This window comes from Sphaerodactylus townsendi, linkage group LG05, assembly GCF_021028975.2.
Source record: "Sphaerodactylus townsendi isolate TG3544 linkage group LG05, MPM_Stown_v2.3, whole genome shotgun sequence".
Lineage (NCBI taxonomy): Eukaryota > Metazoa > Chordata > Lepidosauria > Squamata > Sphaerodactylidae > Sphaerodactylus > Sphaerodactylus townsendi.
The window spans coordinates 78,978,499-79,104,326 of NC_059429.1; the positions used below are offsets into that span (position 1 = coordinate 78,978,499).

At 58.3% G+C, this 125,828-nt stretch overlaps 2 protein-coding genes across 3 annotated transcripts; one reads left to right on the forward strand and one right to left on the reverse strand.

The window, feature by feature from the left end:
- Window positions 1-48,849: 48,849 nt before the first annotated feature.
- On the forward strand, window positions 48,850-94,019 carry MICAL1 (microtubule associated monooxygenase, calponin and LIM domain containing 1). The gene is made up of 24 exons (XM_048496368.1): window positions 48,850-49,296; window positions 66,871-67,165; window positions 68,881-69,088; window positions 69,971-70,087; window positions 70,755-70,856; window positions 72,625-72,780; window positions 73,089-73,189; window positions 74,723-74,980; window positions 76,215-76,330; window positions 77,506-77,632; window positions 77,995-78,079; window positions 79,387-79,537; window positions 80,139-80,326; window positions 81,304-81,413; window positions 81,607-81,657; window positions 82,096-82,270; window positions 82,538-82,623; window positions 82,821-83,406; window positions 84,357-84,439; window positions 85,519-85,620; window positions 88,042-88,135; window positions 88,268-88,367; window positions 90,354-90,427; window positions 92,285-94,019. Exons 2-24 carry the CDS (start codon window positions 66,902-66,904, stop codon window positions 92,428-92,430), a joined length of 3,480 nt encoding a protein of 1,159 aa, XP_048352325.1. The 5' UTR covers window positions 48,850-49,296; window positions 66,871-66,901; the 3' UTR covers window positions 92,431-94,019.
- A 13-nt stretch (window positions 94,020-94,032) lies between these two features.
- On the reverse strand, window positions 94,033-120,263 carry SMPD2 (sphingomyelin phosphodiesterase 2). 2 transcript variants are annotated; one of them, XM_048496369.1, is made up of 12 exons: window positions 119,993-120,263; window positions 112,547-112,708; window positions 105,950-106,046; window positions 105,365-105,441; window positions 103,600-103,693; window positions 103,383-103,472; window positions 102,911-102,993; window positions 101,669-101,801; window positions 101,142-101,246; window positions 97,559-97,715; window positions 95,808-97,237; window positions 94,033-95,434 (listed from the first exon to the last, which is right to left on the reverse strand). In XM_048496369.1, the coding sequence occupies exons 1-11, from the start codon at window positions 120,013-120,015 to the stop codon at window positions 96,897-96,899; spliced, it is 1,362 nt and encodes a 453-aa protein (XP_048352326.1). In that variant the 5' UTR covers window positions 120,016-120,263; the 3' UTR covers window positions 94,033-95,434; window positions 95,808-96,896. The 2 variants fall into 2 exon arrangements, with proteins under 2 accessions (XP_048352326.1, XP_048352327.1); XM_048496370.1 differs by lacking the exons at window positions 94,033-95,434; window positions 119,993-120,263 and adding an exon at window positions 117,382-117,539 and having other exon boundaries at window positions 96,474-97,237.
- Between the last annotated feature and the right edge of the window lie 5,565 nt (window positions 120,264-125,828).

Here is a 125,828-nt window from a genome sequence, read left to right on the forward strand (position 1 = left end):
AGTGCCTACTCAAGACACGTTCAGTGGAACCCTGTTTAGTAATGATGACCTATGTATCTAAGCATTTGCTGTGTTTGTTGCGGGGGGGAGGAGGGGGGCAGGGAGAGGTGAGTCTTCCCCGTAACTCTGATTAATACTGATCACTGTTTCTGTGGAGACAGTTGCAACTTGGCTATCTTGATGGCTTTTTGAAACAAATTGTTTTCTGGCAGCAACAGCACATTATCCATCTAGGCCTCTCTGTTGGGCTAGCTTCTCAGCCTTTGCAGAATGCTCCCTTTCCCTCCTGGTTGCAGAAAGTTACTCTCATTCCAAGCTGAGATGACGGCATTCAGAAAGTCGTCTTGTCAGGTTTTAAGCTTCAGTAACATATGGCTAGAAGGCGCTGAAACCAGGACAAGCACACAGTGTTTACAAGACAGCAGGCATCTGCTTATAAACAAGGGGCTTCTCCGGCAGCAACAGCAAAAGTGCATTCCAGAGACTGCAAAGCTTACTAGGAGGACGCTTGCTTCAAAGGGGGCCAGAAGGAGTAGTATTGCTGATCGGTCTTTATGAACTGGAAATTTAGGGGTAGCGCACAAACCTGCGCCCCTGTCTTTGTTTTCTTTGGATTCTCTGGCTGCCTTCGCCAGCATGGAAAAGGAGAGCCTTCTGGAAGGGATTTCTCTCAGTGTTCCTGCTTAGACCTTTGCATGCCAGACCAGGACAATGCTCACACCCCTATCAAGGTAGGCAATTCTCTCTCTACTTGATGTACAAATGGAGAAAGTGAAGCACAAAGAAGAAAAGAATTAGAGAGCACAGAGCTTTGCTATTTGGGGAAAGGTTGCTCGTATTTCTGTCTTTCCAATCAGCTATCTGCCTCCCTGTATCCTATTTAATGCTAGCTTTTGCGCTAGCTTTTCTCTGGGCAGCATGATAACAAGGCCTGAATGTAATCCATAGGGCAGGCAACGAGACTGGTATGGATTGACTTTGGTATGAAAGCACTGAATGTTTGCTTTAGTACAAATATGAGAGTGGCTAGAAAGAAGGCCTGGACTGTAATTGCAGTAGAATGAGGTAACAGCATGGAGTGTACTGCTTCAAGCCACAGGTGGCACATGCGACTTTTGAATGCTGCCCCACCAGAAGAATTTGCAAGTAACGAACTAGCACATCAGATGGGAAAGGCACTAGGCCAGTGATGGCGAACCTTTTTGAGACCGAGTGCCCAAATTGCAACCCAAAACCCACTTATTTATCACAAAGTGCCAACGTGGCAATTTAACCTGAATGCTGAGGTTTAAGTTTAGAAAAAACAGTTGGCTCCGAGGCATGCGTTACTCGGGAGTAAGCTTGGTGAAGCAACTGTGCAATGCTTCGAATGGGTGAATCACAACCCTATGAGGGTTTACTCAGAAGCAAGCCCCAATTGCCAGCAACCAAGCTTACTCCCAGGTAAAGAATCATGCCCAGGCCAGCCTAGATGTGTGTGTGTGGGGTGTGTGTGTGTGATTTTCCGCCCCCCCACATGATGAACTCTGTGCACGTGTGCCCACAGAAAGGGCTCTGGGTGCCATCTCTGGCACCCATGCCATAGGTTCGCATAGGTGCACTAGGCCAGTCCATTGGATTTTTTTCTGAGATTTCTGTGCTACAGAACATTTTAGAAAATAAAATCTTCACCGACAGTCTCAATAGGTACCCACCTCAGAACTCTACCAGTTTATTTTCCATTGTACGTCTACGGACCCAGCCAAATAATCTGACAGTGATTATAAGAACTATCAGAATTCACATTTGTCCTCTCCTTACCTGTCAAGTTTTTGCCTTGAGAAGCTTAACACCTGAGCCCCTGATACAGCTCACAGCCCTTGGATAGAAAAGACGGAAAGAATGACCGGATCAACCAATCCCATCCTGCTTGCTTCATGCAGCTCAGCTTCGTGCCCTTGGCCTGGATTAGTCATTCTCTGTGGGAGGGGCTTCAGCATGGGAGCTCCCCATCATGAGTGTGTATTAATGTGATAATAAACGGGCTGTGGGGAATGATCAGTCATAAGCAGGTGCTCTCAGAAGAAAAGAATGCCCCACTAGGCATGTGTGGGAGGTGGGAGTGTAGCCTTACTGCAAAATCTCCTCTATAGCTTCCTCATTTCCCTTCACTTTTTGACATCTAAAAGCCATATTGGGGCCTTCAAAGGGAAGAAGTGTCTGATGAGGGATGAGGCAGTAACCAGTAATGGTGGCTTGAGCTTTCTTCTCTGCTTGGACAGCTTTTAACTGTAGCATGAGTCTCATAAAGATTTAAAAAGTATTTGCAGTTACCCTGGAGACTTCTTCGTGCAAGCATGTGAAATTGTTTCACGAAATCCTGAGGTATGTATTTTTCTGGTGTTTATGTAGCATACAATCTTCAGTGTACAATTGGTCTTATATGGTCACTCAGTGACTGCCTGACTGGGAAGGGATTTTACTGAACCCCGCACTGACTGCTTGTCATCTTAAGACATAAACATGGGTTTTAATGGCTGCGTCAAAAGTGCATAAAATAAATCTGTATGCCTAGTCACTTCTCTGTCACCATAATTTCGGGTTGGGATGAAAACTGAGATCTTATTTGTTTATATTCTGTTTTATATTTTATGAACTATTTAACCATGCTGCAAGTGGAAAGTATGGAATATTAATAAAGAGCATAAACAATCTTCTATGAAAACAAGCTCTCAAGCCAGCCAGCCTATCTTTTAGCTTAGATATCTAATGGTTTATTTTGTGTCTTCCCATCCTGTCTTTCTGTTGGGGTTTATTGAATCATTCTTCCACTTGCAGTCATTTGTTGCTGTAGTTTAGACAGCATTTCACAAATGCCAACCAGCATAAAGATCCTTGACATTTTCTCCCTGAAGTTGAAATGAGCCACCTCCTCCATGTGACAAGGATGGCCAGACCTTTATAACAAGCTTTTGCATGATGCCAGAAATATAGGCAGCTCAGCTGCTGGGGAAGAGCAGTTTGCAGCAAAGTCTGGTGGTAGGTTTTTGTGCTCAGGCACTAATCATTTGTCTTTGTTTGAGGAGTAAGTGCCAAATTGAATTGTAGTCTCCATTCTTCTTGAATTTGTTAGTTTTCTTCACTGAAGACATTTGGCCATCAGGTCAGGTGTCCCTGGCAGGGACAATCTGGAAGGGGGCAGGAAGGCCGTTCAGTCTGGGCTGCAAGTTCAATGGGACATCAAATTAAGACACCTATTAATTTTTCACAACTTGTCTCCCTTTGGCGGGGGGGTGCCTTATTTTGTTGTAATGCTTCCTTATTTGTTATTTTTATCTTAGTACCATCAAACATAGGCATAAACTTTTTTTGGGGAGGGGAGCTGAGAGGATCGACCCTTCCCCCTAGTGTTTGGCTGAAAGAGGGGCTGAGACAACCACTGCCAAGCCTTATTGACAAAGTCACATCAGTTACAGTGGCAGATGAGGCATAGGACTGCCCTACCTTCCTGCTCTATCCATAGGCAAAACCAGAAAATTTTCAGCTCTGCAGGAAATAAAACCCTTCAAATTTGCCATAACTTCACCACAGAGGAAACTAGGAGAAGGTATCCATTTTGGACTTCATGGCAAAGCTAGTTTGTCTGTAGAGAGAAGAACCTTCTGACCAGGGTATCTTAGGTGATCTACAAGTAATGCAGTGATAATGGCTGCATTTTGGAGAGAGATGATTTGTTGACGTGTAAGTTCACAAGAAAAAGGCTGCATAGGTAACACCTGTGACAATTGGGGAGAGAGGCCTTTAGGGGCATCACCAGCTGGCAGTGAAAATTAAAAACAAAGAATTCTGTAAAACTAGTCAGTAGAACCTCCACAGCTCAGCAACCTACACCTGAGGCGTAACTAAGCCAAATGGTGTAAAATTCTTTGCTAGCATTCAAGTACCTAAAGAAGCCAAATGGTGGGAGAAATACTCAATTCAAAGTTTGCTCAAATATGAATGTTCTAGACTGGTAGCAAATTATCAGTAGGGGAGACAGCAGAAGCAGACATGGGATTCTAAAGATAGGGAGCCACAACAGAGAAGACCCCATCTGTAGTTGATACCTGCCTTACTTCTGCAGGAGCAAGAGTGTGGGATGGGAATTGTACTTGGAGAGAGGTTAGGAACAGCACAGACTTTGGCGCTTGCTGAAGGGGACTGTGTGGCCTTTCCTAATCGGTCTGTCTGATTTGTATACTACCCTTTCTCCCATGCATTCAGTGTGACAAATATAGGTCTCTCTTCTTTTTTATTCTCAAAGACAGAGTGATTGATTCAAGCTCACCCAATAGGTTTCATGGCTGAGTGGAGTTTCGAACTCAGATCTCCCCAGTTCTATAAAGTTCTTGCAAGGTTTGTTTCCATCTCCTAAGGATTTCTACAGGAAATGTTTTTATGAAATAATTGACAATATCTACAACAGTTTACACAATCACTTTTCCTCAGATGTGTCCCGACACATGCGCTAAATTGAAAAGTTTGCTATAGGAGAGGATGACAGAGGATGACATTCTAAACTTTTACAAAACTAACTTGGATGCTGCCCGGCTTCAGCTTAATTGGGACATGTTTTTGGATATTGCAAGGAAGCAAAAAGTATTTGTGATGTGATTGATCTATTCAGTGGAGAACAAGGAAAATGGATGTGTAAGCTAATACTATAATTAGCTAAACTTACCATACCTGTTTCCTCCTGCACTTCGGAAAGGTCACTCTCATGCCTTCATAGAACAAAGACCTTTCTACAGTAAGGCATGAGGCAGGCAAAACTCAATCACATGTCTCTTCTTCATGGGCATAAACAGATCTCTCAGGAAACTGATCTTAAGGTTATAGCTAAATAGTTCATTCAAAGAACATCAGTTAGAAAAATGCAGTCTATGATATCCGTAACATACTCCTCCATCATGAGAGAGCACGGTTGCTGGACATTTCATGCGATCACTTCATTTTGCCACATTTGGGAAAGTCACAAGTGGGTCCATCATGTGGTAAGATAATAAGACAAACCACATAACCCTGTAATCTGCTTGTGTACACCCTTATTTGTTCCTCCTGTTCTTTGTATCCATTATTTTGCCTACTTCAAAATATGATTGTGTACTCAATTGGACTTTTAGTCTGTTTTGCAAGGTTTGGGGACATTTTCTACACAGTGATAATATTTCTGAAGGAAATTGTTATTGATGAGGTAGTCCAAGAGTTTCTGTCTTCCAGAAAAGTATCAGGTAGATATATTTCCAGGCCAGGTGGATATGTTTAACAGACAGATGGGTTGGGTGGGTTGCTGGGAAAATAGCCCTTAAATTATAGTCACTTTTGTCCACACATTATGTGAACTGTTAAACTTTCTGGAACCACCATGCCTGTATTCCACGAACATTCCCAATAGATGGCTCCATCCCTTCATCTTTGACTCATCATACTGTCTCTTGGGTTAGAAGAGTATAGTAGCAGTCTGGCTACTGCAAGGCCCATTTGTCAATGTAGCTGAAATGTGATAAACATAACCATTGCCACGAGTCTCTGACTCATCGCTTTTTTGGAAATGCCTTTGCATCCTCTCTGTTCAGCTCACCAGAGAGGGAAAGGTTGCTGCAAGGACTCTGCAGCATTGGCTGCCTGGTCCAGCATGGAGAACTGAGTAGTGCTGTGGAGGTAAGGATGCTGAGCCCAAGGCAGCCAGTTACTGCAGAGTAGGGGATGCTTAAGGGGAGGGGAAGGATCACAAAGCAACCCTTGGGACTAGATCATGCTGCAGGATGATGTCCAGTGGAAACCACCTCTGTCAATGTAGCTGTCTCTCCTGAAGTAGCAAATTCCAGGGGATATATCTTGTGTGAGACGATGGCTAGAGAAAGAGTTATTCACTTGCTCTAACAGAGTCGTCGTCTTCTAGTGGAACTCTGTGTTCATTAACCTATCTTATTTGCCTTTTCAGCAAACTACCATTTTTAGAACATCAGGCAGACTAGCATGGACTTGCATTCTCCTTGGATGCAAATAAAAGAACAGATCAGGGGTGAGTAGAATGGAGATCCCACAGTGTGCTGGAGGGAGGGGGCAAAATTGTCTCACCTTTTCTCAGAGCACTGTCCAATATGCTTTGCCAGTATTGCTTAACACCTCGTGATGTTAATGACTGACAATTTCTGGCCATCTGTCCAGTGTTCTCATGGGTTCACAATCTTAACCTAACAGCATAGCATCAGCTCCCCCCCCCCCCCCGCCCCAGAGATGGACCTTCCCTCTTCTGTGCCTCTTTCCATTAACAGCATACATTCCTCCTCCATGGTATCTTTTCTGTCTTCTCAGCTCTCCCCTCTCCACAGTAATCCTTTCCAACTCTTGCTGATGGAAGAAAAAGAACTGAATTATTTGCTCCTCTCCTCTCCCCACAGCGACCTCCTGACCCATATGATTATTTTTCCACATGGGACCTTGGTCCCCAGGAAGTGGTTGTGAAACAGCAGAGAGGGATGGAGTAAAATTTAAAGGTTTTGTGTCCCAGGACATGGTATAATGTGGATCTTTGACAGCATTTTGTTTAAAAAGATAACTACAAATGATATCTTTAAAAGTATAGAAATATGACAGAAAATACTGGAATACAACTGCCTGAAACAGCTTCATCTGGATTTTCTGTAAAGCCAAGTGAATGGAATATATACCCTTTCCAGATTAAATGGCCAGTACAAAAGCAACCTATATTATTCTTCTGCCCAATGAGGAGGTTTTCTGTGCCATTATGGTCCATTCTATTGCTGGCTGATGATGACCTCAAAACCCTCCATGGCAGGTAGAAGTGATGAGATATGCTACAGTTGTTTCAAATTGCCTCTAAATAATAAGCATAAATATATATGGCTTTGGCTTATCTTTCTTTCAGTTGCCTGGTCTTTCCGAAGTGACCAAGATTCAATGGTGCCATACACATTTCTCAGAGGCTTGCAAATCCAGAATCTTTACAGACTAGATTAAATGATGTCCTTGTTTACCAGGAAGGTCTTCACCCATTCATAAACCACCAAACCCTTCTAGCTGCTGTTTTTGTTTTTAATTTAGTCAGTGTGCCAACTTCCCAGTAGTAGGAACTCTTGCCCAAACCCTTGCCTATCTTATAGGGTACCTTAGTTAAGTTTTGCTTTCTCCTTGAAATCCATCTGTTGCCTCCACACCTGTTGGATGACAGGAAAGGGCCATTCAGCACGAAGAAAAGTCAAGAACTGCAAACCATCTAATTCTACCCTTGTTAGTGGTGTCGCTAGTTTCTGGTTTTGAGTGCAGAAGGAAATGTTCCACATTGGCTTTCCAGATCATATCAGAAATTGAGATAAATAAAAATTTGATTCCCATAGGCTTTTCCCCTTCCTGCACTCGATTCTCCAGCAATAATGGCCAGTTCTGGAGGGAGCTCTGGAAGGATGGTGAATGAGAGAAAGCACAGCTCTGATCATACTGTCAAAGGCCGTTTCCGCATGGAGGCGGAAACGGCTAGGTCGGCGCATTTCGCGCCGACCCGATGGGGGGGGGGGGGGTGGGGGGGGGGGGGGGTGGGGGGGGGGGGGGGTGGGGGGGGGGGGGGGTGGGGGGGGGGGGGGGTGGGGGGGGGGGGGGGTGGGGGGGGGGGGGGGTGGGGGGGGGGGGGGGTGGGGGGGGGGGGGGGTGGGGGGGGGGGGGGGTGGGGGGGGGGGGGGGTGGGGGGGGGGGGGGGTGGGGGGGGGGGGGGGTGGGGGGGGGGGGGGGTGGGGGGGGGGGGGGGTGGGGGGGGGGGGGGGTGGGGGGGGGGGGGGGTGGGGGGGGGGGGGGGTGGGGGGGGGGGGGGGTGGGGGGGGGGGGGGGTGGGGGGGGGGGGGGGTGGGGGGGGGGGGGGGTGGGGGGGGGGGGGGGTGGGGGGGGGGGGGGGTGGGGGGGGGGGGGGGTGGGGGGGGGGGGGGGTGGGGGGGGGGGGGGGTGGGGGGGGGGGGGGGTGGGGGGGGGGGGGGGTGGGGGGGGGGGGGGGTGGGGGGGGGGGGGGGTGGGGGGGGGGGGGGGTGGGGGGGGGGGGGGGTGGGGGGGGGGGGGGGTGGGGGGGGGGGGGGGTGGGGGGGGGGGGGGGTGGGGGGGGGGGGGGGTGGGGGGGGGGGGGGGTGGGGGGGGGGGGGGGTGGGGGGGGGGGGGGGTGGGGGGGGGGGGGGGTGGGGGGGGGGGGGGGTGGGGGGGGGGGGGGGTGGGGGGGGGGGGGGGTGGGGGGGGGGGGGGGTGGGGGGGGGGGGGGGTGGGGGGGGGGGGGGGTGGGGGGGGGGGGGGGTGGGGGGGGGGGGGGGTGGGGGGGGGGGGGGGTGGGGGGGGGGGGGGGTGGGGGGGGGGGGGGGTGGGGGGGGGGGGGGGTGGGGGGGGGGGGGGGTGGGGGGGGGGGGGGGTGGGGGGGGGGGGGGGTGGGGGGGGGGGGGGGTGGGGGGGGGGGGGGGTGGGGGGGGGGGGGGGTGGGGGGGGGGGGGGGTGGGGGGGGGGGGGGGTGGGGGGGGGGGGGGGTGGGGGGGGGGGGGGGTGGGGGGGGGGGGGGGTGGGGGGGGGGGGGGGTGGGGGGGGGGGGGGGTGGGGGGGGGGGGGGGTGGGGGGGGGGGGGGGTGGGGGGGGGGGGGGGTGGGGGGGGGGGGGGGTGGGGGGGGGGGGGGGTGGGGGGGGGGGGGGGTGGGGGGGGGGGGGGGTGGGGGGGGGGGGGGGTGGGGGGGGGGGGGGGTGGGGGGGGGGGGGGGTGGGGGGGGGGGGGGGTGGGGGGGGGGGGGGGTGGGGGGGGGGGGGGGTGGGGGGGGGGGGGGGTGGGGGGGGGGGGGGGTGGGGGGGGGGGGGGGTGGGGGGGGGGGGGGGTGGGGGGGGGGGGGGGTGGGGGGGGGGGGGGGTGGGGGGGGGGGGGGGTGGGGGGGGGGGGGGGTGGGGGGGGGGGGGGGTGGGGGGGGGGGGGGGTGGGGGGGGGGGGGGGTGGGGGGGGGGGGGGGTGGGGGGGGGGGGGGGTGGGGGGGGGGGGGGGTGGGGGGGGGGGGGGGTGGGGGGGGGGGGGGGTGGGGGGGGGGGGGGGTGGGGGGGGGGGGGGGTGGGGGGGGGGGGGGGTGGGGGGGGGGGGGGGTGGGGGGGGGGGGGGGTGGGGGGGGGGGGGGGTGGGGGGGGGGGGGGGTGGGGGGGGGGGGGGGTGGGGGGGGGGGGGGGTGGGGGGGGGGGGGGGTGGGGGGGGGGGGGGGTGGGGGGGGGGGGGGGTGGGGGGGGGGGGGGGTGGGGGGGGGGGGGGGTGGGGGGGGGGGGGGGTGGGGGGGGGGGGGGGTGGGGGGGGGGGGGGGTGGGGGGGGGGGGGGGTGGGGGGGGGGGGGGGTGGGGGGGGGGGGGGGTGGGGGGGGGGGGGGGTGGGGGGGGGGGGGGGTGGGGGGGGGGGGGGGTGGGGGGGGGGGGGGGTGGGGGGGGGGGGGGGTGGGGGGGGGGGGGGGTGGGGGGGGGGGGGGGTGGGGGGGGGGGGGGGTGGGGGGGGGGGGGGGTGGGGGGGGGGGGGGGTGGGGGGGGGGGGGGGTGGGGGGGGGGGGGGGTGGGGGGGGGGGGGGGTGGGGGGGGGGGGGGGTGGGGGGGGGGGGGGGTGGGGGGGGGGGGGGGTGGGGGGGGGGGGGGGTGGGGGGGGGGGGGGGTGGGGGGGGGGGGGGGTGGGGGGGGGGGGGGGTGGGGGGGGGGGGGGGTGGGGGGGGGGGGGGGTGGGGGGGGGGGGGGGTGGGGGGGGGGGGGGGTGGGGGGGGGGGGGGGTGGGGGGGGGGGGGGGTGGGGGGGGGGGGGGGTGGGGGGGGGGGGGGGTGGGGGGGGGGGGGGGTGGGGGGGGGGGGGGGTGGGGGGGGGGGGGGGTGGGGGGGGGGGGGGGTGGGGGGGGGGGGGGGTGGGGGGGGGGGGGGGTGGGGGGGGGGGGGGGTGGGGGGGGGGGGGGGTGGGGGGGGGGGGGGGTGGGGGGGGGGGGGGGTGGGGGGGGGGGGGGGTGGGGGGGGGGGGGGGTGGGGGGGGGGGGGGGTGGGGGGGGGGGGGGGTGGGGGGGGGGGGGGGTGGGGGGGGGGGGGGGTGGGGGGGGGGGGGGGTGGGGGGGGGGGGGGGTGGGGGGGGGGGGGGGTGGGGGGGGGGGGGGGTGGGGGGGGGGGGGGGTGGGGGGGGGGGGGGGTGGGGGGGGGGGGGGGTGGGGGGGGGGGGGGGTGGGGGGGGGGGGGGGTGGGGGGGGGGGGGGGTGGGGGGGGGGGGGGGTGGGGGGGGGGGGGGGTGGGGGGGGGGGGGGGTGGGGGGGGGGGGGGGTGGGGGGGGGGGGGGGTGGGGGGGGGGGGGGGTGGGGGGGGGGGGGGGTGGGGGGGGGGGGGGGTGGGGGGGGGGGGGGGTGGGGGGGGGGGGGGGTGGGGGGGGGGGGGGGTGGGGGGGGGGGGGGGTGGGGGGGGGGGGGGGTGGGGGGGGGGGGGGGTGGGGGGGGGGGGGGGTGGGGGGGGGGGGGGGTGGGGGGGGGGGGGGGTGGGGGGGGGGGGGGGTGGGGGGGGGGGGGGGTGGGGGGGGGGGGGGGTGGGGGGGGGGGGGGGTGGGGGGGGGGGGGGGTGGGGGGGGGGGGGGGTGGGGGGGGGGGGGGGTGGGGGGGGGGGGGGGTGGGGGGGGGGGGGGGTGGGGGGGGGGGGGGGTGGGGGGGGGGGGGGGTGGGGGGGGGGGGGGGTGGGGGGGGGGGGGGGTGGGGGGGGGGGGGGGTGGGGGGGGGGGGGGGTGGGGGGGGGGGGGGGTGGGGGGGGGGGGGGGTGGGGGGGGGGGGGGGTGGGGGGGGGGGGGGGTGGGGGGGGGGGGGGGTGGGGGGGGGGGGGGGTGGGGGGGGGGGGGGGTGGGGGGGGGGGGGGGTGGGGGGGGGGGGGGGTGGGGGGGGGGGGGGGTGGGGGGGGGGGGGGGTGGGGGGGGGGGGGGGTGGGGGGGGGGGGGGGTGGGGGGGGGGGGGGGTGGGGGGGGGGGGGGGTGGGGGGGGGGGGGGGTGGGGGGGGGGGGGGGTGGGGGGGGGGGGGGGTGGGGGGGGGGGGGGGTGGGGGGGGGGGGGGGTGGGGGGGGGGGGGGGTGGGGGGGGGGGGGGGTGGGGGGGGGGGGGGGTGGGGGGGGGGGGGGGTGGGGGGGGGGGGGGGTGGGGGGGGGGGGGGGTGGGGGGGGGGGGGGGTGGGGGGGGGGGGGGGTGGGGGGGGGGGGGGGTGGGGGGGGGGGGGGGTGGGGGGGGGGGGGGGTGGGGGGGGGGGGGGGTGGGGGGGGGGGGGGGTGGGGGGGGGGGGGGGTGGGGGGGGGGGGGGGTGGGGGGGGGGGGGGGTGGGGGGGGGGGGGGGTGGGGGGGGGGGGGGGTGGGGGGGGGGGGGGGTGGGGGGGGGGGGGGGTGGGGGGGGGGGGGGGTGGGGGGGGGGGGGGGTGGGGGGGGGGGGGGGTGGGGGGGGGGGGGGGTGGGGGGGGGGGGGGGTGGGGGGGGGGGGGGGTGGGGGGGGGGGGGGGTGGGGGGGGGGGGGGGTGGGGGGGGGGGGGGGTGGGGGGGGGGGGGGGTGGGGGGGGGGGGGGGTGGGGGGGGGGGGGGGTGGGGGGGGGGGGGGGTGGGGGGGGGGGGGGGTGGGGGGGGGGGGGGGTGGGGGGGGGGGGGGGTGGGGGGGGGGGGGGGTGGGGGGGGGGGGGGGTGGGGGGGGGGGGGGGTGGGGGGGGGGGGGGGTGGGGGGGGGGGGGGGTGGGGGGGGGGGGGGGTGGGGGGGGGGGGGGGTGGGGGGGGGGGGGGGTGGGGGGGGGGGGGGGTGGGGGGGGGGGGGGGTGGGGGGGGGGGGGGGTGGGGGGGGGGGGGGGTGGGGGGGGGGGGGGGTGGGGGGGGGGGGGGGTGGGGGGGGGGGGGGGTGGGGGGGGGGGGGGGTGGGGGGGGGGGGGGGTGGGGGGGGGGGGGGGTGGGGGGGGGGGGGGGTGGGGGGGGGGGGGGGTGGGGGGGGGGGGGGGTGGGGGGGGGGGGGGGTGGGGGGGGGGGGGGGTGGGGGGGGGGGGGGGTGGGGGGGGGGGGGGGTGGGGGGGGGGGGGGGTGGGGGGGGGGGGGGGTGGGGGGGGGGGGGGGTGGGGGGGGGGGGGGGTGGGGGGGGGGGGGGGTGGGGGGGGGGGGGGGTGGGGGGGGGGGGGGGTGGGGGGGGGGGGGGGTGGGGGGGGGGGGGGGTGGGGGGGGGGGGGGGTGGGGGGGGGGGGGGGTGGGGGGGGGGGGGGGTGGGGGGGGGGGGGGGTGGGGGGGGGGGGGGGTGGGGGGGGGGGGGGGTGGGGGGGGGGGGGGGTGGGGGGGGGGGGGGGTGGGGGGGGGGGGGGGTGGGGGGGGGGGGGGGTGGGGGGGGGGGGGGGTGGGGGGGGGGGGGGGTGGGGGGGGGGGGGGGTGGGGGGGGGGGGGGGTGGGGGGGGGGGGGGGTGGGGGGGGGGGGGGGTGGGGGGGGGGGGGGGTGGGGGGGGGGGGGGGTGGGGGGGGGGGGGGGTGGGGGGGGGGGGGGGTGGGGGGGGGGGGGGGTGGGGGGGGGGGGGGGTGGGGGGGGGGGGGGGTGGGGGGGGGGGGGGGTGGGGGGGGGGGGGGGTGGGGGGGGGGGGGGGTGGGGGGGGGGGGGGGTGGGGGGGGGGGGGGGTGGGGGGGGGGGGGGGTGGGGGGGGGGGGGGGTGGGGGGGGGGGGGGGTGGGGGGGGGGGGGGGTGGGGGGGGGGGGGGGTGGGGGGGGGGGGGGGTGGGGGGGGGGGGGGGTGGGGGGGGGGGGGGGTGGGGGGGGGGGGGGGTGGGGGGGGGGGGGGGTGGGGGGGGGGGGGGGTGGGGGGGGGGGGGGGTGGGGGGGGGGGGGGGTGGGGGGGGGGGGGGGTGGGGGGGGGGGGGGGTGGGGGGGGGGGGGGGTGGGGGGGGGGGGGGGTGGGGGGGGGGGGGGGTGGGGGGGGGGGGGGGTGGGGGGGGGGGGGGGTGGGGGGGGGGGGGGGTGGGGGGGGGGGGGGGTGGGGGGGGGGGGGGGTGGGGGGGGGGGGGGGTGGGGGGGGGGGGGGGTGGGGGGGGGGGGGGGTGGGGGGGGGGGGGGGTGGGGGGGGGGGGGGGTGGGGGGGGGGGGGGGTGGGGGGGGGGGGGGGTGGGGGGGGGGGGGGGTGGGGGGGGGGGGGGGTGGGGGGGGGGGGGGGTGGGGGGGGGGGGGGGTGGGGGGGGGGGGGGGTGGGGGGGGGGGGGGGTGGGGGGGGGGGGGGGTGGGGGGGGGGGGGGGTGGGGGGGGGGGGGGGTGGGGGGGGGGGGGGGTGGGGGGGGGGGGGGGTGGGGGGGGGGGGGGGTGGGGGGGGGGGGGGGTGGGGGGGGGGGGGGGTGGGGGGGGGGGGGGGTGGGGGGGGGGGGGGGTGGGGGGGGGGGGGGGTGGGGGGGGGGGGGGGTGGGGGGGGGGGGGGGTGGGGGGGGGGGGGGGTGGGGGGGGGGGGGGGTGGGGGGGGGGGGGGGTGGGGGGGGGGGGGGGTGGGGGGGGGGGGGGGTGGGGGGGGGGGGGGGTGGGGGGGGGGGGGGGTGGGGGGGGGGGGGGGTGGGGGGGGGGGGGGGTGGGGGGGGGGGGGGGTGGGGGGGGGGGGGGGTGGGGGGGGGGGGGGGTGGGGGGGGGGGGGGGTGGGGGGGGGGGGGGGTGGGGGGGGGGGGGGGTGGGGGGGGGGGGGGGTGGGGGGGGGGGGGGGTGGGGGGGGGGGGGGGTGGGGGGGGGGGGGGGTGGGGGGGGGGGGGGGTGGGGGGGGGGGGGGGTGGGGGGGGGGGGGGGTGGGGGGGGGGGGGGGTGGGGGGGGGGGGGGGTGGGGGGGGGGGGGGGTGGGGGGGGGGGGGGGTGGGGGGGGGGGGGGGTGGGGGGGGGGGGGGGTGGGGGGGGGGGGGGGTGGGGGGGGGGGGGGGTGGGGGGGGGGGGGGGTGGGGGGGGGGGGGGGTGGGGGGGGGGGGGGGTGGGGGGGGGGGGGGGTGGGGGGGGGGGGGGGTGGGGGGGGGGGGGGGTGGGGGGGGGGGGGGGTGGGGGGGGGGGGGGGTGGGGGGGGGGGGGGGTGGGGGGGGGGGGGGGTGGGGGGGGGGGGGGGTGGGGGGGGGGGGGGGTGGGGGGGGGGGGGGGTGGGGGGGGGGGGGGGTGGGGGGGGGGGGGGGTGGGGGGGGGGGGGGGTGGGGGGGGGGGGGGGTGGGGGGGGGGGGGGGTGGGGGGGGGGGGGGGTGGGGGGGGGGGGGGGTGGGGGGGGGGGGGGGTGGGGGGGGGGGGGGGTGGGGGGGGGGGGGGGTGGGGGGGGGGGGGGGTGGGGGGGGGGGGGGGTGGGGGGGGGGGGGGGTGGGGGGGGGGGGGGGTGGGGGGGGGGGGGGGTGGGGGGGGGGGGGGGTGGGGGGGGGGGGGGGTGGGGGGGGGGGGGGGTGGGGGGGGGGGGGGGTGGGGGGGGGGGGGGGTGGGGGGGGGGGGGGGTGGGGGGGGGGGGGGGTGGGGGGGGGGGGGGGTGGGGGGGGGGGGGGGTGGGGGGGGGGGGGGGTGGGGGGGGGGGGGGGTGGGGGGGGGGGGGGGTGGGGGGGGGGGGGGGTGGGGGGGGGGGGGGGTGGGGGGGGGGGGGGGTGGGGGGGGGGGGGGGTGGGGGGGGGGGGGGGTGGGGGGGGGGGGGGGTGGGGGGGGGGGGGGGTGGGGGGGGGGGGGGGTGGGGGGGGGGGGGGGTGGGGGGGGGGGGGGGTGGGGGGGGGGGGGGGTGGGGGGGGGGGGGGGTGGGGGGGGGGGGGGGTGGGGGGGGGGGGGGGTGGGGGGGGGGGGGGGTGGGGGGGGGGGGGGGTGGGGGGGGGGGGGGGTGGGGGGGGGGGGGGGTGGGGGGGGGGGGGGGTGGGGGGGGGGGGGGGTGGGGGGGGGGGGGGGTGGGGGGGGGGGGGGGTGGGGGGGGGGGGGGGTGGGGGGGGGGGGGGGTGGGGGGGGGGGGGGGTGGGGGGGGGGGGGGGTGGGGGGGGGGGGGGGTGGGGGGGGGGGGGGGTGGGGGGGGGGGGGGGTGGGGGGGGGGGGGGGTGGGGGGGGGGGGGGGTGGGGGGGGGGGGGGGTGGGGGGGGGGGGGGGTGGGGGGGGGGGGGGGTGGGGGGGGGGGGGGGTGGGGGGGGGGGGGGGTGGGGGGGGGGGGGGGTGGGGGGGGGGGGGGGTGGGGGGGGGGGGGGGTGGGGGGGGGGGGGGGTGGGGGGGGGGGGGGGTGGGGGGGGGGGGGGGTGGGGGGGGGGGGGGGTGGGGGGGGGGGGGGGTGGGGGGGGGGGGGGGTGGGGGGGGGGGGGGGTGGGGGGGGGGGGGGGTGGGGGGGGGGGGGGGTGGGGGGGGGGGGGGGTGGGGGGGGGGGGGGGTGGGGGGGGGGGGGGGTGGGGGGGGGGGGGGGTGGGGGGGGGGGGGGGTGGGGGGGGGGGGGGGTGGGGGGGGGGGGGGGTGGGGGGGGGGGGGGGTGGGGGGGGGGGGGGGTGGGGGGGGGGGGGGGTGGGGGGGGGGGGGGGTGGGGGGGGGGGGGGGTGGGGGGGGGGGGGGGTGGGGGGGGGGGGGGGTGGGGGGGGGGGGGGGTGGGGGGGGGGGGGGGTGGGGGGGGGGGGGGGTGGGGGGGGGGGGGGGTGGGGGGGGGGGGGGGTGGGGGGGGGGGGGGGTGGGGGGGGGGGGGGGTGGGGGGGGGGGGGGGTGGGGGGGGGGGGGGGTGGGGGGGGGGGGGGGTGGGGGGGGGGGGGGGTGGGGGGGGGGGGGGGTGGGGGGGGGGGGGGGTGGGGGGGGGGGGGGGTGGGGGGGGGGGGGGGTGGGGGGGGGGGGGGGTGGGGGGGGGGGGGGGTGGGGGGGGGGGGGGGTGGGGGGGGGGGGGGGTGGGGGGGGGGGGGGGTGGGGGGGGGGGGGGGTGGGGGGGGGGGGGGGTGGGGGGGGGGGGGGGTGGGGGGGGGGGGGGGTGGGGGGGGGGGGGGGTGGGGGGGGGGGGGGGTGGGGGGGGGGGGGGGTGGGGGGGGGGGGGGGTGGGGGGGGGGGGGGGTGGGGGGGGGGGGGGGTGGGGGGGGGGGGGGGTGGGGGGGGGGGGGGGTGGGGGGGGGGGGGGGTGGGGGGGGGGGGGGGTGGGGGGGGGGGGGGGTGGGGGGGGGGGGGGGTGGGGGGGGGGGGGGGTGGGGGGGGGGGGGGGTGGGGGGGGGGGGGGGTGGGGGGGGGGGGGGGTGGGGGGGGGGGGGGGTGGGGGGGGGGGGGGGTGGGGGGGGGGGGGGGTGGGGGGGGGGGGGGGTGGGGGGGGGGGGGGGTGGGGGGGGGGGGGGGTGGGGGGGGGGGGGGGTGGGGGGGGGGGGGGGTGGGGGGGGGGGGGGGTGGGGGGGGGGGGGGGTGGGGGGGGGGGGGGGTGGGGGGGGGGGGGGGTGGGGGGGGGGGGGGGTGGGGGGGGGGGGGGGTGGGGGGGGGGGGGGGTGGGGGGGGGGGGGGGTGGGGGGGGGGGGGGGTGGGGGGGGGGGGGGGTGGGGGGGGGGGGGGGTGGGGGGGGGGGGGGGTGGGGGGGGGGGGGGGTGGGGGGGGGGGGGGGTGGGGGGGGGGGGGGGTGGGGGGGGGGGGGGGTGGGGGGGGGGGGGGGTGGGGGGGGGGGGGGGTGGGGGGGGGGGGGGGTGGGGGGGGGGGGGGGTGGGGGGGGGGGGGGGTGGGGGGGGGGGGGGGTGGGGGGGGGGGGGGGTGGGGGGGGGGGGGGGTGGGGGGGGGGGGGGGTGGGGGGGGGGGGGGGTGGGGGGGGGGGGGGGTGGGGGGGGGGGGGGGTGGGGGGGGGGGGGGGTGGGGGGGGGGGGGGGTGGGGGGGGGGGGGGGTGGGGGGGGGGGGGGGTGGGGGGGGGGGGGGGTGGGGGGGGGGGGGGGTGGGGGGGGGGGGGGGTGGGGGGGGGGGGGGGTGGGGGGGGGGGGGGGTGGGGGGGGGGGGGGGTGGGGGGGGGGGGGGGTGGGGGGGGGGGGGGGTGGGGGGGGGGGGGGGTGGGGGGGGGGGGGGGTGGGGGGGGGGGGGGGTGGGGGGGGGGGGGGGTGGGGGGGGGGGGGGGTGGGGGGGGGGGGGGGTGGGGGGGGGGGGGGGTGGGGGGGGGGGGGGGTGGGGGGGGGGGGGGGTGGGGGGGGGGGGGGGTGGGGGGGGGGGGGGGTGGGGGGGGGGGGGGGTGGGGGGGGGGGGGGGTGGGGGGGGGGGGGGGTGGGGGGGGGGGGGGGTGGGGGGGGGGGGGGGTGGGGGGGGGGGGGGGTGGGGGGGGGGGGGGGTGGGGGGGGGGGGGGGTGGGGGGGGGGGGGGGTGGGGGGGGGGGGGGGTGGGGGGGGGGGGGGGTGGGGGGGGGGGGGGGTGGGGGGGGGGGGGGGTGGGGGGGGGGGGGGGTGGGGGGGGGGGGGGGTGGGGGGGGGGGGGGGTGGGGGGGGGGGGGGGTGGGGGGGGGGGGGGGTGGGGGGGGGGGGGGGTGGGGGGGGGGGGGGGTGGGGGGGGGGGGGGGTGGGGGGGGGGGGGGGTGGGGGGGGGGGGGGGTGGGGGGGGGGGGGGGTGGGGGGGGGGGGGGGTGGGGGGGGGGGGGGGTGGGGGGGGGGGGGGGTGGGGGGGGGGGGGGGTGGGGGGGGGGGGGGGTGGGGGGGGGGGGGGGTGGGGGGGGGGGGGGGTGGGGGGGGGGGGGGGTGGGGGGGGGGGGGGGTGGGGGGGGGGGGGGGTGGGGGGGGGGGGGGGTGGGGGGGGGGGGGGGTGGGGGGGGGGGGGGGTGGGGGGGGGGGGGGGTGGGGGGGGGGGGGGGTGGGGGGGGGGGGGGGTGGGGGGGGGGGGGGGTGGGGGGGGGGGGGGGTGGGGGGGGGGGGGGGTGGGGGGGGGGGGGGGTGGGGGGGGGGGGGGGTGGGGGGGGGGGGGGGTGGGGGGGGGGGGGGGTGGGGGGGGGGGGGGGTGGGGGGGGGGGGGGGTGGGGGGGGGGGGGGGTGGGGGGGGGGGGGGGTGGGGGGGGGGGGGGGTGGGGGGGGGGGGGGGTGGGGGGGGGGGGGGGTGGGGGGGGGGGGGGGTGGGGGGGGGGGGGGGTGGGGGGGGGGGGGGGTGGGGGGGGGGGGGGGTGGGGGGGGGGGGGGGTGGGGGGGGGGGGGGGTGGGGGGGGGGGGGGGTGGGGGGGGGGGGGGGTGGGGGGGGGGGGGGGTGGGGGGGGGGGGGGGTGGGGGGGGGGGGGGGTGGGGGGGGGGGGGGGTGGGGGGGGGGGGGGGTGGGGGGGGGGGGGGGTGGGGGGGGGGGGGGGTGGGGGGGGGGGGGGGTGGGGGGGGGGGGGGGTGGGGGGGGGGGGGGGTGGGGGGGGGGGGGGGTGGGGGGGGGGGGGGGTGGGGGGGGGGGGGGGTGGGGGGGGGGGGGGGTGGGGGGGGGGGGGGGTGGGGGGGGGGGGGGGTGGGGGGGGGGGGGGGTGGGGGGGGGGGGGGGTGGGGGGGGGGGGGGGTGGGGGGGGGGGGGGGTGGGGGGGGGGGGGGGTGGGGGGGGGGGGGGGTGGGGGGGGGGGGGGGTGGGGGGGGGGGGGGGTGGGGGGGGGGGGGGGTGGGGGGGGGGGGGGGTGGGGGGGGGGGGGGGTGGGGGGGGGGGGGGGTGGGGGGGGGGGGGGGTGGGGGGGGGGGGGGGTGGGGGGGGGGGGGGGTGGGGGGGGGGGGGGGTGGGGGGGGGGGGGGGTGGGGGGGGGGGGGGGTGGGGGGGGGGGGGGGTGGGGGGGGGGGGGGGTGGGGGGGGGGGGGGGTGGGGGGGGGGGGGGGTGGGGGGGGGGGGGGGTGGGGGGGGGGGGGGGTGGGGGGGGGGGGGGGTGGGGGGGGGGGGGGGTGGGGGGGGGGGGGGGTGGGGGGGGGGGGGGGTGGGGGGGGGGGGGGGTGGGGGGGGGGGGGGGTGGGGGGGGGGGGGGGTGGGGGGGGGGGGGGGTGGGGGGGGGGGGGGGTGGGGGGGGGGGGGGGTGGGGGGGGGGGGGGGTGGGGGGGGGGGGGGGTGGGGGGGGGGGGGGGTGGGGGGGGGGGGGGGTGGGGGGGGGGGGGGGTGGGGGGGGGGGGGGGTGGGGGGGGGGGGGGGTGGGGGGGGGGGGGGGTGGGGGGGGGGGGGGGTGGGGGGGGGGGGGGGTGGGGGGGGGGGGGGGTGGGGGGGGGGGGGGGTGGGGGGGGGGGGGGGTGGGGGGGGGGGGGGGTGGGGGGGGGGGGGGGTGGGGGGGGGGGGGGGTGGGGGGGGGGGGGGGTGGGGGGGGGGGGGGGTGGGGGGGGGGGGGGGTGGGGGGGGGGGGGGGTGGGGGGGGGGGGGGGTGGGGGGGGGGGGGGGTGGGGGGGGGGGGGGGTGGGGGGGGGGGGGGGTGGGGGGGGGGGGGGGTGGGGGGGGGGGGGGGTGGGGGGGGGGGGGGGTGGGGGGGGGGGGGGGTGGGGGGGGGGGGGGGTGGGGGGGGGGGGGGGTGGGGGGGGGGGGGGGTGGGGGGGGGGGGGGGTGGGGGGGGGGGGGGGTGGGGGGGGGGGGGGGTGGGGGGGGGGGGGGGTGGGGGGGGGGGGGGGTGGGGGGGGGGGGGGGTGGGGGGGGGGGGGGGTGGGGGGGGGGGGGGGTGGGGGGGGGGGGGGGTGGGGGGGGGGGGGGGTGGGGGGGGGGGGGGGTGGGGGGGGGGGGGGGTGGGGGGGGGGGGGGGTGGGGGGGGGGGGGGGTGGGGGGGGGGGGGGGTGGGGGGGGGGGGGGGTGGGGGGGGGGGGGGGTGGGGGGGGGGGGGGGTGGGGGGGGGGGGGGGTGGGGGGGGGGGGGGGTGGGGGGGGGGGGGGGTGGGGGGGGGGGGGGGTGGGGGGGGGGGGGGGTGGGGGGGGGGGGGGGTGGGGGGGGGGGGGGGTGGGGGGGGGGGGGGGTGGGGGGGGGGGGGGGTGGGGGGGGGGGGGGGTGGGGGGGGGGGGGGGTGGGGGGGGGGGGGGGTGGGGGGGGGGGGGGGTGGGGGGGGGGGGGGGTGGGGGGGGGGGGGGGTGGGGGGGGGGGGGGGTGGGGGGGGGGGGGGGTGGGGGGGGGGGGGGGTGGGGGGGGGGGGGGGTGGGGGGGGGGGGGGGTGGGGGGGGGGGGGGGTGGGGGGGGGGGGGGGTGGGGGGGGGGGGGGGTGGGGGGGGGGGGGGGTGGGGGGGGGGGGGGGTGGGGGGGGGGGGGGGTGGGGGGGGGGGGGGGTGGGGGGGGGGGGGGGTGGGGGGGGGGGGGGGTGGGGGGGGGGGGGGGTGGGGGGGGGGGGGGGTGGGGGGGGGGGGGGGTGGGGGGGGGGGGGGGTGGGGGGGGGGGGGGGTGGGGGGGGGGGGGGGTGGGGGGGGGGGGGGGTGGGGGGGGGGGGGGGTGGGGGGGGGGGGGGGTGGGGGGGGGGGGGGGTGGGGGGGGGGGGGGGTGGGGGGGGGGGGGGGTGGGGGGGGGGGGGGGTGGGGGGGGGGGGGGGTGGGGGGGGGGGGGGGTGGGGGGGGGGGGGGGTGGGGGGGGGGGGGGGTGGGGGGGGGGGGGGGTGGGGGGGGGGGGGGGTGGGGGGGGGGGGGGGTGGGGGGGGGGGGGGGTGGGGGGGGGGGGGGGTGGGGGGGGGGGGGGGTGGGGGGGGGGGGGGGTGGGGGGGGGGGGGGGTGGGGGGGGGGGGGGGTGGGGGGGGGGGGGGGTGGGGGGGGGGGGGGGTGGGGGGGGGGGGGGGTGGGGGGGGGGGGGGGTGGGGGGGGGGGGGGGTGGGGGGGGGGGGGGGTGGGGGGGGGGGGGGGTGGGGGGGGGGGGGGGTGGGGGGGGGGGGGGGTGGGGGGGGGGGGGGGTGGGGGGGGGGGGGGGTGGGGGGGGGGGGGGGTGGGGGGGGGGGGGGGTGGGGGGGGGGGGGGGTGGGGGGGGGGGGGGGTGGGGGGGGGGGGGGGTGGGGGGGGGGGGGGGTGGGGGGGGGGGGGGGTGGGGGGGGGGGGGGGTGGGGGGGGGGGGGGGTGGGGGGGGGGGGGGGTGGGGGGGGGGGGGGGTGGGGGGGGGGGGGGGTGGGGGGGGGGGGGGGTGGGGGGGGGGGGGGGTGGGGGGGGGGGGGGGTGGGGGGGGGGGGGGGTGGGGGGGGGGGGGGGTGGGGGGGGGGGGGGGTGGGGGGGGGGGGGGGTGGGGGGGGGGGGGGGTGGGGGGGGGGGGGGGTGGGGGGGGGGGGGGGTGGGGGGGGGGGGGGGTGGGGGGGGGGGGGGGTGGGGGGGGGGGGGGGTGGGGGGGGGGGGGGGTGGGGGGGGGGGGGGGTGGGGGGGGGGGGGGGTGGGGGGGGGGGGGGGTGGGGGGGGGGGGGGGTGGGGGGGGGGGGGGGTGGGGGGGGGGGGGGGTGGGGGGGGGGGGGGGTGGGGGGGGGGGGGGGTGGGGGGGGGGGGGGGTGGGGGGGGGGGGGGGTGGGGGGGGGGGGGGGTGGGGGGGGGGGGGGGTGGGGGGGGGGGGGGGTGGGGGGGGGGGGGGGTGGGGGGGGGGGGGGGTGGGGGGGGGGGGGGGTGGGGGGGGGGGGGGGTGGGGGGGGGGGGGGGTGGGGGGGGGGGGGGGTGGGGGGGGGGGGGGGTGGGGGGGGGGGGGGGTGGGGGGGGGGGGGGGTGGGGGGGGGGGGGGGTGGGGGGGGGGGGGGGTGGGGGGGGGGGGGGGTGGGGGGGGGGGGGGGTGGGGGGGGGGGGGGGTGGGGGGGGGGGGGGGTGGGGGGGGGGGGGGGTGGGGGGGGGGGGGGGTGGGGGGGGGGGGGGGTGGGGGGGGGGGGGGGTGGGGGGGGGGGGGGGTGGGGGGGGGGGGGGGTGGGGGGGGGGGGGGGTGGGGGGGGGGGGGGGTGGGGGGGGGGGGGGGTGGGGGGGGGGGGGGGTGGGGGGGGGGGGGGGTGGGGGGGGGGGGGGGTGGGGGGGGGGGGGGGTGGGGGGGGGGGGGGGTGGGGGGGGGGGGGGGTGGGGGGGGGGGGGGGTGGGGGGGGGGGGGGGTGGGGGGGGGGGGGGGTGGGGGGGGGGGGGGGTGGGGGGGGGGGGGGGTGGGGGGGGGGGGGGGTGGGGGGGGGGGGGGGTGGGGGGGGGGGGGGGTGGGGGGGGGGGGGGGTGGGGGGGGGGGGGGGTGGGGGGGGGGGGGGGTGGGGGGGGGGGGGGGTGGGGGGGGGGGGGGGTGGGGGGGGGGGGGGGTGGGGGGGGGGGGGGGTGGGGGGGGGGGGGGGTGGGGGGGGGGGGGGGTGGGGGGGGGGGGGGGTGGGGGGGGGGGGGGGTGGGGGGGGGGGGGGGTGGGGGGGGGGGGGGGTGGGGGGGGGGGGGGGTGGGGGGGGGGGGGGGTGGGGGGGGGGGGGGGTGGGGGGGGGGGGGGGTGGGGGGGGGGGGGGGTGGGGGGGGGGGGGGGTGGGGGGGGGGGGGGGTGGGGGGGGGGGGGGGTGGGGGGGGGGGGGGGTGGGGGGGGGGGGGGGTGGGGGGGGGGGGGGGTGGGGGGGGGGGGGGGTGGGGGGGGGGGGGGGTGGGGGGGGGGGGGGGTGGGGGGGGGGGGGGGTGGGGGGGGGGGGGGGTGGGGGGGGGGGGGGGTGGGGGGGGGGGGGGGTGGGGGGGGGGGGGGGTGGGGGGGGGGGGGGGTGGGGGGGGGGGGGGGTGGGGGGGGGGGGGGGTGGGGGGGGGGGGGGGTGGGGGGGGGGGGGGGTGGGGGGGGGGGGGGGTGGGGGGGGGGGGGGGTGGGGGGGGGGGGGGGTGGGGGGGGGGGGGGGTGGGGGGGGGGGGGGGTGGGGGGGGGGGGGGGTGGGGGGGGGGGGGGGTGGGGGGGGGGGGGGGTGGGGGGGGGGGGGGGTGGGGGGGGGGGGGGGTGGGGGGGGGGGGGGGTGGGGGGGGGGGGGGGTGGGGGGGGGGGGGGGTGGGGGGGGGGGGGGGTGGGGGGGGGGGGGGGTGGGGGGGGGGGGGGGTGGGGGGGGGGGGGGGTGGGGGGGGGGGGGGGTGGGGGGGGGGGGGGGTGGGGGGGGGGGGGGGTGGGGGGGGGGGGGGGTGGGGGGGGGGGGGGGTGGGGGGGGGGGGGGGTGGGGGGGGGGGGGGGTGGGGGGGGGGGGGGGTGGGGGGGGGGGGGGGTGGGGGGGGGGGGGGGTGGGGGGGGGGGGGGGTGGGGGGGGGGGGGGGTGGGGGGGGGGGGGGGTGGGGGGGGGGGGGGGTGGGGGGGGGGGGGGGTGGGGGGGGGGGGGGGTGGGGGGGGGGGGGGGTGGGGGGGGGGGGGGGTGGGGGGGGGGGGGGGTGGGGGGGGGGGGGGGTGGGGGGGGGGGGGGGTGGGGGGGGGGGGGGGTGGGGGGGGGGGGGGGTGGGGGGGGGGGGGGGTGGGGGGGGGGGGGGGTGGGGGGGGGGGGGGGTGGGGGGGGGGGGGGGTGGGGGGGGGGGGGGGTGGGGGGGGGGGGGGGTGGGGGGGGGGGGGGGTGGGGGGGGGGGGGGGTGGGGGGGGGGGGGGGTGGGGGGGGGGGGGGGTGGGGGGGGGGGGGGGTGGGGGGGGGGGGGGGTGGGGGGGGGGGGGGGTGGGGGGGGGGGGGGGTGGGGGGGGGGGGGGGTGGGGGGGGGGGGGGGTGGGGGGGGGGGGGGGTGGGGGGGGGGGGGGGTGGGGGGGGGGGGGGGTGGGGGGGGGGGGGGGTGGGGGGGGGGGGGGGTGGGGGGGGGGGGGGGTGGGGGGGGGGGGGGGTGGGGGGGGGGGGGGGTGGGGGGGGGGGGGGGTGGGGGGGGGGGGGGGTGGGGGGGGGGGGGGGTGGGGGGGGGGGGGGGTGGGGGGGGGGGGGGGTGGGGGGGGGGGGGGGTGGGGGGGGGGGGGGGTGGGGGGGGGGGGGGGTGGGGGGGGGGGGGGGTGGGGGGGGGGGGGGGTGGGGGGGGGGGGGGGTGGGGGGGGGGGGGGGTGGGGGGGGGGGGGGGTGGGGGGGGGGGGGGGTGGGGGGGGGGGGGGGTGGGGGGGGGGGGGGGTGGGGGGGGGGGGGGGTGGGGGGGGGGGGGGGTGGGGGGGGGGGGGGGTGGGGGGGGGGGGGGGTGGGGGGGGGGGGGGGTGGGGGGGGGGGGGGGTGGGGGGGGGGGGGGGTGGGGGGGGGGGGGGGTGGGGGGGGGGGGGGGTGGGGGGGGGGGGGGGTGGGGGGGGGGGGGGGTGGGGGGGGGGGGGGGTGGGGGGGGGGGGGGGTGGGGGGGGGGGGGGGTGGGGGGGGGGGGGGGTGGGGGGGGGGGGGGGTGGGGGGGGGGGGGGGTGGGGGGGGGGGGGGGTGGGGGGGGGGGGGGGTGGGGGGGGGGGGGGGTGGGGGGGGGGGGGGGTGGGGGGGGGGGGGGGTGGGGGGGGGGGGGGGTGGGGGGGGGGGGGGGTGGGGGGGGGGGGGGGTGGGGGGGGGGGGGGGTGGGGGGGGGGGGGGGTGGGGGGGGGGGGGGGTGGGGGGGGGGGGGGGTGGGGGGGGGGGGGGGTGGGGGGGGGGGGGGGTGGGGGGGGGGGGGGGTGGGGGGGGGGGGGGGTGGGGGGGGGGGGGGGTGGGGGGGGGGGGGGGTGGGGGGGGGGGGGGGTGGGGGGGGGGGGGGGTGGGGGGGGGGGGGGGTGGGGGGGGGGGGGGGTGGGGGGGGGGGGGGGTGGGGGGGGGGGGGGGTGGGGGGGGGGGGGGGTGGGGGGGGGGGGGGGTGGGGGGGGGGGGGGGTGGGGGGGGGGGGGGGTGGGGGGGGGGGGGGGTGGGGGGGGGGGGGGGTGGGGGGGGGGGGGGGTGGGGGGGGGGGGGGGTGGGGGGGGGGGGGGGTGGGGGGGGGGGGGGGTGGGGGGGGGGGGGGGTGGGGGGGGGGGGGGGTGGGGGGGGGGGGGGGTGGGGGGGGGGGGGGGTGGGGGGGGGGGGGGGTGGGGGGGGGGGGGGGTGGGGGGGGGGGGGGGTGGGGGGGGGGGGGGGTGGGGGGGGGGGGGGGTGGGGGGGGGGGGGGGTGGGGGGGGGGGGGGGTGGGGGGGGGGGGGGGTGGGGGGGGGGGGGGGTGGGGGGGGGGGGGGGTGGGGGGGGGGGGGGGTGGGGGGGGGGGGGGGTGGGGGGGGGGGGGGGTGGGGGGGGGGGGGGGTGGGGGGGGGGGGGGGTGGGGGGGGGGGGGGGTGGGGGGGGGGGGGGGTGGGGGGGGGGGGGGGTGGGGGGGGGGGGGGGTGGGGGGGGGGGGGGGTGGGGGGGGGGGGGGGTGGGGGGGGGGGGGGGTGGGGGGGGGGGGGGGTGGGGGGGGGGGGGGGTGGGGGGGGGGGGGGGTGGGGGGGGGGGGGGGTGGGGGGGGGGGGGGGTGGGGGGGGGGGGGGGTGGGGGGGGGGGGGGGTGGGGGGGGGGGGGGGTGGGGGGGGGGGGGGGTGGGGGGGGGGGGGGGTGGGGGGGGGGGGGGGTGGGGGGGGGGGGGGGTGGGGGGGGGGGGGGGTGGGGGGGGGGGGGGGTGGGGGGGGGGGGGGGTGGGGGGGGGGGGGGGTGGGGGGGGGGGGGGGTGGGGGGGGGGGGGGGTGGGGGGGGGGGGGGGTGGGGGGGGGGGGGGGTGGGGGGGGGGGGGGGTGGGGGGGGGGGGGGGTGGGGGGGGGGGGGGGTGGGGGGGGGGGGGGGTGGGGGGGGGGGGGGGTGGGGGGGGGGGGGGGTGGGGGGGGGGGGGGGTGGGGGGGGGGGGGGGTGGGGGGGGGGGGGGGTGGGGGGGGGGGGGGGTGGGGGGGGGGGGGGGTGGGGGGGGGGGGGGGTGGGGGGGGGGGGGGGTGGGGGGGGGGGGGGGTGGGGGGGGGGGGGGGTGGGGGGGGGGGGGGGTGGGGGGGGGGGGGGGTGGGGGGGGGGGGGGGTGGGGGGGGGGGGGGGTGGGGGGGGGGGGGGGTGGGGGGGGGGGGGGGTGGGGGGGGGGGGGGGTGGGGGGGGGGGGGGGTGGGGGGGGGGGGGGGTGGGGGGGGGGGGGGGTGGGGGGGGGGGGGGGTGGGGGGGGGGGGGGGTGGGGGGGGGGGGGGGTGGGGGGGGGGGGGGGTGGGGGGGGGGGGGGGTGGGGGGGGGGGGGGGTGGGGGGGGGGGGGGGTGGGGGGGGGGGGGGGTGGGGGGGGGGGGGGGTGGGGGGGGGGGGGGGTGGGGGGGGGGGGGGGTGGGGGGGGGGGGGGGTGGGGGGGGGGGGGGGTGGGGGGGGGGGGGGGTGGGGGGGGGGGGGGGTGGGGGGGGGGGGGGGTGGGGGGGGGGGGGGGTGGGGGGGGGGGGGGGTGGGGGGGGGGGGGGGTGGGGGGGGGGGGGGGTGGGGGGGGGGGGGGGTGGGGGGGGGGGGGGGTGGGGGGGGGGGGGGGTGGGGGGGGGGGGGGGTGGGGGGGGGGGGGGGTGGGGGGGGGGGGGGGTGGGGGGGGGGGGGGGTGGGGGGGGGGGGGGGTGGGGGGGGGGGGGGGTGGGGGGGGGGGGGGGTGGGGGGGGGGGGGGGTGGGGGGGGGGGGGGGTGGGGGGGGGGGGGGGTGGGGGGGGGGGGGGGTGGGGGGGGGGGGGGGTGGGGGGGGGGGGGGGTGGGGGGGGGGGGGGGTGGGGGGGGGGGGGGGTGGGGGGGGGGGGGGGTGGGGGGGGGGGGGGGTGGGGGGGGGGGGGGGTGGGGGGGGGGGGGGGTGGGGGGGGGGGGGGGTGGGGGGGGGGGGGGGTGGGGGGGGGGGGGGGTGGGGGGGGGGGGGGGTGGGGGGGGGGGGGGGTGGGGGGGGGGGGGGGTGGGGGGGGGGGGGGGTGGGGGGGGGGGGGGGTGGGGGGGGGGGGGGGTGGGGGGGGGGGGGGGTGGGGGGGGGGGGGGGTGGGGGGGGGGGGGGGTGGGGGGGGGGGGGGGTGGGGGGGGGGGGGGGTGGGGGGGGGGGGGGGTGGGGGGGGGGGGGGGTGGGGGGGGGGGGGGGTGGGGGGGGGGGGGGGTGGGGGGGGGGGGGGGTGGGGGGGGGGGGGGGTGGGGGGGGGGGGGGGTGGGGGGGGGGGGGGGTGGGGGGGGGGGGGGGTGGGGGGGGGGGGGGGTGGGGGGGGGGGGGGGTGGGGGGGGGGGGGGGTGGGGGGGGGGGGGGGTGGGGGGGGGGGGGGGTGGGGGGGGGGGGGGGTGGGGGGGGGGGGGGGTGGGGGGGGGGGGGGGTGGGGGGGGGGGGGGGTGGGGGGGGGGGGGGGTGGGGGGGGGGGGGGGTGGGGGGGGGGGGGGGTGGGGGGGGGGGGGGGTGGGGGGGGGGGGGGGTGGGGGGGGGGGGGGGTGGGGGGGGGGGGGGGTGGGGGGGGGGGGGGGTGGGGGGGGGGGGGGGTGGGGGGGGGGGGGGGTGGGGGGGGGGGGGGGTGGGGGGGGGGGGGGGTGGGGGGGGGGGGGGGTGGGGGGGGGGGGGGGTGGGGGGGGGGGGGGGTGGGGGGGGGGGGGGGTGGGGGGGGGGGGGGGTGGGGGGGGGGGGGGGTGGGGGGGGGGGGGGGTGGGGGGGGGGGGGGGTGGGGGGGGGGGGGGGTGGGGGGGGGGGGGGGTGGGGGGGGGGGGGGGTGGGGGGGGGGGGGGGTGGGGGGGGGGGGGGGTGGGGGGGGGGGGGGGTGGGGGGGGGGGGGGGTGGGGGGGGGGGGGGGTGGGGGGGGGGGGGGGTGGGGGGGGGGGGGGGTGGGGGGGGGGGGGGGTGGGGGGGGGGGGGGGTGGGGGGGGGGGGGGGTGGGGGGGGGGGGGGGTGGGGGGGGGGGGGGGTGGGGGGGGGGGGGGGTGGGGGGGGGGGGGGGTGGGGGGGGGGGGGGGTGGGGGGGGGGGGGGGTGGGGGGGGGGGGGGGTGGGGGGGGGGGGGGGTGGGGGGGGGGGGGGGTGGGGGGGGGGGGGGGTGGGGGGGGGGGGGGGTGGGGGGGGGGGGGGGTGGGGGGGGGGGGGGGTGGGGGGGGGGGGGGGTGGGGGGGGGGGGGGGTGGGGGGGGGGGGGGGTGGGGGGGGGGGGGGGTGGGGGGGGGGGGGGGTGGGGGGGGGGGGGGGTGGGGGGGGGGGGGGGTGGGGGGGGGGGGGGGTGGGGGGGGGGGGGGGTGGGGGGGGGGGGGGGTGGGGGGGGGGGGGGGTGGGGGGGGGGGGGGGTGGGGGGGGGGGGGGGTGGGGGGGGGGGGGGGTGGGGGGGGGGGGGGGTGGGGGGGGGGGGGGGTGGGGGGGGGGGGGGGTGGGGGGGGGGGGGGGTGGGGGGGGGGGGGGGTGGGGGGGGGGGGGGGTGGGGGGGGGGGGGGGTGGGGGGGGGGGGGGGTGGGGGGGGGGGGGGGTGGGGGGGGGGGGGGGTGGGGGGGGGGGGGGGTGGGGGGGGGGGGGGGTGGGGGGGGGGGGGGGTGGGGGGGGGGGGGGGTGGGGGGGGGGGGGGGTGGGGGGGGGGGGGGGTGGGGGGGGGGGGGGGTGGGGGGGGGGGGGGGTGGGGGGGGGGGGGGGTGGGGGGGGGGGGGGGTGGGGGGGGGGGGGGGTGGGGGGGGGGGGGGGTGGGGGGGGGGGGGGGTGGGGGGGGGGGGGGGTGGGGGGGGGGGGGGGTGGGGGGGGGGGGGGGTGGGGGGGGGGGGGGGTGGGGGGGGGGGGGGGTGGGGGGGGGGGGGGGTGGGGGGGGGGGGGGGTGGGGGGGGGGGGGGGTGGGGGGGGGGGGGGGTGGGGGGGGGGGGGGGTGGGGGGGGGGGGGGGTGGGGGGGGGGGGGGGTGGGGGGGGGGGGGGGTGGGGGGGGGGGGGGGTGGGGGGGGGGGGGGGTGGGGGGGGGGGGGGGTGGGGGGGGGGGGGGGTGGGGGGGGGGGGGGGTGGGGGGGGGGGGGGGTGGGGGGGGGGGGGGGTGGGGGGGGGGGGGGGTGGGGGGGGGGGGGGGTGGGGGGGGGGGGGGGTGGGGGGGGGGGGGGGTGGGGGGGGGGGGGGGTGGGGGGGGGGGGGGGTGGGGGGGGGGGGGGGTGGGGGGGGGGGGGGGTGGGGGGGGGGGGGGGTGGGGGGGGGGGGGGGTGGGGGGGGGGGGGGGTGGGGGGGGGGGGGGGTGGGGGGGGGGGGGGGTGGGGGGGGGGGGGGGTGGGGGGGGGGGGGGGTGGGGGGGGGGGGGGGTGGGGGGGGGGGGGGGTGGGGGGGGGGGGGGGTGGGGGGGGGGGGGGGTGGGGGGGGGGGGGGGTGGGGGGGGGGGGGGGTGGGGGGGGGGGGGGGTGGGGGGGGGGGGGGGTGGGGGGGGGGGGGGGTGGGGGGGGGGGGGGGTGGGGGGGGGGGGGGGTGGGGGGGGGGGGGGGTGGGGGGGGGGGGGGGTGGGGGGGGGGGGGGGTGGGGGGGGGGGGGGGTGGGGGGGGGGGGGGGTGGGGGGGGGGGGGGGTGGGGGGGGGGGGGGGTGGGGGGGGGGGGGGGTGGGGGGGGGGGGGGGTGGGGGGGGGGGGGGGTGGGGGGGGGGGGGGGTGGGGGGGGGGGGGGGTGGGGGGGGGGGGGGGTGGGGGGGGGGGGGGGTGGGGGGGGGGGGGGGTGGGGGGGGGGGGGGGTGGGGGGGGGGGGGGGTGGGGGGGGGGGGGGGTGGGGGGGGGGGGGGGTGGGGGGGGGGGGGGGTGGGGGGGGGGGGGGGTGGGGGGGGGGGGGGGTGGGGGGGGGGGGGGGTGGGGGGGGGGGGGGGTGGGGGGGGGGGGGGGTGGGGGGGGGGGGGGGTGGGGGGGGGGGGGGGTGGGGGGGGGGGGGGGTGGGGGGGGGGGGGGGTGGGGGGGGGGGGGGGTGGGGGGGGGGGGGGGTGGGGGGGGGGGGGGGTGGGGGGGGGGGGGGGTGGGGGGGGGGGGGGGTGGGGGGGGGGGGGGGTGGGGGGGGGGGGGGGTGGGGGGGGGGGGGGGTGGGGGGGGGGGGGGGTGGGGGGGGGGGGGGGTGGGGGGGGGGGGGGGTGGGGGGGGGGGGGGGTGGGGGGGGGGGGGGGTGGGGGGGGGGGGGGGTGGGGGGGGGGGGGGGTGGGGGGGGGGGGGGGTGGGGGGGGGGGGGGGTGGGGGGGGGGGGGGGTGGGGGGGGGGGGGGGTGGGGGGGGGGGGGGGTGGGGGGGGGGGGGGGTGGGGGGGGGGGGGGGTGGGGGGGGGGGGGGGTGGGGGGGGGGGGGGGTGGGGGGGGGGGGGGGTGGGGGGGGGGGGGGGTGGGGGGGGGGGGGGGTGGGGGGGGGGGGGGGTGGGGGGGGGGGGGGGTGGGGGGGGGGGGGGGTGGGGGGGGGGGGGGGTGGGGGGGGGGGGGGGTGGGGGGGGGGGGGGGTGGGGGGGGGGGGGGGTGGGGGGGGGGGGGGGTGGGGGGGGGGGGGGGTGGGGGGGGGGGGGGGTGGGGGGGGGGGGGGGTGGGGGGGGGGGGGGGTGGGGGGGGGGGGGGGTGGGGGGGGGGGGGGGTGGGGGGGGGGGGGGGTGGGGGGGGGGGGGGGTGGGGGGGGGGGGGGGTGGGGGGGGGGGGGGGTGGGGGGGGGGGGGGGTGGGGGGGGGGGGGGGTGGGGGGGGGGGGGGGTGGGGGGGGGGGGGGGTGGGGGGGGGGGGGGGTGGGGGGGGGGGGGGGTGGGGGGGGGGGGGGGTGGGGGGGGGGGGGGGTGGGGGGGGGGGGGGGTGGGGGGGGGGGGGGGTGGGGGGGGGGGGGGGTGGGGGGGGGGGGGGGTGGGGGGGGGGGGGGGTGGGGGGGGGGGGGGGTGGGGGGGGGGGGGGGTGGGGGGGGGGGGGGGTGGGGGGGGGGGGGGGTGGGGGGGGGGGGGGGTGGGGGGGGGGGGGGGTGGGGGGGGGGGGGGGTGGGGGGGGGGGGGGGTGGGGGGGGGGGGGGGTGGGGGGGGGGGGGGGTGGGGGGGGGGGGGGGTGGGGGGGGGGGGGGGTGGGGGGGGGGGGGGGTGGGGGGGGGGGGGGGTGGGGGGGGGGGGGGGTGGGGGGGGGGGGGGGTGGGGGGGGGGGGGGGTGGGGGGGGGGGGGGGTGGGGGGGGGGGGGGGTGGGGGGGGGGGGGGGTGGGGGGGGGGGGGGGTGGGGGGGGGGGGGGGTGGGGGGGGGGGGGGGTGGGGGGGGGGGGGGGTGGGGGGGGGGGGGGGTGGGGGGGGGGGGGGGTGGGGGGGGGGGGGGGTGGGGGGGGGGGGGGGTGGGGGGGGGGGGGGGTGGGGGGGGGGGGGGGTGGGGGGGGGGGGGGGTGGGGGGGGGGGGGGGTGGGGGGGGGGGGGGGTGGGGGGGGGGGGGGGTGGGGGGGGGGGGGGGTGGGGGGGGGGGGGGGTGGGGGGGGGGGGGGGTGGGGGGGGGGGGGGGTGGGGGGGGGGGGGGGTGGGGGGGGGGGGGGGTGGGGGGGGGGGGGGGTGGGGGGGGGGGGGGGTGGGGGGGGGGGGGGGTGGGGGGGGGGGGGGGTGGGGGGGGGGGGGGGTGGGGGGGGGGGGGGGTGGGGGGGGGGGGGGGTGGGGGGGGGGGGGGGTGGGGGGGGGGGGGGGTGGGGGGGGGGGGGGGTGGGGGGGGGGGGGGGTGGGGGGGGGGGGGGGTGGGGGGGGGGGGGGGTGGGGGGGGGGGGGGGTGGGGGGGGGGGGGGGTGGGGGGGGGGGGGGGTGGGGGGGGGGGGGGGTGGGGGGGGGGGGGGGTGGGGGGGGGGGGGGGTGGGGGGGGGGGGGGGTGGGGGGGGGGGGGGGTGGGGGGGGGGGGGGGTGGGGGGGGGGGGGGGTGGGGGGGGGGGGGGGTGGGGGGGGGGGGGGGTGGGGGGGGGGGGGGGTGGGGGGGGGGGGGGGTGGGGGGGGGGGGGGGTGGGGGGGGGGGGGGGTGGGGGGGGGGGGGGGTGGGGGGGGGGGGGGGTGGGGGGGGGGGGGGGTGGGGGGGGGGGGGGGTGGGGGGGGGGGGGGGTGGGGGGGGGGGGGGGTGGGGGGGGGGGGGGGTGGGGGGGGGGGGGGGTGGGGGGGGGGGGGGGTGGGGGGGGGGGGGGGTGGGGGGGGGGGGGGGTGGGGGGGGGGGGGGGTGGGGGGGGGGGGGGGTGGGGGGGGGGGGGGGTGGGGGGGGGGGGGGGTGGGGGGGGGGGGGGGTGGGGGGGGGGGGGGGTGGGGGGGGGGGGGGGTGGGGGGGGGGGGGGGTGGGGGGGGGGGGGGGTGGGGGGGGGGGGGGGTGGGGGGGGGGGGGGGTGGGGGGGGGGGGGGGTGGGGGGGGGGGGGGGTGGGGGGGGGGGGGGGTGGGGGGGGGGGGGGGTGGGGGGGGGGGGGGGTGGGGGGGGGGGGGGGTGGGGGGGGGGGGGGGTGGGGGGGGGGGGGGGTGGGGGGGGGGGGGGGTGGGGGGGGGGGGGGGTGGGGGGGGGGGGGGGTGGGGGGGGGGGGGGGTGGGGGGGGGGGGGGGTGGGGGGGGGGGGGGGTGGGGGGGGGGGGGGGTGGGGGGGGGGGGGGGTGGGGGGGGGGGGGGGTGGGGGGGGGGGGGGGTGGGGGGGGGGGGGGGTGGGGGGGGGGGGGGGTGGGGGGGGGGGGGGGTGGGGGGGGGGGGGGGTGGGGGGGGGGGGGGGTGGGGGGGGGGGGGGGTGGGGGGGGGGGGGGGTGGGGGGGGGGGGGGGTGGGGGGGGGGGGGGGTGGGGGGGGGGGGGGGTGGGGGGGGGGGGGGGTGGGGGGGGGGGGGGGTGGGGGGGGGGGGGGGTGGGGGGGGGGGGGGGTGGGGGGGGGGGGGGGTGGGGGGGGGGGGGGGTGGGGGGGGGGGGGGGTGGGGGGGGGGGGGGGTGGGGGGGGGGGGGGGTGGGGGGGGGGGGGGGTGGGGGGGGGGGGGGGTGGGGGGGGGGGGGGGTGGGGGGGGGGGGGGGTGGGGGGGGGGGGGGGTGGGGGGGGGGGGGGGTGGGGGGGGGGGGGGGTGGGGGGGGGGGGGGGTGGGGGGGGGGGGGGGTGGGGGGGGGGGGGGGTGGGGGGGGGGGGGGGTGGGGGGGGGGGGGGGTGGGGGGGGGGGGGGGTGGGGGGGGGGGGGGGTGGGGGGGGGGGGGGGTGGGGGGGGGGGGGGGTGGGGGGGGGGGGGGGTGGGGGGGGGGGGGGGTGGGGGGGGGGGGGGGTGGGGGGGGGGGGGGGTGGGGGGGGGGGGGGGTGGGGGGGGGGGGGGGTGGGGGGGGGGGGGGGTGGGGGGGGGGGGGGGTGGGGGGGGGGGGGGGTGGGGGGGGGGGGGGGTGGGGGGGGGGGGGGGTGGGGGGGGGGGGGGGTGGGGGGGGGGGGGGGTGGGGGGGGGGGGGGGTGGGGGGGGGGGGGGGTGGGGGGGGGGGGGGGTGGGGGGGGGGGGGGGTGGGGGGGGGGGGGGGTGGGGGGGGGGGGGGGTGGGGGGGGGGGGGGGTGGGGGGGGGGGGGGGTGGGGGGGGGGGGGGGTGGGGGGGGGGGGGGGTGGGGGGGGGGGGGGGTGGGGGGGGGGGGGGGTGGGGGGGGGGGGGGGTGGGGGGGGGGGGGGGTGGGGGGGGGGGGGGGTGGGGGGGGGGGGGGGTGGGGGGGGGGGGGGGTGGGGGGGGGGGGGGGTGGGGGGGGGGGGGGGTGGGGGGGGGGGGGGGTGGGGGGGGGGGGGGGTGGGGGGGGGGGGGGGTGGGGGGGGGGGGGGGTGGGGGGGGGGGGGGGTGGGGGGGGGGGGGGGTGGGGGGGGGGGGGGGTGGGGGGGGGGGGGGGTGGGGGGGGGGGGGGGTGGGGGGGGGGGGGGGTGGGGGGGGGGGGGGGTGGGGGGGGGGGGGGGTGGGGGGGGGGGGGGGTGGGGGGGGGGGGGGGTGGGGGGGGGGGGGGGTGGGGGGGGGGGGGGGTGGGGGGGGGGGGGGGTGGGGGGGGGGGGGGGTGGGGGGGGGGGGGGGTGGGGGGGGGGGGGGGTGGGGGGGGGGGGGGGTGGGGGGGGGGGGGGGTGGGGGGGGGGGGGGGTGGGGGGGGGGGGGGGTGGGGGGGGGGGGGGGTGGGGGGGGGGGGGGGTGGGGGGGGGGGGGGGTGGGGGGGGGGGGGGGTGGGGGGGGGGGGGGGTGGGGGGGGGGGGGGGTGGGGGGGGGGGGGGGTGGGGGGGGGGGGGGGTGGGGGGGGGGGGGGGTGGGGGGGGGGGGGGGTGGGGGGGGGGGGGGGTGGGGGGGGGGGGGGGTGGGGGGGGGGGGGGGTGGGGGGGGGGGGGGGTGGGGGGGGGGGGGGGTGGGGGGGGGGGGGGGTGGGGGGGGGGGGGGGTGGGGGGGGGGGGGGGTGGGGGGGGGGGGGGGTGGGGGGGGGGGGGGGTGGGGGGGGGGGGGGGTGGGGGGGGGGGGGGGTGGGGGGGGGGGGGGGTGGGGGGGGGGGGGGGTGGGGGGGGGGGGGGGTGGGGGGGGGGGGGGGTGGGGGGGGGGGGGGGTGGGGGGGGGGGGGGGTGGGGGGGGGGGGGGGTGGGGGGGGGGGGGGGTGGGGGGGGGGGGGGGTGGGGGGGGGGGGGGGTGGGGGGGGGGGGGGGTGGGGGGGGGGGGGGGTGGGGGGGGGGGGGGGTGGGGGGGGGGGGGGGTGGGGGGGGGGGGGGGTGGGGGGGGGGGGGGGTGGGGGGGGGGGGGGGTGGGGGGGGGGGGGGGTGGGGGGGGGGGGGGGTGGGGGGGGGGGGGGGTGGGGGGGGGGGGGGGTGGGGGGGGGGGGGGGTGGGGGGGGGGGGGGGTGGGGGGGGGGGGGGGTGGGGGGGGGGGGGGGTGGGGGGGGGGGGGGGTGGGGGGGGGGGGGGGTGGGGGGGGGGGGGGGTGGGGGGGGGGGGGGGTGGGGGGGGGGGGGGGTGGGGGGGGGGGGGGGTGGGGGGGGGGGGGGGTGGGGGGGGGGGGGGGTGGGGGGGGGGGGGGGTGGGGGGGGGGGGGGGTGGGGGGGGGGGGGGGTGGGGGGGGGGGGGGGTGGGGGGGGGGGGGGGTGGGGGGGGGGGGGGGTGGGGGGGGGGGGGGGTGGGGGGGGGGGGGGGTGGGGGGGGGGGGGGGTGGGGGGGGGGGGGGGTGGGGGGGGGGGGGGGTGGGGGGGGGGGGGGGTGGGGGGGGGGGGGGGTGGGGGGGGGGGGGGGTGGGGGGGGGGGGGGGTGGGGGGGGGGGGGGGTGGGGGGGGGGGGGGGTGGGGGGGGGGGGGGGTGGGGGGGGGGGGGGGTGGGGGGGGGGGGGGGTGGGGGGGGGGGGGGGTGGGGGGGGGGGGGGGTGGGGGGGGGGGGGGGTGGGGGGGGGGGGGGGTGGGGGGGGGGGGGGGTGGGGGGGGGGGGGGGTGGGGGGGGGGGGGGGTGGGGGGGGGGGGGGGTGGGGGGGGGGGGGGGTGGGGGGGGGGGGGGGTGGGGGGGGGGGGGGGTGGGGGGGGGGGGGGGTGGGGGGGGGGGGGGGTGGGGGGGGGGGGGGGTGGGGGGGGGGGGGGGTGGGGGGGGGGGGGGGTGGGGGGGGGGGGGGGTGGGGGGGGGGGGGGGTGGGGGGGGGGGGGGGTGGGGGGGGGGGGGGGTGGGGGGGGGGGGGGGTGGGGGGGGGGGGGGGTGGGGGGGGGGGGGGGTGGGGGGGGGGGGGGGTGGGGGGGGGGGGGGGTGGGGGGGGGGGGGGGTGGGGGGGGGGGGGGGTGGGGGGGGGGGGGGGTGGGGGGGGGGGGGGGTGGGGGGGGGGGGGGGTGGGGGGGGGGGGGGGTGGGGGGGGGGGGGGGTGGGGGGGGGGGGGGGTGGGGGGGGGGGGGGGTGGGGGGGGGGGGGGGTGGGGGGGGGGGGGGGTGGGGGGGGGGGGGGGTGGGGGGGGGGGGGGGTGGGGGGGGGGGGGGGTGGGGGGGGGGGGGGGTGGGGGGGGGGGGGGGTGGGGGGGGGGGGGGGTGGGGGGGGGGGGGGGTGGGGGGGGGGGGGGGTGGGGGGGGGGGGGGGTGGGGGGGGGGGGGGGTGGGGGGGGGGGGGGGTGGGGGGGGGGGGGGGTGGGGGGGGGGGGGGGTGGGGGGGGGGGGGGGTGGGGGGGGGGGGGGGTGGGGGGGGGGGGGGGTGGGGGGGGGGGGGGGTGGGGGGGGGGGGGGGTGGGGGGGGGGGGGGGTGGGGGGGGGGGGGGGTGGGGGGGGGGGGGGGTGGGGGGGGGGGGGGGTGGGGGGGGGGGGGGGTGGGGGGGGGGGGGGGTGGGGGGGGGGGGGGGTGGGGGGGGGGGGGGGTGGGGGGGGGGGGGGGTGGGGGGGGGGGGGGGTGGGGGGGGGGGGGGGTGGGGGGGGGGGGGGGTGGGGGGGGGGGGGGGTGGGGGGGGGGGGGGGTGGGGGGGGGGGGGGGTGGGGGGGGGGGGGGGTGGGGGGGGGGGGGGGTGGGGGGGGGGGGGGGTGGGGGGGGGGGGGGGTGGGGGGGGGGGGGGGTGGGGGGGGGGGGGGGTGGGGGGGGGGGGGGGTGGGGGGGGGGGGGGGTGGGGGGGGGGGGGGGTGGGGGGGGGGGGGGGTGGGGGGGGGGGGGGGTGGGGGGGGGGGGGGGTGGGGGGGGGGGGGGGTGGGGGGGGGGGGGGGTGGGGGGGGGGGGGGGTGGGGGGGGGGGGGGGTGGGGGGGGGGGGGGGTGGGGGGGGGGGGGGGTGGGGGGGGGGGGGGGTGGGGGGGGGGGGGGGTGGGGGGGGGGGGGGGTGGGGGGGGGGGGGGGTGGGGGGGGGGGGGGGTGGGGGGGGGGGGGGGTGGGGGGGGGGGGGGGTGGGGGGGGGGGGGGGTGGGGGGGGGGGGGGGTGGGGGGGGGGGGGGGTGGGGGGGGGGGGGGGTGGGGGGGGGGGGGGGTGGGGGGGGGGGGGGGTGGGGGGGGGGGGGGGTGGGGGGGGGGGGGGGTGGGGGGGGGGGGGGGTGGGGGGGGGGGGGGGTGGGGGGGGGGGGGGGTGGGGGGGGGGGGGGGTGGGGGGGGGGGGGGGTGGGGGGGGGGGGGGGTGGGGGGGGGGGGGGGTGGGGGGGGGGGGGGGTGGGGGGGGGGGGGGGTGGGGGGGGGGGGGGGTGGGGGGGGGGGGGGGTGGGGGGGGGGGGGGGTGGGGGGGGGGGGGGGTGGGGGGGGGGGGGGGTGGGGGGGGGGGGGGGTGGGGGGGGGGGGGGGTGGGGGGGGGGGGGGGTGGGGGGGGGGGGGGGTGGGGGGGGGGGGGGGTGGGGGGGGGGGGGGGTGGGGGGGGGGGGGGGTGGGGGGGGGGGGGGGTGGGGGGGGGGGGGGGTGGGGGGGGGGGGGGGTGGGGGGGGGGGGGGGTGGGGGGGGGGGGGGGTGGGGGGGGGGGGGGGTGGGGGGGGGGGGGGGTGGGGGGGGGGGGGGGTGGGGGGGGGGGGGGGTGGGGGGGGGGGGGGGTGGGGGGGGGGGGGGGTGGGGGGGGGGGGGGGTGGGGGGGGGGGGGGGTGGGGGGGGGGGGGGGTGGGGGGGGGGGGGGGTGGGGGGGGGGGGGGGTGGGGGGGGGGGGGGGTGGGGGGGGGGGGGGGTGGGGGGGGGGGGGGGTGGGGGGGGGGGGGGGTGGGGGGGGGGGGGGGTGGGGGGGGGGGGGGGTGGGGGGGGGGGGGGGTGGGGGGGGGGGGGGGTGGGGGGGGGGGGGGGTGGGGGGGGGGGGGGGTGGGGGGGGGGGGGGGTGGGGGGGGGGGGGGGTGGGGGGGGGGGGGGGTGGGGGGGGGGGGGGGTGGGGGGGGGGGGGGGTGGGGGGGGGGGGGGGTGGGGGGGGGGGGGGGTGGGGGGGGGGGGGGGTGGGGGGGGGGGGGGGTGGGGGGGGGGGGGGGTGGGGGGGGGGGGGGGTGGGGGGGGGGGGGGGTGGGGGGGGGGGGGGGTGGGGGGGGGGGGGGGTGGGGGGGGGGGGGGGTGGGGGGGGGGGGGGGTGGGGGGGGGGGGGGGTGGGGGGGGGGGGGGGTGGGGGGGGGGGGGGGTGGGGGGGGGGGGGGGTGGGGGGGGGGGGGGGTGGGGGGGGGGGGGGGTGGGGGGGGGGGGGGGTGGGGGGGGGGGGGGGTGGGGGGGGGGGGGGGTGGGGGGGGGGGGGGGTGGGGGGGGGGGGGGGTGGGGGGGGGGGGGGGTGGGGGGGGGGGGGGGTGGGGGGGGGGGGGGGTGGGGGGGGGGGGGGGTGGGGGGGGGGGGGGGTGGGGGGGGGGGGGGGTGGGGGGGGGGGGGGGTGGGGGGGGGGGGGGGTGGGGGGGGGGGGGGGTGGGGGGGGGGGGGGGTGGGGGGGGGGGGGGGTGGGGGGGGGGGGGGGTGGGGGGGGGGGGGGGTGGGGGGGGGGGGGGGTGGGGGGGGGGGGGGGTGGGGGGGGGGGGGGGTGGGGGGGGGGGGGGGTGGGGGGGGGGGGGGGTGGGGGGGGGGGGGGGTGGGGGGGGGGGGGGGTGGGGGGGGGGGGGGGTGGGGGGGGGGGGGGGTGGGGGGGGGGGGGGGTGGGGGGGGGGGGGGGTGGGGGGGGGGGGGGGTGGGGGGGGGGGGGGGTGGGGGGGGGGGGGGGTGGGGGGGGGGGGGGGTGGGGGGGGGGGGGGGTGGGGGGGGGGGGGGGTGGGGGGGGGGGGGGGTGGGGGGGGGGGGGGGTGGGGGGGGGGGGGGGTGGGGGGGGGGGGGGGTGGGGGGGGGGGGGGGTGGGGGGGGGGGGGGGTGGGGGGGGGGGGGGGTGGGGGGGGGGGGGGGTGGGGGGGGGGGGGGGTGGGGGGGGGGGGGGGTGGGGGGGGGGGGGGGTGGGGGGGGGGGGGGGTGGGGGGGGGGGGGGGTGGGGGGGGGGGGGGGTGGGGGGGGGGGGGGGTGGGGGGGGGGGGGGGTGGGGGGGGGGGGGGGTGGGGGGGGGGGGGGGTGGGGGGGGGGGGGGGTGGGGGGGGGGGGGGGTGGGGGGGGGGGGGGGTGGGGGGGGGGGGGGGTGGGGGGGGGGGGGGGTGGGGGGGGGGGGGGGTGGGGGGGGGGGGGGGTGGGGGGGGGGGGGGGTGGGGGGGGGGGGGGGTGGGGGGGGGGGGGGGTGGGGGGGGGGGGGGGTGGGGGGGGGGGGGGGTGGGGGGGGGGGGGGGTGGGGGGGGGGGGGGGTGGGGGGGGGGGGGGGTGGGGGGGGGGGGGGGTGGGGGGGGGGGGGGGTGGGGGGGGGGGGGGGTGGGGGGGGGGGGGGGTGGGGGGGGGGGGGGGTGGGGGGGGGGGGGGGTGGGGGGGGGGGGGGGTGGGGGGGGGGGGGGGTGGGGGGGGGGGGGGGTGGGGGGGGGGGGGGGTGGGGGGGGGGGGGGGTGGGGGGGGGGGGGGGTGGGGGGGGGGGGGGGTGGGGGGGGGGGGGGGTGGGGGGGGGGGGGGGTGGGGGGGGGGGGGGGTGGGGGGGGGGGGGGGTGGGGGGGGGGGGGGGTGGGGGGGGGGGGGGGTGGGGGGGGGGGGGGGTGGGGGGGGGGGGGGGTGGGGGGGGGGGGGGGTGGGGGGGGGGGGGGGTGGGGGGGGGGGGGGGTGGGGGGGGGGGGGGGTGGGGGGGGGGGGGGGTGGGGGGGGGGGGGGGTGGGGGGGGGGGGGGGTGGGGGGGGGGGGGGGTGGGGGGGGGGGGGGGTGGGGGGGGGGGGGGGTGGGGGGGGGGGGGGGTGGGGGGGGGGGGGGGTGGGGGGGGGGGGGGGTGGGGGGGGGGGGGGGTGGGGGGGGGGGGGGGTGGGGGGGGGGGGGGGTGGGGGGGGGGGGGGGTGGGGGGGGGGGGGGGTGGGGGGGGGGGGGGGTGGGGGGGGGGGGGGGTGGGGGGGGGGGGGGGTGGGGGGGGGGGGGGGTGGGGGGGGGGGGGGGTGGGGGGGGGGGGGGGTGGGGGGGGGGGGGGGTGGGGGGGGGGGGGGGTGGGGGGGGGGGGGGGTGGGGGGGGGGGGGGGTGGGGGGGGGGGGGGGTGGGGGGGGGGGGGGGTGGGGGGGGGGGGGGGTGGGGGGGGGGGGGGGTGGGGGGGGGGGGGGGTGGGGGGGGGGGGGGGTGGGGGGGGGGGGGGGTGGGGGGGGGGGGGGGTGGGGGGGGGGGGGGGTGGGGGGGGGGGGGGGTGGGGGGGGGGGGGGGTGGGGGGGGGGGGGGGTGGGGGGGGGGGGGGGTGGGGGGGGGGGGGGGTGGGGGGGGGGGGGGGTGGGGGGGGGGGGGGGTGGGGGGGGGGGGGGGTGGGGGGGGGGGGGGGTGGGGGGGGGGGGGGGTGGGGGGGGGGGGGGGTGGGGGGGGGGGGGGGTGGGGGGGGGGGGGGGTGGGGGGGGGGGGGGGTGGGGGGGGGGGGGGGTGGGGGGGGGGGGGGGTGGGGGGGGGGGGGGGTGGGGGGGGGGGGGGGTGGGGGGGGGGGGGGGTGGGGGGGGGGGGGGGTGGGGGGGGGGGGGGGTGGGGGGGGGGGGGGGTGGGGGGGGGGGGGGGTGGGGGGGGGGGGGGGTGGGGGGGGGGGGGGGTGGGGGGGGGGGGGGGTGGGGGGGGGGGGGGGTGGGGGGGGGGGGGGGTGGGGGGGGGGGGGGGTGGGGGGGGGGGGGGGTGGGGGGGGGGGGGGGTGGGGGGGGGGGGGGGTGGGGGGGGGGGGGGGTGGGGGGGGGGGGGGGTGGGGGGGGGGGGGGGTGGGGGGGGGGGGGGGTGGGGGGGGGGGGGGGTGGGGGGGGGGGGGGGTGGGGGGGGGGGGGGGTGGGGGGGGGGGGGGGTGGGGGGGGGGGGGGGTGGGGGGGGGGGGGGGTGGGGGGGGGGGGGGGTGGGGGGGGGGGGGGGTGGGGGGGGGGGGGGGTGGGGGGGGGGGGGGGTGGGGGGGGGGGGGGGTGGGGGGGGGGGGGGGTGGGGGGGGGGGGGGGTGGGGGGGGGGGGGGGTGGGGGGGGGGGGGGGTGGGGGGGGGGGGGGGTGGGGGGGGGGGGGGGTGGGGGGGGGGGGGGGTGGGGGGGGGGGGGGGTGGGGGGGGGGGGGGGTGGGGGGGGGGGGGGGTGGGGGGGGGGGGGGGTGGGGGGGGGGGGGGGTGGGGGGGGGGGGGGGTGGGGGGGGGGGGGGGTGGGGGGGGGGGGGGGTGGGGGGGGGGGGGGGTGGGGGGGGGGGGGGGTGGGGGGGGGGGGGGGTGGGGGGGGGGGGGGGTGGGGGGGGGGGGGGGTGGGGGGGGGGGGGGGTGGGGGGGGGGGGGGGTGGGGGGGGGGGGGGGTGGGGGGGGGGGGGGGTGGGGGGGGGGGGGGGTGGGGGGGGGGGGGGGTGGGGGGGGGGGGGGGTGGGGGGGGGGGGGGGTGGGGGGGGGGGGGGGTGGGGGGGGGGGGGGGTGGGGGGGGGGGGGGGTGGGGGGGGGGGGGGGTGGGGGGGGGGGGGGGTGGGGGGGGGGGGGGGTGGGGGGGGGGGGGGGTGGGGGGGGGGGGGGGTGGGGGGGGGGGGGGGTGGGGGGGGGGGGGGGTGGGGGGGGGGGGGGGTGGGGGGGGGGGGGGGTGGGGGGGGGGGGGGGTGGGGGGGGGGGGGGGTGGGGGGGGGGGGGGGTGGGGGGGGGGGGGGGTGGGGGGGGGGGGGGGTGGGGGGGGGGGGGGGTGGGGGGGGGGGGGGGTGGGGGGGGGGGGGGGTGGGGGGGGGGGGGGGTGGGGGGGGGGGGGGGTGGGGGGGGGGGGGGGTGGGGGGGGGGGGGGGTGGGGGGGGGGGGGGGTGGGGGGGGGGGGGGGTGGGGGGGGGGGGGGGTGGGGGGGGGGGGGGGTGGGGGGGGGGGGGGGTGGGGGGGGGGGGGGGTGGGGGGGGGGGGGGGTGGGGGGGGGGGGGGGTGGGGGGGGGGGGGGGTGGGGGGGGGGGGGGGTGGGGGGGGGGGGGGGTGGGGGGGGGGGGGGGTGGGGGGGGGGGGGGGTGGGGGGGGGGGGGGGTGGGGGGGGGGGGGGGTGGGGGGGGGGGGGGGTGGGGGGGGGGGGGGGTGGGGGGGGGGGGGGGTGGGGGGGGGGGGGGGTGGGGGGGGGGGGGGGTGGGGGGGGGGGGGGGTGGGGGGGGGGGGGGGTGGGGGGGGGGGGGGGTGGGGGGGGGGGGGGGTGGGGGGGGGGGGGGGTGGGGGGGGGGGGGGGTGGGGGGGGGGGGGGGTGGGGGGGGGGGGGGGTGGGGGGGGGGGGGGGTGGGGGGGGGGGGGGGTGGGGGGGGGGGGGGGTGGGGGGGGGGGGGGGTGGGGGGGGGGGGGGGTGGGGGGGGGGGGGGGTGGGGGGGGGGGGGGGTGGGGGGGGGGGGGGGTGGGGGGGGGGGGGGGTGGGGGGGGGGGGGGGTGGGGGGGGGGGGGGGTGGGGGGGGGGGGGGGTGGGGGGGGGGGGGGGTGGGGGGGGGGGGGGGTGGGGGGGGGGGGGGGTGGGGGGGGGGGGGGGTGGGGGGGGGGGGGGGTGGGGGGGGGGGGGGGTGGGGGGGGGGGGGGGTGGGGGGGGGGGGGGGTGGGGGGGGGGGGGGGTGGGGGGGGGGGGGGGTGGGGGGGGGGGGGGGTGGGGGGGGGGGGGGGTGGGGGGGGGGGGGGGTGGGGGGGGGGGGGGGTGGGGGGGGGGGGGGGTGGGGGGGGGGGGGGGTGGGGGGGGGGGGGGGTGGGGGGGGGGGGGGGTGGGGGGGGGGGGGGGTGGGGGGGGGGGGGGGTGGGGGGGGGGGGGGGTGGGGGGGGGGGGGGGTGGGGGGGGGGGGGGGTGGGGGGGGGGGGGGGTGGGGGGGGGGGGGGGTGGGGGGGGGGGGGGGTGGGGGGGGGGGGGGGTGGGGGGGGGGGGGGGTGGGGGGGGGGGGGGGTGGGGGGGGGGGGGGGTAGTTTGGGGGGGGGGGGGGGTGGGGGGGGGGGGGGGTGGATGGGGGGAGGGGGGGTGGGGGGGGGGGGGGGGTTGGGGGGGGGGGTGTTGGGGGGGGGGGCGGTTTGGGGGCTGGGCGGGTTGGGGGCAGGGGGGGGTGGGCGGGGCGGGGGGGGGGGGGGGGGGGGGGAGGGGGGGGGGGGGGGGGGGGGGGGGGGGGGGGGGGGGGGGGGGGGGGGGGGGGGGGGGGGGGGGGGGGGGGGGGGGGGGGGAAGGGTTTGGAAGTCAGCTCTACCTTCCCCTCCCGTAAGGGGACTTTGGCCGGTTTGAGCTCGCTTCCTACCTTCACAGCGGAGGCTGTGTAAGATAGGTGTGGCTGAGAGACCCCCCTTGGCACTGTGACTAGCCAGGGAGCGCTCAGCAGAGAATGTGGGAGCATGAAAATGATTTTGGCTTCATATGTAAACTTGCGCCACGCCAATGTGGCAGTGTAGGCTCAGATGGACGAAGGAAAAGGTTCTCAAGGAGAGGTTTGAAGAAAAGTTTTGAAGGTTTAAACTAAGATGGAGGCGGCTTGAAGCAGGTCCCATCGGTATCCTGGGGAACACGCACGAGCAGTGGCGTAGCTAGGGAAAATTGAGCCCGGGACAAAATCTGAGTTTTGCGCCCCCCCCCCCGGCATATGGGCAGCGCCCCTCCCCCTTCCCCACCATGACCAAACACCATCACATTATAGAACATGCCCCAACACATGAATCTGAACACACCCAGTGCTCCCTAGTTTAAACAACATTGAAAGTGATGCTATTTTTGAAGGGGGGGGAATCCACCCTGAAACAGCATCACTTTTAATGTTGTTTAAACTAGAGAGCCCAGATTCTCCTTTTAAATTCACCTTAAAGAGAGACTCTGGGCTCTCTAGTTTAAACAACATTGAAAGTGATGCTGTTTCAGGGTAGATTTCCCACCCATCCACCCCAAACAGCACCATTGTCAAAGTTGGTTGTTGTGGGTTTTCTAAGCTGCATCCGGCTGTGGTCTGGTAGATCTTGTGGCTGGTATCTTCAGAGGTGTATCACAGAGTGGCTGGTATCTTCAGAGGTGTATCACAGAGAGAAGTCTGTTATACACTGTGTCCAGACTTCTCTTATAACAGACTTCTCCCTGTGATACACCTCTGAAGATGCCAGCCACAGAGGCAGGTGAAACGTTAGGAACAAGATCTACCAGACCATGGCCACACAGCCTGTAAAACCCACAACAATCAGTTGAATCTGGTTGTGAAAGCCTTCAACAATACTTTCAATGTTTTTTTTAATCTAGGGAGCCCAGATTCTCCCTTTAAATCCACTCCAAAGGGGGTGGATTTAAAGAGAGAATCCGGGGAAAATTTGAGGGTGCTTGTCAGGAGAGCAATGTTTAAGATAACAGTACCAAAATTTTAGGCTATCTTTAGGAGACTATCCTGATTATACCACCCAGGTTTAGTGAAGTTTGGTTCAGGGGGTCCAAAGTTATGGACCTTCAAAAGGGTAGCCCCATCTACCATTATCTCCCATTGGAAACAATGGGGGATGGAGCACTCCTTTTGGGGGTCCATAACTTTGGACCCCCTGAACCAACCTTCACCAAACCTGGGTGGTATCAGAAGGAGACTATCCTTATGATACCACCTAGGTTTAGTGAAGTTTGATTCAGAGGGTCCAAAGTTATGGACCCTCAAAATGATAGCCCCATCTGCTATTAGCTCCCATTGGAAACAATGGAGGATGGGGTCACCCCCTTTGGGGGTCCATAACTTTGGACCCCCTGAACCAAACTTCACCAAACTTGGCTGATATCATCAGGAGAGTCACCTGACGATAGCCTGAAATTTTGGTGTCACTAGCCTAAAAACTGTGCCTCCTGCAGACCAAAATTGGAAAAAACAGTAAAAAATACAGAAAGCTTCAAACGAACCTGCAATTTTTCCGCCCACCACAAGGTGGCGCCCGGGGCGCTTGTCCCCGGATGTCCCCATGGTAGCTACGCCTGTGCGCACGAGCTGTGTCCCGTTTAAGGCGGATGCTGTAATGGGCGAAGCCTTTCAAGGCATTGGCACACATAATCAGAAGGAGAAAAACTTTAATTGAAGCACAAGAGCATAGCTTAGAAGCAATGGAAAAATCCCCCCTATGAGGGGAAAACTTTAGGGGTCTCTTGAAAGGGGGCAAGACATACAGAACATACATAGGCATACAGAGCACATATAAGGTAACGAGGAGGATTGCAACTCTGATTTGAGATTTTGCTCTCTCTGAGGTGCTGACGATTTTGCTGCCACTGGGAGCTTTGAGCTTAGGGCTTTGCACAGGCTCAGAGGCTATGAGATCTGGTTTGAACCTTACAGCTGGAGAGGGCCAAGGGGGCTTCTTCTTCACGAAGGACTTTTGGCTTAAGGCCATTGTGCGAGCATCTTCCCCTTTCCATGCCTCATTGTCCCGTAGATTGGCTATGGGGCATTCTGAGGAGGGTTCAAAATGGCAGTCCTCTTGGATAATGAGACGGACTGGGCATAGTGCCAGAATGTTGGCGTTCTCTTCCGTCAGCATTTCCTTCTGTTGCAATTCAGTGACTGTGGACTCTGCAGAGATTTTGAAATGCGTGCCACTCTGGGGCACTGGCGGAGGCATGGTGACTTTGGAAGTAGAAGGGGTTAGCAGAGCAGGAAGTACAGACGTAGGGAGGGAGCAAGCTGGCAAGACCAGCCCAATGGTCTCCGTGGGGATGGGATCACTATACTGAGCTGGGGCAGCGAAGATCTCATGGGGGAGCTCCGGGGGAAGGGTTTGAGGTGCGGATCTTGGTTCCGGGCTGGGGAGATGCCCGGGTGCGGGCCTCCCCAGCGGGCATTGGGAGCGCCCGGTCTTAGACTTTCCTGGGGGCCTTCGCCCTCTGGGGAGAGACCCTCCTCCGTCAGGGTTGTAGGCCCCCCCGCCGGGCAGCCTACAATTCCTCCGGAAATGTCCTGGTTTGCCGCAATTGAGACACTCGTCTCGGGGCTGTCTCATGGCAGCGGAGAGGGCGGCGGCTAGAAGGCTGGCTTGATGGGCGAAAGACCTGATATCCTGGCAAGCTTTGAGCATGTCGGCCAGCTCGGGGTTCCTTCCTAGGCCTGTGATCGCTTTGCGGCACTCAGCGGAGGCGTTCTCCTTGGCAAGGCGCTTAAGGAGTTCGCCCTGGGCCTCCTCGTTGTCAACCTGCCTCTTGAGGGCCTCCTGGAGCCTGTTCACAAACTCAGCATAGGGCTCTTGAGGCTTCTGCCGGGTGCTAGAAAAACTTTGGGTTGGCTGTCCGGTATTGGGGACTTTCAAAAACGCCTTGTAGGCGCATTCAGAGGCGACCGTAAGGGTGGCCACCGGCAGGACAATCTGATTGTTGGGGTTACTGAAGGCATCGAAGCCGTAAAGCTGTGCGGCGGTGTAGGCGCCGCCGGAGGCGGCTGCCCTGCTAAAGCATTGCTGGCGGAACTCGCTCTCCCAGATCACAAATTGTGCAGGGCTCAGGAGCATGTGGAAGGTGGTCTTCCAGTCGTCCGGAACCATTAAGTGATTCCTCGCGACCGCCTCTAGCATGCCTCTCACATAGGGGCTGGTGACTCCCACGTCCCGCATCGCTTTGCGGAGCTCAGTGAGGATGTTATAGCTTAAGGGGCGGTACTCGACAACCCGCCGAACGACGCCATCCTCCCCCTCGGTATCTGTGAAATGGACGGGGCACAATGCGAGAATATCGGCATCGTCTTCCGTCAGGGTTTCTTTCCTTTGCAGATCGTGGCTAATACGCTCTGCGAGAGTTTTGAAACCCGCGCCATTACGTGGCGCTGACGGAGGTGCGGTGGCTTTGGAAAATGAAGGCGGAGCAAGGGGAGGGGGCGGCTGAGCCGCGGGAGAATTTGAAATGGGCGAAGGAGCAAGGGGGGCAGAAGGAGGACAGGCGTCCAATTTAGCGGATAGAGAAAATTCCGGGGTTGAAATTGAAGGTGAAAGATCGAAAGGAGGGCGGCCTACAGCAAGGGAGCCATAGGTCTGCAGGCTGATGGCGACATAACATTGTCTCCACGTCAGTAGCAGTGACATCGGCGCGCGAGGCTCTGTGCGAAGAGTGCGCCCGATGTTTTCCCAGTCCTTAAGATTCAATGTCCCCCCCTCTGGGTACCATGGACACTGAGCTTCAATCTCCTCAACCAATTTGCGCAGCTCCCTTCTCTTTACGGGGACCCTGCCGCATTTCGCTAACGCTTTCAGCTCGTCAACGTGCTTGTCATAAGCCCTGCTTTTGCAAGCTCCCATACTCACCGGTGTTCCGTCGGACGAGAGAGTGTCCTAGGACGCGTGTCTCTGGATGCGCCGATCCAGAGGACAGGCGATACCGAAACGGTGGTCCCTGGATGCGCCGATCCAGCGGACTTCGGTATCGCGGCCCTTCCCCAGGCGACGGTGAGCAGGGTGGAGGTTCAAGGATTCCCGGGTTTCGGCACCAGCTTGTAGTCATCCCCGCAGGGTCGTCGCTAAGGAATAGGCGAGACGCGGAGGAGGTTTCATCTGGTGGAGAGCGTCAGCAACAGGAAGCGCGGGATTTCGTGATCCTGACAACTCTGCCCTGTGCTGGTCTCTGGCACCTTTTATTAGGGTTTCATTGTGGGCGTGTAAAGGAGGTGGGTAGGGAGATGAGCGGGAGACCGGGAGACCTGGAGATCATCATGTGATGCATGATCTCACCTGGCTACGTGCGGAGAGGAGCGTAAGCGTCTGAGCCTAATCCTCACCTGGGGGCAAGACCATTGTCCCTGCGCCCGGTGACTGAGCCAGACAGTTCATGACCCGTGACTCATAGGGGGATGAGGAGTGGGGGTGCGGTGCGACCAGAAGGCCGTAGGTCCGTTGGCGTCCCAACGTTCTACCACGGCGCTGCTGGGTCAGCAGTGCATTACTACAGAAGTTTGGATTTTTTGCCCCTATGTGCATCACTTTACATTTTGCTACATTGAACTGCATTTGCCATTTCTGAGCCCATTCACCTAATTTATCAAGATCCGCTTGGAGCTCTTCACAATCCTTTGTGGTTCTCACCACCCTACATAATTTGGTATCATCTGCAAACTTGGCCACCACGCTACCCACCCCTACTTCCAGGTCATTTATGAATAGGTTAAAGAGCACTGGTCCCAAAACGGATCCTTGGGGGACACCACTCCCGACATCTCTCCATTGTGAGAACTTCCCATTTACACCCACTCTTTGTTTCCTGTTTCTCAACCAGTTTTAAGAGATATAAAAGGATATCATTATGCCAGGGCCTTTGAGCTCCTTTCCTGAACAACTGAAAGATGTTGGAGAGGCAAAGGGGCGAGAATGGTGAGGACTTCCCCAAAATGGCTGCCTCAGGAACTGGAGTGGAACCCAAAGTACAGAGGAACCAAATTCAATACCTCCCTCCTTGCTTTGAGAAGGAATTGCACAGCAACCATCCTGAACACATGAAGCTGTTTCATTCAGAGTCCAACCACTGGCCTGTCAACATTAGCATGGTCTGTACTTTGACTGGAAGTAGAATCCCGCCATTAGGAGGACAAGGCTGGGGAAAGAGTGGGTGGGCTTTTGTCTCCCCTCATGGACCACTGTGCTCTAAGACTAGGATAAAGCTCCCTCACTGCTAGGAAGAAACCCACAGCAACAGTCCATCAGGCTGTTGGGGGAATGGATTCACTCGCTGGCCAGGGAAAACTTGGGTGCTGACCTGACCTCTTGATGTTCCAAGGGCTGTGACTGCAAAACTTGTTCATTCAAATGAAGGCAGCTGATAAGCCCTGCTTTATAGTGGCTTCAGCCACTTTCTGAAATGTGAGGTGGGTACCAGGGGAAGTAGTGGCAGGTTCCACGGCACTCATAGATGCCATGAGGAACCCTGATTTACACTGTCTGTATTGATTTTCATCTCTTTCTCTAACTTCTCATTTATCTTTTGCGCATATCAGAACATTCTGAGCAATTTTTCCACACTGATTCCAAACTCTTCTCCTTGAGCACTGGTGTTACAGAGTGACTAGAAATCAGGAAGTTCCCTCTTTGAATCTCACCTCTGTCATAACCACAAGTCGTCCCCCCCCCCCCGCATCTCTCCAACACCTTACAGAGTTGTTGTTCAGAATTACAAGACCATGAATGTGAAGTGCACCGAACACGTGAAAGCATAAGTGAGGCATGTGTGGAGTGAGGTCTCATAACTACTGTGGATGAGTCTGGCTTACTGGTCTGTGCCATTAAGTTTTGACTTCCGGTAGGCTAACTTTTCATCCTTCATTTTTGCGTTTTAAATTGATCTTACTTTAAAAAAACAAAAGCCCTTAGTTCGGCTTTCGGTTTTGTTGGGCTTTTCCGCCTGAAACCCCGTAATTCGGCTTTGGTGCAATATTCTTCCCTGGTGGTTGCAGTAAGGAATGAAGAGGAACTGCTATGAAGAGCTGACTGCAGCCCTGTTGTAACAGACTTCAGGCTGTTTTCATGTGCCCAATTTTCAAAGTGCCCGGCACGGAAGCCCCGCCCCCGGGCTGTGTGGCGCCTGCAGCAGTCTCCCCGCAGAGCCCCCGAGATTTCTCCTCCGCCCCACCGAACTTGGGGGGCGAGGAGTGCGGCAGAGTTGCCTTCTCCCTGCCCGAAGTGCCGAGCGGCTTGGCCTGAAGAGCGGCTGCTCCCCACGGAGAGCCAGAAGCTGTGGGGCAGCAGCAGCGGAAGGAGCGGGGCGCAGAGGCGGGGGGTGGAGGCAGCCGGCTGGCTGGCTGACGATGGGCTCTTCTTCGGTCGCCTCCAGCGGCGCGTTGAGCAGCTCCGCAGACGCGGAAAGACTCGGCCGCTTCTCGGCCACAAAGCCCGGCAGTAGGGAGAGCCCGGCAGAAAGCGCCGCCGCGCCACGTCTCCGCCCGACGCCCGTCCCGAGTTCGGACGAGCAGCAGCAGCAGCGCGACATGTAAGTGACTGCGGGCGGGCAAGCCATACGGCATCCTTGTCCAGGAGCCGGAGGGTGTCACTAAGAATGTGCAGAATGCACTCCTTCCTTTCTTCCTCCCGGGCTTTGTGACCGAATTATTTTATCTGTAAAAATGTACTGATTCCAGGCAGTGGAATTGCCTTGAGTGTGGGTGGGGGAAGCAGGTTTCAGGATCTAGTCTACAGGGAGAACGAGCACCCAGTTTTGTAGCCCCTTCTCCGGGGCGGGAGGTGGGCAAAGATTTAAAAGAGTAGTAGGCCCTTGGAGAGGAAGCCAAGAGGAAGACGCCTCGGAACCGCACTTGCGGTGACAACTTTGAGCCAGGAGCGCCCCCCCCCCCCCCGGGTAGCAAAGGCCGGCCAGAAGGATGACTTAAATGCTTTGGAAAGTAGGGGGGGAGGGGGGAATGGATGGAGGGTTGCTTGTTTGCCTGCTACTTGCGGTTGTGAAGATTTTAGCCTCTGGGCTAAAGAAGGATCCGCCCGCACCCGAGTCACAATAGGAGGGTCCCTCCTGGGGACACGACGGCTGCTGGTTTTCTGCGACTCAACTGCGCGGCTGATTGGAGCGGTCAAATGTCTTGGGCCAGCCCTATTGGCCTGGCTGCGGGGCTTGCCATGTGCGGGGGCGGGGGGGGGGGAGGCTTTTAAGCGAGCTCAACTTCTCTGTATCTTTTGTTTGGAAGTGGGCAGCTGATTCATACCCAAAACTCTTTCGTTCCTGTGACCTATGATGAGCAATATGAAGAGCGAGTGCCCTTGAGGATGTGCAAAGTTCTCACCATTGCGTCTTCGTTGCGGGAGAAGAGACTTTCAGCCCAACGTTGACTTCCATACGGACCTCATTGCAAACGTTTTATTTTTCACAAATTACCATTTGCTTACAGTTGCAAATATAATTTTTCCGGAAGAGCTTCTATTGGGGGGTGGGGGCGTTTTTAGGTACTTTCTCAATACTTCATCTCCAGAGAAGATGCTGCTGCGATTGAGTTTCTGCTCAAGGCACAAGAGTCTTATCAACAGTCTGGTGGCTTTATTTCTTTTCTGAAGGAAAAAATGTGCCTTTGAATTACTCCCTCATGAGCAAAGAGGCAGCTCCAGCATTTTCCATCCTGTTCCTCTACTGGTACTATTAACCCATCATCTCCCCCAATGTATAGTTACAAGCATGACCCTGGTTTGTTTTCTAGCAGCCATTTTGTCTGTTAGAAGTTGAGGGCATATCTGAGTTTCTGCAGATTGTGAAGCCACGCCAGCTTATGCTGAACTTTGCTCTGCAGCCTTGATAACATTACACCTGGGCTAAAGAAGCTGGCATTTCCTTATAACTTCCTCCTGGGTTATGGTAGCTTGTTGAACACTTTGTTGTGTTTAATGGTGAAGGTGCAATAAGGCTTATCTTCTCTGACTACTGCGTAGCTTGTTATTAATAGCCCCAGGAAACAAGGCCCCATGCTGCAGAAAGGAAGTGGGGCCCAGCAGAAGATGGTGGTGGAGGCGTAGCAAGAGCTAATGAAGTCTGTGACTAGTCTGGAAGTTCTTGCTCCTACTCAGTTGCATACAGATGAAGGAGAGATTAGTGTATATAGCATTTTGCAAGCCCTGCCCCCAAGTAAACATAGGAACAACTTCCTGGAGGGTGTCGATAAAGTGCAGTTCTGCAATATTAATGCTCTCCGCAAACTGGAGAGGTGCCTGTGGCTTTTGCTTTGTAATCCAGATGGGTCCCTTTTGTTTGTGGTAGCCAGGTGGCACACCTTTTCATGCAAAAAGTGAATGGAAAAGTCAGAAGAGATGGCTACAGGGCTTTCTTTGGGGTTCTCTGTCACCTGTATCTCCGGGTAGTTGACTTTCCTGGCATAGGCAGTTTGCTGTGCTAGCAGCAAAGACAATTAAACACGCACTCCTGTTAACCATCAGGGAATGGAGTGTGTGTGTCTGTAATGTCCTTGATGTTGCCAGCTGTGATACAAAACCAACTTGTCTACAGTCCAGTTCCCAGAAGAAACCCGTCATACAGGCGTTTTCATTGGGGCTAAGGATACAGAGAGCAAGTCAATCAGCACTTTCTCAGAGCCTTGGGCTTGGGGCTTCTCTGCTGCAGATGTGAAAACTGCCCGCTTCTGCCTTCCAGATTGATAACTAGACCCCAAAAGAGTCTGAAAGTTTGTGTCCAGATTAAAATATCCCAGTATTCTTATATACCCAGGGGTTCAATTTTCTGGTGTGTGTTTCCTTGTTTCTAAATTGAGCTGCAACTTATTCTTAAAAGGAACTTTCCCTTTTCTGAGCAGAACTGGAAGCTTCAGGAAGACCTGATCTCGGACTATGGTGGGTTTTTTGTTCATATATTGAGAGAGGCAGCAGAGAGCGCAATCTCTTGCCACCAGATCAGCTCCCACAGGAAATGGACTATTAAGGAACCCTTCTGAAGCTCAGTGCTTCCGTCATCTACTGGCCAGGAAGAAGAACTGTTTGGGGAAAACGTAGTAAACTAGTAAGTCTGATCTTTCCCTCAGCTAATTGCGTCATTGCCTTAGCAAGTATTGCTGAGAATGAGGTTGAGTGTCCTTCTGGTCTCTGGGATTTCTCTGGGAAAACACAACTTCCTCCTCCTGTGCATCACTACACTGTTCTTCTGTGACTATATTATACCTTGAAACCACATGCTTGGGTGCTCTACCAGTCCTGCTGCACAGAATGTTCATGTAATCTTTGTATTTTAATTGGTTACTCATCCTCTCTGATCTTCATTAATGCCCTGCTAGTTCATCAGTAGCTGGACTGGAGTTACTCATGCACAATATGTGTGCAGAGACTTTGTTTTTGCTACTTGCATCCAGTTTTTTCTTCTACCAACACATTGACCTTGGCAACAAGGTTATTCTCCCTTCCTGCCCCCACAACTTTCCTTCCATTAACAGTGGGGATATAGAATATGATACTGAGAGCTTTTACAAGATTTCACATTAAGGCTAAGCCACACATAGGGGAAACTGTCATTGATTCCACAGAAAAGCCCTGATTGAGCCTTGCTCAGGTTCTGGGTTTGCTTGCTGCATCAGCTTTGCCTTGTTGCACCACGTCATTTCATTCTTCAGAATGATCTGGGCTTCAGCACCTATATTCCTGACCCCATGACATTGGCAGAATGGAAGGGTCACTTCCAATGTTATTGGGTCAAACCTATTTTTTAAATCATCATGGGATATTTACTCAAAAGGAAGACAGTCCTGAATATCAGATGGCACTGCCCCCCCCCCCCACAAGTTAAAACATGTTTTTTTAAAAACTGGACAGAACTATAACTTGTATGCTAATGTAAAGTGACTCCCTTTTTATAGAATGCTGGGGGGAAAACTTAAGTCTTGCTTTGGAATAAATACTGTAGTTATTCTTGGTTATGCTAACCACTTGTCAGTGAGCTTGCTGTGTTTCCTCTGAGCAAAAGCAACATGACAGAATTTTCTCCATTGCAAAAGTAGAGTAGTGATGTGGAGTTTAAACTTACTTGGGATCTTAACCTTCTCTTGAATCCAGGGGAAGGTTGGTTGAGTAGATGTCCATAATCCGTGATGTCAGTTTCTTGATGTTTGTGGACCTACTGCCTTGTAAGGGCCACAGGGGAGTGAGCAGAGTGTGGATGTGGAAGATTTTTTCCTGTCCCCAGCTCCAGGAAAGCATCCTGCTCTGTGTTCGGCTTAATGCCCAGATGTATCGCGTGCCTTCCCTGTTGTCTTCTTCATCCAAGCAGCAAGGGGGTGTCACAAGTCTCTATACCCCTTCATCCTATATGAGAAACAAATGCAGTTCTTTGCACATGTGCTGGGTGAAATGGCTTGAAAGAATGGCATCCTTTTGTGTGGCTACTTTCAGCCGTGGATGAATGATTAATTATGCCTTTTACCACTCTCTCACATGGCATCCTGGATCAGTCCAGTGAGCTTCTTTCCATTTCAACTGCTCCTAGTGCCTAAAGATCTTGTTCCAATAAAGAAATTCTTGTTTACTCCATGATAATAGATGCATTTTGACATCTCTTAGGAGGATGTCATCAGGTTAGGAACAGTTTTTTTCAGGAAAGCCTGATATATGGAAATGATTCCTGGAGATGCGGTCGGTATATAGAAGGCTGATGGCAAGTCCAGGTTTACTGCTGCTGTTGCTCACCAGAGAAGCCTGACTGGACTTGTTACATTAAGCAACCAAGTAGAGCAAAAGGATATATGCAGAAACACTGCAGAACCTGGATACTTGCCTTTCCTTCTGACAAATCCTAGTTTTCAGAATGGGAGGGAGACTTCGAGAAAAGAAAAATGTTACCTTTCTCTGTCCATGTCTGGCTTACATATGAGCGTAGAATTGTAAGAGCCAAACTACTTCATTTTGCAATACAGTCCCAGAATGTGTTTGGAATCTATAGATGGGACTTTTGATAACCGAGACTTGAGTGGCCTGGTAAACAAGTTCAGACAATAGGGTGGAGGATTTTAGTCTCTGTTGCGCAGGTTCAAATGAATAATCATAATGGTGTAGCTGCTCTGAAAGTATGGTCTAGAAAGGAGGATCTATATCAGGGGTCCCCAAACTTTTTAAACAGGGGGCCAGTTCACTGTCCCTCAGACTGTTGGAGGGCCGGACTAAAAAAAACTATGAACAAATTCCTATGCACAAATGATTGTAAAATATTTGATTTCACCTTTCAGCCTTTCTGTCATGGTCTATTTTTAGAACAGTGACCAAAGTATGTCAAGTACAGGATGGGCTCCAAATATTGTTGGGGAGGCTGTGGAATACCTTCCCCTGTAAAAAAAAGCAGAACTTTCCCAATGAAGCATTCCATCTAACCCAGGATCAGGTATCTTCCTGGGTTCTTTCCTCCCTAGCAGCCAGCGAGCGATTCGCCAGCCTGGCTGATGCCAATGGGAGTGAGGCGGAACAGAAAGCCTGAGAGCAACACATGGAGTAGCCGAGAGGGAAGGGCAGAGCAGGCGTTGCCACGTGTAAGGTTTCCAACTCTGGGTCAGAAAATGCATGGAAATTTGGGGGTGCCATCATGTAACTGCAATCAACGGCCGTTGGGGCCGGTTCCTCCTCTCCCTCGAGCCCCCACTGCACATGAATGGAGCCATTGCTGCCATGCCTGGCGGGCCGGATAAATGCCTTCAGGGGGCCACATTTGGCCCCCGGGCCGTAGTTTGGGGACCCCTGATCTATATACAAATAGCAGCTTGGGAGAGGGAGAAAGTCTGAGAGTTGTTTTATTACTCTGCCACTGAAATCTTAAATGTCCTTAGCAAAGGCCTTCAAATTTTCCAGTCATTTGCATCTCTGGTTGTGTTAAAAGAAACAGTTGTAGCATGTCTTAAATCATAAACACACATATGCATAAGCATTTGAAAGTTATAGTCAAGAAGGCAGCATTGCTAGATGAAGAGCTACAAATCATCCTCCCATTAGATAGTCTGCTAAACTTTCTGTATGAGCTCTACTCGCTTTTTCTGAGCCCCCCTCCCCCGCCAATGGTTAGGATTGAGCTTCAGGAGAGTAATTAGAACTATAACAACCAATTATGAACACCCACGTGTGGGAACCTTTGCCCTAGTTTCATTAGGAGTTGTAATTGAGTGCGAAATGAAAAATCAATATGTTAATCACGTTGAGCTGCATTTAAGAACCTTTGGAAAGCTGCAGCATTTTCTGTATAATAAGAGTCCAGTGGCACTTTGGAGCCTGAAAACTTTATTTGACATAGGTGTTTGTAAGGGCTCATTGCATCTGATTCAGAGCTTACTTCATTAGTTTTGTATATATTAACGCTAGAAATTGGCCATTGCATTTAGAAATGGCTCTTGGTAACAGGTGTGTGTGGGGGGATCATAATATTGTTGATAAGTTTAAAGGATGGGGGTAGGGAGGAATTCAGTTAAAACATAATTCCTTCCACTGTGTATTATGTGCACAGAGACCCCAACCCATGTGTGCTAAACCGGCACAACAGGCAAACTGTGAGGGGCAGCCCAAGGCCAAGTAACAGGATCACTCAAACAAGCCAGAGCACCATTGCTCTTGTGATTATGCATCTCCAGAGAGATGACATGGGAATGGGATGTCAACACAGTTACTGTGCATTACAAAGGTAGTGAGGGGTGGCATTGTGGTGATTTACCTAGCAGCAGGAAGTCTAGCCTCACAGGGACAGAGACAATTGTAGAACTAGGGAGCAGGGTGTGTTGCTCACCCTAGGAAAGGAGCAGATGGAGGACTGAGAATTCTCTGCTCTCATCAACCATCCAGCTGCTGGTCCTGTTACGGTTCCTATTCTTGACTCTGTAGTTTTGTTGCCCAAAATCTTGGCCTTGATACTGGTGAGGTCACAACTTTGGATCTTGCTCTTCCTGCCGTTTAACTCTGATGTCACATGACTGTCTCTCTAGTATTATGTGATCTCATGTCACACATTTGCTGCTCAGTGGATCCAATGTGGCCCCATGAGACTTCAGTGTGATTTCCCAGGTCTGGATATGTTAAAGACCACTGACCTGGCTTAACATTGCATAATCTTTGATAATTTTAAAAAGGAACTGACCAAGTGGACTCATCTTTGACAACTAGCAGGATGTTGTATTTATTAAGTGTATACAAATGTGAACTAGCAGGCCAGTTATGTATGCAGTGCTTACCTCACAGCTGTTTGCTTCACAGTGGGTTTTTCCCCACTGTTTTTTGTTTAAAAGGGAAAAGCTGATTGTGAAGTGTCTGCAGCTGAACTGATCCACCATTTGGCTTGTCCCCATTTCCTTGTTTAATCTGTGTGGGAGGAACTGCTCCAGTGTGGGTAGGGAAAGCTGGGAGGAGTGAGAAGGGCCGAAGACAGAGAAACACATGTTGATTCCCTTCACTTTCCCTGAAAAGTCACATTTTGAGAGCTTTCGGAAACCGTGGACATTCTCAGATCTGAGAGAGTGGTGAGTTCCCGAGAGGGGGAAATGTGTGCGTAACCAACCAAGAGTCCAACCTGGAGGGAATGTATGCTCAATGTGAAGGAGATCACAAGTACACAAAAGCTCTTACAGTGAGCTATGAAACACTTTTGATTTTGTTTTGTCCATTTTGTTGGTGATCATAGGAAAATCAAAACTTAGGTACAGCTATCTCCTGACATCACTGTACTATTTCCCATAGTTCTGCTCACATACATAAACAGCACAAGATAAGCGGCTTCCTAGAATTGAGCACTGGTTGAAGTGAGCTGATTTCTGAGAATGGCTATTACTTCAGAGAGCCCTTTCGTGTTCCTGTCTTTTCAACATCATATGTCTTGGTCTGAACTAACTGCATATAAGCCAAGCAGGAGGGATTTGGTTGAAGAAGGTGTGAATTGGCTTGAAGTGCTTTTGAACTGTACTGAAGTTGATTATATCTGTAAGGGAGCCCGATTGGAAGACACCCTGATTCACATCTGAGTGACACACTGACTACTGTATGCTGAATAGGAGATGAGCCAGAGATTCCACTGTAGGAAATGTGAGTCGCAACAATTATGTGTTTATGTTGGCTATATAACATGAAAATTCTATTCAGAAAGATGCTATAACTGAAAGATGTACTTACTGCCTGTATTTGTCCCTCTTTAGAATTCCCTGGGTACAGAGGTTTCCTTTGTGTGATGATATTTTTACTGTTTGGTATCTAAGGCACTGGGCTGGCATTTGGGGGAGCATCAGTTCAGTCTTTTGTTTGCTCTGTCAAGGGGCATGTTTTCAAGATCACAACCTTAATTAACTTAACCTTTAGACACTTCATTCATTTTGTCCTCACTATTAGAGAGTTTGAGGAGTGTAATGGGGTGGTTTCCCCTGCTTTTCAAGGCACATTCATACGTGAAAAAGGGAGCCTAATTTGCAGTTATGAGTATGCAGTCTGGGGTTAGTTGTTGTTCCAAAGTGCAATCTTGTCCATGTGGTGTAAGTCTCTAAATATTTGGAAGGACTAAATAATATCTGTGTGATTTCCCCATGACTCAAAGGCAAAACAACTGGTTGCCAAAGTCCTCAGAGTATTGAAAGAAGCTCTATATAAGAAGAGTTGTTGTTGTTGTTGATGATGATGATGTTTGGATTTGTATCCCACCTTTCTGTGCTGTAAGGAGACTCAAGGTGGCTTACAAGCTCCTTTCCCTTCCTCTCCTCACAACAGACACCTTGTGAGGTAGGTGGGGCTGAGAGAGTTCCGAAGAACTGGGACTAGCGCAAGGTCACCCAGCAGGAATGTAGGAATGAGTGCAGAAACACCAGATAAGCCTCTGCCACTCAGGTGGAGGAGTGGGGAATCAAACCCAGTTTTCCAGATTAGAATCCACCTGCTCTTAACCACTATCCCACGCTGGGAGAGGTAATCCAGAGACTTGGGCTTTGTTGTCATCAACAGCCAGTTCTACTTCAGATTTCTGTCTAATCTAATGGGAAAATATCAGTGATGAGCTGGATAAAGGCAAACCCGGTGAAACTTTGGGTTAATCCTTACTGGGGTATTCTTCACTTCTGTTCTGACTTTAGCAGCATGCAGAATTACAATCCATGTATTAGTGGGTCCACATATTGGTGGATATAGGGCTTCTGAAATCATTTAGTTTTAGATTTTCCCCATCCACCCAGGGGGTTCTGTTCTGTTACAATCATGAATCCAATGTGCTCCCTTCTGTTTACTGACATTAGTGGAAATCTATTTATTTTGCCCTGCCCCCCTTTTGAACTGATGGTTGATATAATTTCACAACATCAACTCCAGAAATTCTGGCAACTTGCAGTAGTGTAATAATGGTGTAATAGTGCCAATGCCTTAAAAAATGGCAACTGCAGAAAGCAGTTCAGAAGATGACAGTTGGAACTATGTTTTCCAACATATACCAAATGCACATTATTCTAGAAACACAGCAGAAAGACTTGCCTATACCAGAGACACTACTTCTATTCCATGCAAAATCAAGAGGGAAGAAATTAGATCTTGGGGGTGGAGGGAAGGGACCAGGATCATAACAAGAGAATAATGGGGGAACAGTGGATTGATGCAGATGTAACTGCTTGTTACAAATGATGGTAAATGTGCTAGATTTGAAAAGTGATGATACCTCCTTAATCCAATCAAGATTAAGATGCTTTTGGTTGGAAACATGATTGGTCTGGGGTTGGGTACCTTGATAGGATGAGGGCTGCAGCTTGGGAGTTCTCAAAACATTACTGCTTCTGGGTAGTCAGGTTGTGCCTGTTGTGAAGGGTGCCTTTTGTTAGCTTCAGTGAATTCTTGAACCATGACGCTTCCTAAAAAGGAAGGATCTGTTCCTGATTACTTATGCCAATGACATAGGTTAGTTTCTAAGTCCAGTACCGATCTTTAAACTCCTAAATAGTCTGGAACTAAGATGCCATAAGGATTTCACTCTTCCAATATAGATTACTTGAAAACTGAAATCGAAGATCCTTGTTCTTATCATCATCATGACTGCGGAATGCACTCTCAAAATAGGTATGAATGGCTATAATCAAGCCATTTATATATTACTTGGGAGTTAGGCAGTTTAGACCATTTTTCTTTATCTGGAAGGAGAGGACACATGGAAGGTAAACATCAGCACCACGCTGTATCTTGCTGCTGATAATGACATCTGCTCATTGAATCCTGTATTCCAAATGATATTCTACTTCAGGGATCCCCAAACCTTTTGATCCTGCAGGCACCTTTGGAATTTTGACACAACATGGTGGGCATAGTGACAAAATGGATGTCATAAAATGGCTACCATAGGAGGCAGAGCCAGCCACAAAATGGCTGCCACAACTTACCTTCAGTCACACACTAAGAGCCTTGTGCTGCAGTGACAATATTTTTAAAAGCTATATTTTAAAAAGCCAATCAACTTTTCCGTGCCCAATGAGGAGACTTGCTCAGAAAAGCCCAGTCTGACATCACCTTTCCAGAAGCACTTGGCAGGCACCAGAAAAAGTGCTGCCAGGCACCATGGTGTCTGTGAACACAACATTGGGGATCCCTGCTCCGCTAAATATACTGAACAAGGAGATAGTGGGATCTCCACTTCCTTCTCTTTATCCTTTCTTGGTGCAAGTTTGCAGAGAATTAACCCACTTTGCCAGATCTGTCTGTCAATAGCACAAGCAGTTTTTTCACTGATTAAGTGGCTGGTTGCTTCCAGAGTGGAATTAATCAGCATTCTTGTTTCTGCTGATCTCTGCTTTTTTATCTGGAAACAGAGTTTCTTGTATCACTGCTGGAAAAAATGGATTTTGAGATGTCCTTGATACTTTCAGTGTTTTGCTGCAGGGCTATTAAGATACATACTACGATGAATGTGTGTGCCCCCCCATCTCTGCAGCAACATCTAATGTAGTCATATTAATTCTTATTTCTTAAGCACCTAAGATGCACAAAGTGGCATAAATATGAAACAGATTGTGAAGTCATAGAGTTCTGAGCATACGTTTTTAAAACGATGCGAAGAAAAGGAAAGAGTAAAAGCAGGAAGATGTATATTACTGATGTCATATAGTAAAAAATTTCCCTGGCCTTTGCTATGCTTAACTGGCTGCCATCAAAGGTGGGAGACAGGCAAATGTCTTCTGTAACTAAATTCTATCAAAGAGATGAAGGGCAGTGGGCATGTGGGCACTGCGGTATAATTTGGGCCTGACTCTTAGGCGGATTCCGCATGGGCCAAAAACAGCGGTGTGAAAAAGGTGTGAAAATGATGTAAACCCTTTTACACCGTTTTAAACCCATTTACGCCATTTTTGCACTGTTTTCATACCGGTGTTTTTGACCCATGTGGAATCTGCCTTAGACTTTATCACATTGGCTCTATTTACATGAAACTGCTGGGTGAGGTCATCTGGAGATTTGGACTGGGTCGTCACCAGTATGTGGAGGACATGTTCCTCTATCTTGTGCTTCTGGCTGGTCCCAGGGATAGTGTAGATACCTTGAACTGCTGACTGTAGGTAGTTGGGAGTAGATTTGGACTAATATACTGAAATTTAATCCTGATGAAACAGGTGCTATTGGTGAGCAGTCTGATCAAGAATTTAATGTATCACCAGTTCTGGAGGGGGTTGAACTTATCTTGAAGGGACAGGTTTATAATTTGTGGGTGCTCTTGGATTATTACTGGAGCAATCTTACATTTTTTCCACTAGAGGAGGAAGATATATTCCTGGTGCAACTCAGGCATTCAGTTCCAAAATAGGCCTTTTCCACATGCACAGCTTAACACAGATTTTTGCCAGAGGTCAAACCTTGTGTCTTGGAAATGTTTCCTGTGAAATCATTATGTACACCTTCAGCGCCCCTGTCGTTTTTCTCCTTGTCTCTTCAGTTGCATTTATTCCACATGCTGCAATTGAAAACATAGTTTCTGATGGTGGTGGAATGTCATCTGCGATGCAGAAGTGCAATCCTTCCCCCCCCCTTTTTTTTCTTTTGTGCAGGTGCTCTAGCATTACTAGACAATTACATTTTGAAATGGCAGTTCAAAAAATGACTCAGCCTCCATTTCTGCCACTGAGAACTACCTACACAAAATAGAAGTAAAAAAAACCCTGTTGAAGCGGGCTCAATTACCTGAAGGAACAGAAGCAAATACCCCCTCCTCCTCCTCCCCCACATTTTTTGGCCAAATCAGAGTTGTAGTAAGGCACAATCATTACTGTGGCAGTCTCTTGTTAATTTCACTCACTCCTAACTGTGGATAAAGTGTATCTTTGCCTTCATGTTACAACACAAATTCTATGTGAGATTGACAAAGCTGGTCCAATTGCCCCACTTCTTATCTTTGCTTCAATGTTACATTGCTAATTCAAAATTACAAAGAGAAAAAAATGAATCCTTTTAATTAAAAATGGAAGATTAGAGGGAGGATAAAATGGCTGAAGGGAAACTTGGGCAACTGCTTGGGGGCATGGATAAACACCAGAAGTTTTGTGGGGCAGAGAAATGAAGATTGTTTTAACATGATCACATGCTCAAGAGAAGCTGGCTTGGAAATGGATAGAAAAAACATCACGATAACAGCACTCAGGAAAACAGCAGAAGAAAAATATTGAACAAAACTAGCTTGGCGAAAATTGCAGCAAAGCTGGGGAAACACAAACAGTAGATAACCAGCTGATAACATTGTGTGGATGTTCCTCAAAAAACAAGCAAAAAGTCCCACCAGTTCTCCGGTTTGGATGCCATATTGGAGCAAAACCTACCTGTGGAAGCTGCCTCTTCTGTCAAAAGACTCTATCCTGTGTTGACAGTTGCAGTGTTTCACTGCAGCAATGGATACTTGTGGGAGTACCAACAGATCTAAGCAGCATGGAAGCGTAAGCTCCACAGAACTATTCAGCAATAATAAAGTTTTTGTTGGTGTTTTGGTGTTTTGAAGGAACAGTACAGAGCAAGTGAGACTAGATCCATTTGTGTTCAAAATGTAGGATGCAGGCTTTCAAACTTCAGCTTGAGAAGAGGCTTACTCTTTTTATGTCTCAAGGAGTTCAAATGGAGGGAAGGTCTTTGGATGGTCTTCTTAGATTCACAGGGAATCTCCAGATCAGTGTTAGTTGCTAAACCAGGTTTGTTCTGTTGGTTCTGCCCACACCTATCTAATTTACAAGTGAAATATACCCAGAATGCCTCTTGTTCAGCATGAGTCCTACAATCAAGGCCAGCAGAATAAAGCTTGACCATACATGGAGAGATTAGTTATCTCCTGCTATTGCCAATTATGAATTCACTTCATGAAGACTGGCTTCCTGCTGAAGTTGATGCTGGCACAAGCTAGCCTAACCCAAATATTAGAACCTTCATGCTTAGTTTTTTTTCTTTATTCTTTCTTTTTAAAAATCTTATAGATCTTGTTTGTCTGCTGATAGGGATTTAGGATTTATAAAACTATTCCTCTACTACATTTAAACTCTGAAGCAATTTCTAGTGTTGTATAATCAAATGTTTCCCACACATTAAGCACAAATAACCAAAACGCAGATTTTCGTACAAGAAAATTCCTGACATGAAAAGACTATATGGTTGCCAATTCTTCAAATAGTACACATTGTTCATGTTTTATATCTACCTCAGATTGTCTGGGCAGCTAGAGTCAGAAGAGGAAGTGAGAAGGAAGGCAGGTGTGAGGTAACAGTCTTTCTTTTTTGCTAGAGGGGAATACCTGTGTGACATGTGTGGAACTTGTCAGAGCAGTTTCTCTGTTAAGTGGCAGATTGCACAAGGTAAGCCACCACAAGGGTTGCATAGTAGCTGCTAATCCTGAAAGGAAATGTGAGTGAAATTTACTTCATGTGTTTGTGTGTTTCTGACATAATGTGGGAAGAGGCACATTGCACATTTCCTCTGTGGGGAAATGCATATGCTTCTGACAGGTAGGCAACTCATGCTTCATACTTTGGGAGGCACTGAGGAGTTCCTCCTTCATAAGCTTATTTCATAAATGCATACAAGAGGCAAGATTATTGGGCATTGTTATGATCTGAGACACTTAGCTTGAGATTCTGGCCAAGCTGGTACAGAGCTGCTTTCTAAATCACAGGAACTCAAGGGACCTGCCTGACTCTGCAGTGAGCAATGCATACCTGAGCAATATTTTCCAACCTGGAATCCTTATACAGCTCAGTTACTGAGCCAAGCATGAACTTTTACAGGGTGGATTTTTTTCATCTTTGTTGATTAAACAACTTGGCAATATTATATCATATATAGTGGGCATTTGAAGTTACTGCCATTTTTTGAATAAGATAGTCAAAGTCATTTCCAGGTAACCAGATAGGTGATTATGGCTGAATTTATATGACCTGTCTTCAACCAATTTTCTAGACAAATTCAGGATATACCCCAAAACAATTACAGTGCAATCCTAAGTATGTATATCCCGAATTAAAATCCATCGAGTTCAATCAGACTTATTCTCTAGTACATAGGAAGGCAGGCTAAGGGAGCAATCCTAAACAATCTACTAAGAAGATAATCCCACTATAATCGGTGGGTTCTGTACCAGGAAAGCTTTCTTAGATGCCAGCTTTACAGCCCAATCTAGTGCCGCCCTGCCCATTTCACAGGACTTTCCTGCAGTGTGGGAAGCCCTAAAAGGGTTTTTTAAAATCCAAAGAATCCCCCATGGGAAAGAATAGAGATATGCTATGAAAATCATGGTGTATCTCTCCACTGGCACACAGGAGCTGATCAGGCACTGGCAGCTAACTAAGGTTAGCCCTAGCCCACCTATGGTCACGCTGGCACCACGTTTTGCACCAGCAGGCCTGGGCAACAAGAGCAACTTCCTGGTCAGGTGCTGCAGAGCTGTGCAACGTCTGGCCACCTGGGTGAGTGCCCCTTGCGCCAGCAGAAAGGGCAGCCCTGCACCAGCTCCAGAGGAGAATTCACCCCATCCTTCCTGAATTGGGCTGCCCCTTACCTCACTTGTCAGGACTGGACAGCTACAGCTGGCCGCATGTTAAAAGAATGGATAATTCCTCTTTTTAAATTATAGATCTTGTAGAGTTTGGCATATCTTACTTATGGAGAGAGACCAGCTTAAAATTTTGGAAGTATGCAGGTTGGGCAAAGCAAGTAACATTTTATGTGTTGGCATACCTTTATATCTTATGTGGGAAACAGCTGAAGGTCTGGGGCCTCCCATTATGTGCTTTTGTTTGTTTTTAGTTCTATTTAGTCTGTTTATGTTGAATACTTTACGTGACTTTAGTCCTGTTGCAGATTATAGTGAATGCATGTGAGCTCCTACTGTGTGATTTCTGCATCGTTTCACTTGTCATCTTTAAATGCTTATGCTGCTTCAGGTTTGTTTCACATTCTGCTTGTTTTCAAGTTTCTGCAAGTCAGTTCTTTTCGCACTGTTTTACTGGATGTCCTGTGCTGTTGATTATATTGACTTACACCCCAAAAATCTTGTTGGTCTCTAAAGCACTACTGGGTTTTATTCTAGCTGTTCTAGACCAACACAGATGCCCTCCAAAAGTAGTGTACACTTGGTTTTTCTTTATATGTGCATTAAGTAATTCTCATGTTACATTCAGTGCACTTACAGCTGAACGTGTGATTGAAACCATACATATATCCAGGTACTGGTCCCTAATTTTCTACTGTGCCAGGGCTAGGAATACAACTGCCAAGTTTCAAAAGTAGACTTTCCCAAAGGCCATTTATATATCTAAAGGAGTCTAGCATGCCAAGAAGCTGTCAAATTCAATCCTTGCTCACTTCATGCTAGACAGCTGATCTACAGAAGGTTTGAGATTACAGAAGACTGAGGTGTCCTCTCACCTTCCTAATCAATATTAATTATGAAATGCAAGAGTCCTTGACAGCAGCCTTCCATTAGACTTTAACAAAAGGTGGCAGGAATGTGAATTACTTCTGTAAACAGGAAAACAGGTTAAGTGTTCAGTGTACAACAAAAGCTTGAATTTCAACAGGCAAGTCTGTAGATTTGTAACTGTACTCAGTTCACATATTCTGTTATAATGCAATTTGTTTAAATTCAGAGGAAAGTTAATGTATTTAGCTACCTTTTGGTGATATAGCTGGACTGAACACTAAGTGGAAAAGAGATATTTTGATACCCAGCATTTTTTAGCTGCTTCCTTTGTTTCCTGAGTAACATACTGACTTCTGCAACTCTCTATATAATTTTTCCCTGCATTATTAAGAGTTTCATTCTTCTCCGCTTAATCTGTCAGTTTAACAGTGCTAGGATTTTCTTTTTACACCTAGAGACTGTACTCCTTCCCCAGTAGCTAGAATATCTTTTGCAAAGCTAATATGTACCTATATCTCAGGACATAAATATTCCCTGTTACTACCCTGTGGGGCCGTAGTTATTTCTAGCTGAAACTCTGCAGGGATGTGGTAAAGAAGTTGTTTAGCGACAGAGAGACCTTCCTTCCTTTCACAAATGGGAAGAATGAGCTGGGTCATGTTGCAGTTTCTAGTAATGAAAGTTCTTTGATGTGCTTTACATGTCTTCGTGCACACACCACATAGAGGAAATTATTCATTACTGACTCTAGCTGGCTTTTCTTGCCCAGAATGCTAGCATTATCATGCCTGGATTTTCTCTGGGCCAGAGGTAGTGAATTAATTTGAGAAACAATATGGAGGAAAAAGTTACACACTATTATTCCCCGTACTTTTTCTCTAATCCAGTTATCTGCCATTTGATAAAGCATCTGTTAAAAAATATAGTGGGGAGATCAGTGCCTGTGGTAACATTTGATTCAGCACTGAGACTAATTATTTAATCAAGATAAGTATTTGTTCCTTTTGCTACCTGAATTTTTTCCCCAAGTTCTTGACTTTCTAATAACTTTGCTATTTCTGATAGGGCTTGAAAGCACAGCTGAGCTGTAAACAAGGAAATAACTTGATATTGCCACTAGCTGAATTAATTCATTTCAAGCCTAATAGGAATCCTGGCAAAACGAAGCAGGCAACCAGCTCCTGGAGAAGGGAAGGCAGCATGGTATAGGCCAGTCTCATCAGATCGAGGAAACTATCAGGGTCAGTACTTGGAAAGAGACCACCAAGGAAGACTCTGCTCACTCGCTCGCTCGCTCACTCACTCGCTCACTCACTCACTCACACACACACACACACACACACACACACACACACACGAGACCTTCCTTTTGTCACAGCCTAAGTTGAGTTCAGAAAAAGTGAAGTCTCAAATGGTGATCTGGGCAGGGAGCATTGAAGCTTTCTAGAGCTCTTCTGTAATGACAAGATGGTAGGCCATTATTTTCTTCTAGTGGTTGACCTGAATAAAATGATGATCTAAAGCTAATGTTTGTCTTCTCTATAGCTTCATTCCAGAGATTCTGAAACATTACCTTAACACTCTTTGCTAAGTCAGAGACTTTTTTGAGCCTCATGGACAAGGTTGGCAGTTTGCCAGAGAAGTACACTTTCACACAAAGGAAATAGGAAGAAATATGGTCCCCAAAGCAGACAACTCATTTTAAAGGTTCCTTGGAAGAAAGTGCAGGGTGGGTGGGTGATAATGCAAAAAAGAACTCATTTGATTAAATAATAACACTCAGGTCAAGATGCACAATATCTTGCATTATTGGGAAAGTGTAGGTTGGCATTCTGCCTTACGGCTTAACCAAGACCATCCATACAACCCCAATTTTATTCTGAAATGGTGTAGTCTGTATCATATCGTCTTTCTGTGCTTTTATTCTTTGCTCATGTAGATCATCTCAGAGGAGTCAGGAGAGAGTTAGACCACCCTTGGCAAAACTATCTATGTATCTCTACTTTAATAGTCATACCTAAGGTTGTGCAGCTATTACACAAAGGGGCCTATATATAAGGGTGAATGTAATGATGACTGCTCTCACATTCCTTTCTGTCTCCAGGGGCCAGCCAGCCAGCCTCTAGTTGTCTGGCAATTCCAAGCTCCTAATCTCCCTGAGATGTAGGGGGTGTTTAGGGCTCATCCATTACTCTCTTCTTTCTTTTCCAGGCTTCTTTCATGCCCCTGAGTTGCCAAGAGGATGGATCAGCAGAACGGAGAGCAGAGCAATCTGGCTCATTCCCTGTTTGAAACTTTTCTCCATGCCAAGCAGAGCAAAGAGGTGCTGAGCAGCTTTGTGGCTCTATGCAAACATCTGGACTTGAATCATACTGGCCAGCTCCAGTTCTATCACAAGCTGAAGTCTTGCCTCAACTATTGGAATGCCAAAGCCCTGTGGGTCAAACTGGACAAGAAAGCTAGTCACATAGACTATGATCAGGGGAGGGCATGTGCCAATTCCAAGGTAAGGAGGCTACAACCCTTGGGATGGGTCACCACATAAAGTGCTGGGAGTTGTGGCCTCTCATGAGCAGATGCAGCATGAGAACCAGATCCCTTCTCCTAAGGGCAAATTTTTGGTTTAGGGATATTGCACATTTCTAGAACATCACACCACACAGTATGTCGTTGCAGAAAAATGTGATTCTTTGCTCAGCTTGTGGAGCGGATATAATTGGAAATACTGTCTGGAAATTGGCCGTCATCAGTGAATGAGATCCATCTCCATGAGAGCTGATGTGGTACAGTTGTTAGGCTGTCAGCCTAGAACCGTGGTGGCGAACCTTTGGCACTCCAGATGTTATGGACTACAATTCCCATCAGCCCCTGCCAATTGGCCATGCTGGCAGGGGCTGATGGGAATTGTAGGCCATGAACATCTGGAGTGCCTTAGGTTCGCCACCACTGGTCTAGAACCTGGGACAACCGGATTTGAATACTTGCTCTGCTATGGAAGGTTGCTGGGTGACTTTGGACTTATCCCAGTCTCTCAGCCTGACATGTCACATGGATGTTGCTGTGAAGATAGAGTGGAGGAGGGAAAATGACGTGAAAATCCACTTTGGGTAAAAAGCTACTATGAAGAAAAGCAGAATCTAAATCAAAAATAAGCAATCTGTGTTGCAGCTTGAAGCATGTCTTTGGAACATCTCTCAGATATGTGTAATTATATTTTGAATCTTTATTACTGTGTGCAGTACAGTATCAATTAGCATTTTGTAATTTGTGTGATCATACAGTGTGTTTCTTGCTTTTTGTCTCAGTGAAACTGTTGAAAGGGGGGTCAGTTCTGTGGTACTGATTAACAGTTAGAAAACATAGTAGAGGGTAGGTACTGTCTAAATCATTTTAAAAGAGCAAAAAGTAACAGCCACTTGATCAGAAGAAGGCACATCACTCATCACTAGTGAGGTCACACACCCCAAAGAGTTAGGACCAGTGACTTTCATGTGACAACATTATACACAACCCTGTTTCTTACCATCCCGATAGGTTAGTAGATCTGTGTACAAGAGGATGAATTTCATTTTCCTGCTTAACAAAAGAATTGAGGAAGGTGAGACTTGTGGCAAATAACAGAAATCATACCTCATGACAAAAGTCCTACCCTGACAAAAGGTGTTAGGGTCCTCTTCAAGTGGAGAGCCAGTGTAGTGCTGGACTATGATGTGGGGGACATCATAGAATGGGTTTGAATCCCCATTCTGCCATGGAAGCTGGGTAACTAACCTCAGGTCAGTCACAAAATCTCTGACAAACACACCTCCCAAGATTGTTGCGAGGTTAAAAGGGAGGAGAGGGGAATTATATAAGCTTCTTTGGGTCACCATTGGGGAGTAAGATGGGGTATAAATGAAATGGATAAATACATGCAACAACTGAGTGCTAACCAAACAAGTATGGTACCCCCAAATTTGGTCCAGAAAAGCCCATTGTTATGAAGAAGTCATTACTTAATATTTCCCTGTTCCCACAAAGGGGAATAATATTCAACTTTAGTGAGGCTCCTGGGCCTCACCTTGTCCCTAAAAAGCCTTTCTGTGGCTGCTGTTTGGATTAATATTGCTCAGACCTACTAAAACTTGACAGTTCCAACATTATTGTTCATTGTCTGCCAACACCAGCGAATACTTTGTGGCACTGCTGGCAAAAAAATCATTTTGTGCCAATTTCTTTCAGTGCCTGATAATTGGGGCAGGCCCCTGTGGTCTTCGCTCAGCCATTGAGTTGGCCTTCCTTGGGGCCCACGTGGTGGTAGTAGAGAAGAGAGATGCCTTTTCCCGGAACAATGTGCTGCACCTCTGGCCTTTCACCATCCATGACTTGCGGGCGCTGGGGGCCAAGAAATTCTATGGCCACTTCTGCACAGGCTCGTTGGATCATATCAGTGAGTACATCAGGAGAGACTGGCTACCATGGGAGCTGATGTGTATTTGTTTGCAGTACTATTGGCATGGAATTAATTAGATGGAGACAAGGTGGTAGAGGAGTATTCGACCAAATGCAGAAAAAAGTTTGTTGATTGAGAGAGGTCAGCAAAAAATTTCAGTATGTTTCAAGGGCCAGCAGCTCTTCAATGAAATGTTTAACTGCGTTCCTAACTTACTTGTAAAGGTTCTGTTGTCAGGAACTAAGGCCCTTTCCGCACATACAGAACAACGCACTTTCAATCTACTTTCACAACTGTTTGCAAGTGGATTTTGCCATTCTGCACAGGTGCAGAGTCCATTGAAAGTGCATTATTCTGCATGTGCGAAAGGGGCCTCAGTGTGGTAAAAGAGCAACCTTGAATACACTGAGGTAATCCCAAAAATCCAAGAAGCTATTTTGCTGGGTCTTTTTAGTGGTAGCACCATGACTGTGGAACAACCTCCCCAGGGAGTTGTGTTTGGTCCTCTTACTGTAAATATGGCAGTTGAAGATAGTTTCATTTAGGACTGCATTCGGTTAAGTTTATTAGCAGTCCTGAATTTTGATTTTAAATCTTGATTTTTATCTTTTTAATGTATCTTATTTAATGTGTTTTATCTATGCTGTACACTACCTTGAATTGCACAAGGAAGAAAGGCAGCTATTAAGTAAGAATTCAGGGTTTCCAACACCAGAACTTTGACAAGGAGACCAAGACTCAGATTCTTTCCAAACTGGGGAAGGGTGGTGGGTGGATTCAGCTAGATGGAAGGTCAGAGTAGATTCTGTAGAAGACTTCAAAGTAGCCACGGATGACATCCAGTAGACCCCCTCTGGTTTCCTCTCTTTCTTTCTATAGGTATCCGTCAGCTGCAGCTGATCTTGCTGAAAGTAGCCTTAATCTTGGGGGTTCAGATTCATAACAATATGGAGTATAAGGGGCTCATTCCACCAGCATCGAAGTCAGATGGGCAAGGTAAGGAGGTTAAGAGGCTAGGGCCCCTGGATCTCCAAATGTTTTGTATCCAGGCCCCTCATCCACCATCTGTGTGTCCACCTGTGAGGTATGAGGAAATTTTTTGTTCCCAAAAAGGCTAGACAGCCACTGATCTAATATGCTGATGCAAAATAAACTCACACACACACACACACACACACACACACACACACACACACACACACAGAGCCATATCGCCATCAAACTTCCTGTTCTGACATGATTACTCATGTAATGTGGGTTTGTCAACTATCTTTTCATTAATTTCCTGTTTTTGTTCATGGCTGATCTCTTTGCAAGCAAAATTCACAGCTGAATGTCAGTTCTGGATTTCACAACAGGATACTAAGGGGCTGCTGCATGCCTTGCAGAGAAGAAACTAGCAACTGAGGCCCCTTCCACACATGCAGAATAATGCACTTTCAATCCACTTTTAATGCATTTTGCAGCTGGATTGTACTTTGCAGAATAGCAAAATCCACTTGCAAATAATTGTGAAAGTGGATTGAAAGTGCATTATTCTGCATGTGTGGAAGGGGCCTGAGAGTTGTCCTTGCTGCCTAAACAGCCATGTCCAAGGAAGGTAGGATGGGATTGGCAGTTAGCAAAGAAACTGATCCCTTTCCCCTACTCCTTGTTCTTGCAGTTAGTGGCTGGAGGGCCGTGCTGCATCCCTCCTCCTCTCCCCTGAGTCAGTATGAATTTGATGTCCTCATCTCCGCAGGTGGAGGCAGGTTTGTGCCAGAAGGTGAGTGGTTATTTTGTACTCGCTGCTTACAGATACTAATCCTGATATAGCATACAGATTTTGTTCAGTAGCACTGGACCTGCATCTTAGGATGGTCTGTTCTATGAATCAGGCTTAACGAATATTAAGGTTGTCTTATTAGAATATACTGTGATTTGATAGTTATAGTCCTACCCCCTTTTTAGTTTTTAAGTTTTTTGTTTCCTTTTAACATTTATATTCCTATCCCATTTCCTTTATGTTCCTATACCTTTATTATGTTCCCTTTTTAAAATCCAGCAGATTCTTTTAGATATATGTTTATTGTTTTAATATATTTTATCTTTTAATTGGTTGTATTTTATCTACCTTATGCTGGTCTGTGACTGTAATGAAGATTTACTGACTGACAAGGTGAGTTGTCATTTAAGGCCTGATGAAAAGGTGTGCTCCTTTGGTGGTTAGAGCTACAGTCACTCTTGCTCTTAATTCTGGCCTTGAAGAAATGAGCATTTTCTGAGAGAAGGAAGCTGTGTTTCTGGCTCTGTTATGTGAGGCAGATGGTCCTGGACAGAGTACTACAGGCAGCCAAAGCAGATGGGAAGCTACTAGCCAGCTAGGATAGCTCCTTGTAGATGTTTGGAACCTAACCAGAATTATTTACCAGGGGAAATGGACTTGCACTGTTGCAGATTCATGTAATTGGAGACATCCTTCTAAAACCTCAGCTTCTGCAGTCGTGAGCGTCTTTTAGATTCCAGAGAAACAAAGCTTCCTGTTAACTTCTGGTTTGTAGAAATTGCAGCATTATTAGGGCTCTAATAGCTGAATGAATGAAGAGAAAAAACTGAAGTTGCCTGCTTTTTTAGCATATAAGCAATTAAAAAAATTATACACCACTTTGAGCTGCAACTAGAAAATCAATGCATAAACTCAACAAGTATTGTTTCATAATCAAGGGACTTGAGATAGACCATTATTTTGACTCAAAGGGCTGGAGAATTTGCTTGTCAGTATCTTTCCTTTGAATTAAGGTGGTCCAATTAATTCCTAGGGGTATTTAATTCCTAGGGGTATAAGTGGGCAAGAATCGTTTCCTGGCCTGACTGTCGCTAACCCTCCCACTTACCGTCTAAGGAATGCCAGCTATGTGGATGAGCCCAGTGTGGATCTGAGTAACTTGGGACATAAAACATCTGAAAGGCATCTAGCCTTGGGGCAGGAGAATAAATGAAAAACAAAGGGGAACGAGAGAGGTTCTGAAGGCAGTTTGCAACCAGGGAGTTAGCAGCTATGGTTTTTTTCTGTGACTGTAGTAGTTTCCTGCCTCTCACCTTAGATTTTTCCTGTCCTGCCCCCAATTTGCTCCCCAAACATGAAATACAGTTCATGTTGTTATCCTTTGACGTTGCTGCTAGCTCTCTGCAGTTTGTTGGGGTTATATCATAAGAAGAAAGGATGATTGTTTCTTTAGCAAGGCTCTGAGCTCTCTCTCCCTGTCCCCTCCCAAAATGTCATATTCAACATTGCATCTTCCTTTGAGATCAGATAACTGACATCTATCCCTGGAAGATTCAGTAGATATCTGAACTGGGGTTGGAGATGAGCCTCTAAAGTTATGATGGCAACCTAGTTTGGTAACTTTCACCACAACCCATTTTGCAAATGAGAAACAACCCCCGTTCTGGGTATGTCTTCCATATGGTTCTTGTCTGTCTGCTGTCATCCCCCCCCCTCCCTCAGTTGAGCTGCTGAGCTAATGGGAAGGTCTCTCTGTGTTTATCCCTAGGTTTTAAGCGGAAGGAGACCCGTGGGAAATTGGCCATTGGCATCACTACCAATTTTGTTAATCATCACAGCAAGGCTGAGGTGGAGGTGGCTGAGATCAGTGGAGTGGCTCGCATCTACAATCAGCAGTTCTTCCAAAACCTCTATAACAAAACAGGTCAGGGCCGATGCTCCCCATCTGCAGTTAGCAGTGCCCTGTCTTGTGTGTCATTCCATATGAAGTAATGGAAAAAAGCATGGAGGCCCAGTCAGATGGAGAGGGTCGGTTGTCTTGTCTCGGTGGATCCTAACCACTTTGATGACTTCTAAGAAAAGTAGGGTCAGTTGTGCAAACTGGTTTATTCAGGGTATTATATGCAGTTCAGGTTTTCTCGGCATAACATTTCAGTTGCCTTCTGGATGTGGGTATTTTTAAGTACCGACATATGTGACCATGGCTTTATTTTTATTTTTGAACAATACTAGGTATTGACTTGGAAAACATAGTCTATTATAAAGATGACACTCACTACTTCGTCATGACAGCCAAGAAGCAGAGCCTGCTGAAGAAAGGAGTCATCTTAAATGTACGTAAAGAAACCACAGACACTAACAAGGACCATACGGGAAGAAAAAGGGATTGAAAACCACCACTTGAATTAGCACACTTTCGAAGTAACAGACTAGGGCCACCTTCGAGCCAGGTGGTGCAACCTCTTTGTGAATTTTATTTGGTCCGTCTAGCTTTCTGTGGCCCTTTCCGCACGGGCCATAAACAGCGGCTTGGGGACGGCAAAAACGCCGTCCCCAGGCCGCCGTTCGCACAGGGGGCGCAGCTGCGTCGCAGCCGCGCCGCCCTTTTGCTGGCGTTTCCCCAGTGCGCTCGGAAGCGCACTTGTTGGGGAAATGCCGGCTGGAAGCCGCTGCTGTGCGAACGGCAGCGGCTTCCTGGCGCTTCCCCCCCCTCCTCGCTCCCTGTACTTACCTTGTCCCCGGGCCTCCGGCGCATCGCCGAGGCCTGGGGACACGCCCCCCTGCTTTGCACCGCCGGAGCAGGCGCGCAGGGCCAGGGGGGCGTGTCCCCAGGCCTCGGCGACATGCCGGAGGCCCAAGGACACGCCGGGTCGGCCGGGTGCCGGCGCTCTGCGGCGCCGGCTGCCCGGCTCTTTTTAGGACCATCCGTGCAGACGGTCCTAGCGTTGTCGGGTCGGCGTCAAGTACGCCGACCCGGCCGCTTCCGCATTCATGCGGAAACGGCCTAAGGAAATTCACATAGCCCACCAGGCTTGTTGGTGATTTGTTCTTATCTCACTGGCAGATATGATACGTAATCTGCATTTCAGTTCACACACGCAAAGAATTTGCATAAATTCAAAATCTATATAAAAAGGGATAGTGTGAATGAACAGAGCTGAACCAGTTCAAGAGGATCAGGTATTTCAATCCTCTTCAGTGGAGGATCAGGTATTTCAATCCTCTTCAAACTCCCACCAAATCTCAGAATGTCAAGAAGGAGGTTAGTCTGAACCCTTTTCCATGACATATGCAGAGAATATTTTGTCAGGAGTAGTCAAACAATAAAACACCTTTCTTTACAATCTGAAGTGGTACAATCCAGGAAGAACTTTTCTGCTTGATCTTGCTGGTTGTATAAACAGATCCTAATGAATGCACTTGGGCTGTCAGTTTGAATTATAGCTGAAATGTCTAAAGTCCTGGTTGTGATGGAAAACAACGTTCAGTAGTTGACGGGCAAGGTTACACATGACCCTGAGGCTTGCTACCTGGACTGAGTCAGTCTGTGGACGATTCTTGGAATAGGAAACTTTGAAGAGAAAGGATTAATGGTGGCATGGAGCAGCAGAGAGTGCTTCCAAGAAATCTTTAGGATAACTTGACACACAGAACTGTTCTTGTTAATGGGGGTTTCTAATATCTCCACATCCAAAAAGGTAATGATGAAAAGGAGGAGTTTGTTAAACTCTGCAGGATATAAAGAATAATGCCAAGGCCAGTGGTGACTGATTTAGCCCTTTAATTTCTCCTACTTAAACTCTGCAAGCATAACAATGTAGCTCAAGAAGATTAAAATATAATGGAAGGGATGTTGCTATCTCTAGGACAAGCTGGACATAGAGAGCCTGCTGTCAGCAAACAATGTGAACCAGGAAGCTCTTCTAACATACGCCAAGGAAGCTGCCAACTTTTCTACCAGTGACCAGCTGCCCAACTTGCAGTTTGCACTGAACCATCGCAGCCAGCCAGATGTAGACATGTTTGACTTCACTTGCATGAGCCGCTCAGAGAATGCAGCACTCGTCCGTGACTGCAGTGGCACCAAGCTGCTCATTGGGCTGGTGGGGGACTGCCTGGTGGAGGTAAGCGACCCTTTAGTGAGACCAGCACAATCATGGTATGTGTGCATCTCTACTATCATTGCTTGGAATTTACATGTTTTGCTCTTTCAAGAAGGGCTGATTTACAAGTTGAGAAAAATCACATGGTGCAGCTCTCCCGGGACTACATTACTTTCCTAATGAATGGTTCCTTACTGAATTATTCCTCACATTAAAAGTTCTTGACAGTGGGGCTACCATGTTTCTCCCTGGACTAGCTTTCAACATAATTTTTTTGGCTGTTGTGCGTTTTCCTCAGACTGTGAGATTGTGGTCTAGTTTTTGCTCCTAATGTTTCATTTGCATCTAGTTTTTTTGTGTTTTACATGTTGAACATTGCTGTATGCCAGTTCCAGCCTGCAGTCTGCAGTAATACAATCCCAGGAATCCAGTACCATGGGATTTTTTTTAAAGTGTAGTTTGGCACTCATTCCCATTGACTTGCATGAGATGGGTACAGGTGATTGTATGCAGATTGCAAGCCTTGTCGATAATGCTGTTCCAGCTGGAACATTTACTTCCCTCTTACCACTGGGTGACAGCATGGGGTCAGGGAAGCTGTTATAAAAGACACTAAAGGATGGAGGGATCCCAGACCCAACAAACATGCTGAGTACTATCGTGCTTCAGTCCAGGCAGTCTCAGTGTCTTGCATGATTAAATGCAGGATGTCTAATGGGTCAGATGAACAAGCCTTCTATGGCCGCCTCTATTTTCTGCAGGTAATTTCCATGAGATGCATCTTTCTTCAATAGGCCTCCTTTCACCTGGATTTAGCAGGACACAAACCACTTGCCTAGGTAAACAGTGCTCCAGGATTTTGTGAGGCTTGAGAACAGTACACATTTTTGTTTATCTAGCCTGGAGGCTCTTCCAGCAGCTGGGAATCCTGTTGTGTCTGATCTGGCATTTTGATCCTAAGTACACTCCCACCATACTGTTAGCTCACCTGGTAGAGCTCAGTTTGCCAGATGACACTTGGAAGGGGTGGAGAGTGAGTAAAAGTACCTCTTTTAAAGCCAGCGTTTTCCAAATATGGAAGTTGACTGTGAAATAACCACAACAGCCAGGTTTATCCTAGAGCTGAAGTTTCCTACAACGTCTGTCCACATTTCAGCACAGTTCACCTATGCAGTACTGTCTGTTGTACTGTATAGTCTCATTATGTTGAAGGCTCACAAAGCTGTCCTTGTTTTGTTTTATGTCTGTTCTCCAGCCATTCTGGCCATTGGGCACCGGTGTGGGCAGAGGGTTCCTGGCAGCCTTTGATGCTGCCTGGATGGTAAAGAGATGGGCTTCAGGGACACCCCCTCTGGATGTACTGGCTGAGAGGTGAGTACTCAGCAATGGGCTATTCCCTGGCCACATAAATGGTTGAGAAGGGAGGGCACACTTTTTTTCTTTTTGCTGAAATTCTGTTATTGGTTCAATCTTGGGAAAGGGTGATAAATATCAGGAGTTGCTTTCTACAGAGTTGGTGACCATTTCATCAGTCAGTCCCTTCTGCTAGTTTAGTCCTTTGAAATGCAAAATGTGTGCTCTGTCAGTGAAGCATTACTGTCCAAATAAGAAGGCTCTGCTCCTGACTGCCTTGCCTAGAGAGTCTACAGTCTTTTTTTCCTGCTTATTTATTATATTGCTTTCTTGGGTGAGTTCGGAGTGACACATTGTCTGGTAGCCCCTTTCTATCATTACAACAGCCCTGTAAGGTAGTTTTCTTACCCAAGTCTTACCCAAGTCTATCTAGTTGAGTGGGAGTTTGGATCCAAGTCTCTCTGGTCTAAGTCCAGCGTTCTATTCACCGTTATGCTGGCTCTTAGAAAAGAAGGCCAGTCTTCCTAGCCTCCTACTGCCTTACTTGGCCTAGCCAAACCAAGGGTCTCCACTCTGAGGCATCAGCTTTGAAATACTGCAAGAATACTATTGCTGCATGAGGGACCAGAATGAATAAAGCTCAGCATCTCCAGTAGTCTTTTGGGGTCATTCCTTGTCCCTGTTGGACCACTCCAATTGTGTATTGCATTTGGAACTCAAGCCAGCTCCAGCTTCCTGCTACCTAGAACAGGATTGGCCTGGTTAGGACTTGGAAAGGAGTTCACCAAGAAGGCCAGGATTGCTATGCAGAAGCAGGCAATGGCAAACTACCTGTGTACGTCTCTTGCCTTAAAAACCCTACAGGGTTGCCATAAGTCGGCTGCAACTTAACAACAGTTTCCATCATCTGAATGTACATAGATTTTCCTAGCAACATAACAAGATAGGAGATCTTTAGAGTCATGTGTAACGGTAACCCCAATGCCTGGAGACACTGAGAAAGAGCATGCAGGAGAACTTTCTCCTACTGTCACAGAGACACCCAAAAGAGGTGAGGAGGGACCTCTGTGTAGAGGATGGGAGGGTGGTTGCTGTTTCTCCTGAGGGTACATAAAAGCTGAGACACTGCAAATCATAGCATGCCTAAGTGTTGAGTTGCTAAGATAGAACATTCCTGCTTAATTTCCACTCAGAGAAAGCATGTATCAGCTTCTGTCACAAACATCCCCGGACAACACCAACAAGAACACCAGTCGGTACAGCATTGATCCTACCACACGATACCCAAACATCAACCTTCAAGCGATCAAAGCTTCTCAGGTAACTTGCCTAGCAGCTAAGGTGGGACAGAGCACCTTATGTTCCTTGGGAGCTTTTAAAAATTCTTCCCAGTCTTCTCAGTGCTCCCACTCTTCTAAAATGGGTGTCATGTCTGTTTTGCACCCTCTGAGCCTTGTTCCAAAAAGCAACAGAATTTTGCAAGGAGTGGAATCTGCAGAATGTTGTGCCCTGCCTGCTCACCGTTCCTTCTGTGCTCTTCTGGCATGAAGGCTGTTCTGAGCTGTGGTACAGAGTGTGGTGCATTGTTGAAATTGAGAGGACAAGGATCTCAGGTCAGGGGTTCAGCTTCTGGATCCAAGCTGTGGTCAGTGAGAGCAGTAACTTAGTGCACCTGCTTTTAGATTCACCACCTGTATGTGAAAGGAGCAATTGAAAAGGACCAGAAGAAGAGGACCAGTTGGGCTAGCCCAGAGGCAGACTCCACAGGCAAGTCTGGATGGCTTCCTTTGCTGGCTACCAGCTGCATGGATTCTCTCTGCTCCTTGCACTTGCTTGCTAGTCTTTCTGTCCAGACCCAGTGATGCCTGCATTCCTCCACACTTTCTACTCTTTCTACCTTTCTACTCCTTTTACCATATTTCCTACTGCTTTTGTAAGGCACTGCTTTGCCAAACAGCATTTCTGCGGATAACTTTATATAGCATGCCTGCATCCCTGCAGATAGGACTCCATGCACGGAATTTTTACAAATTCTCAGACCAGAAAAATGCATCACATAACCTATATGAATAAACCAGGGGTCTGCAACCTGCGACTCTCCAGATGTTCATGGGCTACAAATCCCATCAGCCCCTGCCAGGATGGCCCATTGGCCATGCTGGCAGGGGCTGATGGGATTTGTAGTGCATGAACATCTGGAGAGCCGCAGGTTGTAGACCCCTAGCATAGACAGAGCTAATTTGCGTGTGTGTGTGTGTTTGCTGAGTTTGCTTTTACTAATCAAGGAGCTAAAATATTCTTTATATAACAATGAATGCTGAGAATCTCTAGATCTTGAATACTCTAGCTGGAATCCATACATCTCAGCCAATAGACTAAACATAGATTTGGAAGAAACTCATGGGGCTGTCAATTCCAGCATGTGCCCTGGAGCAAGATTCAACCACCACCAAGCATGCAGGATTGTCTTTGCAGCCTTAAAAAAGAAAAGAAAAAAAGATTCGGTGTCAGTATTAGGTTCTTCCAGATTCTTTGGCATGATAGAACAGTTACTTTCACATTTTAAACCACTCAGATTATTAGTTGGTCTCAGCAATTCGTTTATGCTGTTCCTCCCCTTCCCCCAAATCTGTTCTGTGGTTTGATTTGTTATAGTTCTTAAGGTTTATCACAAAATCTTGTACCCCCAAAATAATCCCTTCTGTGAGCAAATTCCCCTGCAACATGGCAGTTTATATGACAGTTTAATTTTTCTTGTGCTGTAGCATTTTGCTGTCCAGTGTTCAGTTAAGCAAATTAACAACAGATTGCCTTGTATCTCTTGATCTGTTTCCCTACCTTCTGAACAAAGGAAGCTGGTTGGAATGTGGAGTGCACCAGGAGTTGCTGCCTCCTGTCCTGGTCCAGTGGAGGAACAAAGCAACAAATCAGATCTGCAAAAGTACTACTTGCTGTATACTGCAGAAATCCTGTTACAGGCGACATATTGAGAAGGGGATGCAGTGGCTCTTTTGGCAGGTCTTCAGCTCTCACCTTGTTCTTTATTTTTCTTCTTCTCCATAATCCACCCCCAGACTCTAATAATCGAGCCTATGAGGAACTCCTCAGCTGGTGTCAAACTAACACAGCAAGTTACCCTGACATCAAAGTAGAAGACTTTTCACAGTCCTGGAAGAATGGCATGGCTCTCTGTGCCCTCATCCATCACTTTCGACCTGACCTTCTGTGAGTGTCCATTCTGTGGAAATTCGGGAGGATGGGAAGATGGCTGGGATGGCAGATAGTGTTGACGGCCTGCTAGTGGAGAATGGTGGACAGGGAATAGAATATTCTGAGATCTCTGAGATCTTGGAACTGAGGCAGAAGTTGCAGGTTGCATGGGTTGTCCAAAGCAAAACCCATAAACAAATGTTGAATAGTCCTAGAATAGTACCAACTAGAATAACACAACATGAGGTACAAGTTTTCAAATCCCCAGAACCTTTAATCAGGCCAGATGTTAATAATAGGAGAACAGAAAAAATCCTGAGTTGTGGGTGAGTCACCTTGAACACCAGATTGCATGTCATGAGCTAATAGCTGCTGATGCTCTTATACTCCAAACAGTGGTCTACTTGTTTATTATTTTACTGTTGGCCGTTGCCAAGTCCCATGGCAGGTGACTTCACTAAGTGGCCTTCACTACAGAGTATATTTATTTTGAAAGTGTTGAGCATTTCAATTAAAAAAACCCCCATGAAATTTGAGCGTACTCTGGCTCTTGATGAAAAGGGTTCTCCAGTTGTCATTCCTGCCAGTATCTCTGACTTTTAATTTCCATCTCTAGAGACTTCAACTCACTGGACCGGAATGATCCCATTGGGAACAACCAGATAGCCCTAGACGTGGCAGAGCAAGAGCTAGGGATCCCTCCGGTCCTTTCCAGTGCTGAAATGGGTTCAGTGTCTGAGCTTGACCGACTTGGCTTGATTACTTACCTGAGCCAGTTTTATGATGCCTTCAAGACCTCTTCAGGTAGAGACTGCCAAGAGATCCAGTTATGTGTGCTGCCATATCTTGGACTTGACATTGAGCCTTAACTTCCATTTTACCATACTGCAGTTGGGATTGGTGATATGGAAAAGGACCAGTGCATGAAGGGATAGGTTAGAGGTCATGTCCTGAATTTTATTCTTGGGGAAACTATGCTGGCTTGAACTGTTAGGAAATCACCATTATCATCAATAACAGAGCAGATTTGGGTAGTTCCTTCTTGTGAACTCTGTAGGAGCCTGATTTAAGTTAATATCACATGTACACAAGAAAAAAAAAGAATAGTCTGATTTCTTGTGCGCAAGTTAGAAAAGTTATCCTCATGATGCTGCACAAAGTGTTAAGTCAGAGTCAAAGGTGGCAAGACTTTTCAGCTTGAGCCTTTGCAAAGTAAACATCTAAACATTATACATTAACACCAATTTGTCTCTTCATCATGCTTTACTTCTAATGAAGATTGTGCTCCTTTCTGCAATGAAGCCAATAAACCCATGGTATGCACCTCTTGCCCTAGGAAGGCTTGGTCACCTTCCCATAGATATAACACATGCATTGCTCCTCAGATTCAAAGAGAAAAACATCTGTAATCCATAGTTACCTCAATCTTCAAATACACACCAGACTAAAATTGTAACTCCACCTATCCTTGAGCTACTAACAGTATGGAGGAATCAGTGTGGTTTGTCCAAAAGGTTTATAATGTACACTAGAGGAACAGTGTGAAAGCAGAAGAAAGGTCAGGGATGGACTGGTGGCCCACTGCTGTGGAGTATGATGGACCCAAATGGCAGTGGAGAAATGGATCCCTTGAATCCCATTCCTGTAGAAATGTTATCAGTTATCCGGCGGTAATGGAGCAATTGCCACAGCCATGTTTCTGTTCTATAAGGAGATGGTGGGGAAGGTTGAGTATTTTTCTCAAGTTAGTGTCTTCCAGAAAAAGTTGTGTTCTCTTGCAGATCTGGAGGAGAAAACTGCAAAGCCTCTATCACCACGTGGCACCAAGGGAGCTGTGCTCTTCCTTAGCAAGCTCCAGAAAAGTCTCTCTCTTTCACGTAAACGAACCCAGGTGAGACCTTGAGCTTATGGACCATTGCTAGTCCATGAAAAGCCATGACTAGTTGTGCCTTCTATAATGGCCAGCAGACCCTTGAGATCTGATCCCATCTAGCAAATAGTCTTAGTGGGGGTGTCTGATTCTGTGAATGACAAACTCTGCTTTTGTCTTATTGCTGATCCAAAGACATAACATTTAATTGTAGGATAGCAGCACGCTGGAGTCACAAACCAAGAGAACGAAGCAAGAAGCTGGGGTGAGTTATTCTATCTCTGACTGTCAGCTTGTACTAAGGAATTTTGGACAAGATCAATCAATTTTTTAAGTTAGATGTTGAGGTTATAAATATGGAACTTGATGGATCATGAAATGAAGGTGGGGGAGCAAAACTCCTGGTGTTTTTCAGCAGCCATTTGGCTGATACAAGTTGCTTCATATATGACCAAATTCCCATATAGAAGACACTGGCCTTATAGGGATTGACATGCGGTTCATGAGTAAGAATTTCCTACTTGTATCTTCTCTCTACATGCTGGGAAGCTACAGCCAGTTGCAACCTGGGTTTGTACATGCACAGAGATCTGTGGTGATACTTGTGTGGCTTAAGGTGGAGTAAGTTTGTGCATGATAGAGACAGGGAAGTCTAATGACCATTCCCTCAATGTCTTAAGTTTCTGAACTGGTCTTTTGACAGAGTCCCCTCCACTCTATGGGAAGAAGCAGCGATGCCTGCTATTTCTGTGGTGAACATGTTTATATCCTAGAACGAGTCAGTGCTGAGAGGCATTTCTTCCATCGCGGTTGCTTCAAGTGCCACCGCTGTAAGACAACACTGCGGTTGGGGGACTATGTCTTCAATGAGGATGATGGTGAGTGGAGCAAGATGGTTAGAATATCCATCAGATAACACTGAACAGCTTAGCAAATAGTTGTAGAAAGGTTCTCTTGCATTTGACTGGTAACTTTACTGTGCATTCAAATTGCTGCAAGCAGCATTGTGTTGCCCCCCAACCCCCTGTTCTCTTTGAGTAGAAAGAAGAAAGGAGCTGTGGGATTTTCTCTGGTGTTGGTGTAATTGCTGACTGGTAACAGCAGCCTCTACCTGCTTGATTATAGCTACCTTGTTTTATCCTTAGGTAATTTCTACTGCCTGCTACACGGTGCTGCCCCCATGACTATGGCTGTACCTGGCAGGACTGTCACCATGAAAGCAGCATGTAAAGTAAGTGAGATTGTTGCCCTTTTGAAATTAGCAGCAATCAGTGCTTCTTTAAAAAGCTACTCCCATTCAGCTAGTAATTAACGTGGTATCTCAGTCCAAAAGGCCCTTGCACTTCCCAGCCATCCAGTCACACAAATGGAACCTGCTCACAACCTGCTCACTCGCAAGACAAAATGTTTTCTGTTTGGCTCCTTTAGGATTCCACCCAACTCTACATTCCTTCAGACAAAGGCATAATGGACATGGCCACTGAAGAGACCAGCACAGAGACTGATACATTTCATCAAAGCCTGGATGAGAATTTCTCTTCCTTCACAGGTCATCTGCCCACAGAACAGCCTGCAGAACGTCGAACCTTACCTCAGGAAGATGCCAACATATTCCGGTCTAGAAAAAATGGAGGTGCTACAAACTCATCACAGTTTCCACCTCACCAGCATTCTGTTGTGAGGGATGATGAGTTAGGAAGTCCTGTTTCTGAGGCCCACTTAATTTCACAGCTTGTACATAAAGACACAGAGGAGGGCAGGACCCATCCTAAGAAACTTGGACGTGGCCTAAGAAATTGGACTTACAACCTGTCCCAGAAAGAGGCACTTGGGATAGGAATGCAAGGAGCTCTAGTACAGTCTGCAGATCCCAAAGAAGTGCCAACTGCATCTGACCCCAAACTAGAAGAGGAAAGTGAAGATTCCCAGAGGAGGAGGAGGATTTGCCTGACTAACCAGGAGAAGCTTGAATTATCTAGACTGAGTCCAGTTTCAGTCTCATTTAATTTCCCAGGTATGAACCGGATTTTCACTGAGAACTCCAGCTTCAGCAAGGATTCAAGTGCTTATTTTAAAGTATAGTCAGCCCTATTGCAAGGGTTCGTGGCAGATAAGGAAAGAAAGGGGGAACTCATGAATGGAACTCATGAATGGAATATTCTTTCTCAGAGCTCCTAATTATTGCTTTAGTTTGTCCAGCTACCTCTTCAACTCCTGGCTTGATAGCCCCTCCCTAGGCACTGCTTGCATGTGGCCTGTAGATGGTGGTTGGGATGAGTGTTGCAGTGAAGAAGTGTGAGGCACTGTCTGCTGCTTCCTTTTCTACTTAACTCTGCTCAGCTATGATTTTTCCATTAGGCCATTCTAGATTCTGGTGTTGAAGTTTTGTCGTGGTCTGCTGCTGGCTACATAGAAGCACTTATGTTTTGACCCACTCCACTGTGGTCCAGAAAGAGAAGCTGCTCCCTTCTGTAGTCCAATCAAGCAGTAATCCTTTAAGACGAGATCAGGAACTTGGGGTGATTGTGCCTGCACCTCCTTCTTGCCTAGCCAAAATAATTTAGGTTACTTACTGAAGCATTTTTCAAGACACCAGTTCTGTATTAGCTGACAGTAATTAACTGTTTCATGCTCCATTTTTTACTTCTACGTTAAGTTCTCCTCTCTCTGAATGTGTCTTCTATTTTCCTTATGCTGCAAGCCCTCTAAACAGGAACCACAGTTTATGCAACTAACATTGTATTAGTGCCAACATCCCATCCTGACTACTACATAGTAATTTGTCGAATCTCAAATCAATACTTGAGATGCTCACATTTCACAGTTAGAAACTGGGTTTGGGGTCTGCTAAAAGCAGAGCCAGGCCCAAATGTTCGGAAGTGCAGGCTGCCTTCATCTGTACACCCTTTGGAATCACCTGTATACAAGTCTATTTAGTTACGGCAACTTCTCTTCTTTGGATAGATTCTTCAGAGATGGAAAGTGACAGTGAAGAGGAGCAAGTGGCAGATGAAGAGGAGGAGAGCCAAGATCTTTGTGCAAAGATGGTGAGTCCAGAGGCCTAAAGTGGAAGGGCATACAACTTAAATTGTTTGGTGGGCCCATTTGACAAACAAGTAGCATAACTACTTAAACCACATAAAAATATTTTTCCATTCACATGCTGTTTCTCACTGCTATGTCTCTGAACTGCTTGTTCACTCTACAACACACTATTTTGCTCACCTTTCTGAACCCTGGTCCTTCTTAACTCACTTCCATGTCTTTTTGCCTGTCCACAAATCTCTCAGCAGACTCGTGCTATCTGTTCTCTATTTGGACCCCATAATGTGCACATTGCCTCTGACAAATTTCTTTGGACCCCCATTGCTTTCCTATTTTCAAAGACTTCTACATTCCTCAGCAAAACCAGCAGAACATACAGTTGTGTATATTGGAATCATAGAACCATAGAGTTGGAAAAGACCCCAAGGGCCATCAAGTCCAACCCCCTGCAATGCAGGAACACATAATCAAAGCATTCCTGACAGATGGCCATCCAGTCTCTGTTTAAAAACCTCCAAAGGAGATTCCACTACACTCCCAGGTAGTGCATTCCACTGTCAAACAGCCCTTACTGTCAGGAAGATTTTCCTGATATTTAGGTGGAATCTCTTCCTTCACCTTGAACCCATTACTCTTTGTCCTAGACTTGGGACCAGCAGAAAACAAGCTTGCTCACTCACTAACATGACATCCCTTCAAATATCTAAACAGGGCTATCATGTCACCTGTTAACTTTCTCTTCACCAAACTAAAGATACCCAACTCCCTAAGTCTCTCCTCGTGGGGCATGGATTCCAGACCTTTTACCATTTTGGTTGCCCTCCTCTGGACCCATTCCAGCTTGTCAATATCTTTCTTGAACTGCGGTGCCCAGAACTATACACAATATTCCAGGTGAGGTCTAACCAATGCAGAATAGAGAGGTACTATTATATCCCTCGATCTTGACGCTATTCTCCTATTGATACAACCCAGATCCCAATTGATTATAGCTGAGGAATCAGTAACGTCCTGAATTTCTGCAAGAAAACCATCCTTTAAAGCATCTGCTTTATCTGTTATTCATCTGTTGTTCTTCTAGTATTCCTTGAGCATGACTGAAGAAGAAAAATACCCAACCTGGAAAAAGACATTGATGCGACGAGCCAAAGAAGCTGAAATGAAAAGATTTTGCAAAGCTCAGGTAATACATGTTCACTACAGATAGAAGAGTACTGATAGCTCAGCAGAATTATCCTAGGAGGGACTAGTAAAGGATGCTCAGGCATTAGGTAGTTTGGTATTTCATGTTTTTGGCCTGGAAGCTATCAAGTGTATCCAGAGATTTCTGTGGCTGTAGAGACAGTGCCGTATTTTATGTGGTAGAATTCTTGCTGTGTATTAGCCAATGTTACACTAAAGCTTTCCGCAACAGATACCTAAAGCACAGACAACATATGTTGATTCTGGCTGAAGCAGAATTCTCTCACACATATATATTGATGGTTAAAGATATGCATGCATTCTATTCACACCTTACATGTTTGCTGTATAAAAACAAGTATGTCCCCGATATCATAGCTATTTAGTGTGAAATTGAGTTGTGGGTACTGCAGCCTTGCTAATAAAAAGGTAGTTTAAAACACTCACATAAAGACCTTCCCTTTTTATGTCATAAAACACCATTGTACATGTGTGAGATTTTCTCTGAAACCATCTGCTCCTAGTTTTAGTGTCCTCCTGATGCTGCCTGTTCCTTTTCACTTTGGAATTCTGGAATAATATTTTTGTTGTTGCTATACTATAACGTTCTTCTTGTTATCTAACATTTCTACCCTTCAAGGGATCATGGAATTTGAAACTTTCTGTAGTTACTGGGTCAGATTAAAAAATGATGGCTGGGGAGGATGGGATTATAATTTTCATCAAAGGAAGATGCAATGGTAGCTTTCTCTATATCGCAATTCAGTTCTGCTGCTGGATAAAAACTACAAATCCTACAATACCTGTGAAGGTTATCTCCAGAGACTTAATGAACCCCTCAAACCACCTGTTACCCCATCCCCCTTCTGAAAAGGGATTGTTTAGAAAAGGGTAGCTGGCAGGGAGGTCTGGTTTTTGATGAAGGAAACTCCATTTTGGACCAACCAGGGATCAATGACCTTTATCTGGGGCCGTTTCCCCACTCACCTTTTGTTGCACGCTACTCGCTCCAAGTAACACGGGTTCCAGCGGCACTCCCCACTACCGGAGCGGCAACAACACAGCCGCCCCGATTCTGCCGCCCTCGCAACCCCTCAGCGCACGTCATTTCTGTTCCTGTTCGGAACAGCGCCTTTTGGGAAACCCCGTGTGACTACCTGCAGTGGGGAGCGTGACTGCGCGCTCAAAAACACCCGAAGCTTACAAAACCGTTTTGCCTCTGCTTTTTTTTAAAAGTGAGGAAACAGTCTGGGTTTTCCTTGAGCTGAGGACAGGCTTTCAGATTGGGAAAGTTTGTATTGCAGGTGTCACTGCTTGAACTTAATCACCTTTACTACCCCTTTCTTTTCTTTTTGTAGCTTGATTGTTTCCAGACTCTGGCCTCTATTAATAATTCTTCTCAACTTGGTATATAATTCCAACTGATTAATTAATTACCGTATACACACAGCTAAAAGTAAAGGGAAAGTTTTACAACCCAATCCTCAGCCTCAGGTGACCGGGGACAGCACCGCTGCTCAGCCCCTCACCACCCCCACAAAGCTTTCCAGTGGCATGGGGAGGCAAAAAAAATCCCCCCAAAAACCCTGCCACCAAAAATCCCCCCATAGGGCTTAATGGACTTATCCAAGCAAATCCAAGCCCCAAGCTGTGGTGTAACTGCCCACAAGCCTGCAGTGGAAGGAAGCCAACTAACATCACCTCTACCCTGCCCCCCCCCTTTTGCAGGAACACCCTGCTCTGCCTTTCCTCTCCTTGCGATGTCCGACTTGGATGATCTGATGTCCTGTGGATTTCTGGGTTTTGCTGCTGCAGAGCTGAGGGGCAGCTGCCACTGGTGCCTTTGCCCCCTCTGCCAGCAGGGGTGCCTTTTGCGCTGGTGGAGGAGGCGAACACATCAGTGCAACCCCACAGTGGCTCCACAAGAAGATTTACCCCCGCCCCCCAAGATCGCTGTGTTACACTAATGTTTCTACTGTTGTGACCAATGAAAATTTCTAGACTATTCTAGAATTTTCTAGACTATTGTAAATAATTATTTATAAACAGTGTCATGCAACTATAGTAAGGATATTCAAGAGATAAAACAGTTCTTCCTGGTTTTTATTGAACCTTAAATTGCAGTAAAATGTTGTTAAAATAGCCTGTACAAAGTGCACAGGGCAGAGTGTCCCACACCCTGCATTTTTCAAATGATATCCTGATCAAGAGTTGCCTACCTTCTAGACAAGGGTATTCTTGGCTGCACAGCCTATTCAGCCATAGTCACTTTTTGTCATAGGCTGCCTACCGTTCCTATTCTGTAAATGTCTTTTGTCCCAATTCATGCAAGAAAACAACTTGATGCTTAGGTGTTTGACCCTCTTCACTACAGTTCACAATCCTTTCCTGTTTGATCACTTTTACCTTTTGGGCATTGCAGTCAATCCAGAGGCGACTAGAAGAGATTGAGGTAACCTTCCGAGAGTTGGAAAAACAGGGAATAAAACTGGAGCGATCCCTCCGTGATGAAGGAGGTAAGTACCTCAGGCTCTTCCAACAAGGATGGAATAAATAGTGTAGCATATGGCAAGTCTGTACCACCACTAGCACTTGGACCTTAACCTGTGAACCAGATGGCACATCTTTTTGCCTCCTTTGTCCTCCAGGAACAGAATCTGAACTGAAGAAGCTATGGATGAACCAGTTGCTTTTCCTGGTCCAAAAGAAGAACAGCCTGATGTCTGAGGAATCCGACCTCATGATTGCGTAAGATGCTCTGCTTTTGGCACAGGCCCTGGCATTTTCTACATGTGGTTCAGAGCCACTGGAATTGTTGCAGAGCATGGTTAGGTTCCCCATTTCACTGGGGAAACCTGGAAAAGTTCTAGGCTGTAATGGAGAGGTTGTACTGTGGCTCCTCTCCCCATCACTGTCAGCCCTCATGAAAACTTGGTCATTGCTATCCAAGGTAGAAGTTGCAGCATGACTTCTTATGTTACCCTGGTGGTCTTAGAAGGAGCAGCACCACTGGGGCTCCTGCACTATCAAAGTAATATGAGAACTCAGCCTTGGTATTATCCAGGTCATTGATTCATACTGATGTCAGCTTTCTTCCCAGTTCCAGATTGGGTGACCTGTCAGACTCTGAGTATGAATAAAGACAGTCCACCAGTCAAAGTGGGGGGAAGCCCCTAAGGTTCATAACAGTTTATATTTCTCTGACTTTCTTAGCTCTTTGATCATTTTTAACATTTTAACAAGTTATTTTCATCCCCATCCTTGGTTTAGGGTGGCTATTACTTGGCTACTACTTCTTCTGGGAACAGCAGTGGTGTAGTGGTTAAGAGCAAGGTGCATTCTAATCTGGAGAAACTGGGTTTAATTCCCCGCTCTGCCACCTGAGCTGTGGAGGCATGTCTGGGGAATTCAGATTAGCCTGTACACTCCCACACATGCCAGCTGGATGACCTTGGGCTAGTCACAGCTCTTTGGAGCTCTCTCAGCCCCACCCACCTCACAGGGTGTTTGTTGTGAGGGGGGGAAGTGGAAGGAGATTGTAAACCCCTTTGAGTCTCCTATAGGAGAGAAAGGGAGGATATAAATCCAAACTCTTCTTCTTCTTCTTCTTCTAACCAAAACATGGTACAGTTGTTACAAGTGGTGGACTCTAATCTGGAGAATCAGGCTTGATTCCCCACTCCTCCACCTGAATGAAGAAGAGGAGTTTGGATTTCTGTCCTGTAAGAGGGGCTTACAAACTCCTTTTCCCTTCCTCTCCCCACAATAGATACCTTGTGAGGTAGGTGGGGCTAAGTTCTGAAGAACTATGACTAGCCCAAGGTCAGTCAGCTGAAATGTAGGAGTGGGGAAAGAAATCTGGTTCACCAGATAAGACTCAGCTGCTCAGGTGGAGGAGCGGAGAATCCAATCCAGTTCTCCACAGAGTGTCCACCTGCTCTTAATCACTACACCACAAGTTTCCCACTCCTCCACATGAAGCATCCTGGGTGACATTGGGCTGGTTACAGTTCTCTTTGAACTGTCTCAATCCCACCAACTTCATGAGGTGTCTGTTGTGGAAAGGGAAGGTGACTGTACACTGTTTTGAGGCTACTTAACGGTAGAGAAAAGCAGGGAATAAAAAGCAACTCTTCTTTATATTGGTCTAGGTCTATGGTGGCGAACCTATGGCACTCCAGATGTTCATGGACTACAATTCCCATCAGCCCCACCAGCAATTGGCCTTGCTGGCAGGGGATGATGGGAATTGTAGTCCATGAACATCTGGAGTTCCATAGGTTCGCCACCATGGGTCTAGGTCATTGTCTTCTAGTTCCAAGTCTTAGAATATTAGTAGTAAAAATGGAAAGTCCAAGACTGTCAATTAATACATTTTTCATACTGGACAAGCCATACAGTCAAGATCTAAAATATAGCTAGAGATATTCCACGGGAATGTTGTGCAAATTAGTTTGTAAAGTCTCAGTCACCTGCACAATTATCTGTGTCACAATATGCACAAGCAATCTCCATGGGGCTCCATGGAGGAACATGTTGTCATTCTTCTCCATTATGTCATTCTTCTCCACTAGCCCCATTTCATGTGGCCCTACTTTTTATGGGTTTTGGGGTGAAGATGAGGCACAGAGTTGCAGCCAGCACTACAGAGAGATTGAATTGCATGTGCACACACGGAAGATATCATCACAGCGTGAGCTTTTCAAACTCTCTTACTACTTCTTTAATCCATAGGGTACAAGAATTGAAGCTAGAGGAGCAGCAGAGTCAGCTGGATCAAGAACTGCGGCAGTTTTACAACATGGAAGGTATGAGGGAGCATAGTGGGTCCCATGGCTTGTAGCTGTACAGCAGCTGTTTAAACATTCCCACATGTGAAGAGGATCAGGAGACATGAAGATTAGCTTGAGGTTGGATCCTGTATACTGACAGTGATAGAAACACGTGTCATTACAGTATTTCCATCAACCCAGTGGTCCTTTCTGACCAGTGTACATTAATAGTCATGCAGGTCAGAGGGCTGCAGTGGGAAGGGGATAAAATCATCCTTCTTGCCTCTTCCTGTGAGCACACCACTAATGACAGAAGTGGGAGGTAAAAACAACCTCAACCTCTGGGTGGGGGGGAGATACAGCAAAGAACTGTGTATCCTATCACTGGCCAAAGTTAGGGTCCAACCCTTGCTGGAAAACAAGAGTGCAAAAATTAAAAGTGACTTGAGTCAAAAATATTGGGGGTGGCAGAGCATGATGCAAACCTGCTTAACTTGTTGCTCACCAGTTGCACACAACTTCAAACTCTTTCTTGGCTAGATCTGCCATAGTGGGGGATGGGGTATCTATTATTGTCTCTGTACATAAATACGAGCAATGCTTGGAAGAACAAAACTTACTTCATTTGCTTTCGATTGGAAGTATTATGACAACATTGCATAATCATGTCATCTTGGAAAAGTCAGGGTGAGAGCAGCTGTTGTATCTACTGCCATACAGGTATTAGCTTCCTACTTTTTAGAAAAAAGTATAGCTAAGTGATGCTGAATGATGTTTACTTTTCAAGAGAACAATAGCTGAGTTTCTTCATGAAACCAATATGTTCTCTCAATTGTTATTTGTTATGAGGAAATACTGGCTGGTGTCTTTAGCTTTGATAAAAGACACATTAGGCAGCTGAGTGAAACTTTCCTTGGCAAAACTGTTGATGATCTTCTATATAAAAGTACAGATGTTTATTAGGGGGTATTAGTAATTCTGTTTATGGGAAAATATAGGAAAAATCTGTCCTATAGTGATGAGATGGTTATAGTGTAATCGGAGAATCATAAGATATATAACAATATATACCATTAAAGGTGTGGATGGGGTTAGTGTCAGCCCTCCTTAGCCATTAGGTGTTTGTCCAAACTCCATTTCTCTCTGAAGTTGCCATGGGGGACCACACCTTTCCTTGTAGAGGGGTGTTGTGACCATTACAACTGCCCCTATGGATCATGAGAATAGTCTGAACGCTAACAGTGGTGGCATGGCAAGTGGCAGCCCAAGGTGCCATTTCACTGCACTAGGTGGCTGCAGCCTTCTACTATTGTGGGTCCAGGAGTGGTACAACGTTGTGCGCAGCAGCCTCTGGAACAGCTGAGTGACACCAAAGCATGGGCAGCAGATGGGATCTTCCTGCTGGTGGGGACAAAGTAACAAGCTGCAACCACACCCCAGTGAGGGCAGTCTGAGTGGGGACCGCTCCCGTGCAGCGCAGGGGTAAAGTCATTCACTTAGGGCATCACAAATCCTTGAGTCAGCCCTGAGCAGGCCATGCTACACCTCCCAAACTAATACAGATAAATTACCCTAACCATCTGTTCTCATGATCAGTGTTTTTGACAGGTTAGGCCTTCACACTCACCCATGTGGATTTTATATTCTGTCTCTAAAATGCTATAGGAACTATGCTTATTTATTTGAAACATTTGTGCCATGCCAAGGTTACTTGTTGTGCTCCATAGTTTAGATGAATTGTGTGAATGCCCACTAAAGAGACAAGCTATCTATCTTTCCCTCACTTGGCCCCTGATATAGAAGATATTCAGGCACTAACTTTAGACAGGCTGTCTTCCTGTACTTCATGATGGTAACTCAACTTAGAGCTGTTTGGTTTAATTTCTTTCCCAGAGTCAATGAAAACCATAGAGGACCGGCTGACTGAAAAAAGGATCCTGTCCCAGTTGCTGGAGGTGGTCAATCAGCGGAGCGCTCTGATTGAGATGCAGGAGAATAAACGCCTTAGCGAGCTCTATGAGGGGATTCCAAACATGTAGCACATTTGGAAGGTTTAAGGGCTTAAGGGTCAGGCCTGCAGGCCTTAGTCCACATGAGTCTGGGGAAGTGAGCTGTGCTTGCCCAAGATCACCTGAAGGCAGCCTGGCAACATCTTCCCCAAGGGCCTGCTACTCAAAGTGGAGGTGACAACCATGTGTTGTATATGGAACAGTAGCATTTTCTGCCAGTTTAATAACCACAGCCCAGATCACCTCAGGAAAGGTCCTGTCTGGAAGAGGACCAGAGTTGGAGCTTTAGCAGGTAGTTCCTCCCACCCACCTCCCACCTGCTGCTGCTGGCACAGGTTAGTCCTTGGAAATTGCTCCCGGAAAGGAACAGGTCTAACATTGATCTTCCTCCAGCTGCACATGATGGTTACTACTGTGGTATGTTTCATGTATTTCTTTCAACAGAAGTATTTATTTTTCAGACTGTGTAATAAAGCATTTGGGGGATGAAACATATCCAGTAGTAGTATATGTCCTTGGAAAAGATAGTGAAGACTTTTCAGTGTAAGAGCTCAGTATATCTCCCAACTACACCTTCTTGTCTTTGCTCAAACCTATGCCCAATGAAACTATAGGGATATTCCTTCTGCCCATGTTTACAGAGGCACAGTCTTGCTTTGTGTGAGGGCTGCTGCTTTCTCTTGTGCATTTCAGTAAAGGGGGGGAGGAATGCAGAGGATACAGTTTATACCCTGAAAAATGACAATGTAATTTTTAAATTGCAGCTTAAAAAATTACAGAAAACAAAACAAGCACTGCTGCTGTGGAAGGGGTTATCTAGAGCAGCATTAGATGATGCCGTTAAACAGGTCCCACCAGTATAGGTTCTGCAACTCTGAGAATCAACTTTCCTGGGATCAGGAGGAAGAGAATGGGAAAATGATCCATACTTACATTCCTCACTCCAAAATTTGAAAACAAAGCAAAATTAAAAACCACATACACAGGAGATGCGTGGGGTTAAGAATGTCTACTTTGGATCCAGTGGTCCATCAGGGGAAGGTGCTAACTATCATGGATCATTTCCAAGTTCCCTCTTGCCCCTGGTATGTTGAATTCCAGAGCTGTGGGACCTATGTAGGTCAGGAGGCTGTACTGAAGAGGAGGAATGAGCAATTAACTCCCTTACCCCTTATCAATGCAGCCCCTCCCCCACCCCATAACTGTTAGTCAATGTAGATTTTACAATCCCAGGAATCAACTGAGGAGAGACACACAGGATGCACCCATGATCCTCGCACCCACCAATTGCAAGATCGAACCAAATACCCAGTTTGAGCTTCTGTCCTTCTCAAAAACGTAACTGTAATTCTGTAGTACAGCATAGAACAGTGTTAAGTGTTCTGAAATATTTCTGCAACCAAAGTGCAGCCTTAAGAGATTTGTGCACAACAAATGCACATTTGCTCCCCACTGACAAAGCCTGCAGAAATGCCTTAAGAAAACTACTGTGACTTGATGGGAATCAGGATTTTGCATGCTTTTAAAAAATGTTATCTGTTATAATCAGAGAATTGCACTTCCCGGTTTAGTGTAAAACGTTTTGCTTTTGCAATAAAAATGCATGGAGTAAACAGAAAGAAAGATTCTGGGTTTTTTTAAAGCATATTTTCATTTAATGGCACAGGAAAAATCTTGTCTTCCCTTAAATGAGAATGATTTGAAAGCAGTTGTTTAGCAAAATATAAACCTGCATGGTCTACAAACCACCTGTCCAGTACTCTTGAGTGTGGGACATAAGCACAGAAATCAAATACATGAGTACATGCATCAAACATGCGGCTCCAGGGAGACATAATTTAACTAAATGCTTTCAAAGATCTGCACCTGGGCAACCGATCAATATTTTTTATACTGCTGCTTGTTCCAGAGTAAGTGTTACTAGCTATTTCTCAGTTATCACAATTTTCTAAGCTTCAAACTAGTGGACTTGCAGTTGGTCCTATGGAAAATGGCACCCAGGGCAAGCTCTCAAATGGTGCCCTCCCCAGCTGCCCCCCTCCAAAAAGCCCCTTTTGGTAGGACATCTTTAAAATCCCAGAGTCGCTGGGATGTGGCAGCAGTTGGCTGCTTCACTGTCCTCTCTGGCCTGCAGGAGAGGTAGCAAAGACGTGTGAAGCAAGGAGTGAATGGGCAGGTGAGTTTGGGTGCTAGGTAATTCCTGGATAGCCACTCAGTCAGGCTCTTCCTGGTGAGGCAGTTGACTCTGGACTGCGCTTCTATTCAGCTGCTTCTTTGCCTGACTTGCTCTTTGTTTCACTCATCGCTGCTCCCAAAGAGTGGAGAAGTAAGCGAGGCAAAGAAGCGGCCGCGTAGAAGGGCAGGTCAGAGCTTGCTGCCCTGCCAGAAACAGCCTAACTGAATGGCTGCCCAGGGATTACCCAGCACCCAAACTCGCCCACCTGCACACTCTTTGCTTAGCTTATTCACCACCTCTATTGCAGGCCAGAGGGGTGAGGAAGCAGTCTGCTGCTGCGACCCAGCGACTCTTGAGATGTTAAAGGTGCCCTACCACAAAGGGCTTTTTGGTGGGGGGAGGGGGACTGGCCCAGTGCCCCTCCCACTAGTGCCTTAATGTGGCACCTGGCTTGTCTGGCCTCCCCCTGGATCTGTACTGCAGTTGGCAAGTACTTTTAGCTATTAAGCAATTGGGGGGAGCAGAGGAAAGACCACTCTTTTCCATGATGTTATGGTCTGTATCTGCCTCCCACCCCACTAAGATAACAACTGGAGGAAAAAAACCAGGATGCGAAATATGCCTAGGGGAGGATTCTTCCTCTTACTTGCACACTCATGTTTCCACCTCTCCTCCCCTGCTCCAAGATATTTTACAGAACTAGGAAAGTCAAAACACCTCATAGGCTGCTAATACCGCATGCTTTCACCAAGGGCATCCACTGTATCAAAAGATTTGCAACTGCATGTGAGGCTACTGACAGCCACTCATTGGAAATTAGCCCTGTAGCTTACATACAATGCTGTGAGATAGTCATACCTAAGGTGACCAGCTTTTTACTAGTGAAAAGCAGGGCACCCGCATGAGCACACTGCCTTTTGCGGCGGCGCTCCCCAGTCAGGAAACAGGGAAGCGCCCCAGAAGGCACTGCGGCAGCGCGGGAGGCACTCCCTCCTGCGCTGCCGCACTGCCTTCTGGGCGCTTCCCTGTTTCCTGATGGGGAGCGCCACCGCCGCAAAAGGCAGTGTGCTCCTGCGGCAGCGTGCGCGCTGCCGCACTGTCTTCTGCGCACGCGGCCGCAGGAGCACATTGCCTAATTGAGACAATGTCAAAGCCTGGCGGGACACGGGACACATTGCGCAAAAGCGTGAGTGTACGTGAAAATCGGGACGGCTGGTCACCTTAGTCATACCGGGACTTGGCACTGGGTTTTAGATGCTGCAACAGCCATACAATTGCAGCCTGGTATTGGGCAAGCCAGCCATCTCTTCACCTCAAGCCAAATGGGAACAACAGTGACTCGCATCATAAAAGTGTTGCAAGGGCGAAACTAATGCTGATGAGTACATTGTACATTCAGGTCTACATAAATGATGAATCATGTCAAGGACAGGATTTCATTGACAAATGCTACCTCCTTTGTTCATCTTAGGGAGCCAGAACAACATTCCAAAAACCAGGGCCAACAATTTATGATCCCTGAAATGAGATCTCCATTATATTTTAAAGCACTGCAATATTCTACATTCTTGTCAGTAGAAGGACCAGCTTGCAGGAATCCCCTCCTCCCCTCCCCCCAGTTATATCCACAGCAACATGACTATTGCTAGGAGCGTACCCAGAACTGGAAACAAGATCTGATTTGTTTTAAAAAGTACAGATCAAAGACTGGCATTGAAACCTTGCTAGTCACTCAAGCCCTTCCATTCCTGGCAACAACACAGCACACGGCTGCTAAGCTCAGAAAGTAGTGGAGGGAGTCACTACAAACACTGTACGTTCTAGCACATATCTTTTATGCCACTTTCTGCACTGCTTACGAAGTGGTATGAATCAGTCTCATGCTTCACACCGCACAGCTGGTTTATTTATTTATTTATTACTTTAGATTTCATAGTCCGCCTCATCCCCGAAGGGCTCTAGGTAGTTCACAATATAAGAAAAACCGCTGGTTTGTTAAAGTGCTACAACGAAGTCAGGTCTAGACATGCTTGCATTTCAGAATTTCCTTCTGCACAGTGCAATGGGCAATGGCACCACAGTCCCCATCCCACAATTTCTCCAGCGGATGGACAGAATCAACCATTCATACAAAGTTTATTTATCTGAAATGAAGCTATAAAACCTGTACAGCATCAAATGCTAAAATTATTGCCCCCCACCCCACACACATGCACACGTCCCTCTAGGCAAGAGAACCTGGGCAGCAGAGAGGGGCTTACTGGCTTTCACCTTCGGCAAGGGTCTCTTGGTCCCTACGGAGGCTCCAGTAGAAAAAGCATCAGCCAGAGCTTAGCTTGTCATGAAGAGACTGCAGCCCCACCCGCATTTGTTCCTCTGTCCCCTGGAGGATTTTCACCTCAATGGTGTGGAAGAGGTACAGCACGCTTGAGATGAGCAACACCACCACTGCCAGCAGGCCAAGCAGAGAGAAAGAGAATTTGGGGAAGGGCTGGATGGTTCTTCCAAACATGGAACTCAGGCCCATCGCTCCTTGCATGAGCAGCAGAAGTAGGGCCAGGACGGCCATGCGCCCACAGGAATACCGTTGGCGCTCTGCTGAAAGCAGCCCCACTCTCACCTCCATCCGGGCTTCATTCAAGATGTCTACCAGCCCTGGCTCTGGAAAAAAGAAAGAGCTCAATCACAACAGGTACTAATGTTAGTCAGATGACACTGTGAACACACATCTAGTTCCAACCCAGACTCTCAGGAGCTGGGAAGGCAGGCTGTACCTTCTGTTGGGTCCAGGGCAATCTAGGCTTCCTTGGACTATGACAGGAAGGAGCTAAGTATCTACCCTCTTCTCTGAGTAAACAAGTCTCAAAGGAGGTATTTGGTCAAAGAAACAAGCAAGGAACAGCTTCTCAAAGACATGCAAGCAGTCTCCAGGGTTTTCCATAATTATTCTGGTGCTAAGTAAAAAAACCCCTGGACTCTTACCAACTGTGGGATGATTTAGGGCTTTGCCTGATCCTTTTCTTTGCACAGACAGTGTGGCAACAACAGCTTCATGGTCCGAGTAAGGGATGCCCTTGCCAGGAACTGTTCCAGTGGTGGTCACATGACTGTTGCATCTTACGTCATACTGAGGTGAATCCTACAAGAAGGGAAGACCAGTAGATTGGAGAGTTGCACATTATCTCTTATGTCTGTAAAATTCTGTAGCTCGATTGTGATCTACGTGAGAAGGGACAGAGGAAGGGAGGGGCAGGATTGCAACAAAAGCTCCTCTGAAGAATAGCAACAGTTAGAAGGATCTTCAAGGATGAGCTGTTCTGTACTAAGCTTAACTTGATTTTTGTTTGCTTATCTGGCCACCTATTTTCCAATCACCTCCTTCACCACCTACCAAGTTACTTTATCATATCGACATTTCTTCCAGTATTATTCACTGTAACTGAAAACTGAAAATAATCCCGTGCTTCTACCTCTAGGCAAGAAAGGGTTTCTTGTCTTGGGGAAAACCAACCAAGTAGGCAGAAGAACATGGCCATACATTTTTTTAAAAAAAATTGTACCCCCACACAAATGGCCTGCATCATACCATTGCTTCTAAGTGGCATGGAATGCAGAACATTGTCGAGCATCGATTAAAAGAGAATGCACGGTGGAAAAAGGACGAAGAAATTGACCTCGACCATCCTCAAGTTGTTTACTAAAGAGAAAAATCTGACCATTTATCCCTTTCTCTCTTTGCACTTTTTTCACAAGCTTTCATATAAATCTGAACTGCCTGAGATGTAAAACCCATGGCTATATGTCTGCAGCTTTAAAGGCATTGCATCGTCTTTGCAGCAAGGCTTTTATATATTTAAAGGTTGTTGACAAGCTCCCCACTGACCTTATTTTCTCAAGGCTGAGAGAGCCCCCCCCCCCCCCCAATTATCCCCCTTTCCCTCCAGGACATGATCTTTTGCCATTTTGCTGCCCTCTTCTGAATTCCACCCATTAGTTAGAAAAAATGAATTGTGCAAAAGACCAAACTCTCATAGGGGGCAAGAGTTCTAGAAAGGCAGACAAGTCAGAACTCTCTGTAACCCTTTGCTGCTGTCCCTTTGACACCCAGATTGCTGTTCTAAGGGAACTGCCTTCCTTCTGGATTACTTGCTTTCCCCCCTTTCTTTGGCCGTTTCTGCACAGCAGCAGGAAACGGCTCTCCACTGGCATAATTCATGCCAGTGAACGCACGAGACTGTTCGCACCGTCTCGTACAGGCAGCGCCAAGGTTGCTGCCACCTGCAGAGGCGGCTCATCCCGTTCACCTACCTCTGCTCCCTGTGCAGCTCTGAACAGCTGGAGAGACACGCCCACACTGCCCTCTGACCTCCAGGGGTCGGAGGGCAGTGTGGGCATGTCCCTCCAGCTGTCCAGAGCTGCGCGGGGAGCAGGGGTAGGTGAACAGGAAACCGGAGGGGCCAAAAGCGGCACCTTCATGCCGGTGCGCTTCACACTGCGCCAGTGCGTAGATGCAACTTTTGAAAAACCTTGCTCAGGGAGCGAGTTTCAAAAGCGGCATCTTCGCACCGCTTGGGGGGCAAACATGGCATTGCTGTGATGCAGCAGCGCCAGCTGTGCAAACAGCACCCCAGGGAGGGTGTTTTTACCACACCTAGGGCGCCATTTTCCACCCATGCAGAAACAGCCTTTGTCTACTGGTTCTGGTGGGTTTTCTGGGCTGTGTGGCTGTGGTCTGGTGGATTTTGTTCCTAATGTTTCGCCTGCATCTGTGGCTGGCATCTTCAGAGGTGTCTCACAGAGAAAAGTCTGTTTTACACTGTGTTGCCTGGCTTATCTGGCCTCCCTTGAACACAGTGTGAAACAGACCTTTCTCTGTGAGACACCTCTGAAGATGCCGGCTACAGATGCAGGCGAAACGTTAGGAACAAAATCCACCAGACCACAGCCACACAGCCCGGAAAACCCACCAGAACCAGTTGTCCGGCCGTGAAAGCCTTCGACAAAGCCTTTGTCTACTTCTGTGAGAACATTGTGCTCTCCTCTCTCTCTCTCCATCCTAGCATAAACAAATAGTTAGGATGCTGACTCTACCCTTCCCTATCTAGTATGAGTTCTGCAATAGTAAAGCATTTCTGTTCCTGTTCTAAAGCAGCAACCCTTGTGTGAACTTAATTCTCGCAGCAACATCACAATCCTGGTGTTCAAAACAAGCTCTTTGTCAAGATCCCCTTGACCAGACTAGAAGACACCTGTAGGATCACAAAGGTTTCTTTACTGCAGGCATAAGTCAGATCAGGTACAGTTTCAAAGACAGCTCTACAGAGCTGTGAATCATATAAGCACAACTTCTCACTCCCCCTCCCATCCAGTCAGCAAGCAAGAGAGTGAAAGTAGTTTTGGGAATGTGGCCTTCAAAGGCCAGCACCAGGAAAAGCAGATAAAGCACACAGAGCAGAACCCACAAAATCCAGGCCTGACACTCTTAAATGACCAGAATGACCAGAACAAACAAAGCCACAAGCACCCACATTCAAATTAAGGGACTCACACTCTTTCTCCAAGAAGGACTGGATTACTTAGGCAGCTCCCCACCCCCCATTTTACAAACCATTTTATCTGATGTGAGTTCTTGGTAAAAGAACTGTCCGTGTTTCAGAATTTCAAAATACAGGAATTATCTCGGTGTCCAAAACTGATCAAACTCAACATGCAATGCAGAAAGTTCTTTTTACAGCAGTGCTCACAGCTTTGTATATTTCAGCTCTAAAGCCATGAATCCATAAAGCTTGAAAAGCTGTTCCCCTGAAATCAGCTATCAGATAAAACATGTCCAAATCAAACAACTAAATTCCATCTATTGCCAAAGAATGGGTTGCTTGCTTAAGAGGTGCTTAGTCAGGCAAGATATCATTTTGGACACCCACTGCCAAAAGAAGTGTAAACCGTTCTAGCTCAGTATGCTAGCACAGAGATATAGACTGGGATAGCAAAGACAGCAGCCCAGCTACTTCTTTAGTTTTGTGCAGAGGTGTATCCAGGGAAAATGGAGCCTGAGGCAAAATCTGAGTTTTCCACACACCCCAACAAGCTCCTTTTTTCCTAGATACAGAGGAGTGCCCAGGTTTACTGCTGGGCAGGATGGAAGGGACCCAGGCCTACCACTGAACAGGCCGGAAGGGGCCCAGGTCTACTGCTGGGCAGGCCAGAAGAGCCTCAGGTCTGCCTCTGGGCAGGCAGGCAGGGGTCCAGGTCTGCTACTAGCCAGGTTTGAAGGAGCTGAGTCGACGTGCTGGGAAGGGCTCCAATGGGTCAATAGCTCATAGGGCCCAATCCACTGACCTGTCAATGCCCTCTCCCTGCAACCCCCATAATCCACATGCAGAGATTTTCAGCTGGACAGGTTTCTAACAGAAGAGGCTGGGTGCAAGGACCCGACCAGTGCCCAGCATCCTCACACATGACTAGATGGCATGTGTCCCGGGATATGTGACACCACATGTCCCCGTGGTCCTGTGGGCTACCTTGGTCCAGTCTCCATTTTCTGTGCCTCCAAATCTTCACGTACCTTATAAAGAACATAGTCGATACGAATCCCTTGAGGATAAAACCGCATTTCCTTTTGATTTGTGAAACAGTTGGTTGGAATCAGAGTGCAGCCATCCTCACAGCCCTGCAAAGAAGACCAGAGTACAGATCTCATAACAATGTTTTGAGGGGGGGAGGCAGAATACCCCCCAATTCTTCCTCTTTTACACTCACTGTATAAACTGGCCAAGTTTTAATTAGAGCACCTGCAGCAGACTGGCTTTTTTAATTAGAGCACCTGCAGTAGCCTGGCTTGCAGCAGAAGTGAGCAAGGTGGGCAGATGGTTTTAGGAAGGAAAGGGATGTGCAGATGAAGCAGGGCATGCTAACCAAGACAAGGATGCCTACATGGATTTCTCACCTAAATAAAGTCTTGTGCCATTGTTATAAGGTCCCAAGCACTACCTTCTCTACAATGGTGTGAAATTTCCTATGCTGAGTAAAGAAGAAAAATAAACACCATCCATACCTTCCTGAACATTTCATGGTCTATGCACAAACACTCACCTCAACTTTCTCTGCAGCAGTGAAGGAGTCCTGCAGGCCTGCCCAGCCTCGTAACAGCCTAATGCCAACATCCTCAGGGTGCATATTCAGGTCTCCACCGAGCAGTACAATGTCAGCCCCTTTGGACGTATGCCTGGGAAGATGGGGCAGTCTCAGGATGGGAGGAAAGGAGGCCCCCTAGCCCTTCCAAGAATGCTTTCCACTAGATGAGATGCAGATTGCATTTGACCCAAATTCTTCTACCCACTGATGACAATGACCATGATCACTCCCCGTTCCTTCCTCACTGAAAAGGGCTGCCAGTAGGTAAGCTGAGCCTCTCACAAGCTAGAACTAGACAGACAGCATGATACAGTGGTTAGAGTGTTAGACCAGGATCCGGGAAACCCAGGTTTGAATCCCCAATAGGCCTGTGGGAAAAATGAGTCTCCTTTAATTGGAAAGCCCTGTGCTGATTAGATTCTGTTTCATCTGTTTGATGTTGTGAGACTGAGCAGGGAGTATTAGCTACCTGTCTCAGTCTCTCAAAACATTAAAGAGGTGTTATGCCAGGCTGTCCCAAGCCACTAACTGGCGGACGTGTAAGTATGATCAAGAGCTTGGCTTTTGGCTCTAATTGGTTGAATTAGATTAATCTGACTGTGATTGATGGATTCTTTTTTTAAAAAGCTTACTATAAGGTTAGAGTGGCTATTCTATTCTAAACCTATCTGAAATGCTGTAACTTTTCTTTGACTTTTATGCTGGCTGGAAGAAACAAAGGCCAACACATTTCAAGGACTGTGCTAATATTTGCATATTTGTGAGTGTTTTATTCTATCTCATGTCTCAGCTAATCTTCTGCTATTTATATGCAAATGTTATTATTACTGCTGAAGGACTTTTCATGTTGACTTTTTAATTTTCTTTCTTTTTATAATTTTTTTTAAATAAGTTATTTGGTCTGCTGTGTGCCCACTTACTCTCAAGAACCCATGTGAGCTGGGTGGCAAAGCCTAGGCTGCTTCTTTGACAGTCCCCATGAGTGGTGGAGGAGGACAAGGTATACACAGAGTAAAGAAACGTAAAAAAGAACTCTGGACCACTGCCAAGGAGGGATCTAGACAAGGAAAGCACCAAGACTGAGTTTGGGCCATGAGGATAATTGCATTCTACATAGTATCCACTGCAGTACAGATCTCATAACAATGTTTTGAGGGGGGGAGGCAGAATACCCCCCAATTCTTCCTCTTTTACACTCACTGTATAAACTGGCCAAGTTCCCAGGCCTGGACAACTCGATGAGGCAGGTAAGCATCTTTCTCCCGACAATACTCAGCATGAAGCTTAGGAAGAAAAAGTGAACATTACAATGTCACAACACATTAGGTATTCTCTGAGAACCAAGCTAGGAGATCAAGCTGGAAAATTTTCCCTCTTGAGAAGGCATCCTCAAGGAAGTTGCAAAAGTTTAGGATTATTCATGTGCACCTTCTGCTGACATGTTTTTTGCAGAACAGATATTGCCAATTTTAAGCCAAGCTGGCACAGGGGTTCTGTGCAGTCCTAGGCAAAGGGGTCATCAGTCTAGCCATCTATGATGATGGAAAGCATCTTACCACCTCTTCAAATGAAATTTTCTCCCCCCCGCCCATCTTTGTACCTCATGCCGTGCACCCAGTTCTGGCACTGGGAACATCAGTTACACTTCACAAATTAAAATACAATTACTCACGTGTGTCACATAAACGTTGAAGACTATACCCTGGATCTTTAACTCCACAAGCCCCACAGATTTCCCACAAAACCAGTCCCCATGCTGGAGCTGCAGAGGATGAAGCAGTAGACAGAATGAGACACACACTAGAATAGATATAGACTGATCCCCAACAGCCCATCATGGCAAAGAATGCTCCTTGCTGCCTCCCCAAACCGAAGAATTTTCCACTCACCATGTATGGGTAGCCATTCACAGAGTACTGGTACAGGAAGGTGTCTAAGATCTGGTGTTTAGAGAAGATGCAGAGTCCACTGCCAATCACCCCACTAAGACAGACAGACAGACAGACCCCACAGTTCACCACCATGATCCATTGCTATGCCATCAGTGATCATCTGGGCCTTCCAAGGTGAAATCCACATACTGCATTACTGCTGTGCTATAGCAATTACCTGCAATTGGGTCATCATGCATGTAATGAATTATTGCTATAGAATAACAATAGCACAATATCCAACTAGGTAGGATGATGCAGCCCAGGTGAACCCCTGTAAGGAACTCTTGTAAGCAAGAGTTTATGAACCACAACTAGCATTAAGAGCCCTTAGGAATGTATTCTTGACTCTAAGGAGGCACTGAGGTCTAGTAGTACCACTCAACATTACGGTGATCTGCTGTCTTGGTGGTTAACCTTGGGAAACAGCCAATGACTTGACATCCATCAAAAGCTGTACATACGAGTAATTTATAATGAGATGCCATAAGTGCATCAAAGTTGTGGGCAATAATGTTTGTTATTCCGTGCAGAATGAAATTGGGTTATTGGACAAGTCCAAAAATATTGGGTCAACTGATTAGTAAACATTGGTCAGGTACTCTGAAGTGTTCTCATTATTAAAATGAAAACAACAGCACTGATAATCAATGCCGATTACAAAAACAATTCACAGTGAAACCATAGAATGAACTTTAAAAATGTAAACAATAATAGTGTTAGGCAAACATGTCTATAAATGTGAACAACGGATTGAATGCTGTGGCTTTTGTCTGGGAACACCACAATCAAGGGGTGGCTACAGTTGTTTAAATTAACATGTTGGAGATGCCAACAGCCCAGGAGGTGACCAGCGGGAAAAGCTTTACCATACAGTGAAGCCTGTGCCTGCCCACTGCAAGTCTGAGGTGAGCAGCCCTTAGTCCTGACTTTGGCCCTTTCCGCACGGGCCATAAACGGCAGCTTGGGGACGGCAACCACTTCCACATTCGTGTGGAAACGGCCTTTGGTAACAAGGGGTGTTGTAGTGAACTAAGGGCTAGCCATATAAGTGGCTATATAAGTACCCCTGACTTGAATGGCCCAGACAATCCTGATCTTGTCAGATCTCAGACTGTGGAATCTGTTTCATTTCTGTTCTTACAGTAATTATCAGTACAGTCCTAAACACAGTGACACCCTTCTAGGTTCATCAACATCAGTGGGTTCAGAAGGGTGCAAATCCAGCTGCCCTGTAGCTGTACCAGAGTTCATTTACTGCAGTCTCAGAGGCAAAAACTTTGTGCTCACAAACAGTTCTGATAGATGCAGGGATAGTGTCACCTCCTCTGAAGTCATTCAAAAATCATGCTGGAAAGCAAAGGTCCATAAATGGCCAAAGAAAAAGAGCAAAGGACGGCTAATCCACCATGCAGGCAAGGCCTCTGCACAAGTTGTAAGTGCAGTTGATAAATGACGCTTTCAGGAAAATATTAGGAAAAGTCGGAACATCTTCCAAACCCAAGGTGCCCTTTAATGCTGTCATAAAACAGAAAAAAAATGTGGTTTCCTCCTACACTCATGAGGGGACTCTCCAGGCCTCTGACCAATCACGTCTGCATTGACGGACTATAAATTAAGTAAACATTTTTTTTATTAGCACTGTCCGTATACACTGCTATGAGTGGTCAAATGACAGCCATTCAGTAACTCATAGTCAAGGGTCTATCGTAGTTCATTTTACCTTTTGAAATAGTGGGAAGAAGGATAGCGGGCAGACAGTTTCTTTTTCAGCTCCCAGTAGTCTCTTTCACTCCACACCTGGAAAAGCAAAGAGGCTGAGATCTCAGTGACCTTTGGATCAAGGAACAAAAGTGGTGAGTGAACCTGGAGATCAGGCCTACTTTCACTATTCCCCCAGTCCCAGGGTAACAGACAGCCCCTTGCAGCAGACCTCTAGCTCAGTGATACAGCATCTGCTTTGCATGCACAGGGTCCAGCTCCCAGTATCTGCAGTCCAAAGGATTTGGCAGGAATGATAGGAAAGACCTGAGACCCCGGAGAGCTATTCCCAGTCTGAGTACATAATGCTGGCCTTGATAGAGTTTGATTCACGTGTTTATTAACTATATGCACACAACAGTGTAAACTATGCACCATGCTTTAAAAATGTTATAGTCGCTCTGAAGGCAAGCTACTTCCACTTCACTTTACAGCAGGTTGGCTAGTGTTTTGCTCCATTATTTTCATGGCTAAGCTGAGATATGAACTCCCTGATTCAAGCCTGACAATATCGACTAGAGCAGATTTGTTCCTACTAGGTCCTCACCTCCTGTAAGAGTGCTAAGTCAAATTCTTCCTGGTCGAGGACATCTCCGATCAGTGCGATGCGCTCTTGCCGTAATTTGCTCAAGTACCGAAGGGCCCTGGAAGGGAAACAAATTGATATGTTGCTGCTGGTTGGCAAATAAAGACTGTTTTGAACAGGGTTTACACTCTGGCCTGGTTGCTTCGTTCTCTTTGGAGAGGCCAAAGTGGCCAAGAATGTCCTTTTCTAGTTTAGGCTGGCTTCCTAGCTACCAGTCTAGCTGCAACTGTCACTACAAAAAACTGGTCTGATTTTAGTCACACTATTAAAGATATTCATAGCAAACTACTGAAATGCGCTCTATCATGAAGATGATTCAGAAGCATCAATCTTGGCAAAATAGACCAGCTAGGACTTTTACTGGGATCCATCACAAAGAACACAGACTTTTCCTGTTACAGAAGCACTGGCTTCCAGTTTGCTTCCAAGCTCAATTCAAGGGGACTGGTTTTGAGCCCTAAAGCATTTGGGCCTCATCAGCATTGAACCCTCTTATGTCCAGCTTCTGGTCTGGTCAAATGACATAGGGCAGTGGTGGCGAACCTATGGCACGGGTGCCAGAGGTGGCACTCAGAGCCCTCTCTGTGGGCACACGCAAACAGAGTTCGTCATGTGTGGCGGGGGGAGATCGCGCCCCCCCCCACCCACATCTAGGCTGGCCTGGGCCACTGGGCTCTATTATTAGCATTAAACCTAAGACCTAGTTTTGGGGAAGCAATGCAGGTAACCCTATTAAGCACTGTTAAACCCCACTGATTTTCATGTGAAGAACTAAAGTGCTATCCTTTACCTGGGAGTAAGCTCGGTTGCTGGCAATGGGACTTGATTCTGAGTAAACCCTCCTAGGGTCGTGATTCACCCGTTCAAAGAGTTGCACGGTTGCTTCAAAGCAAAGCCACCAACTACCACCAAGCTTACTCCCGAGTAACGCACGCCTCAGAGCCAACCGTTTTTTTCTAAACTAAACCCTCAGTATTCAGGTTAAATTGCCATGTTGGCACTTTGCGATAAATAAGTGGGTTTGGGGTTGCAATTTGGGCACTCGGTCTCGAAAAGGTTCGCCATCACTGACATAGGGGGCATTGGTTGCCCTCACTGACGATCTCTGTAGATGGCTGGATCAAGACAGGTCAGTGCTGCTCTTATTACTGAGTCTGATGGAAGCATTTGACATGGTCAACCATGAACTATTGGCCCACTGCCTTGCCAACACTACTGTCTGTGGAATAGTCTTGCAATGGCTAATCTCATTTCTCCAAGGTCAGGGACAGAGGGTTGTGCAAGAAGAGAAGATGCCATCACAGCACTCTCTGGTGTGCAGACTACCTCTGTTGGTGATCCTCTCTCCAATGCGCCCCTTTCGCTCTGCAAGTCTGAAGTTTTAGGTTGGGTTGCCACCAGTATGCAGACGATATCCAGCTGTCATCTGTTGATGGGACAGCTGGCTAGATACTACCATAACAAAACAATTTCAGTTTCACAGTTAAAAACTCAATAATAATGAATCAAAACTACTGCAATCATTGCACCTCCAGATGGAATTTTGGCTCATTCGACCTCACCTAAAGAATAAGCTACATGAGACAAAAAAAAGGAAAAGGAAGGTGTGATGGAATAGTACTGTAAAACTAGCAAAATCACACACAACTGTGAAAAGCATCTTTGCCTTTTGATCTCCTGGAGGGAGGACAGGAAACTATGCAGAGGTGCTAGGATGAAACTTCAAAGGCCTAAGTTACCTCATGGCCTGAACAGAGTTTTCCTGAGAAGGGGAAAACAAAGGTTTTTGAATTCCATCTTGAGACGTGGCCAGAGAAACATCTCTGGGCCATGGGTTCCCGGAACGGGGACAAAGAACCAAAAGGGACGTAACCAGCTAAGCAATCCCTTAACCGCAATCATGTTTTATTTCTTTTATTTCTGTTTTTCAATTAAAATTGTTGAGACCTCAGCTGGTTGGAGTTATTGGAGAAAAGAACCCAGGTTTTAATGAAACAAGCGTGGCTCTCCCAGGCTTGCTTTCATGATAGAAGGGAAGAAGGCAAATAAGGGAGTCAGGATTTATTGAAGATAATGATCCTGCGGCTAGACTGGAGTGCCAGTCACCAACTCCTGATGGTGTGCAACTGACACCAGAATAGACCATCAAGAGTTTGGCAGTGACTCTGGATGCTTTCCTATCAATGGAGATGCAGGTCAATAATGTAACCAGAGTGGTGTTTATCCACCTACACCAGATCTGGCAGCTGGTCCCTTTCCTGACTCACCCTGATCTTCTCTGTTATCAGATTCAAGGTTTGGGTATTGACCTTTAAAGCCCTAAATGGTCTGGGACTGATATACCTGCAAGACTGTCTCTCTCGATACATGCCACCAGAGAACATTACCCTCAGCAGGAGCTAGTTTACTGGTGGTCCTTGGTACAAAAGTTATCTGGCTGCCCTCAACCAAAGCCAGAATCTCTTCAGCTCTCGCCCCAGTCCAGTTGAATGCTGTGTCACATGAGACCCAGGCCCTGTGGGATTTGTTAAGATGGAACTCTTCCACCAGGCTTGTGGTTAAGCAACAGTTTCCCTCCCACTGGCCTTCCCTCTCACTTTCCCTCCCACCCCCCTGTTCTCTCCCCCTCCCCTTTTAATCAAGTTGTTACTCTATTTTTGATTCTCTTCCTATACGACTTTGGTGCTCCCTCTTATTTCCCCTTTGACAGCTCCGCTATAAGAAATGTTCACACCATGAAGTGTTGACATTTTTAGGATTTTACTATACACAGTGTATAACTTTTTATTGCAAACTGGAATTTTAGCTATGTTGTGACCTGCTCTGAGCCCAGCTTGATTAGGAAAGGGCTGGCCAAAAATAAAATAAATAATAGAATAAGAATGACACCCTCCTCTTATACCAACCTGCCCAGGTCCCAAGGTCAATGAGTGAGGCCTTATCTAAGGTAAGAAGGTTATGAGAGGATCTTTTCACCTCCAAGTTATGGAAGATTTGAGGCTGAGTTTACACTAGCCCCTCTGGAGAAAGCTGAAGGCATCTCTGTTCCAGAAAAATAACTGATGCCTGTTTGACAGCATCATGTCTTATTTTGTCACGTCCTTTGAATAGTTTCATATTCCTTTTCACTGCGCTCTCTCTCTCTCTCTCTCTCTCTCTCTCTGTATATACACACACACACACAAAATTCTGAACATCAGATTGGAAAAAGTCCACAAGGAGGGGGTGGGGTGGATTTTTGCAGGAAAATCAGAGAGGGACAAGGTAAGGTAGATATTAGCCATCCCTCCCAAGTACCTGAACAGACATCACAACTTGTGAGGGATGTGTGTGTCATGATTTCATGATGTTAAGTTGCAAGATCTTGGCTGCCTGTGGTGTGTGGGTGTCTAATATTCCTAATAAATGTATTGTCAAAGCATTCATGGCCGGAATCAACTGTCTGTTGTGGGATTTCTGACCGGCTAGTAGTTTTTGCTTCTAACGTTCCACCTGCATCTATGACTGGCATCTTCAGAGGCATGTCATAATAAGATGTGTTTCTCTCTGTGAAAACTCACAACAGACATCCTCAATCAACTTTGCAAAATGGTAGCAGAGGCAAGGATTTCTCCGTCTTGTGAGCGTCTCACAATTCTTCCTTCTGTGTTGGGAGACACCCTGGGGACCCCAAATAGGGCCAAACAGCAGCATAGCAACTTGCTAACTAATAGAAACAGAATGAAGCTGCAGCTTCTATGTGGGATAACCCCCTGTGACCCCACCCTTCACTATTTGCATGTCTGAACACTCTGCCAAATGGATAGAGGCACTCTGAGAACACCGTACAGGTTAGACTTATCTGAGAGCCAAATGAAACTATCACATTTGTTTGTTTGTTTGTTTGTTTAATTTCTAAACCGCCCTCCCCCTAGGGGCTCAGGGGGGTGAACAACAATGATAAAACAACTTAAAAACATACCATAAAAACTGAATCACAATAATAAGAATAAAAACCGGAACCGTATCTCGTCAGATGGCGTCATCCTCCCCCCTCCCTACCTTTATGCCCACGGGAGGCCAGATGAAATGGCAGCGATGTTTTTAGTCAGGATGGCCAAATGCCTGGCAAAACAGGTCTGTCTTACAGGCCCTGCGGAAACTCTGTGGGTCCCGCAGGGCCCTGATCTCCCTTGGAAGCCTGTTCTACCAAGTAGGGGCCAGGGCTGTAAAAGCCCTGGCCCTTGTAGAGGCCAGCCTGATAGCTTCAGGGCCAGGGATCACCAGGAGGTCCTCCTCCGATGAACGGAGGGGCCCAGCAGGGCAATATGGGGAGAGGCAGTCTCGTAGGTATGCAGGTCCAAGGCCTTTAAACATGACCCGGAACTCGATCGGCAGCCAGTGCAGCTGGTATAGGAGTAATCCGGTCCCTGCTTGACACTCCTGTAAGAAGCCTGGCTGCTGTGTTCTGTACGAGTTTCAGTTTCCGGATCAAGGCTAAAGGCAAGCCTTTAAGCATTAAGAGAGGCCAAATTTTTCAGATCACTTCAGAGAAGACAGGGAACACTTTGTGCCAGAATCCCAGAATCCCATAGTATCAAGGAAGCGCAGCCCCTGGGTTCTGCTGCAGGAGAAACAACTTCATCATTTCCATTCTGTAAAGGGGAAACCTGGCAGAGAAAGGAGCTTTTTTGCTCCTATTTCCAAATAAGTAGAATCCAGGAGTCTATAGTTAGAGTGTACAAACAAACAAACAAACAAACAAACACACACACACACACACACACACACACACACACACACACACACACACACAAGAACATAAGAACAAGCCAGCTGGATCAGACCAAAGTCCATCTAGTCCAGCTCTCTGCTACTCGCAGTGGCCCACCAGGTGCCTTTGGGAGCTCACATGTAGGATGTGAACACAATGGCCTTCTGCGGCTGTTGCTCCCGATCACCTGGTCTGTTAAGGCATTTGCAATCTCAGATCAAAGAGGATCAAGAGATTGGTAGCCATAAATCGACTTCTCCTCCATAAATCTGTCCAAGCCCCTTTTAAAGCTATCCAGGTTAGGGTGGCCTATCACCACCTCCTGTGGCACTCCATATTCCAAACACCAACTGCTACACATTATGGAAGAAGTGTTTCCTTTTATTAGTCCTAATTCTTCCCCCAGCATTTTCAATGAATGCCCCTGGTTCTAGATAGGAGAAAGAGAGAAAAATTTCTCTCTGTCAACATTTTTCTACCCCATGCATAATTTTTTTTTTTTGTAGACTTCTTAATCTGTATATCCCCTCAGCTTCCTCCTTCCAAAACTAAAGAGGTCCCAAACGCTGCAGCCTCTCCTCATAGGAAGGTGCTACCAGTCCCCTCAATCATCCTTGTTGCCCTTCTCTCTGCACTTCTTTTCTATCTCCCTCAATATCCTTTTTGGAGATGCAAGCTACCAGAACTGGACACAGTACTCCAAGTGCGGGTCAGCCTATCTACTTGCTTTTATATAAGGGCATGACAATCTTTGCAGTTTTATTATCAACTCCTTTCCTAATTATCCCCAGCATAGAGTTTGCCTTTTTTCACAGCTGCCATGCACTGAGTTGACATTCCCATGGAACTATCAACTAAGACGCCCAAATCCCTTTCCTGGTCTGTGACTGATAGCACTGACCCCTGTATCGCGTATGTGAAGTTTGGATTTTTTGCCCCTATGTGCATCACTTTACATTTTGCTACATTGAACTGCATTTGCCATTTCTTAGCCCACTCACCTAATTCTATCAAGGTCCGCTTTGGAGCTCTTTCGCAACTCCTTGTGTGGTCTCTCACCAATTCCTCTACATAATTTGGTATCATCTGCAAATCTTGGCCACCACAGCTACCCACCTCCCCTACTTCCAGGTCATTTATGAATAGGTTAAAGAGCACTGGTCCCAAAACGGATCCTTGGGGGCTCACCACTTCCCACATCTCTCCCTTGTGAGAACTTCCTATTTACACTCCACTCTTTTTTGTTTCCTGTTTCTCAACCAGTTTTAATCCATAGGAGGACTTCCCCTCTTATTCCTTCATTGCTGAGTTTTCTCAACAGTCTCTGGTGAGGAACTTTGTCAAAAGCCTTTTGGAAATCCAAGTAGACAATGTCCACCGGTTCACCCCTGTCCACATGCCTGTTTACACCCTCAAAGAACTCTAGTAAGTTTGTAAGACAGGATTTGCCTCTGCAAAAGCCATGCTGACTCTTTCTCAGCAGGTGGTCTTTGCTATTTTTTATACATGTTTTATAATTTTATCTTTAATGACAGATTCTACTAATTTACCAGGAACAGATGTCAAACTGACTGGCCTGTAATTTCCCGGGTCCCCCCTAGATCCTTTCTTAAAGATTGGTGTGACATTGGCCATCTTCCAGTCTTCAGGGATGGAGCCTGATTTCAGGGATAAGTTGCATATTAAAGTGAGAAGATCAGCAATTTCATGCTTGAGCTCTTAAGAACACACACACACTATGCTTACACCCAGACAAATTTAACCCTCTCAGCTACCTCAGTCAAAAGTGTAGGTAGGAAACTTACCAGCAATTGAGGTCAAAGACTCGGAGCTGGAACAAAGGATCCTTATCCATCACTGTGGGGATCAGACAGTGTTCTCTCAATGGGGCTGTTGGTTTCAAATATCGATGTTTCTCTTCCAGCTCTCTGACAAGTAGGGTGGAGTCAGACTTTGCCTTCTCCCCTCTGCCAAGAGAAAGAGATTATGACTGCAATACTGTAACTAAGACCCTGTGCGCAGGCAGCCATAAGCAAGGAAGGAGAGAGGGAGGAGGACATGTAAGTGTCACTGTCACTAATTCAGTCAGGATCACGTGCTCTTATGTCTGTACAAGGTCCACAGATGCCTCGCTTTGCTAAACCTCTCAGGCAACAGTACAGGGATAGGTGCCAGGCTAAGACAAAAAAGCTTAGCAAGGTATACAGCATTAAAGGGACATCCTCAGGTCACCGTAGGTCCACTCTCGTACAAGCTAAGATTTCTCAGTGTTGATCGCCACCACTGTGCTCCCAACATATACCAATTAATGATCAGAGTAAGGGCATGTACAGTTAAGGAAAGGTAATGATTCTTTTGGTTAAGACCTAATTTGTTATTGTCGTCACAGTATACTTTTTTTAACACCTACACACAAACAGGTTCCCTAGACCTACCCTTTCAGTTTTTAAAGCACACTTCGTACATCTCTCGACCAGATTCTAAAGCATTTTTACACTGCCATTTCAAACTACATTGGATGTAAAATTATAGACTTTGGCTCAGGACTCTGCAGCTTCTTTGCCTGAACTTCCTAGAGGAAAGTACGTTTCAGTAGATGGGTGCACAGTTCATAATCTGAAAAGACCACTGACTTCTTGAATTTCTTTCAGGGATCTGCTTTCAGCCAGGATGGAGCATTTGCAACAGAATCATTGGTAACCAAGTCCCCATCTAATCTAAACTAACCCAATTTAGCTCACATATTCAGAGGCCCCAAATACCTCATCATTGTTATGGTTTTCTGCAGCACTTAAGGCAAGGGACTGGGTACTTTATTAATAAAGACTAGACACTCAACAGGACTTGTTCAAGAACTCAAGACTATACATCTACCACGTGATGGCCACAGAGATTGTACGGCAGCTGCAAGTTCCCCAAGGGAAATCAGAAGAGGAAGAACAGAATTTAATTCAGAAGTAGGGGTCCAATTTGGTTTGGAGTGCAGAAAGTTGGACAGGCTCCTCCCTCCCCCTGCACCAACTTCTCAACCCAAATTGCGGGGGGGGGGGGGCATGGTTATTTGCACCATCGAAGAGGCTGCATATGCACTGTATGGCTTTCATATGAAGCCTTGCATTCACTCTATCCCTACAGGGAAAATAAGTCAAGGTTTTTTTCGGGTTAGGAAAATGGGGTGGAAGGCGGCGGCGGGGGGGTGGGGAGGGGGAATGTAATAGCCTGCTGCAGTCCAGATCTGTTGGGACCATGTAGTGCTTCTTAATTGAGTTCCTCTGGGGAACGTGCACTTGCCATATGGATGAAAGCCCCTGTGGTGCATGTAAGGTGTACTTCGTTAAGAAGTGTATGAAGGAGCAGGAAACTGTTTCTCAAATTCTTTCCCCCAATGCTTTTCTCTCCCAATTCCTTTGTGCTACCTTAATAGATTTTCCCTGTCCTGCGGAATTAACAATAGAAGTAAACGGTGTGACTGTTTATTACTAGAATTAGTATCTTGCCTGTAAACACTATGTACATTTCAAAAGTCATATGTAGTGTCTGTAAAAAGTGACAGTCACCTGTTGAACATGGGCTCATTTTTGCATGATGCCCTTCTATTTTCTACTGCTTCTGGGGTGGACCTCCACTTTCTGACTTCCTGGGAAAACTGGCATCTCATTAGAGAAACACTAGTCTCCCTATAAGCATCTTCCCTATGTGTAGACAAAATCGAAGTAAGTGAAACAGGAGTCCAGTGGTCTCTTAAAAACTTACTACACTTATTCCATCATGAAGTTAGCTCTGATTCGCTTTTGTTAGTCTTCAAGGGCTGCTGTTATAACTAACATGGCTATACATCTGGAATTATTACCATTTCTTACTAGTGAGTCATCCCCTTTTACATTTTGCACACATAGCAGAATACTAAAATGTTTACAAAAGCGGGGCTACTGAAATCCACAGAATAAAACAGTGCATTTGCCGTTGTCATTTTCTTTCCTCAAAGAACACACACCAAACATGAACTTACAATGATCAGGCAAAAATTTGATTAAGAGCGCTTTCTTATAACTATATTAAGAAACCTAGCTATTTACTCTAAAGCACCACCCAAAATGTTGTTCAAAAGAAATGTTGTCTTTTGTTGGTGGGTCGAGCCTTCAGAGGGTATTATTTACCCTTTTATTATTTACCCTCGCCTCAAAGATGGCATCACAAGTATGTGTCTTCAAAGTCTGCACACAGGCTATCTTGGATGGCAAAGTTTCACGCTAAGTGCTAATCTCCTGTTCTGCCCCAGGAGAGAACACCTACATGTCTCAACACGCCAAGTAAGAAGCAATTTAAAAACAAAGAACACAATCAAAACAAAGAACACAATCAAGGCTAGGTATGCATTTGCTCTAAAATGAGCGAGCATCATTAAAGAATTGCCTTTCAGCAGCTTTCTACAAGACTATGTTACCCGTAATAAAATAAAAAGCACAATTTTTATTTTATATTATTCCCTGCTTATTTAGTCATAAAATGTTTGGATAGGTTTTTTTTAAGGTCCCCATCGTGCACGTGACTGTTGGAGGAATCCAGGCCTGACTCACGAAGCCACACCCTCCGCTTTAATGGACCTACAGCTGAAACATAAAGGACTCATGAAACATCACAAAAGGGTGGGGGACTTGTGACTGCTTTTACCAACCGCACCCAGGAAGAACACCTTTGGCAGTGGCCACCACCTTTTGTCTCCTGACGGGATCAAACTGATAAAACCCAAGGTGGGAGCCTTGGCCACCTATGAGATCACCCACAGCAGAGAAGGCCCCTGCTCCACCCCCTGGACTTGCCTTCCACCAATGAGAAAATAGGACCTTTTATTATTTACCCTCGTGTTTGAATTTTCCCCCTATAAACTGTGTTGCAAGTGCCTTGTTTGGCGCGTTCGTTTTAGTAAAGTGCTCCTGCATTCAAGATTCTTGTGTCTGTCCTTACTTCCATTGGAAACCCCTCTCTTCTTGCTGGGCCGGGTTTCGCTGCCGCCCGGTTGATACTGTTTCAGTTCAGCAGCATTAATTTTTACTCTGGCAGCGGGTAACAACTAGAATATGCATCCACCAATAATCAGGATACCTTTTACATTACATTAAAAGTGACAGTGAGGTGAGGCTTACTTCTGACAACTCAGATGTGTATCATGATTTCCAAACACTACTAAAGATAAATCATGTTTAACTGGTTTGATCTGGATTGGAGTATTTAGCCTAGGGGTGATAGGAAAAAGAGTTCTAATTCAACTTCTGCTGTCAAACAGCCTTTATAACCTGTTTTAGCAGCCGATCGTTAACGGATTTTTGTGTCATTTCTGACATAACTGTTTTGGTTCCTGACTGCTAACAGATTTTTTTTAACCATTTCACACACAAAAAAAACACTTTTGTTCCGTTTGCACAGCAGCACTGAGTCAGTTTCTTCTTAAAGCCTTGTACCCTCTTTCAGATTACAAATTCTAAACGGAATGTCCTTTGTTGTTGGCCTGAATCCAAGTAACTGTCTCTGAATGACTCTGGCCATTTCAAACAGTGCGGCTATTTTTTCCTGCCTTTTTCCAAACTGTGTTCTTTTTCAAAGGGTTCAAACAGCACACTGGAGTGATTCAGAGGTGCAAGGAAGAACTGAAAACAGGAAAGAGCAGTTTTCATTTAAAAAAACTGGATACCAACAGGCCGCAAGTGGCTCTGTCCAAAAAGATTTTAAAAATCCATCAGCAGCTGGGAGCCAAAGCAGTTGTGTCTGGAACGGCACAAAAAAAAATCTGTGGGCAATTGGATGCTCAAACGGATTATCAGGGCAGTCTGAAAGGGGCCTTTCTTTTCTTTTCAATCAACTCTGCACTACTGAACCGCTGCAGTGCGGCGACGCGCTTCTGAAGAGCCCCACGCCTTTGTCACAGACAGGGCAGTCTTTTCCAAGTTTTTTAAAACATTCAAACTTTTGTGCTACAGCAGTAGGCAATGCAGCAATTCAATGTTATATTTACAGCATTCTTATGCTTGAAAAAACCGGACAGGAAAGAAGCTGTGTGGTTTGAAATGGCCAGCGCGCTTCAGGCATGGCTTATTAATAGGTTTAAATACGCTGTAATGAATCCTCTGCACCAACGTCGCTCTACTTGGAATCGGGCCAACATCCGGTTTAGGAGGGCCAAGTGAAAGAGGCCCTGGTGGCAACTGTGTAAACACCCCCCGCCCCCCCCCAGCCCAGACAGTCACTAGACAGAAACACAGATCTCATCATACTAACAAAGCGTAGCACCTTCATATAAAATTCCCACGGCTCCCTGGCGCTTTCGCCGCACTCTCTCTCATCCAAGGCAGACTTGCAACTTTGCATTTTAAAAGGAGCCATCATTAAAATCGTTCTCCGGGCTTCTATCCCCGGTCGATAAAAGGCATGCCAAGCATTTCTTCTGTACCGATCCAGTTTCAGATCTTGGATTGTTTGTAAAGAACACAGAGGTGAGCTGAGAACATCCCGGACCCGGACAAACCCAAATGAAAGGCTATTTAGAGCAAATGCGGATGGAAGAGAAAAAAGAACCACCGCTTTGCGTCATGGGCGACAAGTGGCCTGGAGACAGCCCAAAGGGCTCGGGAGAACCAAGGCCTACCTGACAGGTGGCAAGAAATACAGCCGAGCCGACCCCGCTCCCAGTCTTCATTCTCTCTATCCTCCCTACTGAACCGGGCGAAAATTCATAGCGAGGCAAGCGAGGACTCCCGCAACTACAGCCAGCAGGCAGAGCCTAGAGGTATAACGCGCGATGCACACCGGGACGTGTAGTCTTTCGGCCAGACAATAACCGGAGTCTAAGCATGTTTCTTTTCCCATAAAAACTACAAACTCTCTACGGTGGCACTATTTGCTCAAACAGTTTAAGAGTCGAAGCTCAGAAAGAGGGCGGGGAATTAAAAGGGAAAGGTTGGCGAGCAACGTAATTAAAACACGTGAAGCTCAGCAAAGGGGCAATCCTTGAAGCTACAAGGGTTTTTGTTGTTGCTGTTCTTTTGCATAAAAGTGATTTTCTACTGCCAGATCCCCACATCGGGGTGGAGTGAGGAGTACATTTAACTGGTGCAGGGACGGGAGGTCCCGAGGTGCTTGGTGGCGACCCAAACTTCCCCTTGCCGAGAGGAAAAAAGGAACAACAGATCATGCCTAATTATATTTTTAGAAATGCGTTTGTTGTATCTGTTGTCTAGATATTTTGTGAGATTTGCTGGCACCAGGCAGAAGTCGTGTTAGAGCATTCGGGACTTCTTGGCCCAGCTCATGCATTTCACATATAAACACAGAACTGTGCAGTTAAAGAAGGGGTAATATGTGAATGAGACTGAGAACTTGAGAGGCAGAGAACGTGTATACGGCTGGGGAAGGCAATGACAAACAATTGACAATTCTATTAACATAGTCTGCCTAGTAAACGCTCTGATGTGAAATCATCCCATGGATCAGTAATGATGACCCGGTGCTTGCACCTTACCTTATGGTATCAGGAACTACAAGTCCAAGAGTTTCTTGGCATAAGAGCCCAGTTATAGTGAGCATATATACTACCTGCATGAGAAGTGTGTATACCAGTTTGCAAGGAAGTCACATTACAAATGGAACTGGGGAGTGTAGGGTTTATGTGTGTAGAGTGTACATGTGTTTAATGTAACACAATTAACACATTGACATCAAAAATCAAGTATACACTGTATACAGATTGTAAATGTATCCACTGTAGTTTGAGAGCCAGACTAGACAGGAAGGGGGGGGGGCAAAGGTAGTGGAGCAACTACTTCAGCTCATTTTTATGCCTTTCAGTATCTAGTTTGTGGTACAAAACTCTTTCAAGTAATGAAGGTCAGAAATAAGATTTTACAAATCAGAGGAATCTTAAAAAAAACCGGAGGTAGCTCTTGTTGCTGTTATTGAAGAAATAAAACAATTCAGAGAACAATTCTGTGGGAAGCATATCTTGTAGCAGACAGCATGGACATTTTCCAGAGAAGGAAAGGAATGAAATGGAAATGATTTCACAAAGTATCTGAGCCTGAAAAACCATGTCCTACAATCTCTGATCTTTATACAGAAGGAACTTTTTGATGCAACTTTGGACAGCATCACCTGTGCATTAGAGAACAGTATCACCTGTGCATTTGAGAGCAATCAGTAGCATTAGTTTTACATTCTGCTTGTTCCTAAAATATATGGGACTTGAGCCCTGGGAACTGGAGGAAGCTTCTACAATCTGCTGATGATCTTTCTGAAAAATTTCCTTATGAAACAAGTTCACCTGAAAAAAAAATCTTCACATCTACTTTTGGAAAATAATATGAACTACTTCCACTTATATTATTAAATTAGAATAACAAGAAACAACTTCAACTAGTTTTTAGTGAAGTGTGGATAGTCTTGAGGATCTTTTGCACACCCCCATTGATTGTGGCAGAATCTGAAAGAAGTTGCAGCAAACTAACACTCCTCCAAAAATGCAGGCATTCTAAAATAGCACAAGAATAGTTGAGGCTCCTATCCATCTTGTCTACTTGCAAGAGAAACTGATGTTGGAGGGCTAATTGAAGGATTTTGGAATTGGCTTAATGTTTGCAGCCATGTTATTCTGTTAGGAAAAAACTATCAAGACATTGACAGGTTAATGCCTGGCTTATGATGAAAAAGTTTTTTAAAAGTTAGCAAACCTGTAGGACTCTTAGGCTGGGTGTTATGCAAATATAGCAAAGGTGGTCATTTTTCGGAAATGCAAACACGGATTAGTAATTTCTGAATTAAAACATTTTTCTCATGGCTCATGAGTTTGTATGTATGGGAAGAAGGGATTGTGGTGTCAGTGTGTATGTGGAGGTGTGTGTGTCACAAGTTTGTACTGGGCCTGAAAAAATAATGTGTGGTCCCTGTCTGCCATTCCTTTTCTGTGCATTTGAAAAATCCTGCAGAAAATATCCCAATATTCTGTTTATGTAAATAACTCTTTCTGGTCATCTGTGAACACCAACTTTCTGGATTTGGAAATTATTTAGAATTAAGATGTTCTGTGCTTTGAAAAACATAAACCTGTATATTAACGTTTAACCAAAATTATGTACTATACTTTCTATCGAAGTTGTTGACAAAGTAACTCAAAGTACTGCTTTAAAGTACGATACAAGTTCTACCAATGAAAGGATGAGCAAACATTTTGTTACATTACACTGGTAAAAAGATACAATCCTTACCTTATCAAGCATTGCACATTCATTTTAGTTCATCAACAGGTAAAAGTGACCCACTCCACTTGCTCTTCTGGCTGGATCGTTTCATTTGTGCTCTGAGATATGGTGCCACACACACATGCAAGAAGTCAGAAGTCAGTTCCATATCTTGCCAGTTCATTGAAAAGCACCATCCTTAAAAATAATTTTTGATCCACAGTTTAACGTCTGTTGCTTTTCCCAGTACAAGATACATGACAGTCAGGCTGTGTCTCCAAGCAGAATTGCAGACTTTTCTTGTTCCATAAATAAAAAAGGATCTACATTCCTTCTAGCAATCTGGCAGAGACTGCCTTGAACAAGAAAGGACTTGCCCTTTTTCTAAAGCTCTCCTGCAGGGAAGGGGAAGGTTTTAGTAAGGCTCTCATGTCTGCCAGGGTGACATTTCCATGCATTTCACATATAAACACATGAAACTGCCTTATACTGATTCCATTGGTCCTTTAGTTTCAGATTTGTCTACTGTAATTAGCAGCAACTTTTCAAGGTCTCAGGAAGAGATCTCTTTCATCATCTGCTACCTGATTCTGCTCTCCCTCCTGCTTTTTAGTTGACACAACAAACTGGAGTACTAAATCATCGGCATAGTAGTCTCTTGAAGATGCCCAGGATTGAATCTGAGATCTGCACACAGATACTCTGCTACTGCGTCACATGGTCCAGAAGCTGATTGGGTTGAATTTACTGCTAGGTAATAGAAGACCAGGACCCCTACTTCTGGGACAGTATGCTTTTTTTTTTGAGCAGCAGACAGGAGGGCCTCCTTTGTAACACTGTCTTCTGTACAAGCATTTACTGCTGCATAGGAAACACAGAAAGTGATTGAAAGACCTTGGTCAAAACAGTGCCAGATGCCAGATCATAACAGAAAAGAATTCTAATGGGGCCAGGCCCAACACTGAAGCCCCATGGGCCCTGTGTAGGTGCCTAGGAGCTGTGGCTCACAAATGAGAATAGCAAATGTGCCCCTTGGAGCACAACATGAAGGTTTTGTTTGGAACATGTAGGAATACTGGGGTGAAGCAAGTCTGTATAGTGCTAAAGACTGTTTGCAGTGCCAGGCAGAATGAAAGAAAAAAAAATGCCAAACTGGCCCAGGACCCCAAATGAGAGCCAACATGGTAAACTGATTAGAGGGCGGCATTAGGATCTGAGAGATGCAGGTTTGAATCCTGATGAGATTCTACAAAAAAGAGTAGCTGTACCAGAGTCATCCCTGCTTCTTTGTCAAAGCTGGATTTGTGTACATGGCTGTTGGGTAGCACAGTTGTATTCCGGGGGGAGGGGGGATATTGAGCATCTTGGTGGCAGTTGTTCTCAACTGAATAAACAACCCTTTATATATTTATTTCTGGAAAATATTACCTGACCTTTCTGAGGTTTACAACTTAAGTGAAATCATAAACCCCAAGATAGCATAATAAAAAAAATGAAAATAAAAGCTTTCCCCGAGATAGCTGAGATACTGTCTCTCTACTTAAAATGCCACTATCTGCGGAGCTGCCATCCCAGCTTGGCTAGAGGAATAAGTTACTCCTTCCCACAATTTCTGGGTATGCTGTCCTGATGTCCTTTCATCCCTCAGCTTACTTATTTGAGCACTGTGATGGAATAGTACTGTAAGACTAGCAGAGTCACACCTACATGGTAAAAAAGGGGCTTTGATCTCAAGACCTCCAGATGGAGAAACCAAAAGGCCATGGAAATTTACCCAGGACAAGAAGATGCCCAAATAAGGCACTTCAAACATTGGAGGAATTTTCTTGGAGATTAAAAACAAAGACCTAGGTGACTCTATCATGGGCTAAGCTAAGCACCTCTGGGCTGGATGTCCCGAGAGATCCATAAGAATGTATTCCGCTCAGCAATCTCTTGTAACTGCATTTATGTTTTATTTCTTTTATTTCTGTTTTACAATAAATCTTTGAGATCTCAGCTGGTTGGAGTTATTGGAGAAAAGGACCCAGATTTTTACTGAACACAACAAGGATCAGTGCTTATTAATTGCAAGTTACCAAATAATTCAATTAAAGAGATGATTCTAGAAAATGTCCTGTATGCACCAACAATTTTCTGGAATCATTTTCTAGAATCATCTCTTTAATTGAATTATTTGGTAACTTGCAATTAATTCATTCAGCTGAGCCAATCTCTTGTAACTGCATTTATGTTTTATTTCTTTTATTTCTGTTTTACAATAAATCCTTGAGAACTCAGCTGGTTGGAGTTAATGGAGAAAAGGACCCAAAATTTTACTGAAACAAGCGTGGCTCTCCGAGGCTTGGTTTTGTGATAGGCACCTATTAACCTGTTGAGAGGATTTTCCATACTTTCTCTGTAGGTTGTTTTCAAGGCTTCTTGAAGCTCCTCAACATACATCCGGTGCTGGAAGGAATCTAGAGAAGAATAGCTAAGAATCTGAAATGCCAGATTCCACTTTCATGTGTGCCATTTGCTTTTCTGGCCTGTTTTTCTACTTCAGAATCTTGTTCTCATGAATGAAATATAAAGTCCCTCGCCCATGCATTTGTTCTCACTGAATAAGTGGTGAGTTTCAACTGTGTAAGAAGTAAATCAGATTACACAGGCTCTGTTTAGAAAGAATCACTCTAATCACTTGCCTCCAGTGATGGTTTTCATGCTCACCAAAGAAGCCGTTATCACAGCTAAAGGACAAGCTAAGTGTACCCAAGTTCAAGTACCACTTTCTCAAGGGTAAAATTTTATGCACACTGGGTTTCCCACTGAGCACTAAACTCCCCCTCCTTGTGTGTTGCTTTGCCAGCTCTGTGTCAATATTACAGTGGATTCTAAGCACAGGGTGAATTTAGGCAAAATACAAGTACTTGTATTAATACAAGCTATGATAATTGTGACATCTAAATAAGATTACTCTTAATAAGTTCTCTAGAGCAAGTTGACTTTAAAAAGCATTCACATACTGCAAGTGATTAAAAATGTAGCAACCAGATTCACTGGAATAGGCCTTAGAGAACATCTAATTCTAGCTTTTTGGCATTTTCATCAGCTTCTAATCGAGTTTCAGACCCACTTCAAACTGCTGCTCTTTGAAGCCTTAAACATTCGAAGCCCAGGATATCAGGGGCTACTTTCTCCTATTTGATACTTCCCAAACTGAGAGGCTCTCTAGTTGCTTTGAGATATAGGGGCTGTGACACAGGAGAGGCTCTTCACACAGTAGCACCAGCTATGGTGCTCCCTCCTCCGGGGAGTTCACTCTGTTTGTACCTTGTTGCCTTCAAGTGTCTGGCAAAGGCAGGATGTTCACGGTGCTTGAAGCAGAGACCTTCAACCTTTTTGAGCCTGCAGGCACCTTTTGAATTGTGACACAGAGTGGCGGGCACGACCATAAGAGGCTGTTGCAGAAGGCAGAGCCAGTGACCAAATGGCTGCTACATGAGGCAAAGCCAATCACAGAATGTCAAGGAGTGAGGTCCTGCAGAACTCTAAACCCCACTTGGCCCCACTCATTTTCTAAAGCCACATGCCAGGGTCCAGGAAAAGTGTCACCATGGGATGAATGTAAGATTTGTTTTCTGACAATAGTTTCTTGTTGAATTAAGAGGAAAGGTGGGGTATTAATGTTTTAACAAATTTGCTGTTGATTACAGTTAATAGGATTTCATTTACACATTAGTTTTGTTTTCTGTGGTTTGAATTATTTTTTGCTGATTTACGTCTCTTATTATGGTTTATACATGATCATGAGCTGCCTTGGGTAATTGGTCTTCCCAAAAGTCAGGCTACAAACCTTTTAGTAAAACAAAAAATAAAAAGTCGCAGGGACATGTACCAGAAGCCACATCCCCCCCGCTTTTTTAACACACCAGGCAGGAATATTGTCTGTTGTGAAATCTTAAACATAGTGTAATGTATTGTATTGATTGTGAGGTACTGTATTGTTTTAAGAGTCTGCAGCTGTTGCACTGGAATTGGTAATCAGTAGGTGTGTTATATTGAGCACAGCTGCAGAGTGATTTTAGGCTATGTGTGAGTAGCAGCTTTGAAATAAAGCACCATGTTTTGTTCCTCCGACTCCTGATTCTTTGAGACATAACATATTGGCGATGAGGATAAACTTATGACGAGTCTAGCAAGTTTTTGTGAAGCAAGGACTGTGAGTAAATTATGGCGGTTCAAGGGCAGGTGGAACAGTTTAATTTGGGGTTTCCTTTGAAGTTGCAGAGTGGAGCGAGGCCTGATTTGAATTTTATTCTTCTGGCAAATGGCATAACAGACCCAGAAAGGAAAAGAGCCGTGTTTTTGAGCCTCTGTGGTGAAGGGTTAAGGCCGACCTCGCCTCAGCATTGATAGCGCCAAGAGATCTCTATCAGCAACACCGCTTGTAGAAGATACTGGACCGCATTAAGGAACCATTTCATTCCTCAACCGTCAGAAATAGCTAGACGGAGTGTTTTTTATGAACGTGATGAGGGGGGGACTGAAAGCATTGCAGAGTATGTTGCAAAGTCTTTACGGCGGTTGGCACAACAATGTAATTTCTCTCCAATTTGGAAGAAATGTTAAGGGATCGCCTGGTCTGTGGCCCGAGAGAGGCACCATTGCAAAAGTTGCTGCTGGCAAAGACAGAACTGATCTCTTCAAACAGCATACCAAGAAAGCCTTGAATTTTGAACTTGCTGCAGCCTCTACTCGGGAGGTGCTAATAAAGTTGTGGGAGTCTACACAGAGATTGCAAACAGCTGGCAGTGGGACTGTAGAACCGGGTAATGGTGAAATTTCCGTGAGACTGCAGCGCATGGTGCAATGAAGATGGGAAGACCAACCACAACACAGGGGGAGGATGTTAACAGAGAAATGTATGAGTTGTGGTGGGCCCCATGAGAGAGAAAGGTGTAAATTTAAAGAGGCAATAATACTTAAGCTGTAAACGTTAGGGGCATATGGGGAGAGTGTGCAGAGAAAAAAGGCATCAGAATCAAGAAGACATGTTCTCGGCTCATCTGCTGGCTAACACTCTGTGGATGCACCTTGTTGTCCCCTACTTACGTAGTTGGCTTGACCGGTCAACCCCCACACATGAGCAGTGTGATGGTGTTTACGCAGTTGGGATGTACTCAACCACGTGCAAACCGAGATCCAGCGTAAGTTGTCGGTGACTGTGAAGATCCAGGGATGTCCCTTGCGTGATGGAAGTGGATTCTGGTTCAGCGTTTTCCATTGTTTCATAGGACACATATAAAACATTCTGCCCGCAGGATTGACTTTGGACATTCAATCTCTGTGGGACACTTCTACCAATTTACGGATTATCAAGGAATATATAGAAAGTACCTGTGGTTGGCATGTGTAATGTCCATGTGAAATATCATATGTTTGATGGATGTTGAAATTGTTAATAGTGGAAGGAAGGCTTTTGACTCCAGCCTATTGGGGCTGGACTGGTTTGGGAGGTTGGGAATTGTAATTACTGGAATTCATGAGGTTAGCAAGTTGACATGGGAGGTGCTAGTGGTAGAATTTAAGAGTGTTGTTTGCCTTCATGAGGGACTGGGGCAGTATAAGGGTCCGACTCCATATCATTGCAATCTTTGATCCTTTAGTACCCCCAATAACGCCTAAAATCAATGGGGCGTATTCCATTTGCTTTACGGCGCTCTAAAGTGGATGCAGAACCAGGGATCGGTTATTGGAACAGGGAATATTGGTTTTGCCAGTGGTAAATGCAAAATGGGAAACTCCAATTGTGACCCCCCTGAAGCGCCAATGGGATGCGCGCATTTGTGCTGATTATAAGTGCACAATTAACAAGGCATTA

What these genes read in the sequence shown, in the direction of transcription:
- SMPD2 (XM_048496369.1), bottom strand. Translation starts at nt 120,015, where the DNA reads ATGAATGTGCAATGCTTGATAAG. An exon ending in GAACTTGGCCAGTTTATACA is followed by an intron (nt 101,802 to 102,910) that starts GTGAGTGTAAAA and finishes CCATCTTCCCAG; the next exon opens with GCATACGTCCAAAGGGGCTG. An exon ending in TCGACTATGTTCTTTATAAG is followed by an intron (nt 97,716 to 101,141) that starts GTACGTGAAGAT and finishes CCCTTCTTGTAG; the next exon opens with GATTCACCTCAGTATGACGT.
- MICAL1 (XM_048496368.1), top strand. Translation starts at nt 66,902, where the DNA reads ATGGATCAGCAGAACGGAGAGCAGAGCAATCTGGCTCATTCCCTGTTT. An exon ending in CCCAGAGGCAGACTCCACAG is followed by an intron (nt 78,080 to 79,386) that starts GCAAGTCTGGAT and finishes ATCCACCCCCAG; the next exon opens with ACTCTAATAATCGAGCCTAT. An exon ending in ATCCCTCCGTGATGAAGGAG is followed by an intron (nt 88,136 to 88,267) that starts GTAAGTACCTCA and finishes TTTGTCCTCCAG; the next exon opens with GAACAGAATCTGAACTGAAG.